Raw genomic sequence first — 124,524 nt, forward strand, 5'->3', positions numbered from 1 at the left:
CTTTTTGCCTACAAGCTGCGATTTGCACATAAACTTGCATATGTATTAACTCCATATAAAAAAAATGTGGGGAACGAATACTTATGCAAGAAGATGTGCATACTCCCCACATTAAAAAAAAATGGCGTCCACCTTCGAAAAATGGCGGATGCCATGCTGTTCAGAGTTGTTCAAAGAAAATTCAAAATTGTGGATGAACAATTTTTTGGTATTCTCATTGTGTTACTTTGGGAGTAATATCATTCGAATATGAAGTGAAATTAATTACTCTTGTTAGGTGCCAAAACAATGAAGATTTAGCAACAATTGTAAATTACGCATTTAGAGAAATATTTGTTAGTTATTTGAAGCCAGTTTTAATTATTAAGTAAGTAAAATAAATTAGGTGGTGCAACGGTGCAATGAGAATTAGGACCTAGAAACATAAAACTCTGAAAGCACTTCAACTATTATTTGTTTTATTATTAGCTGCGTTTATGCGTTTAATTTTCGCTCAGACCGTTGAAAATGCAAAAAAAAACTCAGATTTAGTTCAATTTTCAGAGTTCATCGACTTAATTTTGGCTGCGAGAGTTGCTGGAACATTGACAACGACAGTTAAAGAATGTAAACATGGATCATTAAAATAAAACAACGCAGAAACATTGGAAACATTTTTATAAACTCATCTCTTTTTTACATTCCTAATGTATTTGTGTGTACTCGTTGTTTATTTTCTTTATGTTACCGACATTTCCAAAATGCTGAAAATAAGTGATTTAAGTAGAGACTAAATAAAAACCGTAAACTTCTGTTGCCAATTTTCATCGCATAAGATTTGTGAATAGGCGATAAGCTATGCTTTCCACTAAGCTAGTGTGCTGGGCTAGGCTTAACTACATATGTAAGCCGAAAAGTACTTTTGTACAAAAGTAAAAGTATTTGTATTCTCGCTAGGTTAGTGGTTTTGTGAAGAGAATATACAAATTTGTTCTTCAACCAAAATTTAAGTCTTATGTATCATTTTTATAAGTTTTCCAGTTCTATTATTTATTTATATCTTATCTTTCAGTTATATAGCGACAAGGAAAAATCTGTGAGGGAAAGTTCTAACTACAGTTTTTCTGAAAGTGCATTGTGGGTTATTCATAGATGTTTGCTAAACTTTTTAGGCTATTCATAAATAAATGCAAATCTAAGTTAAGGGCTAAACCTGAATAACTATAAACATAGAAAATGCCGTGTTCAAGTAATTATTATCGCAGCCAAATTTCATAATTAATTTTGTTGGTGTATAAAACAGCTGAAAGACTCATTCATGACAAATAAATGTTACGTTAACACTAAGTTCCAGAAAATATCGATTGATACCGCAATTACTGAAGATATGGATATTTTATATTAATATTCCCGGTAAACTGTAGACCTTTATTATTTCCACCTATTATAATTAATTCGATGTTAAATAATTCAATGCAGTATATTGTAGATAAAACAACAGTTAAGTTATTAGTTAAGGTATTACTATTGAAATAAACATAACATACATTCATAAAAAACATGTACTTGTTCATAACAAATAAAGTCTAGTCTAAAAAACCTTAACCTTGTTATACACTCTTTCTGAACACATCTTTTCTGGTTTTGGTTGTTAATGCCATCTATCTGTAACTCAAAGAAAGAGAAAAGAAAAACAAATTCACCACAATCTTCCGTTTTAACGTTTACCGTAATTCATTGACAAACGAAAATTGTTTGCTAGAATTAATTTGTGAAAACCAGAGAGAGAAAGAAATATCAAATGTCTCGATTCTCTCTGCTCTTCGAGGTGAAAACATGTATACAACTATACACCGATACGAATTCAACACGCTATAAAAAATGAGAGTAATAGATTCCAAAGGGACGGAGACGAGGAAATTTGGCTCTCTCATTTAGTTTTTTCTCTCTGACCAGACGTTACACAAACGACTGGAAAATTTTCTTAACTAAGAAAATTTTCCAGTCGTTTGTGTAACGTCTGGTGGCTCTATTCGGAATAAACAAATTTGTTTGAAAACGACTATCACATTTTTTTGTGATAGCTTTTTAGGTATCAATTTCACTATCACCTTATGTACATACATATGTACATAGATCAAATTCGATCATTCTGATTGTAATTTATCAACGATCACCTTAGCCGATAACAAATAGATGGCATCGGATTTCGAATCTTCGACAACATTTTTGGCGACGCTGGAGTTCCGAGTATCTCGTCCAACTTCAACAACGCGCTAAGTGGACTCGGCCTCAACCTAATCTTGAAGTGGGATATTTGGTTGTTATTCGAGATGAAATGCTTCCTCCAACCAAGTGGAAACTCGGCGGAATAATTAACGTTCATCCAGGGGCTGACGGTCAAGTTCGCGTGGTTACAATCCGGACATCAAATGGTATATTTTCCCGACCGATCTCTCAAAGAAATTTAATATATAGAATTTCCAATTTTGACAAGTAACTTTAAAAATTTAAATTATTTATTGATATTCATTCCATCGCCTACTTTGATTTCAAAAAAAATATATTCGTTCAGTGAAATGTTTAAATCAGTTAAGTTATTGTACATTGTGTGTATCAATTTTCTCAATATTCATTCTCGATGTCCTATAAACTGGATATTATTTCTTATTCTTAATCTTTAAGCTTACTTTTTTGAACTTTTTTACTCAAGGCGGCCGGAATGTTACCACCTATATATACTTACATGTAAATATGTATTAAATTAGTATTATATAATCGAGATGTGAACCAGTACGGTCGCTTAATACGTGTTTTCAAAGGAGTTATTGTCACTAATTATTTAAGAGGCCTTTTTGTTAATACCTATCGTCCAAAAGTCTTAGACAAGGTACTGGAGAACCAGGCCAGTGATGAAAGTTATGCTCAAGCTCGGGACTAATGTGTATTTGCCGGACCATACATATACATACGTATACATTCAAAGATACTGAAAAGTGCAAGTAAGGAATAGAATTATAAAGGAATCCAATAAAAATTACAATTATGATCACAATAACTCATTTCTCTTGGGAGGTTGTACTTTTTATTGTTTTCCTAAATGGATATTTTCTAAGAGCTAGGAAAGCTCCTGCTCCTGATCTTTGCACAAGTTGTATGGATAAAGAGGAGATATAGACAGTTTATCAACGTTTTCATAAAGTTTAAATCCTGTATCAGAATGTCGAAGACTCCACTTACAAGACATTTTCTTTTTCAAGTTCAAAATGTTGTATCACAACGGTCTTACAACTAAGAAACTTACTTGATCTTTATCTTTTATTAATGATAATTTGATAAATGTTTCTTTTTTCCATTATTTTCCACAAACTTTTTAAGTTATACTTCTGTTAACTTGTTTTTGTAGACCTATAAGGTGTTCACTAAGTAGTTCAACCTTAGTGGAATTGTAGACGGCACCGTTGTTTCTATCTCGAGAATTCGTCCGATGCCGTGCCTTAGTGGAATAACTTCTCCCCCTCTCTCGTTTGCTGTCCCTAACAACTTTCAACTTGGGTTAGAAGCCAATCTCCAGTTGAGGTACTAGGCACCCGGTTATCACCACGGGGAGGCGAGAGTAGGAGTTAATAGACAGAGGTTGGTTTTGAGAAAATCCTGTGGACGCTTGTGTCCTCTTGAAGGCTTGTCTACCATTTGAACATGATTTTTTTGATTTGCCATTACATTTTCAGTTTGGAAAAAACCTATTCCACCTTTTTTTTAAAGTTGTTTCAATGTTCAGATACTGATACCGTATTTTGGAGTTACTCAAAATGTGACAAATTAAAAATATATCTGCTATAAGGACAAACATTTAGGTATATTGTAAGTAGAACAGAAATAAAATAATGAAAAATGCATAGTGAAGTTAGCGCATCTGTTCCATTGTTTTTGTAAGCATTAAAAGCACGTATTCGAATTCAACTTTCTCCAAGTACTAAAGATTGCGAAAAACTATTATAACAGTTAGAATAAGGAGCGCATGCGATTCAGAACTGGTCGAAAATTTTATTCTTATCATTGTTATCACCACATGCGATAATATAAAACATTAGCTGCTATAGGTTAAGTAAAGTAGGTACCCATAACCTACTCAGGGTTGGTGGAAAACTAATCGATCTAGAATCTAGGATATATCTAGATGTACACTAGATACACACAAATTTATATGTTTAATGCAAGTATAACTCACCATCTGTTTTCAGACATTGCAGATGTTAAACTTTTCTTTGTCATGGGTACACCTACCTACATAATTCTAAAACCGAAGGCATGCGGACGACATCGACACGACGACAACGGCCATGGCTGTGTTGTTGAATGGTTTAGTACTCCATCAGAATTAAATTTGTTATCAATTACTGCAATGATTGAGCTGTAATCAGTTTTCCTCTTTTATAAAAGATGGAGAAGAATGTATAGGTATGTGAGTGAATTTCAGTCGTTCATAATAGTGATTTTCAAAGGCCAGAACTTGTAGGGTAAGTATATTGAATATAGTCGGCTAGTTTTATACATGATGAAGGATTTTGACATAAACGGATAAGGATGATGCAAGAAAACAAATAAGAATAAATTAAATTTCTGGATTGATAAGGCTTAACTAGATCGGGTAAGATTTTTAAAAAAATTAAAAATTGTTGCAGCATCTTAACCACTTTCACTGCCGCCTTCCACATATATAGGGAGAGGGAGTAGATCTTTTTGATAGGAATATGAAGCCGATAACTTCCTCTGTGGCGATTGGTCAATGACTTCCGTCCCTCGATCTTACCGTGAAGTTGAACGTATTTTGACAGTGTTAATTTGTTAAGTTTTTGAATCTATTCTGAAAACAAATTATTTTATTTTGTTTTAACTTTTAATTTAAAATCTTGCATTCGAGTCATAAGATAAACCTTAGTATTTATGAAAACTGAACAATTTGCTTTGCCACAATCCTACAAGTAGCTCTTGAACTATAGTCTTATGTTAGAGACCATAGACGAAACAAGACCTCCAATTCGAATGTTTTTAAAATTAAACTGCAGAACACAGCAGTTCCTCAAGATCTGATTTCAACACACATTTTCATATTTGTGTACTACGATATATTATGTAGTGAAAACTTAAAATTTGCACTTTAAATGTCAGGACACTTTCTTTAGACGAAAAACACGAAGAATTAAGACTAGTATTGAAAAACTTAAATTGGAATATTTTATAGGACTAGCCGAATTTGACAACAAATTATTTATAACGACAACGATATCTTCTGCTACATAAGAGAAACTAAAGGATTTCTGATCAAAATATAAATAATTAACATCCGATTCCATAATAAGAGAATTTTCATTATACAGCTAAACATCAAAAAAACAGAAATTATCAAATTTTACGACCTTCTAGAAGAAAAATTCAATAACAACAAAATAGAGTTAATGTACGTAATAGGTGATTTTAATGCAAAAATTGGAAAAAGATTGACTGAAGAAGAAAACTCAATTATAAGACCTCATGGGTATGGATCAAGAAATGAAAGAGGGAAGAGACTCATCAGCTGGCTAGAAAAAATGAGTTTGAAATTCGGGAATTCATTCTTGAAAAAGAAAGATAGCAGGAAATGATCCCGGATCTCGCCGAACGGAAAGACTAAAAACGAAAAAGTCGTCATCCTAACAAACAAAATTGAAACCATCCAAAATATTACTGTCCTTAATAATGTAAATTTTGACAGCGATCACAGACTAGTAAGAATGAAGATAAAAGGTGACCATAACAAATTGTGAAGAAATCGACAAATCTACGTTATCCCTAACATAGTTCTGGATTAAAAACTAATTACTAATTATATGATAGTCTAGAAAATGTTATAAAGACCACACAAAGGCTTCCAAAGAGAGAATATCCGACGAAACCGAAGAGAAACCTTAAGAACAAAACCTGCAACTACTGAACCAATACAAAATAGAGTTAAGCGAACTCAGAAAAATGCAATTAATTTAGACTATCGGTTTATTTTCTATTTATTGGCTTAAGAAGAGCTTTTCACTCCGTTGAGCACGAAATTATATGGGCCTCCCTGAAAAACAGAAACCCATATATAGTAGAGACGATTAAAAATACATACAAAAATATCACAGCACGAATAGAAACAGAGAATATATGTATATGTATACATATGTAAGTATGTTGCCATCTTTTTCACAAACTTAGCCACCATAATAACTACTTTTGCAGGATCGCTTCTACCGTCTCGACGCTTTGCTAGAACACTGTACATATTCACATCTTGTATTAAGGATCTTACTTTTCAATATTAATATTTTATTATTTTATACTAATTTTCAATTGTTTGTAAATTGTTCAATAAGTTGTATCAAAGATTTCAAAGCCTACATAATTGATTAATAAGTTGTATCAAAGATGTCAAAGCCGACAAAATTGTTGATTTAGGTATGTTAATTAATATTATTGTTATGTTTTTGTTAAAAATGTTTTGATTTGTTAATTTAATTATAAAATAGTTCTTTACTGCATCAACTTGTGTCTTTATCAAATTATTGGAATAATTCTTATTCAAACATCGAAGTTTCAAGCTAAACATTTGAAAGTTACATATGTATATAACAAGAAGAGGTAGACAAGGAGCACCCCTATTTAGTTCAATTTTGGAACACTTTTTCCAAAAAACTTACCAGAAAACAAAATATGGAAGAAGGGTATGTGGATAAGTTCTTAACAATTAAAGAATTATAGACGATATAAATAGTTCTTAATTCTACAAAAGCTACACACATTCAAGACATGTTGACGGAACTAACTATCTTGTATACAAATTATGGACTTCAAACAAACAAATCGAAAACAAAAGTCAAGACAAATCACACAAAACACGAAATAGCGTTGGACGAAGAAAAAATTGAGTACGTAGAAATTACAAATATTTGGGATAGCTAAAATCATTTAAAGACCAAGAAAATAATACAAATTAAAAGACACATCACAGAAGGCTGAAATGGAGCTGGGCAGAATATGCATCTGGACTTCTGGACCAAAGATGGACAAAAATTACGACAAAATGGATAATACACAACAATAGACCAGCAGGACGATCCAATAAAAGATGGAGTGACGATCTTTCACAAATAACCTCAAATTGGTAAAACGAAGCTAAAAATACGTAGTACAAAACATTTATGACTTTTAATTGTTTTAAATTAATTTTAATTTTAAATGTATGTTCAATTTAAAACTAAATTATTAGTGAAATAATTTCGAACTTAAAAAATGTATACATATGTACATATGTATGTATTAAGCGTTAAATTGTTATATTTTTTTTTGCATCTAAAATGTTTGAAAAACACGGCTTTCAATTATTAAATTAACTTAAATTTCATTAAATACTTGAGGCAGTAAAAGCTTGTACTAAAAATAATAAAAATAATAATGTATATATTACAAATGAACTTTTCGCTTAAAAAAATTGGCATCTGTTGTCTCGAATATATTATTATTATTATTATTATTATTATTATTATTATTATTATTATTATTATTATTATTATTATTATTATTATTATTATTATTATTATTATTATTATTATTATTATTATTATTATTATTATTATTATTATTATTATTATTATTATTATTATTATTATTATTATTATTATTATTATTATTATTATTATTATTATTATTATTATTATTATTATTATTATTATTATTATTATTATTATTATTATTATTATTATTATTATTATTATTATTATTATTATTATTATTATTATTATTATTATTATTATTATTATTATTATTATTATTATTATTATTATTATTATTATTATTATTATTATTATTATTATTATTATTATTATTATTATTATTATTATTATTATTATTATTATTATTATTATTATTATTATTATTATTATTATTATTATTATTATTATTATTATTATTATTATTATTATTATTATTATTATTATTATTATTATTATTATTATTATTATTATTATTATTATTATTATTATTATTATTATTATTATTATTATTATTATTATTATTATTATTATTATTATTATTATTATTATTATTATTATTATTATTATTATTATTATTATTATTATTATTATTATTATTATTATTATTATTATTATTATTATTATTATTATTATTATTATTATTATTATTATTATTATTATTATTATTATTATTATTATTATTATTATTATTATTAATATTAATATTATTATTATTACTATTATTATTATTATTAGTATTATTATTATTATTATTATTATTATTATTATTATTATTATTATTATTATTATTATTATTATTATTATTATTATTATTATTATTATTATTATTATTATTATTATTATTATTATTATTATTATTATTATTATTATTATTATTATTATTATTATTATTATTATTATTATTATTATTATTATTATTATTATTATTATTATTATTATTATTATTATTATTATTATTATTATTATTATTATTATTATTATTATTATTATTATTATTATTATTATTATTATTATTATTATTATTATTATTATTATTATTATTATTATCATCTTTATTTTTTCATTTCAAAAATTTACAAACTTAAAACTAAAGATTACAAGCATGGCTCATGGGCAGTCTGCCGGTATATTTTTATAAACTAAACATTTTGTGAGAGAAAGTACAAAAATTTGGTTATAAGAAGAAAATAGCAATTGAAAAAAGAAAAAGAAAAATGCCAGAGGGAAGAAGAGGAAAAATATTCGTTTTAATGGTGTAGCTAATTTAATAGATAAATAAATTTATAAAAAAAAATATAAACAAAATCTCATTCGGGCTTTTACCTTAGCTAAAACAAAATTATTAAGTTTTTCATAAACAACAATCATTTAATTATGGCAATATGTGTTAAACAATACATAGATCATAAAGAATTTGGAATTTCAAATGCGGTTTGGGCTTTTAGTTTGGCGAAAACGAAAAAAAAAGAAAGATATCTCAAGGAATTTAATGATTAGCAATTTTTCAAATGTGATTTAGGCTTTTAGTTTAGCTAAAACAAAATTGTAATAGAATTATTATTCTAGTATATATTATTGTACATGTTTCTATATGTAACTGCATCTAATAAAAACTGAATGAATAGACGCCAACCGTTATCTCCATTCAGAACACCTAGACATTCTTCAAGTGACAGAAAACTCTTGTTAAAATAAAGCCGACGAATTTCCTGCAAGATTGGGCACAATGCAACATAATGTCTCGAATATGCATAAAACTGAAAATCACCAATGAATGTTTGGCAAACCATATTATTTAAAAATTAACCTCTGGTCAAATTATCGGTTTTTGTGCGTCAAAAGTTATGCACACACGATTGGAAATGGAAAAAAGTCCAATTATATAATAACTTAGTTTTAAGAAAAGTTAAGTGAATCCTAAAAATGAATGGTAAAATATTAATGGCCTCTTAACTTTAACGCAATATATCGCATTCAACAATTAAATCTTGGTAAATTGTAGGTACAACTTTTTAGTTAAGTATAGTCTTGGCTCCAGGCAGAAAGATCAGTTTCCTCAAATCTGGTAGATCCAATTTTTTCTAGTTTAAGATGAGGAAATCGTTTTTTGTTCAGGTATTGCAGACTTTAATCGTGATGAACTAATTAATTCTTCACCATAAATACACTCTACCCACACTTGTTTCGGTGCAGAAATGTGTGCTGAGTGTGGGCTTTGTATATGAAATGGAATAGTACTATCATGAAGAGGAACAAACGAAGCGATATCTGGGCAAACATCAATGAACTAAATCTGCAAAGTTTGTGGAGAATTTTAGATGGGGGAAATTTGGAGACAATTTGATAATTCAAAACAGGGAAGAATGTATACAAAAGTAGCTATGGTTGGAGGGAGGCAATAAAGAGACAATTTTTTGTTTATTTATTTATGTATTATGTATAGAGCAATAATAAAAACAAATACCAATAAGCCAAATAGGTTAGGTTAGGTTAACGTGACTGCGGATTAGAATCCACACACTTAGGCCAAAAGAAAGAACCATTGTGATACCACATGAATCTAGAGAATTACTTCTTACTAGTCGATCCATTTTGAGTTTTTTATAAAGTGAAGAAAATATTTGATATCCTATTTAGCTGGTTCACTGTGATTATCAAAAGTAGTTCCCCAGATGAAGTTTGAAGTTGATGAAAAAGCCAAATAGCAAATTCAAATTTAAATTTTGTAACTGTCAATGTATGAAACAAAAATACGTTGAAATACTTATTTTTAAAACAAAAAGGAAGTAGGCACATAAATGTTTTTGTTTTTTTTTATGTATATATGAAATGAAAAGAATAGGAAAAAGAATAGGAACTCTATCGATACAGGTAGGTATGTAAGTATATTTAAAAAGACAAATAAAAGTCAATGCTGGATCCAGGGGGGTTGTAGGGGTGATGATTCTTCGTCCTAGAAGATATATATTTTTTTTAATTTTCTTAGAATTTCCCTTGAGTTCAAAATTTATAGTATTGCCGTAATGGATTTCACACCCCTTATATTTGTAATAATTTACTTTGTACACATGAAATTAAAGTTTGTATCTTACTGCTAAACTGTTTTTGCTAAAAGCAGGTACCTAACCTACTACTATTAACTGAGGGCTGGACCAATAACATTTAAATTGAAAATCTAGCAACTTTTGAAGAATGGACGATGCAGAGAGAGGTCATTTGATTTGATTTCCTATTAAAAAAAAAACCTTTGAGATTTTAAAGATTAAATAAATCTGCTTTTTGAAATGAATTTGCTTTGGAAGCTCTAGAACTAAGATTTAAACAAGAATTTTAGGAATATAAATGTCCCAAAGACAGCAAATGTTACACTTTCGTTAAACTATTGGCAGATTGAAAAACATAATAAACGTTTCATATTTATTAATTTAATGTAAGAACTTTGAATCACTTGAGGACTGACGTGAAAAGTCATTCTGCAATTTTTCATTGCCACACTAAAGTTTCTTCCCAACTTATTTACTTACTTTAATTTGTTTCTACTTATTTTTTAGAAAAGTACTAAAGTACATACTTTAATGCACGTTCTTCTTTATATTCCAGAACCAAACATATTTTTCTACAAATTTTTAGGCTTTGTTGACTCCTTTAAGATTCAAATATTATCAAAAGATTCACGCAAAACAATAATTTTTAACTTCCCATACGAAGTTATCGTAATAGGTCCGGTTTGTTTTTGACGTTTCAAAATCTAAATAAAAGATTTGTAAAGAGATGTATGTACGTACGAGGGTAAGTAAATACGTTTTTTTTTTTTTAGCGCACACTCAAAGGGATAACTAGCCTTATTATGTAGACACAGTGTGAGCACTAGGAAAGGGAGAGAGGGGTCGAAAGGAGGTGTCGGTGCATATTGGATTTGAATTCCTGAATATTGCAATAGCTTGGAAAGACAGAGTGTGGCAAGGCATTCCACATTCGCATAGTGTGAATTTGAACACGAATGTGAAAAGCTAAGAGTACTATCGTTAGCGAAACAATGTATTGGATTAGATGTTGCAGACAGGAGATCATTAATAAAAATGAGAAAGAGCGTTGGAGATAAAACAGAGCCCTGGAGCACACCAGCATTTATTTTGTGGTTTTCAGACTTGAATTCATCCAATACAACTTGTATTGAACGATTCGAAAGGTAATTTCTAATCCAATGAAGCAGTTATTCATGAAAACCGAAAGCACGCATTTTCAATAAGAGATCCTGATGCCAAACCCTAACAAATACTTTTGAAACATCAAGTGCAAAAATCTTACTTTCTCCAAAACTATGTAAAGATTAATTTGTTCCACTGTTTGGTGAGATGAACTATGAGATCACCAGTGGACCTATTGCTACGAAAGCCGTATTATCGGTCATTAAGAAGCTTTCGATCTTCGAGGTATTTCTTGAGCTGATAATCAGCATTTCCATGACCTTGGAAAGGAGGCACGTAAGTGCATTCGGTCGGTTATTAGAGGGTGAGGAAGATTAGCCTTTCTTGGGAATAGGCTGGACAAATGCAGTTTTCCATCCGCTCGGAGCGAAACCTGAGGAGTAGGACAGATAAAAAAGCTTACGCAGTGGTTTTGCCAGGGTTGAAGAACACCTCTTCAGTACAATAGCGGGGATACTATCCGGACTAGCAGATTTATGTATGTTAAGATCTTTTAGGACTCTCGCTAAAGTACGAGTACGAAAAAATATTTGCCCAATAGAATCATTAACTCGCTCAAGTACAGGCGGAGTCATAACACTCACTGGCAGCGTTGAATTGGCGGTGAACTGCCTAGCAAAGAGATTTGCTTTCTCTAAAGAGCTAACAAATGGAGTGTCATTCACAACGAGCGTAGGAACCGAGGAAGATTAAAATTTCTCATATTTTTTACAAATGACCAAACATTTTTACTGCCTTTGGGACATTGCAGTATTTTTTGCCGTAATTTTTGGACATGCAAAAATTTGGTCCGTCGAATATGGGCGTTGCAGGCCTTCCTGGCTTGCTTGAACTTATTCCGGTTTTCCTCAGTTGGATTGGCCTTAAAACAACTGGAACTTAACTTCTTGACCCTAATAACCTCTTTACAGCTCGCATTGAACCATGAGTTTTCCTTAGGCCTGATGCTTTTAACCCTATTCGGGATAAAAGTTCTCATTCCCAGGAGAATCAAACTTGTGGTCATATCAGCGCTGGCGTCAACGTCACTAGTTGGCTTTCTGGTATTGCCAACGTTTTTCTTAGGAGCTCTTTCTTTAACTGGAGAGTTTTTACACGAGAAATTTGCTGATATGACACAATGGTCAGATGTGCCTAGAGGAGATAGAACCCTAATAGTGTACTTACCAGGGTCAGAAGTAAGAAACAAGTCAAGAGTGTTTTCTGCTCGACCTACCACGTCCAAAATTCGAGTGGGCTCGTTGACCAGCTGAGTTAGGTGGTTTAACTCAGCGAAGATCTCAGCACACACTCCTTCTGGTGTTGACTGGCCCGAATGTTGAAGCCATGAAGAATTGTGTACATTGAAATCGCCCGTAACAACGATTTCAGTGCGAGGATAGGACGAAACAATTCTTTGAATGGAATCAGACAAAGCATCAAATTCACGAGAAGTTGACACTCTATCTAGATTGGGGCTTCGATAAAGGAAGCAATAGTGAATTATTTGCTTATTTGCGGAACATTTAATCCACATAAAATTTAAAAAAGAATTGGTGCAGAGACCATATTGTGGCAATATCATTCCTAATGTAAATGGCGAGACCATGGTGGGAAAAGAATAATGGCATCAAGTTATACCCTTGAATAAAGAATTCAGTGGGATCGGAATCTTCACCCACTTGGGCTTCACTTACGTTCGGGAAGCTTTTTTCGTGTCGTCCATATCTCAAGAACCAGTAGAGATGTCGACTTCAAATTAAGTTTGTTATGCAGATGTATAATAACATAGGACTCCAAAAAAAAAAAATAAGTGCGTGTTTTTGCACTATATCGACTTTAATTAAATTTTATATTATATAACGTGTTGTGATACCAAACTGAAACAATGTTGATACAAATTTAACTAACCGTTTTTTTTATGAATAAACAAAAAAATGTAAAAAAAAATAATTGTAAAATCGAATATTTTATAAACATAAAATGATATACCATATCTCTAAAATTATTGTATGCAACGAATTACGTATGCGAGAATTACGTTTTTGGCATCTGGTATAATTTTGATCAAAATCTAATATTGTTGGTAACTTTAAGTTAATTTTTAGAAAAATCTTTAACTAATAAAAAAGAAACGTATAAACCTATAAAAACAAAAAAAATTATGAACGGTTTTTTACTTAATTATTAAAAGAACAGAGAACACGAAAAATGTTGACTTTAAATTATTTTTCTTACACAAAATATTGTTATGAATATTTTGTTAAAGGTTTAAGCATTGTGGCTCTTTTTATTATTATTAAGTACTTAAGTTATAATTATTAACTTCCGATATTAAACTATTCTAATCGGTGGATAAATAAGGCAAATCAAAATATCGTTAATGGATCAATTTTTGGAAAAATTAAACTGTCTTCGACTTGGTCATATTAAAAGGAAAAGATCTAATTGACACCTTTTTTCAACAAAACCAAAAAATCTAAAAAATCTCCCTAAATATGTTCATAACTGCCTCAAAATTGAATTTCTCTACCTATATAATATGTAGGTGTCCACCTCACGCACTGTTTCGCTTCAACAAATGAAAAAACAAAAATATATTGCCTATATTTAAATATGTACATCCACAGAACAATGTAGAATATTCAAAATTTGACAACATTGTAGGTACCTATTGAGAAAATAAATTTGAATTATTTGTTTAACACGAATCAAACTATCTCACTTGCACTTCATAAGAAACATCGAAACACCATTTGCATTCTATTATTATATTTTCTATTGTTTTCTCTTGCAAAACAAGCCCAGTTAGCGCGTTTTCACTAACAAAACTAAATAATAGCAACAATAACAGATTGATTTTTTTCCCCAATAAAAAACACATGATTTCAAATGCACAACTGCTCATCGAACACAGCCATCAAAATACAAATGCAATATCAATCGTACCAACATTTGAGAACGACATCACATAAGATCTATTCGAGACTCGTATAAATGTCGAAATCCATCCGGTGTAAGGTTCTTCATTATGTTTTATGGGTAGTATTCATACTGAGGATATTGTTTTTATTATTCATGTGAAATTCGACTATACTTTTGATAGATTTTCCAACAAAACACGGGTAATATGTCAAACTTTGAGGCTCTGTCCACCTAGAGGCATTTAAAACACATGTTGAACATGTTTTGGAGAATTCTTATATAATAAGCACGCACTTAAGAGTTTTTTTTACCCAAAAGTACCTAAACCATTGCTGAAAATTTTCGTTGAGGCAATTAAAATAATTTCGATTGACAAAGTTTAAAATATAATATCAACAAAATTTAAATTAATGTTTCGGAAAATGTGGTTGCATTCAGCGATAAACTTTGAGCAACTCTTAGTTGCGCGCAACTAATTGCAAAGTTACCGATTGGCATTAGACACTTTATCCAATTACAGAACGTTGTCAACTGTTGTATTTCAACTATGCAAGCACATACATATTTTTATATCTTTAAACAGCGTTGACATACTATACATGTATAGTATATGTTAAACAGATATTTAAGCTAAATGTCGAACAGTGCTCCAGGAAAATTCAGTTTCTGATTCAAGCCCGCTGAATAGATTTCAATTTCCTTCTTAGTGACATACCTAAATAACTTGCTCAGTTTATATATATACATATATATATATATATATATATATATATATATATATATATATATATATACAGAAAGTAACTAGTCTTATCGCTTGAAGTCAAAGTAGTCAAAATGGTTGTCAGTATTACTAGTTTGTCACTGAGTAAAATTGCGCCAGAGGGCAGCATGAAACCAAAAATACATAAGGTTCTGAATGCTGCCTGAATTGAATTATTGGTATCACTGGCATCGGTGAAAAATAACAACAACTCAGCAACTGACATTTCGATTACAGCTCTGCTCTGCTTTGTTAAAGGCTGATTTGACGTTTCATAATTTAAATTCTTACATTTTATTCCAAATTAAATTTGTTGGTGTTTGTTTTCTTCAAGTAGCATTTACAACCGGAAAAAATAAAAAATCTTTTCGTTTGGAAAAAAGTAATTTAAGTGACAATTTCTTTATTTAAATAATTTGATTAACATCGTTTTTAGCTAAACCCATTTATTTTTGTAGAGAGAATCATAGCGAAGGTATACGATGACTACAGATATTTTAATGGCCCAGGACAATGTCGAAGAGACTCACGCCGAAACCCGAAATCAGTTAGAACAATTTACGATCCTTGCAAAAACAGCCCATGGGGCTGCCTGCTTGGAACTAATCAAGCAAGTCCTAGAAGCACCAGGAATCTATGTTTTTGCTGAGCTTTTGGCAATGCCAAACATAGCTGAGGTGACAATATACAAATTATTTCACAGCTCCAAGATTAATTTTTTGTTTCTAGTTGCAAAATGGTCCAAATGCAAGATACTATAATACACTTAATCTCTTCGCCTACGGAACTTATAAGCAGTACTCACTTAACCCATCTGAATACTTGGAACTAACCACAGCAATGCGAAAGAAGCTCCAACATCTAACGATTGTTTCTTTGGCAATAAAGAACAAGTGCATTCCTTATAGTGTTCTGCTGGAAGAATTAGAAGTCGAAAACGTGCGTCATTTGGAAGATGTGATTATTGAAGCAATTTATGCAGGTAAGTTTTAGTTCTAACATTAAGAAGTATTGAAGAAAATCAGGGACAATAGATGTCCATAAATTTAAATAGAATTTATGTATCTAAGGTCAACAGCTTTGAATCCAAAAATTACTTCAAAATGTTTCCTTATCGCCTCCATTTTTACTGCCATTTACATCAAACAGCACTTACGGCACTACAGTGTATCGTTGATCTTCAAAGTCTGTCAATATTAAAGTCATCTCAGTCATTTTTGGAAAACATCGTACTTTCCAGGATTTCGCAAATAGGAGAGAGAGATTTTCATATTCTTAAATTACGAATGGGAAAATGGTCATTATTTCTTTGAGAATAAGGTTGGACTCAGACTTTTAATCAGGAAAAGGGGGACTGGTGTAAGTGTTACACAAAGGGTTTCTGAACACAACTTAAAAATGTTCTTTAATATTCTATAAAGGAAGTTGTCAGCTTAACTTTATATTTACTATTTTACGTGCTAAAAGGAGAAATTTTGTTATTAGATTGGTTTATAACACTGTTTCCCAGTAAAACATCTCGACTCCCTATATACGAAAAAGGTTAAAAGGGCATATTTAAAAACATTATTTTAAAAAAGGTGTGAAAGTAAAGAAATAAAATAACAAAAAGGTAATTTTTGCAGGCTAACGTTTTTATTAAATTTTAAAGGCATAATAAATGCAACAATTTTAATGCATAAAAAGTAAATATAGACATCGTGGGGTCGGGAAAATAAGAAAAACTAAGAGACAGGGGAGTTATTTTAAAACAAGTCCGATTGGCTTTAAGACCTTTCCGCTTTGATTATTATTTAAAATTTCAACTTGTTTAAAAGAAGAGTGAGTGAGAATAACAATCAACCAAGAATTTTGCCTTTTTATGACACTGAAGAGAAGGGACTTGATCTAAGCATCCATTGTGTTTATCAAGATGTTTTTGTTTTTGTGCTTGCACACATTTTCCCATGCGTTTGAAGTCAATAAAGTGTTTTGACTAAATATTCGGTAGTAAATGATTAGTTTTCAGTTTGTTGTTCTAAAGACCCGTGCATTTTATTCTCAACTTTTTGTTCAACAAAAATGATAACTAAGGAACATTTTGCCGCCTATATAAAATAATTTGGTGATTATTACAAAGGAAGGTGAATAATTGATGACACCAACTATACTTTCTCATGAGAGCAGTGACTTGATTTAATAATCTTCAAATCTCATATACTCGAGGTGAAGTTTGTTCTCTGACTCCGACCAACGACAAATGTTTGTTGTTTTTTAACAAGTTGTGTTTTGACTACTGTTGGATCATGTGCGAAGAAGATTATTGCAGCCCTTTGAAAATCTACAACACAGATTTATGTCTGTCAAAAGTTCTCCTAACATCGTTACATTCTTTAATGTTGAGTTTCTCTTAAGATCTGGAAGCTCATCAAACCCTTAGGTTAGGTTAGGTTAGGTTAAAGTGGCTGTCCAAGTTGGGAACGGGCACACTTAGGTCAGTTTAATGGAACATTGTGATAATACATGAATCTTGAGGCTTCCTCCTAAGCTCAATTAAGTTGAGCCCCTTACGAAAAGTGTGAGGCTGATTATGCTCGTATGATTTAGATCGTTTAGATCGTTAAAAAAGAATGCTCCTAGGTAATTCTTGCGTTTTCGAGCCAGAGCAGAGAAACTGAATTGTTTCCTCCTCTTTCTCGTCCATACAGATTCTGCAAAAGTCATTTGAGAATATGCTTAGTCTCGTGGCGTGCTTTCCTATTAGACAGTATCCGGTTATGACACCTATTATCGAGCTTATATGCGATCTGCTTAGAGTTAGCAAGCACCTTGAACGTTTTAAACCCAGTGTTGGCCAGAAAAGTAAAAAATGCTTAAACTAAGCATACAAATCCTGCAGTAATATGTAAGGATCTGCTGTATAGTTTCTGTTTCTCGAAAGCTCTTTAATCAAATTCAATTTCTCTTTCGAGATAATAATCCTTCTCCCAAGTACGACACTTTGTGTATAGAATAAAACCCGTGAACTTTTTATAAAACATGAATGTTTAATTTATAAATTCATATTAATTTAAAACTTACTTACTTATTTAAGGTGGCGCTACAGTCCTGTGTGAACTAGGGCCTCACCCAACAAACTTCTCCATCTAGCTCGGTCCCTAGCTAGATGTCTCCAGTTTCGCGCTCCAAGTTGGGTGAGGTCACCTTCCACTTGTGCGCGCCACCTGATCCGCGGTCTTCCTCTACTGCGCTGTCCTGCGGGTGCGGATTCGAAGACTTTCCGGGCCGGAGCATTGGTTTCCATGCGCTCTACGTGACCCAGCCATCTTAGTCGTTGGACTTTTACTCTTCTTGCTAAGTCTACGTCGCTGTACAGCCCGTACAGTTCGTCGTTCCATCTTCTCCTCCACTCCCCTTCGATGCATACGGGACATTAGTACTCAATTGCTTTCTTAGTCCAAAGAAACAGCGGTTAGCAAGAGTTATTCTGCGTTTGATCTCAGCGCTGGTGTTGTTTTCTGCGTTTACAGCGGAGCCTAGGTAGACGAAGTCCTTGACTACCTCCAAGGTACGTCTGTCGATTGTGACGTTTTGACCAAAACGTCGGTGTTGTATGTCCTTTCTAGACGACAGCATGTACTTTGTTTTGCCCTCATTAACCGTTAAACCCATTTTTGCCGCCTCTGCCTCAATACTCACAAAAGCCCCATTGACATCACGCTGAGTTCTTCCGATTATGTCAATGTCATCAGCATATGCCAGTAATTGGACAGACTTTTGAAAGATAGTGCCTCTAATGTTGACGTGTGAGCTCTGCACTATTCTTTCAAGCACGATGTTAAAAAAATCGCATGACAGCGCATCACCTTGTCTAAAACCTTTTTTGACATCAAAAGGTTCTGTTAAGTTGTTTCCAACCTTTATGGAGCAGCGTGAATTCTCCATGGTCATCCTGCACAAACGGACGAGTTTGGCAGGGATGCCAAAACTAGACATGGCTCTATACAGCTCGTCCCTGTAGATGCTGTCATATGCGGCCTTGAAATCGATGAAAAGATGGTGGGTGTCGATTTGGTGCTCTTGAGTTTTTTCCAGGATCTGCCGTAATGTGAATATTTGATCAACTGTAGACTTTCCTGGTCTAAAACCACACTGATAAGGACCTATCAGGTTGTTGACGATGGGCTTTAGACGTTCACATATTATGGCAGAGAAGATTTTATAGGCGATGTTAAGTAGACTTATTCCTCTATAGTTGGTGCAGTTTAGAGGGTCTCCTTTTTTCAGGATCGGGCAAACAATACTGAGGTTCCATTCATCGGGCATGTTTTCTTCCGACCATATCTTACAGATAAGTTGGTGCATGCTCCTAACCAACTTATCTCCAGCCGCTTTAAAGAGCTCGGCATTCAAGCCATCTGCTCCAGCGGCTTTATTAGACTTCAACTTAGATATGGCAATCTTTACTTCGTCTAAGTCGGGAGGACGGAATTGTTGGCTTTCGTCGTCTATATCGAATGGGTCATCCTGCCTGACAGCGGGATTCAGTTCTTCGTCGCCGTTATACAGTCTGCAGAAGTGGCCCTTCCATATCCTCACATTGACTGCGGTTCCACTATGATGTTTCCACTTTCGTCTTTGCAGCCTTCGGTTCTAGGTTTATGTACCTGTGAATTTCGTTTCACCTGTTCATAAAACTTTCGAACCTCATTCCTGCTTTTATACCTCTCAACATCTTCGACCGCACGCTTCTCATGCCCTCTCTTTTTCCTTCTGAAAAGTCGGCGTTCATCTCGCCTCTTCTGCTCATAGAGCTCACGAGCAGCTCTCGTCCTTTTATGCAGCGCCGCTTTGCGTGCCTGTTGTTTGGCTGCATTTGCATGCCGACATTCCTCATCAAACCAGGGTTTCCTTGTTGGTGGCTGTTTGAAACCCAGCACATCAGAGGCGGCTTCTCTGATTGCATCTTGGCAATGTTGCCACTGGTTTTCGATACATTGTGTTGGCGGCAGAGAACTTCGAGAGAGGTTACTTGTCACTCGGTCGGAAAAGGATTTGGCGATCTCTGGCGATTGTAGCCGTTCGACGTTGTATCTTCTCCCAGCACCTCCCTGTTTTGCCTTGGGTCTGGAAATCCGAAGTGCTACCCTGGCTACAACGAGGTAGTGGTCCGAGTCGATGTTAGCTCCTCGGAAAGTTCGTACATCCATAATGCTGGAAGCGTGTCTGGCGTCGATCGCAATATGGTCAATCTGGTTGACGGTAGATTGATCTGGAGAAGTCCAAGTTCCTTTGTGGATGTTGAGGTGTGGAAAACGCGTATTGGCTACCATGACGTTTCGCCCCGCAGCAAAATCTATGAGCCTTAATCCATTGTCGGAAGTGTTGTCGTGCAGGCTGTTTTTCCGATTATTCCACCAAAGATATCTTCCCTTCCTAGCTTGGCATTAAAATCGCCCAGGACTATTTTAATATCGTAGCTAGGGCACTGCTCATATGTTTTGTCTAAGAGCTCGAAGAACATATCTTTGGTGTTGTCGTCTTTCTCTTCTGTGGGGGCGTGCGCGCATATCAGGCTAATGTTGCCGAATTTAGCCTTGATGCGTATGGTCATGAGGCGCTCATTGATGCACCTATAGCTCAAGACTTCTTGCCTAAGTCTGGCTCCAATGACGAATCCGCATCCAAATAAGCGCTATTGGTTTTCGTGGTAGCAGTCACCATAGTAAATATCGCAGTTTTTCATCCTCTTTTTGCCCGGCCCATCCCATCGTATTTCCTGGATGGCGGTGATATCTGCTTTATATCGTTCTAGGGCCTCCGCTAATTCTTCGGCCGCACGTGGCCTGACCTAACATTCCACGTGCATATCCGAAGTTCGTTGTCCTTTATTCGTTTGCGTTGGTTGTCAACAGTAAATCCGTCCGTATCCGAGGCTTGTTGGTGCTTCGCAACTTTGAAAGCTTTTACGTGGCCAGGAAGTCACCCCGACGCACAACCCCCAACCTGGAGGGCCAGATCCTAAGTATAACTCCAAGGATGGGGAGCCGGATAAAACCGCTCCTTACAGGCCTGGGCTCCGAATAAGTCGAAGAAGCCCTATAAGGTGTTCACTAAGTAGTTCAACCTTACTGGAACTGTAGACGCCACCGTTGATTCCATCTCGGGAATTCCTCCGCTGCCGTCTGGATAAGGAGAGGTGCCTTAGTGGAAACACCTCTCCCCACCTCTCTCGTTTGCTGCTCTCCAGTTGAGGTACTAGGCACCCGATGTTCACCACGTGGAGGTGAGATTAGGAGTTGATAGACAGAGGTTGGTTTTAAGAAAAACCTGTGGACGCTTGTGTCCTCTTGAATGCACATGTCTACCATTTGAACATCAAATGGTATATTAATTTAAAAACGATATAAAATTTTAAATAATTTAAAATAAGTATTCATTTGATAAGAATATTACATTTGTTTTAGTCCAAATACATCAGGCGAACGTTGATTACACTGGTCGACAATTTAATGTAGACGATAATCAAATTTTAATTTTTCTAAAGTTTTTCTTGGAATTCGAATGCAAAATCAATCTTTCATGTCATGTTTTTCAGATACAACTTTTTATAATTCGAAAAAACTTGGTATTATGCTTTTTGAAGTCGTGTTTTTAAGTAGTCTATAGTCCCACTTTAAAACTCTCGGTTGCTAAAAACGGAATTAGGATTCGAAATCAGCATTCAAAATTAACTCTAAAACGAATTATTTAAAAATTAAATGGAATTACATTTAAGGTTTTTCAAAACTTCAGATGGAATCAAATGAAGATCCATAAATTATCTCATAACTAATGAAAAATTACGTAAACTAAGTACGATACTAAAATGATTCAAACTGTATCTAAAAGATAAGGATTTGTTGTTTGCAAAATCATTATACAATTTATTGTAAAGAGATATATGTTGTGTTTTACTAAGCTGTCTAGTATTTTTTTAAATATCGAAAATGGCGAGAAACGAAGTCAAGAAATGTTAAACCTTTAAAAAAATATTCTTTTGTTTTTACTGGGCTTATTATGAAAGACAACTAAGAACAAAGTTCAGTTGTAATCCGGCAATCGGTATTACCGATCACAACTAGTTGACTGTAACAAGTCAACAAATATTCAACTAAAAAATAGTTGACTTTTTAAGTGTGTTCGGGGTATTATGTAAGCCAGTTTCGTTGTCTTTCAGTTGTGATTGTTGTAAAGATTCAACAACTGATATTTACCGGTATCAGTTATGTAAATTAAAAATACGTTAACTAAATTGAATTCATTATGTTGTTTCTGATTTCTCTTGCTTCTGATGCGGTTACTCCATGGACAAAATCATTGACATCGTTATCATTTGAATAGATCACGTCATCATTTTGAATTTTACCGACATGTGATACTTTAAAATGTTGACTTATGTTATGCAAGGCAAAACTTGCATTGGCTAATTCCGCAGCTCTTTCAGGACTGTAATGCAGTCCTCGAGCAGCTAGAAGGCGCATGAATTTACTTTTTATTACTCCAAACGTTCTTTCAATAATGTTTCTTATTTGTCCCTGTATGGTATTTAAACATGATTCTGGACTCCCACTTTCAACCAATCGAAATGGAGTCATTAGATGTTTCTCTAAAGGATATCCAGCATCTCCCAAAATAAAAGTGTTTTCATCCAATTCATTTAGCATTTCCTTATATTCACTTAAATTATAAACGTATAAATCGTGATTAGCACCGGAATATCTGGAATATATGAAACGCACATTCATTTTGAAGTCACAAACCTGTCGATGATAAATGTTCTTTTAAGAAAAATACTAAAGATGGGATATACACTAACAATCATGACATTCAGACTGTAGTAACATTTTCTATTTAAATAGAGATGTTGAACATTTTTTTTGGTGCTATGATTCGGACATGAGTTCCATCGAAGCATCCTATTACTTCAAGAAATCTGTTTTTCTGGTGAAATTAATCTTCGATAAATTCATCTCGTCATTTGTCATATGAGCCTTTGTCCATTGTAGACTAGCACTTCTTTTAATACTACCGATACTGTTGGCTGAGCAAGGCCTAAATTAAAATCATTACCACTGCACTTTTGGTAATTTCCTTCTGCCATGAAAAGTAGGGCAGTGCATTGTTTGAGAATTGGTGGGATTGCGGACGAATGCTGTGATTGTTTCAAATAATCTTTGATTTCGTTTAGCACATAAACAAATGCGTCTTTGTTGAGTCTAACATAACTTATAAATCTGCAACAAAGCGAAGAAATAAATTCATCACTTCTCATCAAAAAATTTGTTTACAAATTATACTTTTTGTTTGGAAGTTCCAATGTATTTTAGTGATCTCGAATATTTTTTCTCATCAGCACAACATTGAGGGGATTTTATTCTTTTGCATTTACAAGAAACAAATCAATAGAACTCTTCATTTCGTATTATTTTGTCTTTTTTTTTATAAAATTTTGCACTGAATTCAGAACTTTGAAATACCTTAACCTTACGTATTTTATTTTACACAGCTGATTTTGACAAAAACAAGTGCATACAAGTATGCAATGTATTTGGACAACTAAACTGAAAAAAAGATTTTTTTGTTGGCGTTTTTCTTGGGATCGTAACGAAATCCCGCAAAACAAAATCCCGCGTAACAAAATCCCGCCGATTAAATTTGATATTTTTTTGTGTGACACACGCACAGAAAATGGTCGGAGTAACGAAATCCCGCCGATCGCCGCGGGATTTTTCTAATCCTTTTTGGCAGGATTTCTAGTACGGCATAAAAAAGTAATCTGAAAAAAATATTTTATGGAAAAGTAGTGAAAAATATTTGGCTGAAAAAATATTTTTTCCTTCTTCTCGCTTGTTATTTTCTTTGAAAATTTATTTTGATGGATTGTTAGACTATTCGTATGTAAAATTTGATTTTGAAACTTATTCTGGCTAAGTTAGCTTCTTGAGGGTATTTGTGAAAAAATTTATTTTTAGCACGCTTAAAGTCGTATTTAAGCTAAAATCGATTTTTTTCGAAAAAACGCTCCAAAAGTAGAAATCTTATTTTCATCTCTTTGAATATTTTTTGAAGCTCTCAAAAGAACTTTTAAAACGCTTAAACACCGTTTTAAGCTAGTAAATTTTCAAGCGCTTAAGAACATTCCTAGAATGAACGTTCTAAAACGCTTAAAAACGCCTATTAATGGGCAGCGAACTCAACACGCTTAAAATGCTTTTTAAGCGTAAAGGGAGATTCACATATCGAATCAACCAAAACGCGAAAAAGCACTTCGAGCGCTGTCGCCACTCTAAATAAAGCGCTGGTTGAACTTCAAGTTCATATCTCTACGGAGTTCTAAGAAGAACTGAAAATAATGCGAAATGAGCACTACTTTTATAGTCTTTTCAAAGGATGCATGGAAGTTTTTTCAATTGGGTTTGGATACGCCTCCTTTGTACTTGTTGATTCTCATAATTGAGAGTGAGATAGGAAATTTTGCGAAAGCAATCATACAAGATTACAGTCAATTACTTTTGTCTAAAAAAGTTGTTGACATAGGCGCCTGGCTGGCGACTTTACATACCCTAAGCGGAGCAACGGAGTTGCGTGAGCGGGTGCGAACCCCGAAAAGTGGAGTTTAAATCCTGAGATCCCGCGAAGCGGACCACTCACAGGTGCTCTCGTTAAAAAAAAGTTGTTGATATAGGCGCCTGCCTGGCGACTTTACATACCCTAAGCGGAGCAACGGAGTTGCGTAAGCGGGTGCGAACCCCGAAAAGTGGAGTTTAAATCCTGAGATCCCGCGAGAGGGCCACCCACAGGTGCTTTTATTAAAAAAAAGTTGTTGATATAGGCGCCTGCCTGGCGACTTTACATACCCTAAGCGGAGCAACGGAGTTGCGTGAGCGGGTGCGAACCCCGAAAAGTGGATTTTGAATCCTGAGATCCCGCGAAACGGTCCACCCACAGATACTTTTATTAAAAAAAAGTTGTTGATAGTTGTTGATCGCCACAAAACGCTTAAAATGATATCGAAGCGAAAACGAGAATTCCATCCCACGGAACTCTAAAACGCTTAATCACCATTTTAAGCGTTCTCAACCCCAAAAACAATCGCCACAAAACGCTTAAAATGATATTGAAGCGAAAAAGAGAATTCCATCCGACGGAACTCTAAAACGCTTAAACACCATTTTAAGCGTTCTCAACCCCAAACCCAATCGCCACAAAATGCTTAAAATGATATCCAAGCGAAATAGAGAATTCCATCCCACGGAACGGAACTCTAGAACGCTATTTTAACCCCAAACCCAATCGCCACAAAACGCTTAAAATGATATCCAAGCGAAATAGAGAATTCCATCCCACGGAACGGAACTCTAAAACGCTATTTTAAGCGTCCTTGACCCATCCTCTAAGCATGCTAAAAATGTCCTTTACGCATTCAAGGAATATTGCTATTTCTAAATGCTAAGAACATTCCAAGCAATGCTTTACTTACCATAAACCCCTCACTCCATACCTACCTGTTCAGGAGCATTCATTCCCAACCACCTTTGCATGAATCCCGCCGTCTACTGAAGAATTTCCAAGAATATTCTTCGTTAAGTACAATTTTGAAACGACACATTTTTTTCCTTCGTTCCACAGATTCTCACGATTTGATACACAAAAACCAATACAGTCCTGTCTTTCAAACAATCTAAAAAGTATCCATGATTTTCATCGAAGAGTATCTCGTGTCGAAATAATTTGAAAAGGGAGCGAAACGGCGGGATTTCGTTACGCGGGATTTTGTTATGCGGGATTCTGTTCTGTAGGATTTCGTTTTGCGGGATTTCGTTACGCGGGATTTCGTGATGCGGGATTTCGTAGCCAACCCGTTTTTCTTATGTGTTTTTTCTATTGTGTTTCTTTTTAAGCTCTGATCGTTCAAAGCTTGGAATTCGTGTTTCTTTTTTACTTCTGAACATGTTCAGAGCACGCTCCGTGAGCTCAGAATAAATTAACAGAGTAAACGGAGTAAAATGCTAAACACAAACAATTTGATATTTGAAAGCCGGGAAATTAAACAAAATTATCGTCAAAACAATAAAAATGGCGGAAGAGTGCAGAGGGAAAGATAATTTAGAAAAAACTAATTGCATATAGCATTTTAATGAATCAAATTTATTTCGGGCGTCAAATGGACCAACGCTATGAATGTTTTATTAATTAATTTGATTAAACAAAATTTTGAACGCATTCAAACAGACTACATTTAAAATCAGTTTAGTGCTCAAGTTGTTTCATAATTAAATCAGAAAGCTCTGAACCTACTCTGCTCAGAACTCTACTCTACTCTGCTCGCTCAAACTCTGCTCAGAGCTCAGCTCTGAACAATGCCATGTAGTTGTCTTCAAATTGAGTTGTCTTGATCCATAATAGTGCTTTACAACAGCAAAAAAGGTAATTTTGTCGACCAATGTTGGGTTGAAATCGTCATTTGTCCTGAAATCCTTCGTTCAGTTTAGTAAAGTAATAAGGTCAGCCGTGTCCATATCACCAACGCATGTATTGTTTTTTTTGTTGCGTCGAATTCGATGATTGGATTTAATTTGGGTTCTAGAATTCCAATTTCTATTTATTTATTTTATTTTTTATAAAATTGAATTTTTATTTCGTGTACTTTTAATATTTATTTATTTTATTATTGTATGTTTACTGTATTATTTACCAATCCGGTAAACAAGTATACATATATTGCCCATTTTGTATCGATTTATTTATTTCCGCAACATTATTTTCATTTAAGTACTTCATTTCAAATTATGTATCAACTTGTTCATCTTAAACATAATAATAAGAGACGGACGTTTGGAATAATTCCAAAACTTGGTTTCCTAAATTACTTCAAAATTCAACTTTATTAGATAATCATACATACAAGTTTATAAGTAAACAAGCCAACAAATATGTACAATTTCTTTTCAATACAAAAAACACAAGAAGGCTTTGGTCATTAAAATGAGTTTGGCTTTTTCATTTTGTATGGATGGGCGTTATATATTACATTGTCGGTCTTTCATGCATCCTTTATTCATGATAAGTATGAATGTTGATTCTTTTAAGCCCTATTGTTTATACCCTATTTTGATGAAAAAAGTTTAACTGTTTTGTATTTTTTTTGTAGCTAGTAACTAGTGATGACTTTGTCTTGAGCTCTAAACCAAAATTAATGAAACCAAAACCATTTTTAATGAAATACCTTATTTTTAAATGCAGTGAATTTGAATTAATATATGCACATATATTGCTTGCATTAAAGATGGTGATACTTTTAGTCACTTTGTATAAATAATAAAATCCGTTAACAACTGATTGGTAATAAACGAATATTAATATTTTTGTTTCTAAATGCAAAGCGAATAAAAAAAAACAAAAACGACTTTGTGCTAAAGTTTGTCTTTTTTATTTTCTGTATCTTTGTACATTGAAAACAACTGGAAAAGAATATATAGTGATAAACAAAAGTAGTCATATGATTTCAATATTTTGAAAATATATCTTAAATGAAAGATTGTAACTTAAAAGCAATTTATTTTTCACTCTATTTATTATTAACTGATTTACTTATTCGAAAACAACAACAAAAATTAAAATTCAGACTGCACCCGCCCAATTTTGAGCGATTACACATTTATATGAACTATTACTTTTGAAGTAAAGTATTAACTGTTTTAGTCCTCGAAAATCTCAACTTATAAAAAAACTTCTTTTTTTTTAATTTGTACCTTCATAATTACTTACAATTTTGTTTATTTATTTCTCGGTTTAAAAATATAATAGAGTTTAAAAAAGATAGTTTTTGTTCTTTTTGAATATATACACACAACATTCAAATTAAGAGTACATGCTTAAGATTATTTTTTTTAACTATAAAACTTTGAATATGTATTACATATGACTATTTATTATTTCAGGACTGTAATATATCCTTAAGCTGTATGGCGTAGCACGCTTTATATTGCTTTATTAGGCACAGCTTGCTTCAAACAGTAGCCAGACAGCCGCAGATAAATAATTAGATCTTACCACGAAGATTTTCAAGTTAGGAATTAATTTTATTTACAATTCTTACAGCTATTTATACCTAAATTATTTCACAAATTATTTGGGCTATCGCCACTTATGACAAATAATTATTCTTTGATTCTTCTATTATACAAAATTTTTTGTGACAATTTTATTACTCATAATTTTGCATTCTGGTGCAATTTAATAAAATACATTCTATGCCACTCATAATGCATCGTCACCAAGCGATGTCATTGCACTCGATTCTGTTGGTCAAAGGGAACAACAAAACTATGATTCCAAACAACTATGGTATAATGTATTAATGAAAGTTTTACGATTCATTCATTAAAAAATAAATGTTATTACATTACAGAACATAAAATGTGCAGAATAACATATAAGCTCAGCTCTAGCTGCTAGTGCTTACAGCTGGGTTAAATAGAAAAGTTTGTAGTGGGGAGGTCGAAGGTCTCAAACCTGGCACCGATCCGTTTTATGTGGTCAAAAGGAACCGGATTCCGAAAAAGGCTCCAATGATTGTTTACGTTTATAATAATTAAATATGTAAGTTCAACTTTCTCAACATTTTTAATACAATTTCTATGTTTTGTTCAAAAGGGACAGATGTAAGATATTTTATTTTCTGGTTGTGAAGTGTTGTATGTTCAGTTGTTGGTTTCATTGGCAGAGGTGACAATTGGGGGTGGTTTTTTGATTAACAGGCAGTTGTGTGTTAGTTTAGAGTGACCCACTCGTAGTCTCAGGAAGTATTTACTTTTTTTCGCCAATTAGAATCAGCAAATTTTAAGAGATATTTTTTTTTGTTGGTTGATGGTAATATGAGATTCCATGAACTGTGTTGTTAGAAACTAAATTGTTTTTCATATCAGCGTGTTCGTTACCTTTTTTTCCGTAATATACCAACAATTTTCAGCTTTGACCCTAGCTTTACGATTATGTCTCTAATTTTGCTTACGATTGTTGAGCCGTTATTTATGTTTTGTAAGGCTACTAATGTTGAAAGACTGTCTGTACAGTCTTTTTTGTTTTCATTGCTATCTCTGTTGATCTTAAAATCGCAAGAGCTTCGGCGAAGAATGCAGGTAATTAAGGTGGTGGTTTTCCTGCAGTTATAAGATTGTTGTTTGAATTTACAACGCCGAACTCTGAACCTTCCTCACTTTTGGATCCATCAGTGATGAGAGTTTTCCATTCTTTGTATTGGTTTAAAAAGTTGAATGTATTTTTTATTCGATGTAAGTATGTTTTTGGAATCCTGCGCCGGTTTAGAATTTTCACAAAGTCGGAATGAAACGGTGAGCAGAGTGGCATATTTTGCTTACTAGTCGAGATGTAAGTAAAGAAGTTCTTTTCTTTTTTCAATTGTAAGGAAACCACCTTTCGAGAGTATTTGTTTGTAAAAGTAATGTGATAAACGCCCTGAGACTGAATTTAACAGCAGCATGGTAGGGTGTATGGAGCACTTTAATGTTACTTTTAGCAAATTTGACGTATATACGTTAATTAATGTCAATGTATACAAACAAATATTCTTTTTTTAAATATAAACAAAACAGTCAAACTAAGAGTACATGCTTTTTTTCATTTCCAGCAAAAAAAAAAACAAATATTTAAATTCGACACATTGTCTCAAACTATTTTCAAAGTTTTAGACATCTTATTTAAGGAAGATGAATGACGCAATTTTCTTTGAATTCAGTTGTATTTTTGATTACAATGGAAATAGTTTGTATATTCTACGTAACCTACAGCTTTTATGTATTGTTTTTAAATGATGTAAAATTACATTTCTGGATGGGAGTGGTATGCTGCTTTTATGTATCGCACGAACTTGCTCCAGTATCCAAAGTGTCTGTTGAAAAATATTACCTATAATTTAAGATTTAAATACCTGCAAAATAAGTTTGTCTTAAAAAATTTTAAATGTCATTTGATTTTTCAAATAAAAACTTAATTTTTCAGAAATGTTTTTATCTGTTTAAAAATATGTTTGGGTCGCACTACCTCAATCAAAAACAAAAATGTTGACATTTTTAATCATCATATAATATAATGAAGACAAAATGGTTGCTTTGGGGAAAAATTATTTTTATATTATTGAAATTAAGGGTGGGGTCGGCAAGGTTGTAAGAGACTATAGTCTTAATAAATTAAATAAATTGGTTGACGCAACAGTCCGTTGGGAACCAGGGCCTAGTGACTTACAACTCTCAACCATTCCTGTGTGCGAGTACTGTTGTCAGGAATAGAGGGGGCCTACAGTTTTAGGCCGAATCCGAACGGCTAATTTGAGAAAGCACTCTTTCATGACAAGAGTTACTCTTGGAGAATTTGTCAATTCCTCGCAAGAGGCAGTACCCGTGAAAAAGACTTTAGATGGCACAGGCAGGGATCGAACCCAAGACCTCTGGCATGACAGTCCATCGCACTTTTTTTTTTTTTTTTTTAATTCATTTTTATTTATTCTATCTTAAACCTATCTTAAAGCTAGACAAAAATTCATAAAACTAGCCTAATTATCCATAGCTTACAACTAACTTAATGGTCCCATACGGACACTCTAAGTTAAACTATAACACTTAATACTAATGCCTTTCGGCCCTAAGATCTATTTTACTTCATTTAAATTTTATTTCATTTATTTTTGTATTTATTAGAAAATTTGAACAAAAAACTAATATCAATATCCTTTTTTTATTTATTTTTACTTACAAACTACTTAAAATAAGGTCCTTAAATAAAACTTAAAACTAACTAAAACTACCTATTCTACCTATAAACTACTTAAAACTAGAACAACCACAGCAAATCTAACGTTTTTTGTTTTTATATTTTACTGTCTTTCTTGTATGTTTTTTTTTTTTTTTTTGATTTATTTTGTTTTTAATTTTCTTTGTTTTTTGTTTTTTTTTTCTCTTTTTTTTAAATTTTTTTTTGTATTTTTTTTTTGTGCCACCATGCCTATTCTACTTAAAACTAAACCCTAAAACTATATGTAAGCCGGCCAAGGCTTAAAAACCCCATCCCGACTACCCACTATCAAGTGCCGATTGAAGCCACCAAAACTGGTTCTCCTGCTTCACCCTATCAGTTCGGTCCCGCTCGGACACAGCCCTACTGAACCGAAGGAGCTCCGCTCCGCCTTGTGTCAAGACGTCCCGATTGTACGGGAGTCGCCTATCCACGGTTCTTCGTCTGACGTGGTAGATTAACGGAACTGCCAATCTATCCTGTATCAGACCGCATTTGTCTAAAAAGAGGAATGCCTCTGGTGGAATGAACCCGCTCAAGCGTGCACTTTCAAAATACTCGTCGTTCGGATAGAACGCCCCGAAAATTAAATTGTTGGTCGAAGACATAGCTCTTGCAATGTGACCTCGAACGAGTTTTATCACGAAATTATCAATTCTGTTGATTCGGGCCCCGTTTTATAGGACCTCGTTTGAATAGTAATGCACATAAGAAGATTCGGCTGTTCGATATAGGCCGGTACAGCGTCGTAAACACTGCCGCTCGAACACCCGAAACTTCTCCATCTGGGAAGGGGCAACATTGAACCACACAGGACAACCATAAACAATCATTGGCCGTATGAGGGCCATGTAGCAAATTACCTTCACTCTGGGGTCCGACTGCTAAAAAACAGCCGTTTCGTCAGAGCGAAGGCTCCTCTGGCCCTGGTCAGAGCAGCATTTATATGTCTGTCGAAATATAAATACTGATCTAACCAGATACCGAGGTACTTCACAACACTTTTGCTCGCTAATGGCCGCCCATGAAGATCAACGATGACCATCTTGCGCCAATTCTTGCACGTATCCCTCGTGGCCCTAGCCAACGGCGTCCGGAACAGAATTGTCTCCGACTTCTGGACATTTATTTTCAGTTTCCAGTCGTCGCAATATCGCTGAATCTTGTCGAAATCACGCTGCAAAAGAATTCTAATAACCTCAACCTTTCGGGCCGTTCTGTACGCAATTAGATCGTCGGCGTACGCAATTGCCTTTGTAAGACTACCTATCAGATCGCTGGTGTAAATGCTGAAGAGAATCGGCGAGTTCACCGCTCCCTGTTGAAGACCATTTTTAATTGAGAATGTTGTGGTAGAAGTTACATTGCCACTTTTGACAACAAACTTTCTACCGTTAAGCATATCAAAAAGTATATACAACAATGGCTTGCTTATGCCAAGCCTGCTCAGTTTTAGGTAAAGGCCCTCTAACCATACGGTGTCAAAGGCCTTTTCCAAATCAACCAGAACAGCACCTGTGCATTGTTGTTTTGATTTATTCCATTGGATATCAGAAACGAGTTTAGACGCAGCATGAATTGTGTCATGACCCGCCTTGAACCCGAACTGTTTATCCGGAATTATTTTGTTGTCCGCAGCCCACTTGGTCAGAGCCCTATTAATGATCTTTTCGAAAACTTTGCTGATGCTCGGAAGAAGACTTATCGACCGAAGATTTGACGGGTTGGAGTTGTCCTTTCCCTTTTTAAAAGTGATTAAGTAGGGCTCTGTTTTCCAGGTCGTGGTTGGGGCGAATGCTAACATTCACCTTGTACACTTGCTGGAAAGCAGCTCCCACCGCCTCCACTTTTTCCTTCGGATCTTCAATTATATAAAAGTCATCGTCAAAGATGGCTTCTTCTGGATCTATTTGCGCTGTCATGAGTACGTCTCTGTTTTCTTCGGTTCTTTGGAGTTTCAGACTCGGAAGGTCATTGTCGTTCTTTTTTCTGAATATCTTGTTGATTTTAGGGAACATACTAGGGTCGCTCGAATTAACTGACCGGATCTTGCGGTCCCAGTACTTGTTAATTGATAGCCTGTAGTTCTCCTTAATCAACAGATTGACATTTTTTATTGACGACTTCATTGTCCTAACCTCCAAGTCGTGTGGGTCTGTAAGTCGTCTGTACAAGTTTTTGAGTCTTGTCAGTAAGCCACTCTTGTGCTTTCGCAGTGCGTCAATTGTCGCGTTTCTGTAAGCGTCCATTTGGTCCCGTTCTCTGTACTTTGGGATTGTCCGTTCCATCGTTCGTTTTATTGTTGCCATGGTGAAATTTTAAATTGATTCCTATCAAATAACTAAACAAAAAATATATATGTAGAAGAAATTTAATGAAAATATATCGTTTTTGAAAATTCAAGATTTTTAACCATGAAATTAAAAAAAAAAACGTAAACTAGCTTAAAACCTTAATTTCGAAGTTTGAATCGACGCAATGGTTTATGCTTTAAGGCTAGGATAGACAGGCAAACAAATGGATGGAATTTCATGTTTTATTAAAATATGGAGTTTAAATGCAAATGCATATATGTATGTAGGTCTTATATGTCGCAAGTAAAAATTAAAGCCATTTTGGTTGAAAACAAACTATTACCATAAGAGGAAAAGGTAAGGTAATTTTTCTTGTGGAAAAAATATTAATAGTACATGATAGCAAAACAAAATTGTAAATTGCTTAATGCATTCCATATATTTCGACCATACGCTTTTTTAATTAATCAACTTATTTGCAAAATTCTGTTATGAAAGTAAGTTTTAACTGTGTACGCAATTGAAAAAGAATTTAGGTACAGAAAATTAGGACTCTTGGAAACATAATTGTACAAGGGCTTATTAGGTGGAAGTCCTAAACTAAAAAAAATATAGAAAAGGGATACAATTCAATAAACTAACATATCGCCCCTTTTCCAACATTTTATTTTAAGCGATATTTTGAATAAAAAAGAACACAAACTATTAAAATTTGTTCGTAATACGTGGAGTCATACAGAGTCTTTGTAAATACATTTCGTTTTATTTAAAACCAACATTTCTTAAGCAAATAAATCAACCGTTCATTCGTTAAAAGTATATGTATTGGTTTGCGAATTTCTTGTAATCTTCTATCTTTTTAGATATTAGTAGTTTGGCTAATAATGTGTTCATAATTTTTCAAAAAATGTACTTAGTCTTTACAAAAAAATCTAATTAGCCAAAACTTCAACATCCCTTTAATTTCCATTTTGGACCATTAAACATGTTTTTCCCTTGGAAAATCTATCTTCCAATTCGTAAAAATAATTGTCGAAATTGAATTCAAAAAAGTTCCCGAGAACATACTCGTAACCATTATATCCTGAAACATATATTAAACTGGTACAAAGAACCTGAAATGTCTTCTTTTTTTATGCAAATAGCATTTTGAAGCAAACCACTATCCAGATTTCATAATTTTAGATTGAAATTTAGTATTGGATCATAATAAATATTTTATATATTAGATATAAAATTCTCCTGTAGCAGTGTTAGTTGCCATACTGCTCCAAAACGACTTAACCAATTATATATACATTTGGCAGGTCAGAGAATAGGTTTTTATTCATTTTTTATTTTTATATTTCTTACTGCTATTGTAAAATTGCATCAACATCGTACACCGTGCCACGATCTTAATATTCAGTGACACTATTTACAATGAAGCATTGATTGCTATTGAGGATCTTTGCTTTATCATTGCCAACTAACCACTCAGTCATTAGGGTATGCATTCACCAGATCGAAATGCATATGATTTAATAAGTCGCAATGAATGAGAAACAAAGAACCATTTATGACCAAATCATGCTCGCAGTTTCGGCAGGACAAGGTGGATTCTTTTTTTTTTGATGTACCAAGTGGAACTGGAAAAACATTCGTTATTTCGCAAATTCTTGATAAAATATGATCAAATAATGGTATCGCATTGGCTGTTGCATCTACTGGCATTACGGCAAGTTTATTTGATGGAAGCAAAACAGCTCATTCAGTATTTAAACTGCCACTAAATTTTCAAAATAACCCAGGTAGGTAGTAAAAATAACATGTCTCCAATGTAAAAATAACATGTCTTTTCATCTGGGTTGAATGCACTATGACACACAAACATTCGGTTGAGGCGTTGAACAGGACAATGAAAGATATACAAAACAACGACAGACTATTTGAAGGCACTTTTTTCACGTGATTTCAGACAAACACTCTAAGTTATTCTGCGTTCAACGTATGCTGATGACAATAACGCGTGCTTAAAATCATCGCCACTGTGGCGTAATATTGAAAAAGTAAAACTGAAAGTAAATATGCGTGATCAAATGCTTCACGATCCATCCGCTGAAACATTCTTAAAACAACTGTTAGATATAGACCACGGAAAAGATATGTTACCAGTCGATTTCTGCACGATAATAATTTACAAGATACTCTCATTGACCAGATATTTCCCGATGTATACAGACGACTTGGTGTCATGTTAATCTATTGATACAGTTTGTGATGCTACCGAAGCTGTCAACTACCCCAACGACAGATGTGCTAATTCAATTCAAATGCCTTCAATTTCCAATTGGATTGACTATCAATAAGTCTCAAGGCCAAACGATGTCTGTCTGCCGCTTATTTTAAGGACTTCATGTTTTTCATACGGACAATTATACGTGGCGTGATCTCGAGTGGGTAAACCATCCAGTTTGTTTGTATTGGCGAAAGATGGAATCACAAATAATATTGTACATTGTTGCATTAAGGGATTGATATTGATAAAGAAGAATACGAGGAGCCACCTTTAAATATCGATATAATAGGCTATAATTTAGACTGTCTTTTTTTCGCCACGCTCTAACCAAAAAGCTAGTTGCATTGAATATCGAAATCATCATTTAAGTATTTTGAATCAGTCTAATATACATACATACTCAGATGTTATACATACCTTTTTGTTTGTTGAGATTTACTGAAATTCGAATTCTTCTCTTCATTTCAGATATTATTCATGGAAAACTTTTTCAAAACAATAGGTTTCTTGAAATCGATTTCGCACAGGGAAGGGATATTCCACCTGGTTACACAAGTAAAATTGCTAATACCTTACAAGAGTGGTCGGATGCATGCGATGCCATATCGAAGTGCATTGAAGAGCAAATTAATCGTGCAAATTCAGAAAAAGCTAAACGCTTGAGAAAGAAGGAACGCATAGACAAAGAAGTAAGTATTTTTTAAGTTTTGTTTGAATGTTGTCTTAACGATATGTTATTTTATTTATGTATGTATATTAACTGGAGAAAAGATTTTAAAACTAAATATATTGGTTGCATTCACAAAGCTAGTGGCTACGTAGTCAAGGGATTCTGATTGGCTAAAACTAACTACAAAAGTAGTTGAAATTTCCCCTCCGACGTAGTGTAAAAAATTCGGCCTCAAAGCTAGTGGAGAATGATTTAGACGTTTCACAATCAGCTGCTCGGTAAAGTAACACGAATTCAAAATGAAATAAATTGTTCAATATTTTAATACAAAAATAAATCATTCAAATTGTGTCTTAAATTTGATTTTATTGAATTTAAAAACACAAAAGATAAGTTAAAGTTATCAGATCAAAAATGTTTCTTATTTTATATATTTTCATTTGTCAATAATATAACAGTTCCAGATTGACTAGCTTTGTAGTCTAGTTTTGCATTCACAAAGCTAGTTGAATTTTGACTACGTAGTCACAAGCTTTGTGAATGCGACCATTGTTTGACAAAACTAACTAACAACTAAACCCCCGTTTTTAAAAAAAGTCGTCTATAGAGCATTATAGCACTTTTTAGTCTCCTGTAGATAAAAACACATATGTAAGTCTTTCCTGCACACACAAAAAAGTCTCCCAATGTGATTAGGACATATGTAGGTACATATCCAAAGCAAGTCTTACTTCAACATATTTCCCGTTGCATTCCATTTGTTTTAATTAAATAAATAAATAAATTGGGTAGCCCAACAGTTTGTTGAGAACTAGGGCCTAGTGACTTACAACTCTCAACCATTCCTGTGTGTAATTTCTCTCGTCAAAACGATTATCATTAACGATATCGTCAATAAATTGCTTCACGTAACTTTATCACTATCGTCTCGTTCAATCGATTTTAGTATAAGTTCGTTGAGTATATTATACTATGACTAAAATGTCAAAATGAACTCAACGAAAGATAATGCTTGTTCAATAGCTTGAAAATTTTGATAAACTTGGGTTTTCTCTATGAAAAATTTTGAAAATTTGCAAAAAATGTATTGTTAATAAACATGCCACTTATTTTATGATGGTTATTTTTATTGTCACTTTTTGTGTTTTCATTTTTTGCCGCCGAAGATAAAACTATAATATCAAAATGTTTGTCCAATATCTGATATTTTTGTAAATCAGCTGCAGTAATAAACCCAATTTGGTACAAGGGAAGGAAGTAAAGACTTCATTTTATCCACAGTGAACATAACTTGGCTTCAAAAATATTTAATGTTTCCAAAACTAATTTGGATTAGTGCTTTTTGCAAGAGCGATACTTAAATCGTTGCCTGTCGGATATACCAATGTTCCTCCGCCCCAAAGTTTCAATAGTTACAGCAAATTTTAATATTGAAGGTATATACATTATGTATATAGAACGACAACCGTCTGGCAAATTTATTGTTTATAATATCATTATAAAGTCCTCTTCTGTAATTCAAAAACTACAATTGTTTTATTTATTTAACAACAATTAAGAGAGATTATTAATGTCTTGTATATAAAAAAATGCCTACATTGGGGTTAGAATAGATAGAAGGTTCCATTCATCTCTTAATTTTCTTCGTAACCGAATTCATTGTATTTTTTTGAGTTTTTATTTTCATTTTGTAACGAAACTAAACTACATCAACACTTTTTTACTTTAATTTGCTTAGTTGTCAATGGAAATTAATAGCATACAATACCTACTTAGCTACCGTGCAAACGCTATCGTTTTGACGATATCACTTTGACGATTATCGTCTTACATAAAGTGAGACTATCGTCGAAACGCTATCGTTTAACGATTATCGTTTTACGGAATGACCCCCCTGTTGTCAGCTATGTTTTTGTTTTAATTATTTAAGTTATTTTCTCTTTGTTTTGTTAAATTTACTTTTCTTTGTTGTTTATGTTTAAACTCAAATGAACGCGACAGAAACCATCAACCACCATAGCTATATTTGAGAGACTTAAATACTTTTTCTAACAGTATTATAATAATCTAACAATGAGATTAATATCTACTAAATAGTTGTAAGGTAAAGCTTAGCGTTGCAATCTATCCGTGCGTCATCGGTTTCATTTGTATTACATAACTAATTTCTCATATACATTTTAATGTTAGCTAATGTGTGCCTCTCTAGGGACTAGATTATTTATGTCAATCCTTCGATGAGCTACAACATTTCAGTAATAAATTGTTTCGGTGAACCACTGATTTATAGAAAAGAGTTAGAACGTTTCATTTTCAGCGGGAATAAAAGCTTAAATTAAATATTTATGATTCTCTGTGATGGGAATTGATGCACATTGAAATTGTCGAATTCAATTTGTGGTAGAGACAATCAGTGCCAATGCAAAAATAATTTATTAATCCTGCAACAATAGAATAATTGAAAAAAAAACTGGGCCTAATAATGTTTTCAAAAAAGTTATCCCGAATGGGTTTGAACTACAGTCATAGAATACCTATATAAGTTCAATATATTTAGATTCAATTACATACCATAAATAATTAAATGCTAACTGTATTATAAATTTCTTAAATTGAAATTGGTTCAAATATCTTTTAATTACTAAGTGTAACTATGAATTTTTATATACAAAGCTAAACAATTAAATAAATATGTCGTTTTTTGTTTGGGCAAAACTGAAGTAACTGTTAAGAAAAAAATCATATCGTGGTAACCAATGCAGCATCATAGACGTGGTTTTTTGCTTCAGTCAATTAAAATTGTTGTTGCTACCTAACAAATGTTTAACAATACGATTTTCTTTTAAAGTTGCCTTAGTTTTGTGCAAACAAAATAGTAAACATGTAAATATAGTAAGAACATTTAGTAATTAAAAAAAGATACCAAAGAACATTTTAACCGATGAAATAAATAAACTTGCAAACATTGTGTAAATTAGCTTATGAGGGGACGAAATGCTGTTTTCAATTCACTCGCAGCTAGACCTGAAACTATTGTTTTGACCATTACTTATCCTTATCCTTCCCAATTTATGTGATCGCACAATGTATAAAAACAGAACTATACAATTTCAATCATATTATTATATATTCTTATAAAATTTTACATTTTCAGTTGATAAATCTTAAAAAGACTCTAAAAACCCAGCTGAACGAATCCGATGATGTTATGCAAACAGAATCACGTGAATCGTCTACAAGTCATGAAGCTCGTAAGAAATCATGCAAATCTAAGTCTGCTCGTCCTTCTGGTAAGTCATCATCGTAAACACCTTGTATTTATTTTATTTATAAATATAAAACAAAATAAAACTCTTAATGTGAAGCAAATAAAATTGTTGTTCATTTCAAATAATTTGTATTGTATTTTGTCAAAATTCTCAAAAATAAAATGTATTACAAAAATGATTAAAATTATTCTTTATAGGATCTTTTAAATTTTCATCACTGGGAAAGTAATATAAATTAGTTCATATCAGCCCGTATCCTCATTGAATTTTAAAATATTGCTTAAAGCGGATCAGGATCTATTAAAGGATGTAATTTTTTACAATAACATTTTTCCCTTTAAAATGTTTCTTTCTTAAATTCTGAGCTTAATTTGTTTAATAAATTCTACCTCCGATATTTAACTTAAAAAAAGTGTTGTTTTTTATTTGTAGTTTTAAGTCATGTCTATTTTGAAATTCGAGGGCAAAACTAATTTGCTAGAATAGATCTATTTATGTATATCTTAATATATATATAGATTAATTGTCACGAGTTGTTTTTTACACTTTAGAATTTTCAGAAAGTACGATCAGAGACCCATCATAAGTGCATGTGATAGTTGTAAGTAAGAAAATAATACAATTATTGACTACACACGCACAAAATACAAAACATAACTAACAAATAACTATTAAAATAAATAAATTGGGTGGCGCAACAGTCCATGAAGAACTAGGGCCTAGTGACTTACAACTCCCAACCATTCCTGTGTGCGAGTAATGTTGTCAGGAATGGAGGGGACCTACAGTTTATATACCGAATCCGAACGGCTAATTTGAGAAAGCACTTTTTCATGACAAGAGTTACTCTTGGAGAATTTGTCAATTCCTCGCAAGAGGCAGTACCCGTGAAAAGACTTTAGATGGCATAGGCAGGGATGGAACCCAAGACCTCTGGCATGACAGTCCAACGCACTAACCATCATGCCACGGGTACTACAACAATTAACTATTACAGAACAAAAAAAATATGAGAATGTTTACGATAGTGGAGCACTAGTTCTAAACAATGATTTTAATCCCATCTTATCTATCGATGAACAGTTTAAGTTATATAATAAAATATTCATTCGAGCTTCATTCTTCCCATAGTTAGTTCTATGGAAGTCAATATGTATAAAATCAAATGTACGCTGGTGATGAGTTTCGTCTCGATAATTCAAATGTACACAAGATAGCAACTAAGGTGCATCAATTTCACTGTTAATGAGTTGATGAAGAAATATTAAGTCATTATTAACACGCCGTTGATGGAGAGATTGAATTTGAAAAAGCTGAATACGATGTTCATAGTGAGGAAGATAGGATCATCCAAAAAAGACCCTTTATTGATTCAATACGTTTTCTATGAATATCGTAATAATGAGTCCATACCTGCTAAGCATATTCAAGATGTGGGCGAACAAAAAAAAAATTAATATAGAGATAATTGAAGTCCTTTGCCAGCGTTTTATAAAACCAAGCATAGAACTTGCTTTATCAGCAATAAAATTAATGTGATGTGGAAATTCTAAGTTGGAACAGAAATGAACACCTAAATCTTTTAATGTGGAGACGCGACAGAGTTTTTGCTGTGTAAACAATAATAGTAAAAGTTATCGTCTGACATTTTAAAGGGTTGAGGGTAAGGCTATTTTTGGCACACCAAAATGTGAAACTGTCAATGTCAGCTTTTAAAAGGATACGATCTGGTGGACTTTTGTATCTTAAAAATGTTCATGTCTTCAGCAAAAATAAGAACAGCACTGATAGAAGGCAAAACATTTCTCTGGATTCAATTGCAACTACAAACTTTTCAAAGCTTTGCGGAAGGCTAGACAGCAAAATGATCGCGAGCAACTCATCCTGAAGCCTTATATCAATTTCTATTAATTTGTCGGCCGTAGTAAAAAACTGAATTAAATGATTTGAAACTGAACCACTGTCGTCTAATTTTAATGACAAAAGCTGTTTAAAAAGTGTTACTTTCCTAGCTGGACCACTAGGTTGATGTACCTCCGACAATTTAATCCACGCTTTTTTTGCGGTTTTGCAATTTTTGGTGTGGCTCAACTGCATTGGCTGTACATACAATAGAATTGTTGCTAATGCCTTCTCACCCTTCTGTACCCAGCTTTCAATCTCAGCAGCGCTCGCATTGTTAACTGAGGTTTAACCAAAGTTCCGTATATATAAGGACTGACCTTAACGTGTCTTGTTAATTAAAACTTGGATCATTGGCCCATACTTTTTGTTGGAAAAATTTGAATAAGACTCGGAACACATCCAGTTCAACAAGATTTTATTAAGCAACTAAGTTAACATAGTTCAAAATATAAAAGTACTTATTCAATTTCTATATGCTGGGAAATTCGGCTTAACTAAAGCATTTTTACACTTTTTTAATACTATCGTTACTGGCTGAGCGGTCATCATTTAACAAGGATAAAAGATCAAGGACCGCACTGTGTTGCACAGGGATGTGACTACAGCTAGTTTGCGAAAAGGAGTGAAGATTATGAAAATATACTTCATCAACTTCTTCAGGGCTATTAACAAATGACTCACGGAAATATCTTATGAAATGTTCTTGTAAGTGAAGTTAACTAGAAAGCCATTTGATTTTTTCTTTAAGTTTACAAGTTTCCAACATATGTAACTATAGCGTATAAAAAGATAAGTTGATTGGAGATAGAGTTTTGAGGTAAGTTTTTCATGCCTTACTTCTTTTTTTACACACTAAACACAATTCTTTTGTGTACTAAGGGTGGCTAAAGTTTGTATTTCTTAATTACTTAAAAGGTAATTTTTTATAAGACCTAAACAATAATTAAGGGTCTTATACAAATTTGAAACTGCTTCGTCAATATTAGAAAATTCAAATGTATCATAAATTCCAGAAATGGTTAAATCTCCAGACAACAACTGCAAATCAGCTCTTCTGAAATCAAAATTAAATAATCAATCAAGGAATTACTGGATTTAGTAAGGTATAACTTAAGTCAAGAAAAATGTCCAAAGGGGGGTGATATTTATCAATATTATCAACATTCTGGATTCTAGAACAAAAGTACAAATAGCGTCAGAAGAAAATACTAAATCGGAATTCGATTTTTTGATTTTTTAATACAGTTTTCTTGCTGTAAGTCAGTAAGAAGGATTTCATCGAAAAAAAGATAGTTCCAATTGTGAAGAAAAAAGAGAGGCTTCAAGGCAGGATTCGTCTTCGGAAGGAATCCAGTCAATTTGTTCTATTAAAACTACCTAGAAGTAAAATATTAATTTCAGAAAAATATTAATTGATTCAGAGTATTTTTTACAGAGTAATTACTTGAATGGATAAATGGCTCAATGATCGGGCGATTTTGGCAGCCAAACATGTTGATGTTGACGAAATTAACTTCCATACGCAACAGTTGTTACAAGGCGATCTGATGTCTTTTAAATTAATCGATACGATCGGATTCTACTATACCCTTCAGAAAGTTACATTTTCCAATCCGTTTAGCCTTTGCCATGTCTATAAATAAGACTTAAGGCCAAAACAATGTCCATTTGTGTTTTAGATTTGGAAAATCAATGTTTTTCCTCATGGGCAGATATGTTAATACATACGTGTTGCATGTTAACGTTTAAGAAAACCGTCGAACCTATTTGTGTTAACGGAAGACAGGTTGAAACAAATATTGTGCACCGATTAGTGATAAATTAAATAGAATTTATTTATAATTCAAAATAAAAAATATTATTGTTAGAAGATTCTAAACTATTCGCCCCAACTACCTCATTTATAAGTTTAACTGTCACATGTTATTTACTTTACAAAAATGTTGATCAATTATGTTCAAAGTCCTTTCCCTCCAAATCCCAACCAGTAAATTTGTATACCACGTTTGAAGTTTCCATCTTCGTTAATAATAGCGGTAGTAGAAAATCTGTAATGAAGGTCACATGTTTTTTTTAGAAATGTCATCTATGTAAAAAAGCATGGTGGTGCCCATGTCTGACGTTCTCCTGCCGTTCCCCTTAAATAGTTTACAACAATGTAATATGACAAAATACGCTAGCCACAGCAACACGCGGCCGGGTCAGTTAGTAATGTATTTATATTTTGACATTCAAATATTCTTTCATTTAACTTTAATTAAAACATTTTTAACAAACAAGGGTCATTACAGACTTTTTAGACTAAGTGTACAGTACCTACATACACTGTTTACACACTTGGTCAAACTTTTTACTCGTGCAAAACGGAAAGTTTACTTGTCGATATTAGCAGTGATCGTCGCGGAGGTGATGTGTGATGAAAGATATTTTATTATTTTTCAACAAAAAATCTGAACTCGAATATTTTGTGAACATATCACCTGAAAAAAATTGAATCAAAACGACATGAGGTTTGGACTTTTTTGTTGTTAAGGGCCGATGAAGCTAACAATCTTAAAACGGTTTAAGCATTGAAGGCAAATGTTATCCCAGTAACAAGTGGGGAAACAAAGTTTTTATTAGGTTTTAGTAAATAAGAATCTGAAAATAATTAAACGAAATATTGAAGATGTGGATCCTATTTTTAATGACAAAACTTATTTAAAAAAAAAAGTACTTTATCAGTTTCCATCGCGTCAAAAAGCCTTATACGGAAATGTAAGTTTTGTTCGAATCTAGGTTATCTCTAAAAACATTTTGGAATGAGATTAAAATTGAGGACATCGATAGTATTAGTATTATTAAATATACATTGACAGATTACCAATTAGATGTATGTATGTATATATGTAGATATATTCTTGTTAAATAGTGAACTATTTCTCTATTCTGATGTATTTTGATTTAAAATTTTGAAAGATCTCTATTTCTGACCTAAGATGGTTTTTTCATTTAGATGTGTCAAAGAGTTCAGACTTTCTCATACGACTCTCCCATGTAACTTTAGATGGTTGACATTAAGCTCAAAAGCATGATTTTATTGACTTTTGAGTCTAAGGTCCTATTATTTAGATGACAACTTTATACTAAAAGACACTTTATTACTTAAATTTTATTATTTATTTAATGCACTAGCGAGATGATTTATAGTTGTTAATTCACAATTTTCCATAGAAGCAGGTGGTTTAGTTAGAAAAGATTATTCTGTTTTTTAATTTAAAAATATTGTATTTTATTAAATCAAAAACTTAAACATTCTTACTAAGACTTAAATTTTGTTCATTAGAAATTTTAAAGTCATATTTTTTAAATATTATGTACAATTTGGTTGTGATCTATGCAGTATACTTTTTCCAACTTAACATTTAGTAAATTATTATAGTGTAATATGTATTGCATATATTTTAAATTTGAACAACGACAGTTCCAACTTGTCCCTTAGCAACAAACTTTGTGGCATCGATCACCTCTCTATGGAAAATAAATAAAATAGAAATCAGAAGTTTGTATTGTGCAACAAAACATGTCATCATACCCATCATTGTAGTTGGATTGAATTGATGTGGTTATAACTTCCACTCGCCTAACTGTTGGGAAATGAGCGCTTATATCGATAGATTGATCCGTCTTCCCGAAATTTAATATGATCACATATCTATCACTGTTTTGGGTATATCTATTAAAAATAAAAAAAAACATTATTAAATTTGTATGTTGTAAGTACTTATTTGGCTACTAAATATTCTACGGAATATTTTAACTAAATGTAAGAAGATGTGAGAAAATTTATTGTGAGTAGGATTATATAAAAAATAAAATAGTTAACAACCAATGGAAACCGGTATTTCTATATTTTTGTATACTTGATGTCAAGGCTAAAGCTTTCCACCGTTTCCCATATAGAGAAAAGTCAATCGGTCCTAAGATTTTGAGTCAAAAATTGTATGAAGTAATTTTCTTATTTTCGTTTGGTCTCATTGTTTAACTTCCAATAAGTTTGTATTTTACTTTCTCTTATGCAATAACTTTTACTTGTTTCATATATTTTTTTAGGTGGCGCAACAATCGTTTGAGAACTAGGGCCTAGTGACTTACAACTCGTAACCATTCCTGTGTGGGAGTAATGTTGTCAGGAATGGAGGTAGGTCTCCTATAAGCCGAATCCGAACGGCTAATTTTTGAAATCACTCTTAATGACAAGAATTTCTCTTGGAGAATTTGTAAATTCCTCGCAAGAGTCGGTACCCGGTAAAAAACTTTAGATGACACAGACAGGGATAGAACTCAAGACCAATGCACTAAATAAATATATTATGCAACGAAATATTAAAAAAATATTTCGAGTTTTGAATAAAGATCACGTGTCATATAGCTATCGTATCCAAAAGACACTTCATTGAAGTGATAAATAGTAGTGCTTGAATGAGGCCATATGAAATTTTCGCAATATGCCATTTGGCCACATTTCGAAACAATTTTTTCAGAAAAACATTTTATAAATTGTATCCGATTAAAAATTAAAAACTAGAATGGCATATACAAATATTTATAGAAATATTAGAATCTGCAAACTATTCTTAAAACAAAAATCAACAATCTATTTTAATTTTTGAAGGACAGTTATTAGTAGTTATAAGTCGGCTGAGGAACGATGTTTTCTTATTTGGCGGTGACTATGTTTATGACAAGAATGAAATTTATTCTACTTAAAAATAACAACTTATGATGTTTCTATTTGGTAATGGTTTTCAAGTTGCATGTCAGTTAGATAACAAACATTAGAACTATGGGTTCCCCATCAAACAAACACAATATCTTACCTGCTGTAGATAACAACATTATCCACCGCTTTAATGCTTAAGTTATTTATGTCTTGCATTGACGGTTCCTTTCGTAGTCGAATGAGTTTCTTGAAAATCTGTAAATGGCTGTGGGGAGCTCGTTCTTGCATCAATACATTTTTGGTCTTATAATCTTGTGCTACTGGCAGCCATGTTTCTGAACCTTCAGTAAAACCTAATAAAAAAATTAGAAAATTCATGTAATGTCTGAACCTATAAGGTAAATTATTAACAAAGTTTTCTTCGGAAAACGCACACTTGAAATTATTTTACGGCCTATATTTTTTGTTTGAATAATAATTATGCATAGGTAGTGACATTATACAATTTTACAAATAACAACATACAATTTTGAATTGCGAATCTTTACAACAGAATTGGATATAAACATAGTTGTGTATAAACTTAGCAGAACAATTTTGAAATCATCATCCCAAATCATTTGGAAAAAAAAAATTTTTTCCAACCATTTTGCTGCAATCAATTGATACCTCTTAAGTCGTAACATTCTTTTGCATTCTTTGTATTTATTTAAAGTATTTTCAAACATCGACAGTCACGTACATGTAATGATTGAAAATACTTCAATATCGTTATAACCTTAACTTTCAAATTTGAATTAAATGGTAGCAAAAAATGCATTGCAACCAAGTGATTGGAAATGATAGGTGATTCATTATTGCATTCCCTTACTTGATTAAATATCTCAATTTTTTTTTTTATCGAAGAATCACAGTAAACTTTACATTGTTGTAATTCAAAAAAAATATAGCCCGATTAAAACGTTACTATAGTCAAACCTGCATTAGGAGAGGCATCCCATTGGAAAGGTGTTCTGGCTGGATCACGTGAGTAATCATTAAAGTTATTCGGATTGGCGTTACAAGCCTGAGGATCAACTGTTTGATCCCAGCTTATAAATACATCGGTCATAGCCAGTTCTTCACCGTTGTATGTTACAGCATTTCCTGGTAAAGTTTGTAATAAGATGTTGAGCAAATCAGCACGTTCAACTCCAAATCTTGATGCTAATCGTTTATTATCGTGATTTCCCAATACCCAATTCGGATAGAAATCTTTTCCTTTTGGCATTGCATTCAACCACTTATTTACATTTTGAACAACATCGACTGCTTTGCTATCCTTGTTGACATTTCCCATGAAATCAAAGTTAAATGGGACGTAAGAGCCCTTGCGAGTACCATCGCCATAGAATTTCATCATATTTTCAAAAGATGTATACGCTTCAGTGAGCAATATTTTGGTATCACTTCCGTTTTCTTTTTTAAAACTTTCAGCCAATTCACGCCATTGATAAATCATGTCAAAGGTCTCTGGACGATCATTGGTATAGATATGCTGCAAGTGACAATAATCATCAGGATCTGGACAACCTGATGTTACTGGTGGTTCATCTGCATATAATCCATTGCGGTCTAATTCGACTTCGAACAAAAATGGACATGCATCAATACGGAAGCCACTTATGCCTTTTGCCAGCCAGAACCGCATGACATTTTTCATTTCTTCAACCACGGCCGGATTACGATAGTTCAAATCAGGTTGTTTTATAGCAAATTGATGAAGGTAATACTGTTGGCGAACATCATTCCATTCCCATGCACTATAACGGAAGGCACTCAACCAATTGCTTGGAGGCTTTCGTTGGCCAGTGGTTGGATCAATTACACCATTGTGCCAAATGTAGTAATCTTTGTATTTTGGATCTCCATCAACGGATTTTTTGAACCACTCGTTTTCGTCGCTAGTGTGGTTTGGGACAAAATCAAGAATGATCTTGATACCAACTTCTTTTGCTTTTTTAATCATATTTTCAAAATCTTCAAGGGTTCCATATTCCGGGTGTATTTTATAGAAATCAGAAATGTCGTAGCCAAAATCAGCCATTGGGGATTTAAAGATTGGAGAAAGCCACGCCGCTGTGAATCCAACATCCTTTAGATACTGAAGCTTTTCAGTTACACCTAAGAGAAAATGAATTAGTTATTTAACATGCACTATTTCAAATTTCCTGAAACTATAATATTCCTCATCTTCAAGACACATCACAGTTTTTACTTTATATTGTGATTGTGTCGAGAAAGACCAGCGGAAGACATTTATTTGTAACCCATTATGGATCGCACTAACATAATATCCTTGTTCATGTACTAAATTTCTTGAACAAATGTTTGCACTTAGTAAGTTTTAGACTCTGGACGTTGCGGAATCAGCAGTAGATAACGCTTTTTGTTTAGTTATTTCCTGCTAAAATATGATATTTAAATAAATATCGTTTGTCGAATATGACTTCGCCAACTTAGGCTGATGTTCGATATGCAAACAAGCAGATACAACTAAGACACTGTATTGGTCTACATTCTCTAGTACGTTAATTTTTAAGTTTTATTCCAATGACGAGTTCTTTTGTTTTTTAACTTATCTGATTAATCTTGAGATTAAACTCACCATTTAAATCACCAATTCCATCACCATCACTATCTCGAAAGGATCTTGGATAAATTTGATAAAAATTTCCACTTTGCCACCAATCAGCATTTACACGTAACGTGGCCGTTATCACCAGGACTAAACTTATTAGAAGCTTCATTTTAGGTGTATAATTGTAAATAATTATACTTTATTATTTTCGCTCCTGAAACGTTCTGTATTAATTGAATACAGAAAGTCTAACTACTGTTAAGGTCTAATGTAAAAAACAGCGTCTTATATAGAAAATGTAAGGTTGTTTTAATATTTACTTTGTGTTTTTTGGCATTTCCTTTCATATTCTATAGAGTACCTATCTGTGCAATATGATGTCGTCTAATTTTATCTTATTGATTTTCTCTGAGAACATTTTTATAAAGTGAATAGTAACCATACTGTTTGCAACATTAATTGTTTTTATCAATTTAGTTATCAAACTAATATTACTACTTGAGTACTCTAAGGTGCTCCAAAAGGGGACTCTTTAAGTGAATTATTGAAAGTTATGTACTCATCTAATTCTGAATCATTTAAAAGAGATAGTGAAAATGATAAGGATATCTTTTCTTGCTTTTCAATTTCAAAAAAGTATTTGAACAACTCATGTTTAGTATTTGTATTATTATATGTCTTAGAGCACTTATGAATGGTGATCTTTTTTGTCACAGTTTTGTTTTTGAGTATTTTACTATATATATATACATACATATGTATATAAAATTGCTTGTTAAAACTGTTTTTTCATTGAATCTTCTCAATTTTGAAATAAACCAATTAATTAAATTTTCTAATAAACCAAAAATTTCGTTTTTTGCATTTAATTTATTTTACTAAAATTATTTATTTCTTATGATTGTTACAATTTTTGTTCTTAAATAGATTTGTTATGTTATAATAAACATAACTTACTGAACGGCAACAACAACAGTTCCAACATTTCCCTTAGCTGAAAATCTTGCAGCGTCAACAACCTCTCTAAATTGTTTATATAAATTAGGTATGAGAATAATATTCTTAAAAGGAAAGCCTTACCCATCACTGTAATCTGATGAAATTGATGCGGTTATTATTTCGACTTTTTGTCCTACTGGGAAATGGTCATTAATATTGATCGTCTGTGTTGTTGAACCTAGATTTAAAATAATGACGTATCTGCTACTGCCCGGAGTGTACCTGAGAAGAAATAAATTTCAAAAACGTTATATGATTTTAATTTTTTTGTAATAGAGAAAAAGAAATGTTGTAATACATTTTAGGACTTCTCATAACAGATGTATCACTTGAGAATTGACCTGCTAACTTTATAAGTGAGAACTAATGGAACCTTAAACAAACCTATAATATTGTAAGTGACGGCTTTAAGGATCTTGTGATATTAAGTATAGTGTGTAACGGAGCATTTACATAAGAAAATTTAATGCAATGGGTAACAAGACCGAAAAGCTTAACACAGGGGCTTTTATGATACCCTGAGAGTTTGGGTTTCTAATTCACAAACTACATGCTTTGCCTGGAAGCTAAGCATCCCCAAAATGTATATTATAGATATCAAAATGTATATTTTGTTAAAATAAAGTTGTCATGTACTGAACATGAACCTTATTTTGAAGACTCTTTCGAAATCGAATTAAGTTTACCTGCAAATTTTAATTTAGTGTAGCTTTAATCTAGTCTATAGTTAGTTCCTATTTTAACTAATAATAATAAATATTTTCCTTTTATGGACGAAATACTTTACCTGCTGTATATAACGATATTGTCAGGAACAGCTTTGATTTGCAAATTAGAGATATCCTGCATGGATGGTTCTTTTCGCAGACGAACGAGTTTTTTAAATATTTGCAAATGACTGTGGGGAGCTCTTTCTTGCATCATGACATTCTTTACTTTATAGTCTTCCGATACCGGCAACCATGTTTCTGTCCCCTCAGTGAAGCCTTTTTAGGACCAAAGATAAGTTACATCTTAGAATAAAAAACAAACAAAAAAATAGTACCTGCATTAGGTGAAGCATCCCATTGGAATGGCGTCCTGGCTGGGTCTCGAGAGTAAGAATTGAAATTTGTTGGATTAGCGTTACAAGCTTGCGGATCAACAGTATCCTCCCATTTTATAAAAACATCTGTCATTGCCAGTTCTTCACCGTTGTAAGTTACAGCATTACCAGGAAGAGTTTGAAGCATGATATTTACCAAATCAGCTTTTTCTACACCAAAACGGGACGCAACTCGTTTGCTATCATGATTTCCCAATACCCAATTCGGATAAAAATCCTTTCCTTTTGGCATTGCATTCAACCACTTATTTACATTTTGAACAACATCGACTGCTTTGCTATCCTTGTTGACATTTCCCATGAAGTCAAAGTTAAATGGAACATAGGAGCCTTTCCGTTTTCCATCACCGTAATATTTTATCATAATGTCAAAATCGGTATACGCTTCAGTGAGAAGTATTTTGGTATCACTTCCGTTTTCTTTTTTGAAGCTTTCAGTAAGCTCGCGCCACTGATAGATCATATCCATTGTCTCTGGAAGATTATTGGTATAGATATGTTGCAAGTGACAATAATCATCAGGATCTGGACAACCTGAAGTTACTGGTGGTTCATCTGCATACAATCCATTGCGATCCAAATCAACTTCGAACAAAAATGGACACGCATCAATACGGAAGCCACTGATGCCTTTTGCCAGCCAGAAGCGCATGACATTTTTCATTTCTTCAACCACGGCCGGATTACGATAGTTCAAATCAGGTTGTTTTATAGCAAATTGATGAAGGTAATACTGTTGGCGAACATCATTCCATTCCCATGCACTATATCGGAAGGCACTCAACCAATTGCTTGGAGGCTTTCGTTCACCAGTGGTTGGATCTACTACACCATTGTGCCAAATGTAGTAATCTTTGTATTTTGGATCTCCGTCAACGGATTTTTTGAACCACTCATTTTCGTCACTGGTATGGTTAGGAACAAAATCAAGAATGATCTTCATGCCGATTTCTTTTGCTTTTTTAATCATATTTTCAAAATCTTGCATTGTTCCGTATTCGGGATGAACTTGATAGAAATCAGAAATGTCGTATCCGAAATCAGCCATTGGGGATTTAAAGATTGGAGACAGCCATGCAGCTGTGAATCCTACCTCCTTGAGATATGGAAGTTTTTCAGTGACACCTGCAATAGAAATGAAGTTATTTTTTAATTAAAGATTCAATGAATGAATTACACTGTTGATGTGAAACAAAACTTCAATTGTCTTCTTTAAAACGATAAAAAAACTTTATGGTTGGGATGCTACCCACACTGATAAGTTCCCAGGTTACAATATCGCCTGGCCAATTAAGACAATGTAGATCTCTTATAGGTTCATTATGTGTAGAGAGGGGCCCTTTAAATTTGAACCGAAATTATGTTGGGGGTTTGTTACACACTGTAATGTCACTGAAATAATGTATTGATTCAAATTGTCAATCTCAGTTGTCAATTCATTTTAACATAAGTTACACAACTTTTATTTATTATTTAAATCACTTCCGAATCGGGCATTGTTAGTTTTTCAGTCTACTTAATAACCAATTTTGGTGAGTTATGCAACTGTGATTGGGCAACTTGCTTTTTTCTTCGTTTTCTTCGACTTGTAGTTTTTAAGTTTAATTTAGAATTTCACTTAATAAATATTTCGGGGAGTTTGCGTACATACCATTTAGATCGCCAATTCCATCGCCATCACTATCTCGAAAAGATCGTGGATAAATTTGGTAAAAGTTTCCATTCATCCACCAATCATTTGCATTAACAACCGTTATCGCGATTACTAAAGTTAAAAATTCTATGTGTAACTTCATATTAGGTTATATTTCTATCTAGTTTTAATTTAAAACGCTCTGTCGCGATTGAACACAGAAGCGTCAATTACATTTGAATTCATAAATAAACGCGTTTGGCTTATATAGATGCGGTTTCCTTGTGTATTATGTGTTAATACAAATATGTTATATCTTTGTCAATATGTTATCCAGTAAAGTTTTGTCGATTGCATTGTCAATAGATGTAGAAGAATAGCTGTAAGAACTCTTGAAATTTAATCGTTTAAATTCTTACACTGGCTCTTAAGGCACCTATTTGATATTTTAAACAAATAAAAAGCTAATCAAATGAGTCTTATCGTTGAAATTTAAGGATATGATGTAGGTTAGTATAAAATGCAGGTACACAATTATGGTAAGTTTGCCGAAGTATATCTGCAAAACTGTTTAGTGAAAACAGTAGTAATAGTCTCATAAGTAGACGGGATATTAGCAAACTATCTCCTTCTTATCCTAATGTTTCAGTACAAGAAACATGAGCGTTGTGAAATCTGTCAAGAACAATGATTATTGTGAGTATTTAGCATCAAGATTTGGTTTATTGACAAATTAGTAGGGGTTGCGATGGTTTGATTTGTTTTGTGTATGGTATCATGTTTCAACATTAGTTTACATGTAGCTCTTTACCAGTGTTTTATATATTTATTTGACAGTAAAGGTAAATTTGTTTCACATTTTTAACGTTGGTTGAGTTTTTCTAGAATTTCTCTATGTTTCTGCACCCAATAAAGGTGAGTGAACTTAACTTTTTGTGAACTGATTGAGGAAGAGATCAGTGATCAAATACTTGTTTTGCAATGTCAAAAGAGATATCACATTATATTTGAACCATAATACAGTATTACTTCTCTGGTGAACAGAAATAAAACCTGAAACAATATAAATTTTTATGTAAAAACATGACTGTGCTTAATACGTTTCACAGACCTCAATGACAATGTTTTTTAAGAGAATAGGCCTATACTGTGGCCTTATTAACTTCTTATAAGATGTTATTGTAATCCGTCCGATTTGTCAAATTGAATTTAGTTTACATTTCTCAAAGTTTCAAGGTCCCTAGAATCTAAACAAAAGATTTTTAGAGGGATGTCTTTGTGTGGGTATTTTCAAGGTCCCTAGAATCTAAACAAAAGATTTTTAGAGGGATGTTTTTGTGTGCGTGTTTTCGTGCATTCGGAAAGTTTTTTTCGTCGTCCATATCTCAAGAAGCAAAGTGGAGCGGGTCAAAATGCTGTATTTTAAAATACTGTATGATCGAAATTCATATCTTACTGTATATTTAAAATTCTGTTTCTCAAAATGCTGAATTGTCAAAATACTGTATCTCATAATATTGGAAGTTTTAACAAATCAATTAGTTTGGTGCAATTGTTGGTTATGATAGGAAAAATTCATGTTCAAATGTGAGAGAGGTAAAAATAATTAAGAAGAACAAAATAAGAAAGAGAAAATAAGAAGTAGATACTATTTATGTACATATATTGTTTGTGTTTTTATTAGTTTTTATTATTTCAAACACTTATGAATTATTATAGGTACATACATATGTTATTGTTCAAGGGAAGTACATTAGAACATTATGCTAATGAACAATACTTATAATGATGTTTTATAAAAAAAAGTATTCTGTTTTCAAAATTCTGTACTTTAAAATGCTGTAAATAAGGCTTACAAATAAAAATTGTTTTTATATTTTAAAAAAGAGCGCACTTCAAAAAACAATTTTAAATTTTAGCCCTATTAACAGCATTTTGAAACATAGAATTTTGATATACATACATGATATAACATTATGTAATGAATTAATAAAATTCACTTGACAGTTTTTTTAAAAAAAAAAATTCTTCCAAAAATATTACTAATTTCGTAAAGAATATCTCAAAAAAAATTACTTCAAAACTCAATTGATATTTGTTACAAAACCTGCAAAAAAATACAACTAACAACTGTTAAAAAATGGTTTTCAAATTAAGTGTTTTCATAAAAACAAAATTATTGAATTCAAACTCTCTGCATTTTATAAACAAATGTGTTATAATTATTTTGTAAAGATATAAGAAATTGATAAAAAAATTAAAACAACAAAAATTATATTATGAGTAAAATATCTGGAGAAAAAAAGTGATACTGACTTCCAAGTGTTTTATGCCATTGAATTATTGCTCTTAATATTTTGCAATATTTAAAGACATAATATAAAAATATATTGATTTATTTCCTCGAATACATCTTTAAAAATTACTATTTGAACATTTTTAGCTGCTACCAAAGGTGAGTTAGCAGTGTGGGTCGCTTCCCAGTCCCTTTTACTTCTTTGTTTAATATTTAGTATTCAGTTTACTTTTCTATTCTTAAATCGACACAAGTATTTTAGTTTAGAATTTTAGCAGTATATGTATTGCTCCACATGTAGGTTATTATATTTCCTAGTTTATCAGTATTTTAATTATAAACGTATTGATTGACCTTCACAGATCGAAAATTTTAAACTACTAAAACTTTTTCCTTGTACAAATAAATAAAAAGGGCTTTAGTAACTGACGAAATTGTACAGATCAAACCTGGATCCTCAATTTAAATTTTTCAAATTCCTTATATTCAAGTTAAATTGTTTCCCGGTAATGAACCTTCCAAGACACCAGCTTGTTCATTAATAACTTTAATGATATGAATCAAGACTAATACAAATTGTTATGGTTATTTAAGAATTTAACTTTGTTTGGTGGAATTGGTAGGTAAAATTTAGGTATTAAAACCAACCAACATTTTAGTATTTGTCAAATTGAATGGATGAGACTTTATCCAAAAAAGGATTTTTATGATTTACATGGGCGTTTATTAACTGAGTTGTAAGCAACATTTCAATCATATAGGTTTTCGGATATGCCACCAGTTTAGGGTTATATAGCTTGAAACCATCTTCTCTTTGTCGTAGGTGAAAAAAAAAAGTTTTGCAGGTGGTCCAGATATTTTTGCAAAAATTATTTATGCGACTTTCGTTGTGCTGAATTGGAATCTCATTTCATAATTTTTCTATCGGATCACGTTTTAAAACAATATACATATCTAAATATGCAAACAAAATACAATACGCTGTTTTTAATCTAGGGTAAAAGCAAAGTAGTTCCTTAAAAAAATATTGAAGTTTTACCTTTTGACTTAGTTTCGGTAAATTATCATTAGTTATAAAATAAGGTTTCATCGATGTGGCAGACCAAGAAAAACAACAAAACGAGAGGATTCTGCAACAATAAGATCAATTAAAAAATACCCTTTTATATCATCGAGAGAAATACGAACCCAACTCGACTATAGAACGTAAGCGAGAGAACAATTCGGAGACGAGCTGTTGATGGTGGAAAATGGAGAACGTACTCTTTTGGACGAGTGTAAATTCAATTTTAAAGGTTCCGATGGTTTCCGTTTGTGTCGCAGGGGTTGGCTAAACAATACTAGCAATATTTTAGTAAGTCTAAAATAATAAATCAATTTTCTTAAAGTTTCTTTTGTTTTGACCACACCAAATGTGCTATATTTAATGAACTATTACAAAATAAGTTTTATTAACTTCCCATAGGAAGTTATTGTGATGGGTCCGATTTGTCGAATTGAAAATTTTGACATTTTTCGACTTTTCAAGGTCCCTAGAGTCCAAATAAGAGATTTTTAGAAAGATGTCTGTGCGTGCGTGTGTACGTACGTTTGTACGTCCGTACGTTCGAGACGTTTTTTTCGTCGTCCATAGCTCAAGAACCAGAAGAGATATCGATTTCAAATGAATTTTGTTATACAGATAAATAAGGCAGAAAGATACAAAAAGGGCTCTCAAGAAAATTGCGTGGGTGGTTTTTTTACCATAGCAGTTTGAAAAAAAGGTGAACATTTTGGTAAACTCTAAATATCTTACGAACCAGAAACGCTAGAGACTTGAATTAAAGTTTATATAATATATTGTAACGTGATATCAAAGAAGTGTATTTTTTGTAAAAAATCCATTTAACGGTTTTTTTATATATCAAAAAAACTGAAAAAAAAATTTGTCACCTCCAACATTTTACGACTAAAATATGATTTCATCTCCAAAACAATTTTGTACAACGAAGAATAATGTTTTTGACATCTGATAAAATTTTAAGAAATATCGAATTTACAGTTTTTTTTTGGTAAAAAATAAAAATCTAAAAAAAAAACATCACTCAAAGTTGGTAAAAATTGAATATCGATTCAAATAATTTGAAATTTAGGCTTCAAACTTATTTTATCTTATAAAAAATATTGTTTTCAACATTCTGAAAAATGTTGAGAAAAATCGAATTGACAGTTGTTTTACAAAAAATTAAACCAAAACAAAAAATTTTTAAAAGTTGGTAAAAATTGATTTTCGACTCAAATATCTTTTCAAAAATTCGAAATATTGGCTTCAAACTAACTTTATCTTATAAGAAATTTTGTTTTCAACATGCGATAAAATTTTGAAAAAAATCGAATTGACAGTTTTTTTTTTAATTTACTTTCGATTCAAATAGCTTTTCAAAAATTAAAAATATTGGCTTTATTTCACAGAAAATATTGTTTTCGATATTCAGTTATTTTTATATAAAAATCCAACAGGCCGTTTTTTTCATAAAAAATAAAATCTACAAAAAATAGTACGCAAATTTGGTAAAAATTGATACGAGTACATATAGACAAACTTTTAAGAAAGACAAATCGACAGACGGGATATGAAGTTATCAGTGTGGGTCGCATACCAGCCTCTTTTTTTATTTTTTAAATTTTAAAAACACAAATATACAATAATTTAATCCTATATTTCATTTTTTATTATTTAATAATCTAGGCAATAAAAGTTGCTTTTGCTTCGGCCTACACTGTATGTATGTAAAGGGTGATTTTTTTGAGGTTAGGATTTTCATGCATTAGTATTTGACAGATCACGCGGGATTTCAGACATGGTGTCAAAGAGAAAGATGCTCAGTATGCTTTGACATTTCATCATGAAAAGACTTACTAACGAGCAACGCTTGCAAATCATTGAATTTTATTACCAAAATCAGTGTTCGGTTCGAAATGTGTTTCGCGCTTTACGTCCGATTTATGGTCTACATAATCGACCAAGTGAGCAAACAATTAATGCGATTGTGACCAAGTTTCGCACTCAGTTTACTTTATTGGACATTAAACCAACCACACGAATGCGTACAGTGCGTACAGAAGAGAATATTGCGTCTGTTTCTGAGAGTGTTGCTGAAGACCGTGAAATGTCGATTCGTCGCCGTTCGCAGCAATTGGGTTTGTGTTATTCGACCACATGGAAGATTTTACGAAAAGATCTTGGTGTAAAACCGTATAAAATACAGCTCGTGCAAGAACTGAAGCCGAACGATCTGCCACAACGTCGAATTTTCAGTGAATGGGCCCTAGAAATGTTGACAGAAAATCCGCTTTTTTATCGACAAATTTTGTTCAGCGATGAGGCTCATTTCTGATTGAATGGCTACGTAAATAAACAAAATTGCCGCATTTGGAGTGAAGAGCAACCAGAAGCCATTCAAGAACTGCCCATGCATCCCGAAAAATGCACTGTTTGGTGTGGTTTGTACGCTGGTGGAATCATTGGACCGTATTTTTTCAAAGATGCTGTTGGACGCAACGTTACGGTGAATGGCGACGCTATCGTTCAATGCTAACAAACTTTTTGTTGCCAAAAATGGCAGAACTGAACTTGGTTGACATGTGGTTTCAACAAGATGGTGCTACATGCCACACAGCTCGCGATTCTATGGCCATTTTGAGGGAAAACTTCGGAGAACAATTCATCTCAAGGAATGGACCGGTAAGTTGGCCATCAAGATCATGCGATTTGACGCCTTTAGACTATTTTTTGTGGGGCTACGTCAAATCTAAAGTCTACACAAATAAGCCAGCAACTAGTCCAGCTTTGGAAGACAACATTTCCGAAGAAATTCGGGCTATTCCGGCCGAAATGCTCGAAAAAGTTACCCAAAATTGGACTTTCCGAATGGACCACCTAAGACGCAGCCGCGGTCAACATTTAAATGAAATTATCTTTAAAAAGTAAATGTCTTGGACCAATCTAACGTTTCGAATAAAGAATCGATGAGATTTTGCAAATTTTACGCGTTTTTTTTGTTTAAAGTTCTCAAGCTCTTAAAAAATCACCGTTTATATGTATCGCAGTGGGTTAAAAATGGCGATTGGATTAAGAAAATTACCTATAAATGTTAATACAAAAAATTGTGATGAATTGAATAATTTTGAAGTCAAAACCTTTATATGTTTTCCAAATATTTGAGTCAAAATAAATGATTACCAAATTTGATTTGATGTTTTAAATTTGTTTTTGTAAAGAAAACGTTCAATTGTTTTTTTTTCTTCAATTTTATATAAAATACCTGATACTACGTCTTTTTATTACAATTTTACACTTAAATCAGCGTTTAAAAGATGTACCTAAGTAGAAGGTATAACCTGAGTCATCGATTTCATACGCTTTAAAATAGTTGAAATAAAATGCAAAAACAATCATTCCGCTTATATGAATAAACAAATTCGAATTTTATGCTGTTGAAATTAAGAATCATTTTTGTAATATGTTGTCTTAGACCAATAGTTTACAATTCTCTGCCCACCATTTAAAATAGTAATCTTTTGTAAGGTTTCTCTTAATTGTAGGCACTTACTTACTTACTTAAGGTGGCGCTACAGTTTGGGGCGGACCTGGGCCTCAACCAACATGCGTCTCCAGCCAGCTCGGTCCCTAGCTAGTTGTCTCAAGTTTCGCACGCTTGGAGTCGCGGGCTTCCTCTATTGCGCCGTCCTTCGGGATTGGATTTGAAGATCTTCCGGGCTGGAGCGTTGATGTCCATTCGCTCTACATGACCCAGCCATCTAAGCCGTTTGACTTTAATTCTGCTAAGTAGGTCAGTTTCGCTGTACTGTAGGCACTAAATGCACAAATATTCTTTTAACCTATTTCACTAAATCGAATTAAAAAACAATTGAATTTTTATACTGTTATGCGAATTATTCGACAACCAAGGTGATATTTGCTTTTGATGTTGGATCATGCTGATCGTATTTCAAGCACAAACAAAATATTTATATTTGTTAAGCTGGAATATATCTTTGTTCCCTTTGTGTTTACGCGTTTTAATAACAATTGAGCATTTTAAGCATAGGTTTCTTGTAAGAGCGGGTATTTAGTTATAGACTATAGGGAATGACAAAGCATTATTATATCAATATATAGGTTATGAATTAAGCTAATCATCGTTACTAACAAAACTATAAATCATTACTGATTGCTTCGAGATATCAGCATTGGAAAAATATCTGGAATATTTCTTTCCTTCAAAGTATATTGACCATTTATCAAATATATTGATAGAAGATATTTCTGTGTTCTTTAATTTGGTACCACTATCTGTTTAATGTAGTCAATTTATCGAAAATTAAAAGCTGCTTTGACAAAAAATATAGATTTTCTTGATTTTTACTACTGCAACATCAAGTTCAAATATCTCGAAATCTGCCAAACTGATTTTAAAAATATTTATAATGTATATTACCAATGCTTCATTCAACACCAATCACATTGGTGTATATTTACTTATTTATTCAATCTACGATAATTACATCAACAGATTTATGCTTACGAACTAGTTATAAAATTAAGTATTAGTTTTTATGTATCAATAAAAATTACAATTATACATTGGGATGTTTCATGGAAAGTGACAAACACTGACATTTTAATGACACAAAATAATAATTCATACACTGCTTGAACCCCATTGATTACAGCTTTGTGTGAATACAAAATAAAACTTACGAATGGGTCGCACAAACTGGCTAATATATCCAAAGAGTCTGCAAGAGAAAGTGAATTTCTTGAAGTTTGCAACACTTTCCGCCTCCTTATAATACACGGTGCAACTGAAGGTGAAAAGTAGGAAGAAAGTTCGGTCATTGACTGAAGTTTGGAAAGTGGTGACTGGAGAAAAGATCGTGTGCAAGTGAGCGATGTGACACTATAATGGTGAAGGAATACAAATATCTAGGAGTCTGGATTGCTAAGAACTTGAGCATGGAAAAACTTTTCACTGACAAACTTGTTAATAATAATAAGGTAATTGCACATACCAGTAAATTCAGAGTCTTCGAAGCTGTTTATATTTTGTGCGGCGCAAGAGTGATATGAATAAATGGAAACATTGCTCATGATTAGGCCTCAAGAGAACAGTACACGGAGCAAGCCAAAAGTTCACTGCACCGTATGTTTTACAGTAGACTATACTATTATCTCGGGGAAACAAACTACTGCACTTTCTTTTTTTTAATCTGTAAAAAACTATAATTTTAGTTGTCAAGCAGTTGGCAATGATATTCATCACATTTATTGTATTAACCAAATTATTGTTAAAATGTATGTTTAAATAAAATCAACCAAAAAAAAGTTATTAAATGTATTTTAAGACTTGAAAATTAACCTGAAAAATTAGTTTGTCTTTAAATATGTATATGTCAATTAATTAATCAAAAGAACTTGATTTATAAGAGCCATTTTTTTAAATTATTAAAGTTTGAATAAGATAAGAATTTATTATTCGCCATTGGTCGCAAAGGATATGTCAATGAAACAGTACACTTACATTTTGCTTTTCTCTACCTTCTTCAGGTGAACGTCATTGAATATTAATATATATAGGAAATATTGTATATTATGTTTTACATATAGAGCTTCAATCCCAACTATTTTTTGAATACATTTTGAATTTCAAAATGAATGCTCTTGAGCTTATTGGAACTTAAAAATTAATAGACAAAATATTAATGTTTATTAAGAGATAAGTAAACAATATACTGTTGATATGTTATGTGTGTCGAGCTTTCGGTTCATGTTAAAGCGTTTTTTTTTTTAATTAAGTTTTGTTTACAAAATTTTCTATTTTCATCTTAAAAATATTGTTGATATGTACTTTTTATTGCTTGAAAATACATGTTTTATGTGCTATTGAATTTCGTCGATAAATTTTACTTTCTTTACTTCTTTGATTTAAATTGCTATGGTTTTCTAGAACTTAGGTTTCCAAAACACCATATGTACATCTTAATATCTTGCAATCAATAGTCAATCATCACCACTTGTATAAGTATATTTTATACTAATTCAAATATTGATAAATAAAATACTTTTTAAGCTGTTTTTTGTTTAATGTTAGGAAGAATTTGTTTGTGATCCAGATAAATATTTCCGGCATAATTCGGTTTAAAATATATTTTTTAAATTGTTTTCGGTTCCCTGACAAAACACAACAGATAATGGATAATAAATTAAGTTCTTAAACGAATCCTAGCAATTTTATTATTAGTAAACAATATGTCTATATGTTTGCATTTCAGATTCTGGAAATTATTACAAAAAAAAAAGAGGCTGGGATGCGACCTGATAACACCCATACCGCTGTATATTTGTTTTCCTTAAAAGATTGTAGGTTTACGTGTTGGGTTAAAAAAAGTTTTTAGTTGTATCATTCTTACAAATTTTAAAATTACCAACAATATTTTTCATATAAAGAAATAGTTTAGTTTGAAAATCTAATTTTGTTAAATAGATTTTTAGTCGAACAAATTTTTTTTTATTAATTTTAGTAGCATTTCTTAAGTTTTTACAAATTGGATGAATTAAATTAATTTTAGAGATATAAGAACCCAACAAAAATGTTTACCAAATTTGCGTACTATTTTTTGTAAATGTTATTTTTTTTATGAAAATACTGACTGTTGGATTTTAATAAAAAACTACTGAATATCGAAAACAATATTTTCTGTGAAATAAAATTAGTTTGAAGACAATATTTTTTATTTTTAAAAGCTTTTTGAGTAGTAAGTAATTTTTTACCAAGTTTCAGTATTATTTTTTGATAGTTTTTTTTTTTTATTTTTTTATAAAAAAAAACTGTCAATTCGATTTTGCTCAAAATTTTACCAGATGTTAAAAACTTTATTTTTCGTTGCACAAAATTGTTTTGGAGATAAAATCATCTTTCATTCGTAAAATTTTCGGGGTGACAATTTTTTTGTCAGTGTATTTGATTTATAAAAAAAACGGTTATTGGATTTTTTTCAGAAAATATACTTGTTTGGTATCACGTTACAGTATATTATATACAATTTAATTCAAGTCTGTAGTGTTTTTGGTTCGTAAGATATTTAGGGTTAACCAAAATGTACACCTCTTTTTTAAACTGCTATGGTAAAAAAAACACCCACGCAATTTTCTTGAGAGCCCTTTCTACCTTTTTATCTGTATACAAAATTTATTTGAAGTCGACATCTATTCTGGTTCCAGAGCTATGGACAACGAAAAAACGTAGCGGACCAACGGACGACAGACGTACGGACGTACGCACGCACAGACGTCTTTCTAAAAATCTTAATTTCGACTCTACGGACCTTGAAACGTCGAGAAATGTCAAAATTTTCAATCTGTCGAATCGGACCCATTACAATAACTTCCTATGGGAAGTTAAAAAAACACCAAAATTATGTTTACTTGCACTCCGATCACTGAGCAATTCGAGTTAAACTGAAAACAGGGAGGATGCAAACAACAATGTAAGACTATCTTTTTTTTTAATTATTTCCACTTGAACATACGCGGGAAATTCCTGTATTGAAAATACCAGGGATATAATAATTATAAATAGAGTTTAATTAATGTCAGGTGTATTCAATAACCTTACCTAATGATGTGCAAGCTATATAGTTTTAAGAAATAAAATAAATAGACTTACGATGTGTTTTGTATTTAAACTGTGTGTCGTTCTAATTAACTTAACAGGTGTTACACATGTGTTTTTTACAAGATTTCTTAAACTTGTTCCTATAAATACTGACCATAATTATTCCATCTCGAAATTAATTAGTCTTCTATACTTAGCAAGTACTTAAATATGAAATTTAAAATATTTCTATTAGCAATATTCCTGGCCATTGGCACAGTTTGTTGTGCTAAAGACTGGTGGGAAAATGGAAATTTTTATCAAATATACCCACGTTCTTTTAAGGATAGTGATGGAGATGGAATTGGTGATCTAAATGGTATACTTGATTTAAATAAATTTTGTAGTCAAAGTTTTAATTGTTATAATTGTCTTATTTTATGTGCAAGGTGTCACTGAAAATCTTCAATACCTAAAGGACATTGGAATTACAGCTGCTTGGCTTTCACCTATATTCCAATCTCCTATGGAAGATTTTGGATACGATATTTCAGACTATTACGAAATACAAAAAGAATATGGAACAGTTGAAGATTTTGAAAATCTTTTGAAAAAAGCTAAGCAAATTGGGATCCGAATTATTCTTGATTTCGTCCCGAATCATACAAGCGATAAGCATAAATGGTTTCAACTCTCTGCCGCTGGACATCCTTACTACAGAGATTTTTATGTTTGGCAAAATGGAACAATTAATAGCGAGACCGGTGAACGTCAGCCCCCAAATAATTGGCTTGGATCATTTCGTTACAGTGCTTGGGAGTGGAACGAACAACGACAGCAATATTATTTGCATCAATTCGGTGTAATGCAACCTGATTTAGACTATAGAAATCCAGCTGTTGTTGAAGAAATGAAAAAGGTAATGCGATATTGGTTGGGAAAAGGTGTTAGTGGTTTTCGAATTGATGCTGTTCCATTCCTCTTTGAATACATTGATGAAAATGGAAAATTTCCCGATGAACCAGTGAGGACGGATTCACAATGCCCTGATCCGGATGATTATTGCCATCTCCAACATATTTACACAAATAATCAACCTGAAACGTTCGATATGGTATATCAATGGCGTGAGTTGGTGGATAACTGGAAGAAGGAGAATGGTGGCGAAACTAAAGTTCTTCTGACAGAAGCGTACACAAGTTTCGATAACTTGATGAAATTGTACGGAGATGGAATTCGCAATGGATCACATGTTCCATTTAATTTTGAACTTTTGAACACAATGAATGCAAATAGTACCGCCAAAGACTTCCGCTACCAAATAACCAGATGGCTTAAGACAATGCCCAAAGGAGTATATGCCAATTGGGTCTTAGGTAACCATGACAACAAAAGACTAGCTTCTCGCTTCGGACCAGAACGAACAGATTTGTTGAATATATTGTTACAAACTCTACCAGGAATCGCTGTAACTTATAATGTAAGAAAACTATCTTTTAATGTTTCAATTGATTCTTGAATCTTTATTCGAGATATTATGCTATTAAAAGGTTCTTGAACTATTTTGTAACCAATTAGGGTGAAGAAATTGGAATGACAGATGGACCAATTTCCTGGGAAGATACAGTAGATCCTCAAGGATGCAGTGCAAATCCAGACAACTACAACAGCTATTCACGTGATCCAGCCCGTACACCTTTCCAATGGAATTCTTCAAAGAATGCTGGTTAGTAAATTTAATTTCGAATATGATTTATATCCACAAAAGTAACATTACGAAAAAGAACAGAACAATTGGAAGTATTTTTATCAAATGTTTAGTTTATTTCAAAATCGTATGCATAGATTATTATGTACTTTCATTAATGCGATATTTAATTATAGGTTTCAGTAATGCAATAAAAACCTGGTTACCGACTAATGCTGACTATACGACCAAGAATGTTGAAAACCAACTGTCTGCATCTCGTAGTCATTTAAAGATTTTTACAAAGGCATTGAGTCTAAGACATATTCCAGCCTTCGACGAAGGAACTTTTGATATCAAGGCTCCATCAGAAGGAATTTTGGTTTACAAGAGGTTTTTTTCAAAAGAATATAACATATTTAAAATTTTATAAATTTAATTGCAATTTATTTTTAGGGAAAAAATTGGAGATGACTGCTACATCATTGTTTTAAATCTTGGAAAACAAGACAAAAATATAAATTTGAACAATTTCTTCGATGTTAAGGGAGCAAGTGTTGAAGTCATAACTGCTTCAGTGCAATCAAAGTTGAAAGACGGGTAAGATTAAACTATAATGAAAAAAAAAACTACTAATATTGTTTAAAAATATATTTTTATTTTAGACAAATCGTGGACTCTCAAGCAATGAAGATCGAAGGATCTGTTGGTGTTATCTTGAAGGTTATTCAATAGCATGTGCTATTGCATGTATTACACAAAAACCATTAAGTCAATATTAACCTAAACTATACTATAAAAATAAAATATAGTAATCAATTTTGTGCATAATAATTCTTGTTTAGTTTGTACACTTAAAAAAAAGAGTCGGATGAGTCAACTCCATAGTTTAAATAGATAGATAGATAGTTGGATAGATAGATAGATTGATATATTGATATATTGATATATTGATAGATTGATAGATTGATAGATTGATAGATTGATCGATTGATAGATTGATAGATAGATAGATAGATAGATAGATAGATAGATAGATAGATAGATAGATAGATAAATAGATAGATAGATAGATAGATAGATAGATAGATAGATAGATAGATAGATAGATAGATAGATAGATAGATAGATAGATAGATAGATAGATAGATAGATAGATAGATAGATAGATAGATAGATAGATAGATAGATAGATAGATAGATAGATAGATAGATAGATAGATAGATTGATCGATTGATAGATTGATTGATAGATAGATAGATAGATAGATAGATAGATAGATAGATAGATAGATAGATAGATAGATAGATAGATAGATAGATAGATAGATAGATAGGTAAATAAATAGATAGATAGATGCATACATTGGTAGATGGATATAAAAATCGATTGATTGGTCAACAGATTGATATAGATTAATACATAGATTATATATTATGATGCAATAAGTTACCAAATTTAGGATCGGTGAATGTGGTTCTACTTAGTTCTGTATATGTGGTGTTTTAAAATGACACTCAATATACATTTGTTGAAGAAATGGACGAGAAAAAAGAAAACACACTTTTACACTTTGTTTTGTAAAAGCAATTTAACTAAATTTATCAACTCACGGCTAATGCTTGCCATTATTTTATTTTTGTTCTACCAAAATGTTAAAAATTATGTACTTTAACTAATAATATAATACCAAGCGAAGATTTAAAAAATGTATACGTTTCGGGAGAAAAATTATTTGAAATGCATCACATCTAGAAATGCTCATCAAAATGAGTACTCCTATGAGAAAAGTCGTGTTCTTCTGAAAAAAAAAATAAATTCTAATTTGCTGGGCAACATGTTTTTACACATAAAGTACTTTTTTTCCTTGAGTGCATATGATAAAAAACACTATGCAGGTGGTGATGATATAATATATAAAAAATATATATTTTATGGCAAATAATGTTCAATGAAATAAAAGTCTAATCGTGATATAATAATCTAATCAAATATAATAGCAGAGTCAATAAAACTTCAACAATTGAGTGGCGCTTGAGTTGCATAACACTACAAGCAAAAATATGTATTTCAATTAAATTGCACCTGAATAAGAATTTTAAAAGTTTAACTGATTGCTTTATATCCAATACGGTTAACATAAATATACAAACATAGGAATCACAACATCGTCTTTTCATGAATGACAATTCTAAATTTATATGCAAATACGCAAATATTTAAATTCTTTTTCGGTTGGTTGCAAAAAGTTAGGCGAATTTAATGAATTCAAAATTATTTTGTTTATCTTAGATTGCGAGTCTTAAACTAAATATAAAAGCATTTGAGATATTTCAATAACTTTATTAACCTTTACGTCGCTATATACAATCAAAAAATTTAGGGCATGTTTTCTTGTTAGCTTGTTGGTATAACGCAAAGATATTACGAACGACCAAATAAAATAGTCTAAAGTTTTTAAATCGCACGAAATATGTGGCCAATTGAATTGTCCAGTTCCTTATAGAACACACACATTAAACTTACTCCTCAATAAATAAACAAAATACTGTGTTGAACCGTCCAGTGAAAGCACATGTCGTCCAAGGCCATATCTTCCAATTCGGACCACAAATGATCCGTAATCATGGTGCGATACGCAGGCCTTTTACAGGAATGTGACGATTGTTATCGTTGACAAAAAAATAAGGCCAAATAACGCTCGCGCTGGCAAGCAAATCGCACCATACAGTTACTTTGTGTGGATTAAGTAGTGATTAAAGAAGCAAACATGATTTTTGAATTTTCGACCAATAACTCATGTTTTGCGTATTGACATGCTTTGTAGCGCTTACAAAAAGGTCTTAAAGTTGAGGTCACCAACGTTGCACTTCCTTGTACTTTATCATGATGATAATGATGAGTTCATTGAAAAAGTTTCATAACTTTTGAGTCTATTTTGCTTTTAAGAGCTTTTGGAAAGGAATTTATTGTAAACTTAAATAGAACAAAAAGAACGGTGCATTTTTAAACGTTTTTGATCTTATTTTCTTAACCGAGTTTAATAACTCTTCGATGCACTGTAAATAAATGTTATTCCTTTTCGATAATTTGGGTTAATGTTAGGTTAGGTTGTATGGGTTGATGCATCTGTATAGTACGAGAAAACCTCTCACATGGATCACTTTGGACCCATTATGCTCCCCAGGAAAGGGAAAGGATTGGGACGGTTGATGAGGATTAAGGTTGAGTCCGCAATCCTAAACCATTATGACTTCAGAATGTCTCTAGGTGACAAGGACGAGACGTCGCATAAGCCATCCAAAAAGTAATTTCGTAATACTTTCCTTCTTCTTTTGGCTATAGGCTTGGACATTCGCATAGAAAATGGAAGGTATCTTCCTCCGCCTTCTCGTCCTCTACATAAATCAGATAATCCGATACCCATTCTGTTCATGTGAGTTCCCCATGATTTGTGACCTGTTAGGATATATATATAATAGTATAGGAAACCTGTGGTCTACTAAGTTGCAAGAGGAGTTTTGTTTTACCTTTAGAAATCTAAGGTCATAGTTTCTAGAAACTCTGCAAGTTTCAAGAGTAGCCAAACTACTTTTTTCAATTTGAATGAAACTTGTGTGAATTTGTTTATTTACCTGTTCTATTGGCCTATATGTACATATATCATTGACACCATATGGCTTGGACAATTTGTCTGCCCTTTTATTAGGGTCAATGCCGCAGTGTCCTGGGCTCCAACAGAGGGTAACCATTTTGCGTTCACTGAGTAAACAAAGCTATCTGAAAACCTTGACTTTGTGACATTGGCAGATATAGCCTTGATCGCTGCCAGGCTGTCGACAAATTGAGGGAACAAAGATCCTTAGCGCCAGTACTTCTTCTTGAAAGACATTGCAGTAATTTGAAAGTTTTATTGCTTTAAATAGGTTGTCTGAGTGTCAATATTTATGTTAATAGTGTTTATGTGTCTGTGACTAAAGGCAGTCCTTTTCCAGTTATAACGCTGTATTAAACGTAATGCGCTTTTGGTCGCCAGTTTCTTCACGAATAAATTAACGGGAGAATGCCGATAGGGCTGCAGTTGGTGAAGTCTTCATTGCACTTGTAGTACCTATACATGAAATTTTTTTAATTTTTGTCATTCTTATGATTGGTAACCCTTTCAAGGGCTGGCTACAATACAAAATACCATTAAATCAAATCGATTATATCAACATACCTTACGAACTTTCAAACAAAGATCTATAAAATCATTGTTTGTGCAATGAAAAAAAAATGGCAGAAAACCTAATTTACATTTTGCCTATTCGCTTTTAACGATTTATTGAGTTTGTGTCAATATAAGTTTCTATAATGTGAAGTGTAGGAACTGCATCTGGTTACAAACGCCAAATGAACAAATAATATGTATCTTAATAAAATTTAGCAGCATGCTTTTATTTTATAATGAACTAAAAAGTAAACATTATTTTTCATTATTTCTATTTCCTATTCCATAGTGTGTTCAAGTAAAGGGGTTGTAGTGGGACAGAATGATTGTTAACATGTCGTAAAGTATATAGTTTATTGAAGTTTTAAATTAGATAAAAGTATTACAATATTTAATATTCTGGCCCAATTTCTATCTTGCTTACTTTTTGTTTGCATTCCTGTCTGGCACAAATAAGCGTGTTTTTTCTATTTAAAACTTCCTAATGATTTTTCTTTTTGTGTAGTATATATGAGCTGTTACTTATTCAAGAGAGAATTTGAAAAAAACTTAAAATAGCTTCCAATTACACTTAGCCAAGAGATGTAAATGCTCCATGCCATCATTACCACTGTTCATAATTTAAATATCATTCGAAGGTTCTATTTCGGAACTTAGTATCCCAAGCTAATTATTTATGAATTTCATATCACTAAAATATTTGTTTCAATAGGTGATACGTTTATTACTTAAATTTTATTACTTATTTTTATAACATTGTTGTAAATCTTTTAATCGCAATATTAAAGTGGCATATCACTTCTACACAAAAAATCGTTGTTTAAATATCTGTGTAAACATAATAAAGAGTTTTCTCAAGTTTAATCGATAACATTCTTCTTCCGCTTAGGACTTTTGTGTTTAGTTTGATATCTTGCTTTGTCAAGAAAGGCCACCATGAGAGAGAATATATCTTCTGTGTTAATTTGTGTGTTTTTATTTTTTAACATTTCAACATGTACAGCTACCACTGCCGCGGCCGATTGGTGGGAAGATTCATCCCTTTACCAAATTTACCCCAGATCATGGAAGGACAGTGATGGGGACGGAATTGGAGATCTTAACGGTAATATTAATAAATTTTTTAGAAATTTAAATAACTTTCTTATTCTCCTGTTATTGAAACAAAGGCATAACAGAAAAGCTGGAATATCTTAAGGAAATTGGAATAACTGCAACATGGCTGTCACCAATTTTTAAATCCCCTATGTCCGATTTTGGTTACGACATTTCTAATTTTTACGAAGTCGATCCTATATTCGGGTCTTTGGATGATTTTGATAAATTGATCAAAAAAGCTAAAAAGATAGGGATCAAGATTATTTTAGATTTCGTTCCAAATCATTCAAGTGATGAGTGTGAATGGTTTCAGAAGTCAGTAGAACGCAAGGACGGATATGATGACTTTTATGTATGGGAAAACGGACTAGACGATCCAAATAATCCTGGAAAGAAGCTTCCCCCATCAAATTGGGTACAGTATTAAATAGAAACATAATTATGGAACAAACCAAATATCTTTTTCCATAGGTAAGCATTTTTGGCGGAAAGATGTGGACGTGGAATGATAAGCGTCAACAGTTTTATTTGCATCAATTTCAAGTAAAACAGCCAGATTTAAACTATAAAAATACCAAAGTACGGGAGGAAATGATTAAAGTTCTGAAATTCTGGTTAGATCGTGGTGTCGATGGTTTTCGTATAGATGCTGTTCCTCATATTTTTGAGAAAGTAAATGCTGACGGAACATATCCAGATGAGCCACTTAGCGGCTCCACTTCTGATCCTGAAAAATATGAATATTTGGACCATATTTACACCAAAGATCAATATGAAACAGTAGAGCTCTTATATGAATGGAGATCTTACTTAAATAAATATCAAGAGGAAAACGGTGGAGAAACACGGTAAATTTAAAAACAAATTAAAATTTCAAACAATTTTTATTTATATTTCTAAAACTGAACATTAATTCTGTGGGATAGGCTAACATTTTTATCTTTTACTATAAACAATTCTTAAATATGAATTGTAAGTTCGAAAATGTAAGCGAAAAATAAAATTGCTTTAGATTGTTCTCATAATTTTTGATAAAAAAAACTTAATTTAATGCAAAACTCTAAACATAATATTAATAAATTCAAATTAAAATCATTAATACATTAGCCATATTAATTTACATTTAATTTGGTATTCATTATAAGAATTCTGCTAGCAGAAGCTTATTCTCCAATCAATGTTATTGACCAGTACTTTGGGAATGGAACACATTTTGGGGCGCATTTACCATTCAACTTTAATTTAATGGGACTGAGAGGTTCTTCTAATGCCCGTGACCTGGAAACATCGATCAAAAATTGGATGGATGTCATGTGGAATAAGCACAAAACAGCAAATTGGGTGGTAAGTAAATTTGTTTTTTGAATTAAACCCAAAAACATTAAGTGCATCGTGAATTATTAATTCTAGCTTGGCAATCATGACAATAATAGGATAGCTTATAATTTTGGTAAGGAAAAGGTGGACTTAGTCAATGTAATAATAACTGCTCTTCCCGGTGCAACTGTAACGTATTACGTAAGTCTATTCTCGAGGAGTGGTAACAGAAAAATATTTAGAAAAATATTTTTTTAAATATTTGTGATATGTATTTGTTTTTAACAGGGTGAAGAAATCGGGATGTCAAATGTGGAAACACAATGCACAGAAATATCTTGTGACAGTCGAGATCCTGAGCGGACTCCATTTCAGTGGACTGATGGAAAATCTGCTGGATTCTCTTCTTCCTCAAAAACTTGGTTACCAATATCTGATGACTATAAGAAAGTCAACGTTAAAGTGCAGCGAGGAGCAGATCGAAGCACGTTAAATATTTTCAAGGAATTGCAGAAACTAAAACGATCTCCAGCTTACAAAGCGTTTAAGGATAATGGAGGATGGAGTTATGGAGCAATTAATGATCAAGTATTTCAAGTTATAAGGTGAGATTTAGAGATATGAATCCTGTTTTGCTAAAAATGCTCATGATTTTTTTCTGAAGATCATCGCCACAGGATGAATATCGAATCTTAGTCAACTTTGGCGATAAACTGGAAGAAATTGGACCTTTAAGTAATTCTATTGAAGATAATGAAAATATTATGGAGTACTTTTTGCTTACTAGTCATTCTCCTCATCGTAGAGGGTAATTAATAAGTTCAATAATTTCAACTTAGTATTTATTTTTTTTTTACAGCGAAAAGGTTAATTTGAAAAGCATTTATATGATGCCATTCGAAGCTGTTGTCCTGAAAAGAATTATAAAAAAATAAATAAATAATAACAAAAATGTAACTGATATTATGACCTGTGACCAAAAATTTATAAACAGAAGTAAAATATAGTGATTTTTTTTCTTTAAAGCGTTTTATTATTCTTTTGAAAACGATAGATTTGAAGTTATTGTTGTGAAAAGAAAAAGTATTATGGTTTTGGCTCGTTTTCAATTAATATTTGTTTTTTTATGACAAATAAAAAAAAAATTGGGTGGCACAACAGTCCCATGAGAACAAGGGCCTTGTGACTTACATACAACTCTTAACCATTCCTGTGTGCCAGTACTGTTAGGGATGGAGGATAAATTGGTTACGTAAAATTATTATAATGCTGCAGTGCATGAATTTTTTTCGCTCATAAATGTCTTAAAATAATGAATTAATTCATTAAACTGGTAAAATAAATTCAAAACAGTTATTGCTATCGTAAATGAATGCAAAATTGATAAACAACTATATATTAACTTGAGTATTATTTTGGTATGCAAAATAAAAGTGTGAGAGCTAACACTCTCACAGAAAATGTTTCTATTGAAAATAAAAATAGACATAAAATTGTTTATTCCCAAAAAATATGATAAATACAAATTACATTTTTTTATAATTTCCGAGCTAAAAGTAAAGAGTACTTTAATGAAAGGGGACCTAGTACTTAAAACAAAATACTTAGAATTGTGGGTATAATTATGGCCTTAGACATTGGCCGTAGACAAAATTTCTATGCGAAAAATATTGCAAATATTTTGCTAGGTGTTTCCTGCTTGGAAAAAAGTCGAAGTCCCTTATAATCACGTAATGCTCTGCTTTTTTGAATTGCTGACTTGAGGTAACTTCATCATAGCTCCCTTCAAAAAACAACTCCGTCAAAGTCATAATTCCTTAAATTTACCTTTAGCAACCGAATTAAACATCGTCAATAAAAAGTAATTTTAAAAATGAATTGCATACAAATCGCCGTTTCTTTACATTTATATTTTATTCTATCAAGAGAATAAAAAAAAACGTACCTTTTACAATTATTTTTCTAAATTAAAAAGTATTTGAGACGTACAAGAATTTAGGGTTGATATGAAAATTGATGTGCATCTATTTTTTTGATATCCGTAATACCAAGTGTATCAAAAAAATTCATTATAATCATAAAATTCACAGTTTATCAACAAAGTTCATATTTGATAGCCATAATACCATTGCATCACAAATATTGTTATGTATCATGTATCCAGTTGATAGCTAGTTTATAGCTATAATAGGGCTATTAAGGACATTTTTGACAAAAAACTTTAATAACTTTTATGCTCACATGGAATTTTTGTGGACTTTTTACAAGTTGTTGATAACGATGCCTTTAGTGTATGTATGTATGTACCAATTTTCATCGGAATGTGAATTAATCTGAGGTTTAAAGTTTATTTTTACTGGGTATTACTTTAAAAATCTTAAACTGAAATAAAGGAGAAATGAAGATGTATGCTGTGTTACAGAATTTATAGTTGCATTGAAATTAAAAACAATGGGATGCGACCCTTACTGATAACTTTCCATCCCGTCGGTCAATTTGTTTTGCTCAGAATTTCAACAAAATGGTCATAACAATATTTATCAGTTTCTTGTAAATTTTTCCAATTTTTCAATTTTAACCAACTTCAAGTAATGTTTTTTTGTAGGTTTTTTATTATTTTTTAAATAACCTATTCGATTCTTTCTCAAAAACCTAATTCTTCATTGCATATATTTTTATTTTGGATTTAAAATAATTTCTTGTTCGTGAAAAATTCGACGTGACAATTTTTTTTTGCTAAATAGTCCTTACCGCATCTTTCTGCATTATGATCTGTATAACAACATTTATTTAAAGTCGATATTTCCACTGACTCTTGAGGTATGGACAACGAAAAAAGCTTCCAGAACTAAGTCATCAAGTTCAATTGCATACAAATCGGCAGGAAAGATAAAAATACCTGTGTCTAGACTCCAGTAGCGAAATTCAACACAAATTGATATATTGCTGATAATAAAATAAAAATAAATTTATTACAACTTAGCATTTAATTCAATTAAAATAAATTTTAAAAAACCCACGCGAAACCATTTTGAAACTATATTTCCATGAATTTCCTGGAAATGAAATTGAAAAAGATCAAAAATAATGTATCACCGTCACATTATTATAATGCCTTGAGTAATACAATTAATTTTGCAAACAAAAATGTCCGTGAAATTTAGACTGTTATTTGGCACTTAAACCCATTTTCACCCCATCAAATAATTCATTTGTGAAGCTCGTTCAGGGAATGCTTACCAGTTTACAATTATTCTCCATTTCGGACTGAGGGAATTCGCTCATCTAGCGGAATTAAATTAATGTCGCTTACAAGTTTATGATTTTTGATAAATTGTTTATGCAAGATTTATCGTTAATATGTAAAGGACTAAATTTAAGTACAATCATTAATATACTTCACGAAATGTTTGGGGTACAGAGCTCTTGCCCTATTGTATGCAGAAGAAAATAAAACTACAGTTTCTAACATATTAAGAACCCAACGTGATTTACAAAGTTGTGAAAGCGTACGTTTTCTGCACTTTGGCATATAACTCTGTAAAATATACATTTGGCTCAGTAAAAAACTTTTTGTTAATTTTTGTTTGTACAATTTGTAATGATACAATTTATAAACTTAAAAACATTTAATAAAAAAACAAAACATAAATTAAAATAACAATCATCGACAGTTTAGCAGAAAAATACATTACAAAAACGTTTTAGATGTGAAATTTAAAAGATCGAGGACCAATCGGCAGATTGCAAGAAACAACCACTTGTAGGCCATGATACAAAACTTTATATACTCTTACTGGCATGTAAAACCATCCATACTTTTCAAGATATGAAGGTCTAGTTCTGATTGCACATGTTTTAAAAGCATCTAAATTAATGGGAAAAGCAGACGCTAGAACTTTAATGTAATATGTAATATCCCAGCCGTTTTATTTTCGTCTCGAAAGAATCACCTTGCCTTATTGCCATCGCTAGAGTTGCCAGCTTGTTTAGTTATTATGTAAATGCGTAAGCTAGTTTTAATTTTAAATCTTGTTTATATGAGCTCTTCTCTGGCTTTGACTTTTTCTTGCTTTCTTGTTCTTTGACTTGCCAAACCTTAACAACAATCCGGTATGCTATGAATGTGAAGAATACACTCATGAAACGAATTGAAGAATGGAGCGGACTTAATGGAAAGACATTTGAAGGTGCATTCTCAGACTTTCGAAATAACAGTGGCATTATTCATTTGGGATGGCTTTGCACCGCATATGTAAAATTTTTGTGATAATGAAGGTGATAGGGCAGTGCACGCTGCCATCTAACATTGTTAGCAAAAAAAAAACGGTTTAACTGGAATGTGAAATTCTTCCTCGTGGATTTTGAACAGGTTATAATGCGGTAATATCAAGCAGCACCTTAAAGAACTTCATGAATACAGGCTTTCAAATGCATGTAGTCGCTAAACTGATCAACACTGAATGAATATAGTTTTTCTCTTATAAATGTACAAATTTAATAAAAATACTCCAGTTTTCCCAACCATCAAAAAAAAGTAAATACCCTATGACCCTCATGTCTGATTTAATAACTCCAATCAAAACTTTTTGTAAAAAACATACACGGCACCTCTAAGAAAAAAATATAAGTCTACTTTCACAAGCCAATAATTGACACTGAAACTATCACCGACTGCACCGACCAATTTTATTTATTTTACATGCCTCCTACACAAAAATTCTTTCTTAATCGCTTATGAGAAAGTTTAGGCTGCAAGTAAACCCTGTTTCGGAATTCATTTAAATAATAAATAAATTAGGTGACGCAACAGTCCGTTGAGAACTAGGCCTAGTGACTTACAACTCTCAACCACTCCTGTGTGTGAGTATGGTTGTCAGGGATAGAAGGGACCTACATTTTTAATCCGAATCGGAACAGCTTATATGAGAAAGCACTTTTCATGACAAGAATTACTCTTGGGATTACGCAGGGATTGAACCCAAGACCTTTTGGCATGACAGTCCAACACTAACCATAATGCCATGCATTAATGTGTGCTACTCACTTTTTCAATTAAATGCCTCTAAATGAACGAATTCTCACACTGTGGGACGTATTGTCAAGTATACAGCATTTTTTAAAACACTCCGGATTATAATATTCATCTGTTAAATTTTTACCTATTCTGCTCGCACTTCATTTTAAAATGATAAGGGAAGTAAAAAATCCTTAAGTTTTTATGTAGTAGGTAAATAAAATGTATAAAAAAAAGTGTTTTTGGTATTTTTCAATATAATATTCAACAGTTTTTCCTTTCTTCTCCCTTTATCAAAGTTGAACGTTTATAGAATAACGAAATTTTTTTAAGATTTTGAAAACTCTTCAAAGAAGATTTTAATCATTGTTAAAAGATTCTTAAATGCTTGTTTAGAATATTATAATGAATTTGATATAATCCCATTTAATTTCCAAAATAATTTCAATTTAAAAAACAGGGCTAACATGTTCCATAATATTGAAAACCACCATTTTTGTTTAACTACTATAAAAACATCGAGTGTAGCTTCGGCTGTGTTTCACCTAGCGCCACCGTCCTGTTGAAATCTCCAATTTTTGTGTACAAAAATTCTCAATAGGCCCGATAACGATCGTCATTGATTGTAACGGACACTTCTTGTTCATTTTCGAAGGAAAATGACCCAATTATGTCTCTGGATCCAAATCTGCACCAAACACTGACTCGTTCTGGGTGTATCGGCTTTTCAATGTATGCGTGCGGGTTTTCTGTGCCCCAAATGCGATAATTTTGCTTGTTTACATACCCGCCGAGATCAAAATGAGATTCATCTCAAAAGATATTTTTTTGACAAAATCGACATGGGCGTTGTTCCCACCGTTTTTCAAGCATATACAGAACCATATTCGTCCAGCGAAAGGATAAAACTAATTATCTGTCAAATCAGACATGAGCTAAGTGTTACCATTCACGAAATAAATACTAGTTGAAAAAAAACCTAAGATGGCGACCCTATATATACAAAACTACACAAGCTTCAATCTACATACGATCTCATTCTCATCCCAAGTTAGTTGTTAGTGTACACAATAATATACAATACATGATTATAGCCTAAGACCTGCACAAAATCTAAACAATAAAAGTTGATATAAAACTGTACATGTTTCAACTTTAATTAAGAAAACAAAACAAATATCATATATTACTTCAGACCAAACATAAAATACGTTAACGATGGTGGATTACTGGTTTAATTATTGGTTTTAATCCCCCTTTATTAAAATTTAGTCAATGGCCGAAGTGCTATGGGGCTGTTCTATGGAAGCCAACATGCAAAATTCAAATGGACGCATTAAAATAATAAAAAAATGAAGATAATTAATAATTAGTACCATTAGCTATTGAATTGATTAAGGAAATTTTAAGTCTTTTTTAACACACTTTTGGTTGAAAGACTGCATTTGATAAAACTGCATACAATGTTAGTAGGGAGGCAGAACATAAGAATTCTTCGAAAGACGACCTTAAAGGGTAAAGCGAATGAATTTTTGTTGAATTAATTTAATACTATTTTTATAAATTTCAAAATGAGGACTACTCGTAACATCGCAATTAATGTGATTTTTTGAGGTTAGGATTTTCATGCATTAGTATTTGACAGATCACGCGGGACTTCAGACATGGTGTCAAAGAGAAAGATGCTCAGTATGCTTTGACATTTTATCATAAATAGACTTACTAACGAGCAACGCTTGCAAATCATTGAATTTTATTACCAAAATCAGTGTTCGGTTCGAAATGTGTTTCGCGCTTTACGTCCGATTTATGGTCTACATAATCGACCAAGTGAGCAAACAATTAATGCGATTGTGACCAAGTTTCGCACTCAGTTTACTTTATTGGACATTAAACCAACCACACAAATGCGTACAGTGCGTACAGAAGAGAATATTGCGTCTGTTTCTGAGAGTGTTGCTGAATTGGGTTTGTGTTATTCGACCACATGGAAGATTTTACGCAAAGATCTTGGTGTAAAACCGTATAAAATACAGCTCGTGCAAGAACTGAAGCCGAACGATCTGCCACAACGTCGAATTTTCAGTGAATGGGCCCTAGAAAAGTTGGCGGAAAATCCGCTTTTTTATCGACAAATTTTGTTCAGCGATGAGGCTCATTTCTGGTTGAATGGCTACGTAAATAAGCAAAATTGCCGCCCGCATTTGGAGTGAAAAGCAACCAGAAGCCGTTCAAGAACTGCCCATGCATCCCGAAAAATGCAAAAGTCTACAGAAATAAGCCAGCAACTATTCCAGCTTTGGAAGACAACATTTCCGAAGAAATTCGGGCTATTCTGGCCGAAATGCTCGAAAAAGTTACCCAAAATTGGACTTTCCGAATGGACCACCTAAGACGCAGCCGCGGTCAACATTTAAATGAAATTATCTTAAAAAAGTAAATGTCATGGACCAATCTAACGTTTCAAATAAAGAATCGATGAGATTTTGCAAATTTTATGCGTTTTTTTTTTTTTTTTAAAGTTTTCAAGCTCTTAAAAAATCACCGTTTACATTCATCCAACATCTTATAAAACCATCATAAGAGTTGGAAAAGAAACGAATACCAAAATCCCTATAAGTGAAGACGTAACAGTTTCTGGGAATTAAAATGATCTGCACACTTACAATTTATTTTTTTAATGATAGTTTTGGGCTGCCATCTCGAAGGGTTAAGGAAAACATATTTTCCCATCACAAATATGTAGAACTATAAATATCAGACAGAATACGATAATGTTTAAATTGATTATATTACAGATCTTCATGTCATCAGCCAAAATAGTTTTAAAAAAGTGATAATTATATAGCTGATTTTTTAAAATAAAATTTACAGATAATTTTAAGTTCAAAATGTGCTTAAATGGTAGACAAAAATTAGATCTGATTTTAAATGATATGACAAATTAAAAGCATTTTAAGTACGTATATTTACTTATCTATAAAACTTTAATCAATTAAATGTAAAGCCTGATCGAAGTTTGGTATTTTCGTTTAGTTTGTTTATTAATAACAATCTTTTAGATATATTAAATAGTAAGCTTTCTTATAATCGTTGTTGTTTACAATTTAATTTAAGATTTAATCTTTTAATTTAATGCAACTATAGTATATTTCCAGTGTGAACATTTATAAATATTTTTTTTTAAGTTAGAAGGAGGTATAATTTTTTCCTTAGTTTTAGTAAAAAAAGGTCTATGAAGCTACTCGGTTCTAGAAAAAAATGGAAAAGAGATTTGTGCTATTTTTTGTTCTGATTTTCTTGGTAAACAGTCTCCCAGCTTCAACACAAACAATTGATTGGTGGGAGGATGGATCTCTCTACCAAATTTATCCGAGATCTTGGAAAGATAGTGATGGTGACGGGGTTGGTGACTTAAAAGGTATGATATTTGACCAATTGGATTATTTTAATTCAGCAATCAAGAATTCCCCATACCTAAGGCATAACTGAAAACTTGGAGTTTCTAAAAGAAATTGGAATGACTGGTGCATGGTTGTCACCTATATTCAAGTCTCCAATGTCTGATTTTGGATACGACATTTCGGATTTTTACAATATTGATCCACTTTTTGGCAGTTTGGAGGATTTTGATGAGCTTGTGGTGAAAGCGAAGAAAATCGGATTGAAGATTATTTTAGATTTTGTACCAAATCATTCGAGTGACGAATGTGAGTGGTTTGAAAAGTCAATAAATCGTGAAGATGGTTACGACGATTTCTACGTATGGGACAGCGGTAAAGATGATCCCAAAAATCCAGGAAAAAAACTTCCTCCATCGAATTGGGTGAATATCATTAAAACAATACTTACGTAATATTATTTTATTATTGTTATTTCAATGACTTTTCTTTTAAATTAGTTAAGTGAGTTTGGAGGTAAAGCTTGGTCTTGGAATGAAAAACGTCAACAATTTTATTTGCACCAATTTCAAAACAAGCAACCTGACCTTAATTTCAGAAACGAAAAAGTACACAAAACAATGTTAGATGTCTTGAAATATTGGTTAGACCGAGGTGTCGATGGATTCCGCATTGATGCGGTCCCGTTTTTCTTTGAAAAGATCAACGAAGATGGGTCTTACCCCGATGAACCTGTTAGCGGGCAAACAACCGATCCAGAAAGCAATAAATACTTAAGTCATATATATACGAGAGATCAACAAGAAAATGCTGAACTGTTAATGGAATGGCGAACTTTTTTGGAGGAATATGAAAGAGAAAACGGAGGTGAAAAGAGGTAAAAATCAAGATAATACATAGTTTAAGAAATTATTTGTGCTACCGAATAGTGATAAATAATAGAGTCTTACTTGCGGAAGCTTACTCTCCAATCAATGTTATTGACCAATATTTCGGCAATGAGACGCATCCTGCTGTACATTTACCTTTCAATTTTAACCTTATGTCCTTGAGTGAATCATCTAGTGCCAGAGATTTAGAAGTATCGATAAATGAATGGATGGAGGTAATGTGGATAAAACACAAGTCAGCTAATTGGGTAGTAAGTAAACATACATTGAAAATGTATTCCTTAATAATAGAAAATAGCTAGGTAATCACGATAACCCGAGAGTTGGTGACCGTTTGGGAAAAGAAAAGAAAGATCTGTTTAATATAATACTCGCTGGATTGCCTGGAACAACTGTCACATATTATGTAAGTTTATTAAAACATGCCTTACTATTTCTATTTAATTTTTATATTAAATTAAAGAAATTTTTTTAAGATTTTGTATTTTGCTAATAAAGCATTTGAATTTGTTTGAAATATTTACTAACATATTGATTTAAACACACTTTTTCTGAAGGGTGAAGAAATAGGCTTGGATAATGTTCCCACTGAATGTACAAACATAACATGTGACTTCCGTGATTCAGAACGAACTCCTTTCCAATGGAATGATAAAGTGTCTGCTGGATTTTCTGTTACTAACGAAACTTGGTTACCAGTTTCTGGAGATTATACAACACTTAATGTTAAGGTTCAAAGAGGAGTAGTAAGGAGTTCCTTAAATATATTTAAGGAAATGCAAAATCTTAAGCAAACAGCTGCATTTAGAGCATTCAAAAATGATGGAGCTTGGAATTATGGTGCTGTTAATGATCAAGTATTCCAGATAATAAGGTTAGATTTTTGAAAAATATTAAAGCATTAAGTCTTAAGATTTTCTTTTTTTTTTAATTAGATCTAATTCAAATGAGGAGTATCGCATTCTTGCTAATCTGGGCAATGAACTTGAGGTCATTGGACCTTTATGTAATTCTGTGGAAGAAAGTGAATGTTCAATGGAATACATATTGGTGACAAAATATTCACCTCATCGTGTTGGGTATGCTTTTTCTTGTATTATTGAAAGTTTGGTTAGTGATTAAAACTCTTTTTAAACCAGGGACATGGCCAACTTAAACAAAATTTATATGATGCCGTTTGAAGCAGTTGTCTTGAGGAGAACAATTTCAAAGCAAAAAAAATAGTTTACAATAAAATAGGAATAACAATATGATGTTGAAAAAATTTTTTAGATGAAAATTATAATTTATCTATTTATAGTTATTTATTATGCTTAGGTGTATTCAGAGCCTGATTAGTTCATAAAGTTTGAAAGTTAATTTCCCTTGGAGGCGTTTGAGTTTTAAATCAAGACTGAATGAAACGTCACGCAAAGTGCAACATTGATTTATTCCTTAAAATAATTGGTTGAAAGCGCTCCTATGCGGTTTCGATCTTTTAAAAAATGTGCCCCCTAGTAGTTGCACCCTACAGATTTATTGCTCAAATAACAATTTGTTTGTACACAAACATTTAATTAAAATTATTTTAAATAAAGCAAATGAAAATGAAGACCTTTCTGTATTAATTTTGACTTATATTTCTCTTGATTAATTCTTTCTTGTTTTGAGGTTGGATGTTGAATGAATGAAGAAAACATCTACATTGTAGTATGGAAGAAAGATCACCAAGAAAAAGCTCAAATAACTGGAGGAGGTAAAAGAGATCAAAACTTTGAAAATATCTCCTTACTTACACTTCAATATTTAAAGGCCAGAGGCAATGTTAAATATACGAACCAACTATACTAAGTTTACTTATATCTTTTAAACTTCCCATAGGAAGTTATTGTAATGGGTCCGATTTGTCAAATTGAAAATTTTGACATTTCTCGACGTTTCAAGGTACCTAGAGTCGAAATAAAAGATTTTTAGAAAACTGTCTGTGCGTGCGTGTGTACGTTCATTCATACGTCTGTACGTTCCTGACGTTTTTTAGTTGTCCATAGCTCAAGAACCAGAAGAGATATCGACTTAAAATGAATTTATATATACAGATAAAAAGGCAGAAAGATGCAGAAAGGGCTCTCAAGGAAATTGCCTGGGCGGTTTTTTTACCATAGCAGTTTAAAAAATAGATGAACATTTTGGTTAACCCTAAATATCTTACGAACCAAAAACGCTAGAGACTTGAATTAAATTTTATATAATATATTGTAACGTGATACCAAACAAGTATATTTTTTGAAAAAAAAAATCAATTAACGGTTTTTATAAACTGAAAAACTAAAAAAAATCTGTCACCTCGAAAATTTTGAGAATACAAAATGATTTTATCACCAAAACAATTTTGTGCAGCGAAAAATAAATTTTTAAACATCATCAAAATTTGAAAAAAATCGGATTGACATTTTTTTTTAATAAAAAATAATAACCTAAAAAAAAACATTACTCAAAGTTGGTAAACATTGAATTTCGACTCAAAAATCTTTTCAAAACATTAAGATCATGTTTTCAACATTCTGAAAAATTTTGCCAAAAATCGAATTGACAGCTTTTTTACAAAAAATACAAACCTAAACAAAACAAATTAATAAAAGTTGGTAAAAATAGATTTTCGACTCAAATATGTTTTCAAAACTTTTAGATATTGGCTATAAGCTTTTAAAAATTAAAATTATTATCTTCAAACTCATTTTATTTCACAGAAAATACTTTTTTTGATATACAGTAGTTTTTTATAAAAATCCAAAAGTCTTTATTTTCATAAAAAAATAATATCTACAAAAAATAGTACGCACATTTGGTAAAAATCGATGTTCGGTTCTTGATATCTCTCAAATTAATTTCTTTCATCTAATTTGTAAAAATTTCAGAAATGCTACTAAAATTGGTATACAAATTTTTTGGACTAAAAATTTATTTAACTACATTTTCAAACTAAACTACTTCTTTATATGAAAAATAATTTTAAATTATTAATTTTAAAATTTGTAAGAATAATTTAATTAACAACTTTTTTAACCCAACACGAAATCCTACAAACTTTTAAGCGAGACAAATAGACAGCCTCCTTTTTTTTAAGTTGTCAAGTCGTGTGTGTTTGGGGTTGTGGCTTTATCATCAGCTCAATTGGAATTCTAAGAAGAAATAGGTCATGTTTCTGGGCGCAATGTCAGATTTAACTGGACTAGTAATTTGATTAAGAAGTTGATCTTTATTTTACTGAACTAGAATTTAGAAACTATTAGATTTTTTACCAATGTCATTGCTTAACTTATCATCTTACTCGTACACACCTATTATAACTCACAAGTACCTACGTTATGTTTGACGCATACTACGGAAAGTTCCATTCAAAATAAATTTTAGTCAATTGAAGGTCTAACATAGGTACTTCAGATATAATAAAATACTGTTTTTCAATGTTGAGTACCTATTTTGATACATTTTCGTATCGCTCTGAGTACAGATAACACTTATTATATCAAAATCAAGTGACTTAAGTTGTTTATTTGCGATATTGTTTTATGATTAAATTCCGCTTAAGTTATCAAACAATGATCGGTAGGAGTTAAAACAAAATATCTAACACAAACGGAAATTGTATTTTGGTAACTATCCTTTTTGCTGCAAGGAAATTTAGGTTATTACAGTTTAATTTTGTTTTCTATGTCTTATACCTCAATTCTCAAAACAGCTACTTCAACTTTTTTCGTATAGTAAGATAATATTAGGGCCTTCCAAGTATTTTTGAAAAGGAATTACCTCAATCCAAAACAAACAACATGCTTCGAAGGGGCATTCAGGTTTTAAAATTATATATCTTCTTCTTCTAAATGTATAAAAGAAAGTCGTGTTAGTTACATTATTTTATAACTCAGCACCGGATGTTCCGATTAAGCTGAAAATTGGTGGGTAGGTAGTTTAGAGCCAGGAGACGGACATAGGATACTGTTCATCATGTTCGACAGCGTTCCCGTGTGACTTGACATAAAACTTCTGTCACAATAAAACATGGTATAACAAAAAGGAATCAGACTTGGAATAAAAAAAACGGATATGACAGCTATGCAATGGATATACATTTTAATTTATGAGCTCAATATTATTGTATTGAAAATTATTCGTCTATTATTGGACAGTCACAATTATCTGTTAGCTTTAAACGATTCAACAGTCACGGGTGGCAACAGTCAAAAGGTTACAGTTTAAAATCTTCCAGATTTCTATACCTTTCATATCTTTCAGGGAGGATTGGGAATTCCTGGAAGACGAGTCAATCCACTTTTATACAGATGGATCAAAAAGAGGAGAAGAGGCTCGTAGAGGGGTGTACTCTGAACGACTAAAATTAATTCTCTCATTCCGCATTCCCAATCATAGCGTCTTGTCCTGGCTTATAGAAAACGTGATATCAACATTTGATATCCGTATTTCCTCAGACATCCAGGCCGCTATCAGATCTCTGGACTCTATTTCTACTAACTCTATTACAGTCCATATAACAAGCGTCAAACTACGGTCAGAGCCTCATCTTAAGGGCATGTGTCGGTTGTTAGTAAAAAATAGTACAATTATAGCCTAACGCAAGCACAAAATACAAAACATAATTAACATTTAACTATTACCAACAAAGAAAATAAGGATGTTTACGAAAGTGGAGCACTGGTGCTAAACAATGACTTTAATCTTACCTTATTTAGATTTAAATCTATTGATGAACAGTTGAAGTTATATAAAATGCACTTAAGGCTTCATTCTTCCCATAGTTAGTTCTATGGAAGTCAGTATGCATAAAATCAAATGAACGCAGGTGATGAGTAATTCAAATGTACAAAAGTTGATGAAGAAATATTAAGCCATTATTAAAACGCCTTCGATGGAGAGATTGCATTTGAAAAGCTGACTACGATGATCAAAGGGAGGCAGATCATTAGGATCATCCAATGAAAGACCCTTTTGGGCAAAGCGAATGAAATTATGTTGAATCGATTTAATACGTTTTTTTATGAATTTCGAAATAGGGAGTCCATATTCAAGATAAGGACGAACAAGACAATTATACAAAGAAAGAGTGAAATAAGTATCATTTAACTAATTTACCTAGCGTTTTATACAACCAAGCATAGAACTTGCCTTCTTGACTATTGAAGTAATGTGATGAGTAAATTCTAAGTTAGAACAGATATGAACACATAAATCTTTAAATGTGAAGACGAGACAAAGTTTTTTCTGTGTAAACAATAGTCAAATACACTACTGATTCGTTTTTTAGTAAATTTTATTATATTAGCATAATCAGCTCCTCACGTTTCGTAAAGGACTCAAACTGGTTTAATTGACCTTATAAGAACAAAATATTTTGTAAAGTGCAATTGGGTTAAATTAAAAAAAACCTGTAAGTTCGAATTGATCGACAAATAGTTAATGTTTTATTGTTTGCTTCTTTACTGTATGGTTCAATGATTTGTGGCTAAGCAAAAGAAAGGTTCTGGAGACGATGTGTTTACATTTATTTTATGGCGTTAGTGTTTCTTTGAAGTATTTAAAAACTACACTTTAAACCTTTTTTAACTTTTTTTGCTCAAATTTTGAGTTTAAAATTATTTTTTTCAAAAACTACTCATAGTTTTGACTTGATTTTAAAAAATGTATCATTGTTAATTGTAAGTATTACCGTTATTTATAAACTATTTTTTCCATTTTAAATAATATTTTTTTTAAATTGCCCCTCCCACCTAAACGGGGGGAGATAGACCCTCCCCTCCCATATTAAAAAAAATTGTGTTTTAACTCTTCAATACAAATCCGTCATTAAACTCTTGCCGAAACAAATATAGCAAACAATAATAACATAAACATAATGGGCCTTACCAATAATGACTAAACAAGCGTTTAGATAAACGCCACATTAAATTTTAGAGATGAGTTTATTTATGTGTTAACCAATAAATAAATTAAACACGTCTTTAACTAAACTGTGCTCTATTACATTATCTACTACATTTGTTGCCAAACAGACAGCTGCTGTCGAAATGACATTCCCCACGTTCGGGATGCTAACAGATACGTATTTGTTTTATTTATGAAACGTCAGCATAAAAGTTATAAAGTTATTAAAAGTGCAAATTAATTATGAATTCCGACGATACATTTTATTTACTTCAGGGGACTGATAAAACATTTCACAACAATCAGTGAGCAATTGTTTTAAAAAGTTTGTGAGAGCCTTGGCATCCAAGGCGAGCCAGTTCATAATGTTTCCTTCTGATCCTGGGGAGCTATGTCAAGTGAAAAGGACATTTTTTAATATGGCGGGATTTCCACACTGTGTTGCCATTGACGTCACACACATCAAAATCAAAAATGCTGGTGATGAAGTCATAGCACGGATTAAAAAAAATCTATCTAAAAGTATTTCGTTTCGTTTAAATAATTTTCGAAAATACGAAAAAATTACTTTAGAACCACGAAGAGGACTTAAATTAAGACTATTTATTTATAGACCATTTAAAACCGTCTAATGAAGAAACTATTTTGGAAATCCAGACAAACCTCACTGTAACTTCCAAACTCCTCACTCTATTTCGATGATTGAAAGGTTTCCAAGTTTTAATTTAACTCTTCTACATGCTCTTAGACCATTTTTAAATTTAAGAAGTATTTAAAAAAAATCCACATAAAAGTAATTTTTTCGTGTTTTCGAAAATTATTTAAACGAAACGAAATACTTATAAAAAGAGTTTTTTTTTTTGTTTTAATCCCTGTCCGTTTTGAAAAAGAGTTTGAGAACCACTTAGATTACATAAATTATAAAATAATTTATTTTAAATGCTTTTTTTAATCTTAAGTATTTATTTATTTTAAATAGATTGTATGTGATGCGAATCAGCGCATAACTGATGTTGTGGCACGTTGTGGATCTGCACATGATTCTCCATGCTTACAAAGCATGGATTTGAAAGGAGTTATTCTTGCTGATGGTGGGTACCCTGCTTCAAAAATATTGCTGACACCTTTTAGAGTGTTTGCATCACTCTCCGAACCAGAGAGGCGATATAATATAGCCCATATACATTCTCTCTTTTAAATTTCCCTTTAGGAGTTATAAACGTTTAACAAAAAAACAAAAAGTAAACAATCACAAAAAAATAAAATTACACTTCAGTCATTGGTAATCATTGGCTTAAAAAAAAACTATCAACTCTAAATATTGTTTAGCTCCATGTTTTGGATTTTTAAATTAACCAATACGAGCTTTCTCTCCTGCACCTCCAATTTTTTTAATAATACTTGTTCCTTAAGTATCAGGATATTTTTGTTTTTGTCTGTCTTCATTTGAACTTGTTCAATTCTTGTTTTTATTAAATCTTCTTGTTAATATTGTTGGCTTTCTTGCTTTTTTTTTTTATTGCTGCTCTTTTTGGTGGTGATTTGCCCATATGTGGTGACCTTGTTTTGGGTTAATTGAATTTGGGTGGTGTTTTAACTTGTGGTGGTGTTTAAGGTGGTGGTATGTTTTCGCTGGAATATAAAAGATGATTTAGGTCAACATAAATTAATTTTGAATAGAAAAATAAATTTACATTTGAGTGAATTGCATCGCTATCAAATTCCGCATTATCTAACTGACAACATTGCATTACAATGTCGATCTCAAAAGGTTCTGTGGGGGCTGTTCCCCAATTTACTTATATTTAAATAAAAAGAAATTAATCTATTTATTTATTTAATTTAATATTTATTTTAATTACCTGTTTTTAGTTTTGTTAATTTTTATGAGCTCACGGTCACGGCCAAAAATAAATTTGCAACAAATAAAAGAAACATTCTTTTGCTAATAATTGTAAGAATTATAGCACAAACATGAAGTTTACACTTAATCACGAAGTTAAACACGCGTTTCTGCACCCTAAAATTTAGAGTGACGTTTAGCGTTAAGCTGACTATTAAATTTATTATTGGTGTGGTTCATTATTTAGAGTCCACTTAAATATTTAAGTCGTCACTAAATTTGATTATTGGTAAGGCCCTATATAAATAACCATACTATAATTCAATAATAATAAAAATGTAGTGCCCGTGGCATGATGGTTAGTGCGTTGGACTCAGTCGTTCTTTGACTTCCAGAGAGATACCAAGTGTTAAAAGTGATTGCTAGTTAATTTTAAATTAAAAAGTGCATTTGTAGGGTTTTCCTTTTAACAAGGCAGTAAGCCACAATTTAATCAACTAATCGGTAGCCTAGGGGAGCTGGCGTCCGAAAACAGCTCCAAGGGTCGTGGGTTCGAATCCCGTGCGGAGTGCACTAAAAATTTGGAAGCTTTTTTTCACAATCGGGAAATCGTAGATTTTATTGATTGGGAAAAAAAGCAAATGGAGAAGGAGCGGAAAGCAGGGGTATCGAAAGATACCTCTGCCAATTCATCAGGTGATGCCAATGTGGTGCCATCAGCGGTACACAAATTCACCGCAACATCATCAGGCCATCAGTCTGATAGTCCATTGACAACAACAAATGTTAAGAGGAAACTTAAGCCTAACCTGGTGGAAAGGAACAATGCTGCTAAGCGCGGAGCGATGCGACAAGGCGTGCAGCAAAAAAAACAAAAAGAGATGACGTCACAAAGCGAGTTGTCAGACGGTGACATCGACTACGTCTCCGAAGGTGGAGAGGGGCACTATAGGTCGCCTAAAAATAAAAATAGGTTCTCAAGCCTAGCGCCGCCAGAGCAGCCTAAAGAAAGGGAGATGGAGGTGCCTGAAGCCCCCAACGACAACGAAGCCGATGAAGCGGAGCTGGCACAAGTGCTGCAGGCAAAAAAGCAGCAAATAGATGCCTACGAGGACCAGCTAAAAAAGCTGAAGGAGGAGATGGAGCCCCTTCTCAGTGCACTAAGAAACAAAATTGAAGCGCGCCGACAAAAAGAGGCAGCTGAGAAGGAGGACAAACAAGCACAACGGCTCCTACAACAACAACAGCAGCAACAGGCGAAGCAAAAAAAGCCTGATGCAAGGCAACAAAAACAACAACCACAGCAGCAACAACCAAAGCCCGCTACCAAAATCACTGGAGCGGAGCAAAAAATGAAGGCTTTACCAGCAGTGACAGGCTCAATGAAGGAGGGCCCATCTACCTCGAGTAAGGCCAAGCAACAGCAACAACAAGAGCTACAAGCAAGGCAGCAGCAGCAGCAGAAACAGCAACAAAAGCCGCAGAAGCAGCAACAGCAGCAGCAACAGCAGCACCAACACCAGAAACAACCACAGCCTAACAAAGAAAAAATACCACCAATAAGGACCCATAAGGTTGACATACAGGACATTAAACAGGTATGTAAGTCGGCCACTAAGGGCAAATTTCTCATTAAAATTCTAAACGAAAAAGAAAAGAATTATTCGGTCCAGTGCTTCTCACTGGCCGAATACAAGTTAGTTAAAGAGTTGCTAAAAGAGGCCACAGCTGAGTTCTTCAGCTATACGCCTAAGAGCGAAAAATTCAAGACGGTCCTTCTGAAGGGCATAAGTTCCTGCACGGAACCGGAGGAGCTCTTAGCTGAGCTCCGCCAAAAAGCCAGTGACGATCTCGATTTTATCGGGGTCAAGCCTTTCACTACGGTGAAGTCAAGACGAGGGGGTTATAGGCTGCCAATGTTCCTCGTAACATTATCGCCCCAAAGCAGTTTGAATAGTGTCGAGAGAATCGTATCTCTCGACAATCAAGCTGTACGCTGGGAGACATTAAAAAGGCACGACGACATTCTACAATGTACGAAGTGCCAGAGGTTTGGCCATGCCAATGCCAACTGCAATATGCAGTTGCGTTGTGTGAGGTGCGGAGAAACCCACAAAGAAGGAGAGTGCAAGCTGGGGAATGAGCGGGTTGAGGATTTGACCCTGCTCAAGTGTGTCCTTTGTGGAAACCAAGGGCACCCCGCTAACTATAGGGGTTGCCCTAAGGTCCAACAAATGAAACACAAACAGGCCAGTCAAAAAGCCGAAAAAAGTCGACAGGCTCCAACACAAAAATTCGTGGATCCCAAATTCTCTTACGCCCAAATGGTGTCAGGGAATGGGAATACGAGACAAGCTCCACCAACGGTTGCCCCCAAGGCCCCTGTGCCTAAGGCACCAGAGGTGCAGCCTGACATTGTAGCCTTGTTGCTGAGCATTCAAGGTCAACTAACAGGACTGCAAAGTCAGATAAAGGAGCAAGGCAAAAGGGTAGATCATCTCTACTCTTTGTTGCCTGGCCTGGCGCAATTTAGACCATAATGGGCGCGCTGCCGGAGACGCGCCTAAAAGTCCTAGCTGTGAATGTAAATTCACTGATTAGGATTGAACGAAGAGCCAATATGTTCCAATTGTTGAAAGACTACAGTCCCGATGTGTTTATGGCTAGCGAAACTAAGCTAAACCACAAACACAAATTGACTCATAAAAATTACAATATCGTAAGAAGAGACCGGCCCGACTCCACTCAAGGGGGCGGTGTCGCTCTCTTTATACGAAAAGGCATTAATTATAAAGTCATATACAACAATGAATTGCGAAAGCTCAAGACGCTAGAAGTTTGCGTTGTATGCATCTCTCTCTCTCAAAGGAAGCGGATGTATATGATTGCGGCTTATGCGGCTGGAGCTCCGCAGGTCACTAACTTTGCATCAGAACTCGAAATTCTTTTTAGGGAACTTAAACTGAGCTTGGAAGAAAACTATTTCATCTTGGCCGGTGATTTGAACGCAAAACATGAAGATTGGGGAAATCAACATAGTAATCCCAGAGGCAATCATCTTTTTAATTTGATGAATCTTTACAGCGTTGAATATGGCGTCGACCTGCTGGCTACCGAAAAGCCATCGTATCCAAGAAGCGGCTCCTTTCTGGATCTTTTGCTGTACGACACTAGAATGACAGTAACAGACAAAGTGGGTAATCACCCTCGAAACTGCCTACAGACAGTCGAGTACGACAGTGATCACTGCGGATTGGCTGCTGTAATGCAGATTCCGAACGAACGCGTGGAGTTGGAGGAATACGTTGCAACGCACTCTTACAATTACAGTAAGATGCGTTGGCCTCGTTTCACCAACGCCTTAGCAAGAGAACTTCGTTCGAGTGACATAGCCCCACCAAACAACAGAAACCTGACAAATACAGAAATTGACCAACATTTACAACAGATGGACGAAACAATAAAACGAACGATGGAACGGACAATCCCAAAGTACAGAGAACGGGACCAAATGGACGCTTACAGAAACGCGACAATTGACGCACTGCGAAAGCACAAGAGTGGCTTACTGACAAGACTCAAAAACTTGTATAGACGACTTACAGACCCACACGACTTGGAGGTTAGGACACTGAAGTCGTCAATAAAAAATGTCAATCTGTTGATTAAGGAGAACTACAGGGTATCAATTAACAAGTACTGGGACCGCAAGATCCGGTCAGTTAATTCGAGTGACCCTAGTATGTTCCCCAAAATCAACAAGATATTCAGAAAAAAAAACGATAATGACCTTCCGTGTCTTAAACTCCAAAGAACTGAAGAGAACAGAGACGTACTCAGGACAGCGCAAATAGATCCAGAAGAAGCCATCTTTGACGATGACTTTTACGTAATTGAAGATCCGAAGGAAAAAGTGGAGGCGGTGGGAGCTGCTTTCCAGCAAGTGTACAAGGTGAATGTTAGCATTCGCCCCAACCACGACCTGGAAAACAGAGCCCTACTTAATCACTTTTACCTCCGTAGTGATATCACACATTGGCGATCTGAGAACCGCGGTTTCATGCGGTTCAATGACGATTCCTTGGCAAATGCCATAATCGCCGAGCAAACGGGACCAAGTCCCTTGTTAGTGACGAAGGTTGAGCTTCAGCTCATCTTCAACTCAATAAAAAACAAAAAGTCAGCAGGTGTCGATGGTATATCCAACGTTGTACTAAGACATTTACCGATGGAAGCAATTGACATTTACACCACGCTCTTCAATAATGCACTGAATAATGCATATTATCCAGTGCATTGGAAGACCGCTGTGGTTCATCCTCTCCCGAAAAAGGGAAAGGACAACTCCAACCCGTCAAATCTTCGGTCGATAAGTCTTCTTCCGAGCATCAGCAAAGTTTTCGAAAAGATCATTAATAGGGCTCTGACTAAGTGGGCTGCGGACAACAAAATTATTACGGATAAACAGTTCGGGTTCAAGGCGGGTCATGACACAATTCATGCTGCGTCTAAACTCGTTTCTGATATCCAATGGAATAAATCAAAACAACAATGCACAGGTGCTGTCCTGGTTGATTTGGAAAAGGCCTTTGACACCGTATGGTTAGAGGGTCTTTACCTAAAATTGAGCAGGCTTGGCATAAGCAAGCCATTGTTGTATATACTTTATGATATGCTTAACGGTAGAAAGTTTGTTGTCAAAAGTGGCAATGTAACTTCTACCACAACATTCTCAATTAAAAATGGTCTTCAACAGGGAGCGGTGAATTCGCCGATTCTCTTCAGCATTTACACCAGCGATCTGATAGGTAGTCTTACAAAGGCAATTGCGTACGCCGACGATCTAATTGCGTACAGAACGCCCCGAAAGGTTGAGGTTATTAGAATTCTCTTGCAGCGTGATTTCGACAAGATTCAGCGATATTGCGACGACTGGAAACTGAAAATAAATGTCCGGAAGTCAGAGACAATTCTGTTCCGGACTCCGTTGGCTGGGGCCACGAGGGATACGTGTAAGAATTGGCGCAAGATGGTCATCGTTGATCTTCACGGGCAGCCATTGGCGAGCAAAAGTGTAGTGAAGTACCTCGGTATCTGGTTAGATCAGTATTTATATTTCGACAGACATATAAATGCTGCTCTGACCAGGGCCAGAGGAGCCTTCGCTCTGACGAAACGGCTGTTTTTTAGCAGTCGGCTTGACCCCAGAGTGAAGGTAATTTGCTACATGGCCCTCATACGGTCAATGATCGTGTATGGTTGTCCTGTGTGGTTCAACGTTGCCCCTTCCCAGATGGAGAAGTTCCGGGTGTTCGAGCGGCAGTGTTTACGACGCTGTACCGGCTTATATCGAACAGCCGAATCTTCTTATGTGCATTACTATTCCAACGAGGTCCTATACAACGGGGCTCGAATCAACAGAATTGACAATTTCGTGATAAAACTCGTTCGAGGTCACATTGCAAGAGCTATGTCTTCAACCAACAATTTAATTTTCGGGGCGTTTTATCCGAACGACGAGTATTTTGAGAGTGCACGCTTGAGCGGGTTCATTCCACCAGAGGCATTCCTCTTTTTAGATAGATGCGGTCTGATACAGGATAGATTGGCAGTTCCGTTAATCTACCACGTCAGACGAAGAACCGTGGATAGGCGACTCCCGTACAGTCGGGACGTCATGGCACAAGGGGGAGCGGAGCTCCTTCGGTTCAGTAGGGCTGTGTCCGAACGGGACCGAACTGATAGGGTGAAGCAGGAGAACCAGTTTTGGTGGCTTCAATCGGCACTTGATAATGGGTAGGTCGGGATGGGGTTTAAGCCTTGGCCGGCTTACATACTTGTTTTATAGTTTTAGGGTTTAGTTTTAAGTAGAATAGGCATGGTGGCACAAAAAAAAAAAAAATACAAAAAAAATTAAAAAGTAAAAAGAAAAAAAAAAAACAAAGAAAAAATAAATTAAAAACAAAAAAAATCAAAGAAAAAAAAAATCAAAGAAAAAAAAAACCATACAAAAAAAGACAGTAAAATATAAAAACAAAACACGTTAGATTTGCTGCTGTGGTTGTTCTAGTTTTAAGTAGTTTATAGGTAGAATAGGTAGTTTAAGTTAGCTTTAAGTTTTATTTAAGGACCTAATTTTAAGTAGTTTTTTAAGTAAAAATAAAAAAGGACCTTGATATTAGTTTTTTCTCATAATTTTCTAATAAATACAAAATAAATAAAATTAAAATGAAGTAAAATAGATCTTAGGGCCGAAAGGCATTAGTTTTAAGTGTTATAGTTTAGCTTAGAGTGTCCGTATGGGACCATTAAGTTAGTTGTAAGTTATGGATAATTAGGCTAGTTTTATGAATTTTTGTCTAGCTTTAAGATAGGTTTAAGATTGAATAAATAAAAATGAATTTGAAAAAAAAAAAAAAAAAAAGTGCGTTGGACTATCATGCAAGGGGCTTGGGTTCAATCCCTGCCTGTGCCACCTTAATTTAAAAAAAATTAATTTTCGCGGGTACTGCCTCTTGCGAGGAATTGACAATTTCTTCAAGAGTAATTCTTGTCATGAAAAAGTGCTTTCTCAAATTAGCCGTTCGGATTCGGCCTTAAATTGTAGGTCCCTTCCATTCCTGACAACAGTACTCGCACACAGGAATGGTTGAGAGTTGTAAGTCACTAGGCCCTGGTTCACAACGGACTGTTGCACCACCCCATTTGATTTGATAATTCAATAATCAATTGTACATTTACATACATAATTTCGCTTTCATAATCCGTTGAAGAATCTTCACCTGAGAAATGTAGTCTTCTCTGTTATTTCGACTAAACACAGTTGTAGCTGTTGACGTGTAACTTTATTAGTAGGTATAGCTAGTAGCCAAAATATAGATTTACTCATGAGTTTGAGTACTTTGTTTGACATTACGCGTAGGTAATTTTTGTTCGTGAAAAATTCTATCGTTAAAATTGAAAGAGAATAAAATGCTTTTGAATTTTTCTTATTGAATAATTAACTTTTTAACTTTATTACAAAAGACTGTGATACTCATGAAAGTGAGAATATAAAAGCTTGAACAATTAAGGTTTTCCCTTTGTAGTAGAATCCTGATTGCAGTAGGGCAGTAGGAGCAAAGGTAATAGATAGTACTTCACATTTAATATGTATTATTGATTTATTATTTTTTTTTACGGTATCACTTTTGTCATTCATTTCACCAGATAATAGTTGATGCGAAACTAAAAAAACATTTGTCACCGAGTGCATGAATCGAAAAAGAATAATGGTAAACTTTTTAACGAATACAAAAGAAAAATGTATTAAATGTAAATGCTTTATTAAAAAAGATACATATAATAGATAAATGAACTTCGTCTGTTACGATTATAAAAATGAAAAGAAAATAGAATTTAAAAATGAGTATATCCTTTTTCAGTTTGCTGTCATGATTGTTATAGAAAGTGATAAGGAGCAGTTAAGAAATAACTCATATAAAACTCGTAGTATAACATTTTTTTACAGAAAATAAAAAAAACTATACTCACTCTATGAAAAGTTGGTAATATCTTGGCCAAAGTTATAGATATTGCCTTTAACTTATTTTATCCCATGAACAATTTGTTTTCAACATTGGTTAAAATTTTTACTAAAACTATTTTTTAATATATTTTTGTGGTTTTTGTAGGTTTTCATGATTAGCAACAACATTTTGCATATGATAAAATAGTTTAATTTCAGTATAATTTGCTGTCCCCGAGATTTTAAGTATTTATAGATTAAGTATTCCTGAACTTTTAAATAACGCAAATAAGTGAAGGAAGCGGGATGCTACTGTTTACATTTCTCCAAGACAAATAGAGGAATTATTATATTCAAGTAAAGTCAAGCCATGTAAGATTTTGTCTGTCCTTCTTTATTCTTAACATTATTAAAACTAGTCTGGGGGAAGTCTCCAAAGATAGAAAATTTGAATCTGTTAACGAAATTCTAAATGGTTGTTAAAGGCGTCTGCCATATTTACAAAAAAAGTGTGTTCTGCTTCTTTATATTTTCTCTTTTCACTAGTTTTGTATATATCTTTAGCTCAATTTCATTTTCCCTAGACAACACGGTTTTTAGAAATTTAAATCTACTACTACGGATACGACTCCTTTACGGTCTTGCCGCTTTATAGAGGAAACGAAGTTCTGTAAGTAAGTGTTTTGAAAAAATAATTAAAAACAAACTAATGGTACAAATTAACAATATTAATATTCTGCCTCCTGAACAATTTGGATTTCGACCGTACCATAGTAGATCGAATAACCAGAATGATTAAAACCAAATTTACCAATGGTAAAAGTACCGGTTTGGTTTTACTTGACCCTGAGAAAGCATTTGATTCTGTTTGGCATGACGGGCTCTTACACAAGCTTGTAATACTCAACCTTCTCATGTGTATAATACGAATTGTGAAGTCTTTTCTGTCATCAAGAAGTTTAGTTGTTTCTGTAAACAAAAATCTTTCAGGAATCTTTGAATGTACTGCAAGCGTGCTTCAAGGATCCATTCTTGGCCCAATACTCTATTCAGTTTTTACTGCTGTTTTCCCTGTTTAGCAAAATTAAAATAAAGCTATATTTGCAGATGACACCTGTGTATTTTCCTCTTATTCACTTGGTTCAGTTATTAAACCAATTTGAAATCTTCTTAGAATGCACTTCAACAATATTTTAATGATTGGAAGATTAAAATAAATGCTTTGAAAACTCAAGCTATCTTTTTTACTCAAAAAAGAGAAAAGCCTGTTTTTTGCCAAGTAACGCACGCTTAATCAACGGTGTTAAAGCAAACTGGAAATCAAATGTTTAATACCTTGGTGTCCATTTGGACACTAAACTAACTTTTGGAATTCATGTCCAAGAAATCATAAAAAAAGTAAACGTAACCATTAAAATTCTCTATCCTTTTATTAATCGTAAATCAAAGTTAAGTCATGAAAATAAACTAATTATATTTAAAGTTATTTTATACGGATCACCTGCTTGGGGTAGCTGAGCAAAAAGCCATATCCGAAGGTTGCAAAACAATTTGTTAAAAATGATGTTAAACCTTCCTTGGCATTTTTCAACCAACGAATTACACATTTTAGCTAATGTTGAATATATTTCCGATAGAATTTTAAAATTAAAAGAACGATTTCCTGCGAAATATCTGACAATGCTTTAATTTCAAATTTAGCTTCATAGTTATAATATTGAAAAGACTGATTTTTGTTAACTATTTATATTTTATTAATTTATTTATTTTTGTTAATTAATTACTTACTTGTTTTTTGATATACTTATTAGTTTTGTATTTTTTTATTCGATTCTTTTTATACATTTATTTATTGACGCACTTATTTATTATATTATTTATTATTTTTGTATTTATGTGTTATTTATTCCTTGATTTATTTATGTATTTAGTTAATTATCTAGGTGCTTAATTTATGTTTTTATGTAAGTATTTATTTGTTTATTCATTTATTTATTTATATATTTATTTATTATAATATATGTATACGTTTCTCAATGCTATTGATTTGTGCTCGTTGACAATATATTTGTTATTTATCTTTAATTTGTATACTGATACAGTTTTGTTAAAGTTATAATTGAAATTTCGCTATGTTAGTTTTGTTCTGCTTTTCCTTCAACCAATACTCTGTCTTTATATTTTTTTGTTAAAAACTCATTTAAAACTAGCAGTAGTAAGGTAGATAATATACCAATCTCTGTAAATTTTGAAATATATATTTAAGATAAAGAAATAATGTAATATTTTTAACTACATTAAAAATCAAAATCGAAGTTTATGTTATCTCCATTAACTTAAGGGAAGCATTTGGCTCTTGGTTTTCAACTGATTTTTTGTGATTGTTTTTTTTTTCTTAGTATAGAATTTTCATCTAAGATGTTCTCTCTCCTAATTTTTTAGTGCTACCTCTGGTATAAAAGCAACTTATGTGCCTTTCTTTTTACTTTCACCATTCAGGATATTGAGTTGAACTTTAAATATTCCCATATTTTATTTTACGCTAGTGAGAACAAAATTTTCAAGTCCATTACTTCGATGAATGATACTTACCTTATTCAACTTGACCTCAGCAGTTTCTCAATCTGGTGTAAAATTAGCTGCTTAGGTCTAAACTTAAACAAATGTAAATCAATTATACTTTTTCAAAAAAGCGAGTAAAACTTCACTCGGCTTTGCAAGACGTTTTAAATTTTCAAACTACCTTTGTCCGTGCCCTCATTGAATACTTTATTAACCCCTTTATTAAGGTCCACATATTTCAGGAGTTGAAAGCGTTTAAAGACGTTTCTTTCGATTTGCTCTTTGAGGCCTACCTTCACATGCTCCAATGATTCTTTGGTGTTGATCTCAATAAATCGAATTATTTTCTTTGATAAGAAATTGGTTATTATTAAAAAAGATATTTTAGGAGGCCAGGGGACTCTTTGTCATTCCTTCAAATGTATATTCTCATCGACTTTACCAATTCCCATAACATGCGAATTATTCCAAAGTTTACAAATTATATATATATTTATATATTTATATATATATATATATATATTTATCCTGAAGCTCTAATAAGGATTTAATCGAAAAACCACCTAGGAACACATATAATAAGTGGGTCCACTCCGACATTGGCTACTTTGGCTACTAAAAAATACAATCAAATACAAAAATCTGAGTTAATATTGTTAACAATAAAAATACAAAATTGAACGATCTCAGATGGAGATTATACTAAGCGTCTTCATACGTAAAAAAACAGGGGGTAATTAAAATGTCACTTTCTCAAATTTAAAAACAATTTTATGTGATGATACGGATAAGAGTAATAAATAGCTATTATATAAACATCTTAGACTATGATAAACATACAACTTGTAGTTATCAATCAATAATTACGTTTATAATATTTATTTTCATTTGGTATCTGCTATACATAATACAGTTGTGTACTTATAGTGAACCTAGGCACTCAGTTTTATAGATTTGAAGATAAAAAACCTATATGTACTTTGTTATTTAAATTTAAAATTTCTTTAATAAATAGGTGAATAACGTGCAATAAATCTAGATTTGATTGTATATTCATTCAAGTGCGTAAGCAAAGTCGTTGATAAAAATCAAACAAATTACTTGAATTGCCGATTGTGAAAAAATTGGATTTAAAGTGGTCCCAATATCGCCTCTATTTTGTATTCTCTCACTTATCAATTGAATTTTAAACAAATATTTCCTATACCATCTACAAACACTTTTAAGTTTGATCATGTGCTAATTAACAGAGATAGAGAAGAGAGGACAAATAAACAACGCAAAACCCATCTAATACTTTATAGTGAGCTTTTCCTCAATGATTCGAGTAGTTGAATTTCTTGGCGATTTCACACAAAATTTTCATTGGTGGGCAAATTTCCTACTGGAGGCAAAAACAATTGGTGGCTTGTGATAGAAATAAAAAAAAAACTTTTTCAACCTTAAAAAATTAATATTTGGTATGCAAACATTTTTTAATTCTTTTGATACAAAAATCGTAAGGAGGTATTTTTAAATTACCATAAAACGTTTTTAATCGGACCCATTTGTTGAAAATTTTGACATTTTTTCGAAATTTCAAGTTCCCTAGAATCAAAATCTATAAGAGAGAATTAAGAGATAATTCTGTATGTTCGTGCTTACATACGTTCAAGCCACTTGTATGTTTAGAATACCTTTTTTGCATCCTCCATATCTCAAGAGTCAGCAGAGTTATTGACTCCAAATAAATTTTGTCTTACAGAAGAAATGTGCAGAAAGGTTTAAAAACAAAGTTTATCTGTTTTCACACAAACAATTTTTAAACAAGTGAAGAATTTGAAAATATTTCAGCTCGAATGGTTTAATAAGAAAAAACAAAAAAACTTTGAGAATAATTTTCACTAGGAAGAATGACGTTTTTAATTTGTGATTAAATTATAACTTAAAATTGGTAAAAATCTACTTTTGACTCAAATATTTTCAAAACCAATTCAGATCTAACTTAAACTTTATTTGGAAAAGAATAAGAAAGAATTTATAACGAATTCTTTCGATAAAATGACGTTCATTAAAAAAAATACTAAAAATTTAAAATAATTTACAGCAAGTAAAAGAAAATCATAACCAAAAAGTTTCCGTACACTCCATTTTTCCTTCGATCTCTTTGAAAAGCAATGCAACGATATTTAAAAATATCAAGGCCTGGTAACTCCTAGGACCTCCTTTATTCTTTATGACTTCCGGCAATCGGTTTTTCATTGAATGCTCTAGAATGGAAGTCGTTTGCGGAGAAATCTTGTTTCATTCCTCAAGTAGTACAGATTTAACGCCAGCTTTGTTTGATATTGTATGGTGATGAATTTTTTTTCCAGATAATTCCACAGGTGCTCAATTGGGTTTGATCTGAAGACGGGGCAGGGGGTTTAGTTTGTTTTTCTTTTGACATAGTATAGCTAACCATTCTTTAATTTAGAGGGATGTGTGCTTTAGGTTACTAGCTTGTTAAAAAAAAAATAATAATAAAAAACTTTAGATAGCATAGACAGGGACCGAATCCAAGACCTCTGGCATAAGAGTTCAACGCATCATGACACGGGTACTCCAATTATCGTATTGGAATATAAAATTATTCTTGAGACCCAGTTTTATAGCACTTAATAGAATATTCTCCTTAAGTATATTTTAGTAACTCTTCATGACAAGAATTACTCTTGCAGAATTTGTCAATTCCTCGCAAGAGACAGTACCCGTGAAAAAAACTTTAGATAGCATAGACAGGGACCGAACCCAAGACCTCTGGCATAACAGTTCAACGCATACTAAACATCATGTCACGGGTACTCCAATTATCGTATTGGAATATACAATTATTATTCTTTTAGACCCAGTTTAATAGCACTTAACAGAATATTCTCCTAAGTATAAGTTCCAACGCCGGAAGATGGCATACTTCCCTACATCATAATATTTCCGTCACCATGCTTCATAGTAGGTTTTAAATATTTCGTTTTTAGAGCATTATTTGATTTTCTCCTAACCATTTGATGACCATTTGAGCAATAGGATTCTGCTTTATTACGTGTTTTATTTCGTAGTCCAATCTAGGTGGTCTTATTTGCTTTTCGTTTAAATGGCTGCTTCCGGATTACACGACCCCGAAATCCAGTCAAAAAATGTCTTGCTGTCTATGGACAATCATGAATTTCATCTATTGATTTCAATTTACCGACAGTAACAGGAGCACTTTGCGTAAAGTCTGCGATACTCCTTACTAATCGTTTCTCAGTACTATGATCAATCTTATCAGAATTTGGTTATTTGGGTACTGGTTTTGTTTTTTTGAATTGCTCCAAGACATACTGAATAGATTAAAGGATAGATTTTTTTTTTTAATTTTCTCTGTAATTGCATTTTTTAACTTGGCTTTTTTTTATAAGGAACCCATAGTTTTGTATTGCTCAGGAAAGATACCGCTCATAGAACCGTTTGTTTTTTTTAATTTTCTTAGCAACTTTTGAACTGATTGCCTTCACAATATTTAAAAATTTTCAAAATTCGGTATCTCAAAAACTGGTCAACATTTTTTTACAAAATTGAAATGTGTAGCGTATATTTACAATCTCTAAACAACTGCATACCAAAAATATTTTAATATTAAAATTAAAAAATTTTATACCTGCATACAAAATTAATTTGAAAAAAAAAGTGCTCTAACGATTTTCAAAAATAAAATTTGAAAAATCAACGGTTTTTTGATTTATAAAATGGCATTTAAATTTTTGAAGACAAATTTATTTTTTCAGGTAAAATTTTGAATATTAAAATATTTTTTTTTTTAAATTATTTTAACTATATTGCCTTGGGTTATATAAAAGAATAAATAAACTAGTACGTAGTTAAAAAAACGTACAACCTCTACAACTACTGCTTACGTGTCACTTCATAACTAAAATCCAAAACGCACAAGAGCCTGACTGTAACCAACACATGAATAACAATTTCTTGTACTTTAACGAAAAAAATAAACTGAACGTAATAACTCCGTGTTTGCGCTGAAAACTTGTAGGAAAGAAGGAATGCGATTGGATTGTAGTAGATACCTTCTACCTACCAATAACATTCTTTCACTATCATCATAAACATGTCATTATCTATCTATCTCCATAAAGCTGAGCACGCCAAGTGAACTATTCTATGTTCGTTTTAGGCACCTACCTAACTACACAACCAATAGGCGATCGCTTTACAATTTAAACATACCTACATATTCTTCCTCTTTCTTATCATCAGAAAATTTACTTTTCATCCTGGTTCTTCTAATATGAAATTAAAAAAAGACGCTGGGATGCGACCCACTCTGATAACTTCCCATCCCGTATGTCGATTTGTATTGCTTAAAAGTTTGTCTATATGTACTTTTTATAAAAAAATGGACTGTTGGATTTTTATATAAAAATTACTGAATATCGAAAACAATATTTTCTGTGAAATAATATAAGTTTGAAGCCAATATTTTTAATTTTTGAAAAGCTATTTGAATCGAAAGTGAATGTTTAACAATTTTTAGCATGGTTCTTTTTTTAGAGTTTTATTTTTTGTAAAAAAAACTGTCAATTCGATTTTTTTTTTAAATGTTACTGAGCGTTGACAACAATATTTTTTGAAAGATAAAAGTACATTAATGCCAATATCTTAAAGTTTTGAAAAGATATTTGAGTCGAAAATCAACTACCACCTTTTATTATTTTTTTTTAGGTTTTTATTTTTTGTAAAAAAAACTGTCAATTCGATTTTGCTCAATATTTTTCAGAATGTTGGAAACAATATTTCTTATAAGATAAAATAAGTTTGAAGCCTAAATTTCAAGTTTTTGAAAAGATATTTGAATCGATAATTAATTTTTACCAACTTTGAGTAATATTTTTTTTGATTTTTATTTTTTTTTTAAACTGTCAATTGGATTTTTCTCAAAATTTAACAGATGTCAAAAACATTATTTTCATCATCATCATCATCATCATTTCAACATTATCTTCGTTGCACAACATTGTTTTGAAGATGAAATCATATTGTAGTCGTAAAATTTTGGAGGTGACAAATTTTTTTAAATGGAATTTTTCCAAAAAATATAGTTGTTTGGTATCACGTTACAGTTTATTATATAAAATTTAATTCAAGGCTCTAGCGTTTTTGGTTCGCAAGATATTTAGGGTTAACCAAAATGTTCACCTTTTTTTCAAACTGCTATGGTAAAAAAACCTCCCACGCAATTTTCTTGAGAGCCCTTTCTACATCTTTCTGCCTTATTATCTGTACAACAAAATTTATTTGAAATCGATATCTCTTCTGGTTCTTGAGCTATGGACAACGAAAAAACGTCGGGAACGTGCGGACGTACGAACGTACGTACACACTTACGCACAGACATCTTTCTAAAAATCTTTTATTTCGACTCTAGGGACCTTGAAACGTCGAGATATTTCAAAATTTTCAATTTTACAAATCGGACCCATTACAATAACTTCCTATGGGAAGTTAATTAAATTGAATTCAAGTTAAATAGATTTTAGGGCCGAAAGGCATTAGAATTAAGTATTATTGTTTAACTTAGAGTGTCCGTATGTGACCAGTATGTTAGTTGTAAGTCATGGTTAATTAGGCTAGTTTTATGAATTTTTGTCTAGATTTAAGATAGTTTTAAGAAATAATGAATTAAAATAGAATTTCAGAAAAAAAATACACAAAATCATTTCTCTAAAACTCATGGACTCATGTTCGATGATCTTGATGAATATCGACATACATTTTAAAATCCACAAATTGAGTTAATTACATTAACTCAATATGGGAGTCAAAATACCTGAATAAACTATTTTCCATATCAGTGAATCAGTGTTCATTAACTTTGTTTAAACCATTTGATTGACAAGTGTATCGTGAAGTTTTTTCTCTCATGTATGTTTATGGGGCAAGGACGATATGATATTATGTAGCAAATGTTCATATATACAATTTACTACAATACGTGCCTACCTACTATTGTGACGCAAACAAAATTCAAGGTATCTTATAAATTTATCAGAAGAGATCAACAATTTCTTTGTTTTTAAATTAGCTGATTGTACCACTCTATCTTTTCTGTCATGACACTTAAATTAAAAGTCTGATAATCTAAAACAGAATAGATCAAGATTTAAGTAAAATTAAACCTATCGGATATTTATGTATGAACAGTACAAATTTTTAGTCAGACTGAAAGCAGTCCATTTTAAATAAAAGACTTGTGTCAATAATATTGTATTTTAGATTGAAATTCTTAGTGAAAGTTTTCAGAATGATAATTAAAAGTGTGTATTTACTAATTCTGTTTGCGGTAGCAGAAAGCTTGAACATACTCCCTTCTTTTCCGCAAAATAAGGTAAGCACTAGTCACGGAAAGTGGTGGCAGACTGCTTCTTTCTATCAAATCTACCCCAGATCGTTTAAGGACAGTGATGGAGATGGCGTGGGAGATTTAAAAGGTAAACGAAGTAAAAACTTATGTTACTTTTATTTTATATTGTTCTAGTCACTTGGTTTCTATGACTGACTAGCTGTCAACTATAGTTTTGGCTACGGATAATTATTCTCCAATTTCATATTTATCTTCACGCCGAAAGAAATCAATACAAATTGGTTCTGCGGCTTAGCCGTAAAGACTTTAAAGACAGAAGAATGGAACGATTTTATTAATACAGTTTTATTGTACGGTCTTAGAGCTTTAACTTTTGTTTAATTTACATTGATTGTTATTACAGATATTACCGACACTATACAAAATTTAGGTATAAAAAGAGATAACTTGCCATGATGCACATTTATATTGGGCTCAGCTTCAGATATGTACGCTCTTATCATATCTTGCCGAAGACTTTATCAAATTCAAGTAGACGAGCATTTATAACAGCTTTTTAGATTTAAGCAATTGGATTTCAGAAACGAACATTGAATACTTGAACCAAACTTATAATTATCGATGCTGTTTATTTGTCGTTAAAAAGTGTGGTGTATTTATTGATAACTTTCTGACGTAAATGTTGCAGAACAATGTTGGATATACCATCGATATCTGCTGACTTCTTTTCTTTATTTACTCGTAGATGAGTTGAAACTTAACCTTCTTAACTAATATTGAACTTTGCCAATAGTGTGGTGTATTTATTTATAACTTTCTGACGTAAATGTTGCAGAACAATGTTGGATATACCATCGATATCTGCTGACTTCTTTTCTTTATTTACTCGTAGATGAGTTGAAACTTAACCTTCTTAACTAATATTGAACTTTGCCAATTTGGCTTTTTCATTGATCGTCTATACCCGAAATCAATCGCTATTCCGGAGAAATGGCAGCGGTCATTGGCGGAGTTCTATGCATATATGCTTGCTATCAGAAATACTTCTCGCTTCTCTGTCGTTCTCTCGAGATAAAAAAATTTAAGCATTTTGTGCTAACATGCTTGGATCCATAGAGTTAAGAGTGCGAGTTTGCATATTAAGTATGCTTAGCTATAAATCTTGACGATGAAATTCATTAAGCACTTACTTATAATAATTAAAATCTACTTATTTGGAGGAATTTGAAAAGAAAAGCGAATGTATTATGCCAAATCATTTATGAGCAACTTGTAGTTTCTTTTCAACATGGCATCGTTTCTTATTCTTAAAACGCTTTTTAATATTTAATATGCTGGTTTTAACTTTTTTCATTTAAGGTATTACCGAAAAGTTACCATATTTAAAAGAAATTGGAATTACCTCATTATGGCTCTCACCGATTTTCCCTTCACCGATGGCCGACTTCGGCTATGACATTTCCAACTTTACTGAAATAGAACCAATTTTCGGCAACATGGAAGACTTCGATGCTCTGATGGCAAAAGCCAACGAAATTAAAATTAAAATAATATTGGATTTCGTTCCAAACCACTCAAGTGATGAATCTATATGGTTTAAGAAATCAGTCGAACGTGATCCTGAATTTGAAGATTTTTACGTTTGGCATCCAGGGAAAATAGTCAATGGCACAAGACAACCACCTTCAAATTGGATGAGTCAATTTCGTGGTAGTGCATGGGAATGGAATGAGCAACGTCAAGAATACTACTACCATCAATTTGTTAAAAAGCAACCGGACTTAAATTACCGTAATCCTAAAGTCAAGGAATATATGAATGTAATTAATTCTTAAATTAACAAAATGTTAAAAAATATATTCAAATATATAAAACTATATAATGTGAATAACTTTTTTAACAGGAAGTCTTAAAATTCTGGCTGAAAAAGGGTGTTGCGGGATTCCGTTGCGATGCTGTGCCAGGAATTTTTGAAATAGCGCCTGATACCAATGGCAACTATCCAGATGAGCCACGAAATAATTCAGTAAACGACAAAGATGCTTATAACTATGTTCAACATATTTATACTTCTGATCTACCGGAAACTGTTCAGCTGGTTTATGAATGGAGAAAACTTTTAGATGATTTCAAGGCTGAAAATGGTGGTGATGACAGGTATTTATTGAGTAGTAATTTACTTTTTAAGAAATGTATGCTCTAGTTTGAATAAGACTCCTTTTTTTTAATAGAACAAATTGCAAAGTGACAATATTCTTTTATTATATTTGTTTTAAGAATTCTCATGATTGAAACATATTCTGAAATTGACAAAGTTATGGAATACTATGGAAATGAAACTCACATAGGGGCTCAGATACCTTTCAACTTCCTTATGATAACTTATTTAACGAATAACTCTGATGCCTATTATTATGCTGAAATTATAAATTTGTGGTTGGATAAAATGCCTAAAGGAAAGACAGCTAACTGGGTGGTAAATGATTTTGATACAAAAGTTTGTTGCTAAGCTGAAACTTTATATCTCTTTGCTAGCTTGGAAATCATGACAGGTCACGGGTTGGATCGCGAATGGGAACTGATCGCATTGATTTGATGCACATGTTAATGTTAACTCTTCCAGGATGCAGTGTCACATATCAGGGTGAAGAAATAGGTATGACAGATGTTTGGATGTCATGGAATGATACCGTCGATCCACAAGCTTGTAACTCTAACCCAGAGATATATTTGCCCCTATCTCGCGATGCATGTCGATCACCCTTCCCATGGACCGATGAAAAAAATGCCGGATTTTCTAATGGATTAAAGACTTGGCTGCCAGTCTCGGATTTGTATCCTCTAGTTAACGTTAAAAGAGAACGTGGTATTCCGTTCAGCCATTTAAATGTTTATAAGCAATTACAAAGCTTAAGATCTGAAAGCACTCTCATCGAAGGGGACACGCAAGTTAAAGCTGTAAGCGAAACGGTTTTAGCTATCAAGAGGTAAATTTTGTTTGTTTCCAAAATCATTTACTTTATATCGATTTTATTTAAAAGATCATTGTCAAATAAACATACTTACATCACTTTGGTGAACATAATGGACAACGTGGAAACCGTTAATTTGTATTCGGTATTCGCCAACATTTCACCTAATCTGGAATATGTAATCGTAACTCCTAAGTCTGAACGTAGAAAAGGTGACCAGACGTATGCTGATCAAATTATTATGCTGCCTAAAGAAGCAGTTGTTTTACGAACAACAAAATATTAGCGATGGCTTAAAATAAATATTGACATGTATTTGGTTCTGCTTATTAAAAAATATTGATGAAAAAAATTTTATATATAAAAACCTATCTAAAATGTTTTGAAGCAGTAAAAATATATCTCAAAGTAGATACTATAGATTATAGACAGTCAAAAAAGCTCATGTTGAAAGAAAGTGGAGAGTGGATGGTTAGATGAACATGTTGTCAAAAGATAGACAAACTTTCTTTAGAAAATGTCTGCTAATATTTCGAACGACTGACAATATATTCAGTAATTGTCAGCCAACCATCTGAAGATGATTGCATACATTTACCATTTACATGAAAAAATTCACATAGTAAAGAAAAAAAAAGGTGGAAAGACGAACGCATAGATGAATCGTTCTTGTGTAGTGCAGGGCGGTTTTAAACATAGACTCTCTTTGAATTGTGATATAATTTGTTTTATATTATATTGTTGGACTATTCGTGTACCTTAAAAATCGAGTTTAATCATTTGCTTAAGTTTTGCAGCTCCAACATTTTATAAAGTACCATCAACCCAGAGGCCTGCTTCAACAATGTGTAAAAACAAGCAAAAAGGGTCTTGTAATTTGTAATTATTATTATTGAACAAATCTGGCCAATATTATATTTAAGAAGCACTAGTGGCGGGAGAGTTAGTGCGTATAACTGTCATGTCAGGGGTCCTGGGCTTAATACCTGTCTGCGCCACATTAAGTTTTGTTCATAGATATTGTTTCTTGCGAAGAATTGACAAATCTCCAAAAGATAGGTTGTTGTAACGAAAAGTGCATTCTTTAATAATAAAAAAATAAATATAAATTAGGTGGCGCAACAGTCCATGAAGAATAAGGGCCTAGTGACTTACAACTCTCAACCATTCCTATGTGCGAGTAAGGGATGGAGGGGACCTACAGTTTATATGCCAAATCCAAACATCTAATTTTGAGGAAGCACTTTTCATCACATTAATTACTCTTGGAGGATATGTCAATTCCTCGCAAGAGGCAGTACCCGTGATTTTTGTTTGGTGTTAATTAAGGTCGTATACAATCCTATTCTTTAATAAGCTTTTCGTATTTGGCATATTAACTGAAGGTCTCCTTCTTTCCTGACAATACTCACACACAATAATGATTAAAAGTTGTATATATTAGATCAACAAGAGGTGGTTACTGATGCACTAGCCGAAAAAATCGGGGTTAACTAACAGATACAACCTTATCTAGTTTTTCTGAGTTTGTTCGGCTCTTAAACTCCAAAACACCATTTAGTAGGATTTCATACCAAAAAGAATAAACCTTGGAAGTAAAGTGACCTGTTAAATATTTTGAAATATTATTGAGATATTACAATTTGGCTTTCTCATTCCGCAAAACGGTTTTCTTAGAACGTCTTTCTCCAACTAGATTTTTCGACACAATAATTATGCAATTGTCAGTGTAAGAGGTGAGAAACAAGTCAAGAATATTTTCAGCGGTTATTTACCTTCATTATTCGACTGGGCTCGTTGAAAAGCTGTGTGAAATAGTTAAACTCAGTTGAACTCAGCACACATTATTAGCGTGCATTGGAGGAGCCAAGTAGAAGTTTTGGATGGAGTCAGACGGCATCGAATTCGTGTGAAGTCGAAACTCTGGCCAGATTTGGGCTTAAATAAATGAAACAGTATTGATCGATGTGATTATTCACGTAGTAAAAGTTGATATGCGACATAAGTTTTAATGTATGTGGTGTAAGCATGGTGGGAAAAAAGATAATGGCACCAAGCTTTACTTAACATGAAAAGAAAATTCAACAGATTTGGAATCCTTACCTAATTGAGTTTCAATTATTGCGTACACAACTGTAATGTTAGAAACAGGCAGTCAAAAATTTGATCCCATCTCTCTTACTATTATTTACTCAAAAACAATTTATCATTGCAATACGTGAAAATTAAAAAATCCAGACAGTTGTTGCAATAGAACATCATTACTAGTTTTATGTCTCAAATCCATCCATCCAATTGGATTACACTTGGAATTTGAAGTTTGAGCTAAAAGTAGAAATTAAAAGAGACCGCTATGGTTCAATCCGAAACCTGGTTTTCGATTTATAACGTTTTAATTACTGAACATTAACTTTATATTTATTTCTAATATCAGTGTGAGAAAATCGATATGTCAGAACAAAAAATACCTACATTATTGATTTCATTAATAACTTTTTGTTGATTCAAGCTAATTTTTTTTTGAGGAAGATTTTATTATCTTAGGCATTAATATGTTTATATTTATAGAATGTTAAATTATTAATCTTATATTTGTATTGCTAGTCAATTTATTTAAGACCATGAAATGATATGTAGAGTTGATTTTTCTTAAGAAAATCTCTACACTTAAGGTCAAGAAGATCTTATCTATACTTTTTCTACTTGTTTATTTTTCAACTTGATATTTGCCTACGACAATTTCACACAGATATGTACGTATGGTTAGGTATTTTGTAACAAATAGTCTAAGGATTATAGATCCAACGATAGATTATTGACGCTCAATTGGTATTTATATTTCTTCGCGATTAGTACTATAAATCAAGATAACATTAAAATTGATTTATTACTTAAGAAATAATAAAAATAGGTAATAAATAAACTTTATACTAATTGTTTGCCCTCATTTTGAGAATAAAGTCTCTTTTAAGTTATTAAAATATAGCTATTTAGTTTAGTTTTGTGTTAAGTTAAGAGCGGTCCTAATTGGGCATAACAATGATGCAGTTTAGTAAAATACTGTTAGTTGGGAATTTATTTGCAATATTAACATACGCTGCGGTCGTTCCTAATTCAGAGTTTAGTGTTTTAAGTAATGAGAATAATTTAATTGATGATTCTACAAGCAAATGGTGGCAAACTGCTTCGTTTTATCAAATTTATCCAAGGTCCTTCAAGGATAGTAACGGTGATGGTGTCGGTGATTTGAAAGGTGAGCTCTTAAAACAAAATTTAATGAAAAACTTAGCATTTAGCTACGACACGTCTATATAGTTTAGCTAACACGTTTAGACAAAGTACGAGTAAATGACAGTAAACCAGGCTGTAGAAACGTTGTCGACGTCAACCGAAAGCTTAGTATTGATGTGGTTAGAGTTTAGGAGCAGAAATATATTTACATACATACACGTAGGCACTTGCTTTAAAACCATGAATTTATTTATTTTTTCTAATTTACACAAATATGATAAGCATTCCAGAAATAAGTTGAAGTATTATGCCAAGAAAATATAATCTATCAGATTTCAGTAATCTCAGGAAGTTTGTATTTAAAATGTACTGCTGAGAAATATCTTTTTGGGATTTCTTAGTTTTCTTGATCGATATTTAATAAATGATCACTATTTCACACGATTTACAGCCTTCTATATTTCTTCTTTTCTTGGTGGATGGTGCTTCCGCTTCTTCTTTAAATATCGAAGCCTTAACTATTTCATTAAGCTTTAACAATTTCTTTGAAATAGCAACACATCATAATGCTTCAAGTCGTCTACAAGATTAGTCATAACATTTCCTTTCGTTAAGTATAGACATGTGTATATACAATGTGCTTTGTAGACTGCATTGTCTAGTATTTCGGAGATTGATAAAAAAAATCCTACTGCTCGCCCATTTCTCACCTTGTTTCGTTTCTACTGTTTAATGTTTAACCTTTTATTTGATGACTCTACAAGAATAAAAAGGGTTTATTAGGTTAAAAACAATTGTAAAATTAGCACTAAGGTTTTTCGATATTTGAAAAACTGATTAAATAGTAAATTGTAGCTTTAATTAATTGTATCTTTTGCGATTGAAACGAATATTTGTGCAGGAACAAGCAATTGTTTCCGCTAAAGTTATTCAAATCTAATCATGCGCCTAAACTGACATATCCTTTACCACAACTGATCACCGTAAATATGATTATTATTTTATAAGCAGGACAATATGCAATTTTTTTTCTTCAAAATTGCATTTCCTATAACGTTAGATTTAGTGTTTCTATAGCTTTATTTCGGATTCTGACACATTACTTTTAAAGTAATAATAATTTACATTGTCGTGGCATTGTACAGATGGGTGATACTTCCTGGGCGAAATAGTAATGATAGCTTTAAAATGAAATGCGTGGTGAGGCATTTTTGCATCTTAAACGTTTTTCCAGTTCTTCCAGGCGAATCAAGAAAGAAAAGTGCACCATTCCCAGATTGTATATTGCAATAGCTTGTCAAGGCAAGTTTATGTTCTGGTAGCAGTTTGGGTACAAATTTAGTTTGCATTAATTTTTAAATCTCAGTTTGATCAAGAAATTAATTTTAAAAAAGGCTGGGATGCGACCCACACTCAACACTGATAACTTCCCATCTCATCGCATTTCAACTTTTTTTTTTTAATTAAGTTAGGATTGTCAACAATATTTTGTATAAATAAAATATTTTGATTTCAAAAACTAGTTTTGTAACGAGATTTTTAGTCGAAAACCAATTTTAGTAGCATTTCTTGAAGGTTTTTATTTCATATATAAGCAAATATACAGATTGAATTTTTCTAAGAAAATCTAGCACAGAATGAAATCATTTTGATGTCAATACCTTCATTTATTCACAATATATCGAGAATCGAATATGAATTTTTACCAATTTTCCGTACCTACTGTTTTTTGTAGATGTTAATTTGTTTAAATTTTACTGAATGTTGAAAACTATATTTTATATCATTTGAAAATAGTTTAAAGCCAATATCTTTAATTTTTAAAAAGATATTCAATTTGGTTAATGTTTTAAGGTTTTTAATTTTGCAAAAGAAAATTCTCAAAATGTAACCAAATATAAAAAACATTATTTTCTTTCCAAACAATTATTTTGGAGATGCAATTATTTTTTGTTCGTAAAATATTTGAGGTGATAATTATTTTTAACTTCCAATAGGAATGAAATGGGTCCGATTTATCAAATTGAAAATTTTGACATATCTCTACGTTTCAAGGTCGCTTGAGTCGAAAAAAAGATTCCATAGCTCAAGAACCAGAAAAGGTATCGATTTCAAATAAATTTTGTTATACAAATATTAAGGCAGAAAAATGCAGAAGGTCTCTTATAAAAATTTCGTGCGTGGTTTTTTACCATATCCGTTTAAAAAAAAGGTGAAGGTGAAGATTTTGATTAAACCTAAATATCTTACGAACCAAAAACGCTAGAGACTTTAATTAAATTTTAGATAATATATTGTAACGTGATACCAGACAAATGTATTTTTGATAAAAAATCGAATTAACGTTTTTTATAAATCAAAAAAACTTTAAACAAAATTTTTCACCTCGTAAATTTAACAAATACAAAATGATTTTACCTCCAAAACAATTTTGTGCAATGAAAAATAACGTTTTTAATATCTGATATAATTTTGAGGAAAATCGAATTGACAGTTTTTTTTTATAAAAAATAATAACCTAAAAAAAAACATTATTAAACGTTGGTAGATATCAAATACCTTCTCAAAAATTTGAGATTATGGCTTCCAACTAATTTTAACTTATAAGAAATATATTATTTTTAACATTCTGAAAAATGTTGAGAAAACCCGACTTGGCAGTTTTTTTTTACAGTAAATAGAACTTTAAAAGAAAATTTAACAAAAGTTGGTAAAAATGGATTTTCGACCCACATATGTTTTCAAAAATTTGAGATTATGGCTTCAAACTTATTTTAACTTGTAAGAAATATTGTTTTCAACATTGAGTAAAATTTTGCGAAAAATCTAATTGACAGTTTTTTTTACAAAAAAAAATAAAAACCTAAACAAAAGAAATAATTAAAAGCAGGTAAAAATTGATTTTAGGCTCAAATATCTTTTCAAAACTTTGAGATATTGGCTTCCAACTTCTTTTATCTTTTAAAAAATATTGTTGTCAACATTCAGTACAATTTTAAGAAAATTCTTACAGATGAAATCATTCATAAGAATTTTGTAGTTACAGTATTTTAAGTTTACGGATGATTTTTTAAATTATATATTTTGAAAACGTAATGCTCATATAATTGGTCCCGAGTCTTGCGAAAGGCATGTCATAGGGGGATTTAAAAGTGTGAGCAAATCAAAGAACTTTTTTTTTGATCAGTTCTCCCATAGACCTCCACTGCACAATGCGCATACATACTTATTTAACTGAGTATATTTATAGGTTTCATAATGTGCTTATTTGTTTTTATTGTAGGTATCACTGAGAAGTTACCTTACCTAAAAGAGATTGGTATCACAGCAACATGGTTATCTCCCATTTTCACTTCTCCTATGGCTGATTTTGGCTACGATATCTCAAATTTTACAGAAATTGAACCTATGTTCGGAACTATGGCGGACTTCGAAGACTTAATCAAGAAAGCTAATGAAGTTGGAGTGAAAATAATCTTAGACTTTGTTCCAAATCATTCTAGTGATGAATGTGAATGGTTCGTAAAGTCAGTAAACCGTGATCCTGAATTCGAGGATTTCTATGTTTGGCATCCTGGACACATTGTAAATGGTATTCGAAAACCTCCAAGCAACTGGGTTAGTGTTTTCCGTGGTAGTGCATGGGAGTGGAACGAAAAACGTCAAGAATATTATTTGCATCAATTTGTGGACAAACAACCTGATTTAAACTACCGAAATCCAAAAGTCAGACAATATATGAATGTAAGTTTCTATCTGTAGTTAGCACCTTTAATTTATAGTTATGTTCTTCCTTGGTACAGGAAATTCTTCGATTTTGGTTAAAAAAAGGCGTTGCAGGGTTCCGTTGCGATGCTGTCCCAAACGTTTTTGAAGTCGCCCCAGATGCCGAAGGTAATTATCCCGACGAACCTGTTAACGAATGGGTAACTGACCCAGAGGACTATGGATACACAAAACATATTTATACTAATGATCAACCAGAGACAATAAATTTGGTCTATGAGTGGAGGCAGGTTTTGGATGATTTCAAAGCTGAGCATGGAGGGGATGATAGGTATATTTTCTTTCAAAAACGATCATTAGAGAAAAATTAAATTAGTATTTTTTTAGGATTCTTATGATTGAAACATGGTCTGAAATCGACATTGTTATGCAGTACTATGGCAACAAAACTGCTGAGGGTGCTCAAATTCCATTCAACTTTCAAATGATATCTCGGTTGACCAGTGAATCTGATGCTTATTACTATGCTGAAACTATTAATCTTTGGATGGATAAAATGCCCAAAGGTCGAACAGCGAACTGGGTTGTGAGTAAAGACTATATAAACGTCTACAAAATTGCCTAAAGATTAATTTCTCGTTGAAAGTTGGGAAATCATGACAAGAAACGAGTTGGAACTCGCCTGGGAGCTAAGCGCATTGATCTTCTTAATATTTTACTTTTGTCTTTGCCTGGATGCAGTGTCACATATCAAGGTGAGGAAATCGGCATGACAGATGTTTGGATATCCTGGGAAGAAACCGTAGATCCACAAGCCTGTAACGATGATGAATCTGTGTATTTGGAAAAGTCACGTGACCCTTGTCGGTCACCATTCCAATGGAGCGATGAGAAAAATGCAGGATTTTCAACTGGTCCAAAAACTTGGTTACCAATCTCAGACATGTATCGTGATGTGAATGTAAAGAAGGAACGAGGAGTTGCCCATAGTAATCTTAATGTATATAAAAAATTGCAAGCATTACGTCGTGATCAAACCTTCAAACGCGGTGACTCTGAAGTCAAGGCTGTGAATAAAAATGTGTTAGCTATCAAAAGGTAAAAAACACAATTTTGAACTTATTGAAATCCGTACAAAATTAAATTTATTTTTAGGTCACTATCAAATAACTTTACTTACGTAATATTACTAAATATCAACGAAACTGTTGAGTCACTTGACTTGAATTTAGTTTACCCTGGTTTGTCTGGTGAAATGGAATACGTTGTAGTCACTGCAAAGTCTGTACGACGAATTGGAGAAAGATCCCCCACCGATCAAATTATAATGCTGCCAAATGAATCAGTAGTTTTAAGAACAGTCAAGTGAAAGCCATTAACACCGTGTTTAACAATATCAATTAATTTCGTTATGAATAAAATGTGTTGAAAAATGTGAAATTTAAGAAACATAAGTTTTTGTATTTTGTTTTAATAGTATTCCTAAAAAAACTAGGATCATTTGAATGTATGTATATAGTATGCATATCAAAAATGAATGAAAAATTGTATTTTTTGAGAAGTTTTAACTCTTAATACGTTTATAAACGAATATTGGAACAAGTGGAATAGTATCCCACAAAGAGTTAATAACTAAAATGGTTTGTATTATTTTAAGCGTAACGTGTACTTAACTACTAACTTTCACTGGAGAACAACATCCCGAATACAGAATCCGAAGAATAAGTTTCGGCAACACAAAAATAATAAATAAATAATGTTTGCAAAAATGGAAGATTTATTAAGAACCAAAACTTTAGAACTTTTTAATGATTGATAAAAGTTTAAAAATAAATATTAAATTTGTTTCCATTTCAGACATTTACCAAATCTGCAAGAATATTTGCAGTAATCTCAGAGATAAATTTTCAAATGTGGAAGGATAATTGAATTTGAATGTAAGCCATCAGTACAAAGATCCACGTTTACAAAAATACTAAACACCTATTACAAATTAGACAAAATTAAAAATTACTTAGAAATATCTTATAATAGTCCTCTGAAAAGCGTCAAGACTTTTCGCAACATCAACAATATTATCTTATTGTATTAATCTTATACCCGTCGCTGAGTGCACACTAAGAAGTATTATTTTTGAGTCTGGAATCTGGAAAAGCAGGAATATTTTCAAACTAAATGATTAAAACAAACAATATCAGTAACTGCCCCCCATTCTAATTTGTCTTTAACTGAATATTTTAATTAAACCCCTTCATGTACCACAAAAATCAAAAACAAACTTAACGAATTTTTGGGAACATTGTTATGACACGTGTTAGGTAGAGCCTTTTTAAAGAAACATAACATCTAGACCAAAACCTGTTTATTGCCTACAGCAAGAAAATCTTTTATTTAAGACCACCAAGCTAGACGGTAAAGTAATAACAAAGAGCATTTGGTATAATAATTATTGAGTGGCATCATCGGAATAGGCAAAGAAACGTGTTGTTAAGAAGAAAGCGTGTTGGTTCGTTACCTTGGTGTTTTTGTTGGTTTTCTTTTGATATTTAACTAACATCAGGAAGAATTTATTCCTAGAATGAACAAAAAAATAATCCGTCAGCAACCCTCACAAGTCACAATTCCCGACTCCAGAGAATCTACAGATGAAAATGGCACTCCCTTTCCCACAGTGCCAGAGAAACTTTAAGCTGTGTACAAGGAAGAGATCTCCTATAGAATACAAAAAAAAGATAACAACACTAGATTGAACAATATTACATCGGAAGCAAGAGACGTGACTGAGGAGCTTGATGAAATAATTGAAATTCCGGTAGCTGACAACAAAAAGTTGAAGCAAAAGGTGTTTTGTTTTATAAAAGTAGGTATATTGGCACTATGAAGCCTTAGAGGCAGGTAGGAACGAGTATATATGTACATCGGAATGAGATTTCAAGATGTCTGGATAGCTCTTGAAATTCCATTTGAGTAGAAACCCAAAATATCGAGGTTAATTCATAACGAAAAACAGAAAATTCTTTGAAACAAGTTGGAAAAATACTTTGATTTGAAAAGTTTTTGCAATGGACTTCTGTTGATGCAATGGAGCGATGAAAATATGCGAACGGAGTAATTTCAACTTAATACCAGTAACGAATGTCAAAAGTAAAACGTTGAGAATAAACAAATAAACGACCTAGGTCTGCAAGTATGAATGTAAGTTAACCAATAATTGGTAAAAATGTTTTACCTGCCCATTCAAACAAATGCCCAAATACATGAAGTAGATGGGAAGTTCAGTTGAAAGTTACTTCTAAAAGTTTGACCAAATATCACAAATTGATGTGGCTGTCTGCTATTAATTAGTGTTCAATATTTTATGTCAACTGAGAATCTTTCAAAGCAATTTTTTGCGAATTTTCCTCAGTCATTCCTCATAATAAATATCATTTCAGTACATATGCAAATATATTAATTTTTTACACAATTGTGGCAGAAACTACTTTATATAAATACATAAATTTGCTAATCACTTGTGGATGTTACGCTTGATGAAAAAAATGAGATAAACTATCTAACAACGGGGCTTGGCCGAATCTATCGTGGATTTCGTTTAAGACGTTTTAATGCAGTTCCATATCCCAAATAAAGTTAATGTCACATCAAGGAATTTTTAAAGTTTTTTTTTAAACAAGCTAAACTTTAAACTCGTGAGCAAACAAATTTGACTCAAGCAGCACGTTTTCGCTAAAAAGTCTGTAGCTTAAAATCTGAAGTGTTCCCGCAAAAGTTTAAACAACCTATTGTGAACGGTTTAACAATTTACTAGGTAGCAATATGCCAAATATTTCGCAATTTACTAAGTGAGTCCAACATTTTAAACCTTTCTTTTCGTTTGCTAAACGGACCTGTCAATTGGTATTTCGAACTGTTGACTGGACCAGTCCATTTACTGGTCTTATTAGAATATTTGTACAGATGCCATATAAATTGAGCAAATTTAAAAGTTAAAGTAGGCATTCCGTGGTTTTAACTTTTGCAAATTGCTCAGAGATAGTAAGATGTAAAAATCGTTTAAAATTAGGTAAATCATCAAATACTAAATCGTTTAGATCTTTGCGTCGATGCGCGGCTTTAAGATGCTAAAATTAAAACAAATTGAAAAAAAACGCTAGAGGGAAGCGGTGATATTTTTTCATGACCAAACGTATACCGTTGCATAATTACAATTACGCAGAAGGAAAATACGTGAACCAATCCTTAATTGAAGATTTTGTGGTGGCATTCCAGGTATCTAGTGAATTTGAAAATTCTATTGAAAAATTTATAATATCATTTTCTTTAACAACAGTATTGATTGATTTGAAAAACATCAGATAGCCTGGTAACATTTATGCCTGTCAAAATATCCCGATGACTGAGCCAGTAGTTATGATTCAAGTATGTAATTACTCTGTATATACTCTTAATTAATTAATTTTATTTCTAAGAACAATGCAAAAATTGTGTGGTGTTATGCATAGCGTATTTCGTTGTATTATATTCCCTATAATTTGAATTTGATTTATACTTCGATTTATACACTAACACTGAACATTAAAAAAGCAAAATTAGCTGTATGTTTACTACAGCATGAACCATGTTGCTCAGTAACACGTGGTTATACAAGGTCCGGCAAAAAGATCTCCCATATCCATCTTGTTAGACACAGAGTTGTTTGTGTTTTCTAGTAACCTGATTTAAGTTTGGTTGGAGGAAGGTCTCAATCATGTGACAGTAGCGATTCGCACTAACTGTTACTTTTTGCCCATTTTTTTCGAAAAAATACGGACCTAACACACCAAATTCATAAACAGCAAACAAAACTGTCACATAAGGGCTGTGAAGTGGTCTTTGATGAATTTCTTAAGGGTTTTCTGTTGCCCAATATCGGAAATTTTGTTTATTTACTGTACCCGATAGATGGGAATGGGCCTCGTCAGACGAAAATAAAACAGCACTGCAGAACCACCATTACGGATATATTCCTCTACGACAAATGCGCGATGCTCACCGTGCTACGCCATTATGATTACTAAAAATGGCACGTAGACCCCTATCTTATTTATAAATAGCTTTTAATATAAACGCCCAAACATACGGGAGGTTTTTTTGCCGGACCCTGTACTATTAAATTTTAGCTTATATGAAACGTTTGAATATGACCTGCTGATCAAACTGGGTACTTTACCTAATTTGCCATGCTGTTATATTAATATTACCTATTTCATTCTCCAGTGGCGTAAGGCGAGTGATGTTTTTCAAAACTAAAGAACAAATTAAGATACAAAATTACTTACTTAGCAAAAATTAAACATGGTAAACTTTCAGGCTACAGGTGTTTATATCTTCGAATTCAAAACTTCAAGAATTATTTAAAAGGCTCCCCATATGTCTCTATTTTTGGCTTCGATGTACTAATTTGTACTTATTTGTGATTGATCGTCTATATATATCTTTAATTTTGTCGTCCTGCTGGCCACTTGTTGACTAGTCTAAATTTCTTTGTCTTTTTTGTCCATCTTTGGTTCTTAGGTCTTGATACATGACCAGCCATTCTGGTTCTATTTATGACGTCTATAATTTGGTTCTTTTGCAAATATCTTCATTTAGTACCCTTTGACTCGAAAACAAAATTGGTTATGATTGGCTTATGTTTCTATCCCTTTTTAACTTTTTAAATAAATGTGGACAGATGATACCATCGCCCGAAATATTCCCCAAACAGTATCGAAATAACTTGGACACTTTTGAGTTTTGTTTCGGTTCTCCTGTTCGTCCCTGATTTTGTTCTTTAAAATGGACATCATGGCTGAGTAGATTTTTATCGACGGAAATAGTCAATTTTCAAAAACTCTAAAGTCCATCGTCAGGAAAATATTCTTGCGAAATTACGATTTTTTCGTTACTTGAGGATCACCAAAAGCCGCCTTGTTAAAATAAAGCGTAGTTCACATAAATATTTTTCAATTCCTGCATAAAAATCAAATCTCAGTTGAAAAAACGGTTGCAAGTTTGTCAATTTGGTCAAGTTATTCAATTTTTAGTAGTACCCGTGGTATGATGGTTAGTGCGTTGGACTTTTACCTTCGAAATGATATGACACAATGACGATCTGGTTTCATGCGGTTCAATGACGATTCCTTGGCAAATGCCATAATCGCCGAGCAAACGGGACCAAGTCCCTTGCTAGTGACGAAGGTTGAGCTTCAGCTCATCTTTAATTCAATAAAAAACAAAAAGTCAGCAGGTGTCGATGGTATATCCAACGTTGTACTAAGACATTTACCGATGGAAGCAATTGACATATACACCACGCTCTTCAATAATGCACTGAATAATGCATATTATCCAGTGCATTGGAAGACCGCTGTGGTTTATCCTCTCCCGAAAAATGGAAAGGACAACTCCAACCCGTTAAATCTTCGGTCGATAAGTCTTCTTCCGAGCATCAGATCATTAATAGGGCTCTGACTAAGTTTTCAGTTCGGGTTCAAGGCGGGTCATGACACAATTCATGCTGCGTCTAAACTCGTTTCTGATATCCAATGGAATAAATCAAAACAACAATGCACAGGTGCTGTTCTGGTTGATTTGGAAAAGGCCTTTGACACCGTATGGTTAGAGGGTCTTTACCTAAAACTGAGCAGGCTTGGCATAAGCAAGCCATTGTTGTATATACTTTATGATATGCTTAACGGTTGAAAGTTTGTTGTCAAAACTGGAAATGTAACTTCTACCACAACATTATCAATTAAAAATGGTCTTCAACAGGGAGCGGTGAATTCGCCGATTCTCTTCAGCATTTACACCAGCGATCTGATAGGTACTCTTACAAAGGCAATTGCGTACGCCGATACGATCTAATTGCGTACAGAACGTCCCGAAAGGTTGAGGTTATTAGAATTATCTTGCAGCGTGATTTCGACAAGATTTAGCGATATTGCGACGACTGCAAACTGAAAATAAATGTCCAGAAGTCAGAGACAATTCTGTTCCGGACTCCGTTGGCTGGGGCCACGAGTGATACGTGCAAGAATTGGCGCAAGATGGTCATCGTTGATCTTCACGGGCAGCCATTAGCGAGCAAAAGTGTAGTGAAGTACCTTGGTATCTGGTTAGATTAGTATTTATATTTCGACAGACATATAAATGCTGCTCTGACCAGGGCCAGAGGAGCCTTCGCTCTGACAAAACGGCTGTTTTTTAGCAGTCGGCTTGACCCCAGAGTGAAGGTAATTTGCTACATGGCCCTCATACGGCCAATGATCGTTTATGGTTGTCCTGTGTGGTTCAACGTTGCCCCTTCCCAGATGGAGAAGTTTCGGGTGTTTGAGCGGCAGTGTTTACGACGCTGTACCGGCTTTTACCGAACAGCCGAACCTTCTTATGTGCGTATAACGAGGTCCTATACAACGAGGCTCGAATCAACAGAATTGACAATTTCGTGATAAAACTAGTTCGAGGTCACATTGCAAGAGCTATGTCTTCGACCAACAATTTAATTTTCGGGGCGTTCTATCCGAACGACGAGTATTTTGAGAGTGCACGCTTGAGCAGCTTCATTCCCTCAGAGGCATTCCTCTTTTTAGATAGATGCGGTCTGATACAGGATAGATTGGCAGTTCCGTTAATCTACCACGTCAGACGAAGAACCGTAGATAGGCGACTCCTGTACAATCGGGACGTCATGGTACAAGGCGGAGCAGACCTCCTTCGGTTCAGTAGGGCTGTGTCCGAACGGGACCGAACTGATAGGGTGAAGCAGGAGAACCAGTTTTGGTGGCTTCAATCGGCACTTGATAGTGGGTAGTCGGGATAGGGTTTTAAGCCTTGGCCGGCTTACATACTTGTTTAATAGTATTAGGGTTTAGTTTTTAAGTAGAATAGGCATGGTGGCACAACAAAAAAAAAATAAAAAATAAAAAAAAAAACATTAACAAAAAGCATTAATAAAAAAAAAATAATTAATAAAAAATAAAAAAAAGAAGAAAAAGAAAGACAACAAAATATAAAAACAAAAATGTTAGATAGTTTGATTTGCTGCTGTGGTTGTTCTAGTTTTAAGTAGTTTATAGGTAGAATAGGTAGTTTAAGTTAGCTTTAAGTTTTATTTAAGGACCTAATTTTAAGTAGTTTGTAAGTAAAAATAAAAAAGGATATTGATATTAGTTTTTTTTCGAATTTTCTAATAAATACAAAAATAAATAAAATTAAAATGAAGTAAAATAGATCTTAGGGCCGAAAGGCATTAGTTTTAAGTGTTATAGTTTAACTTAGAGTGTCTCCATTAAGTTAGTTGTAAGTTATGGATAATTAGGCTAGTTTTATGAATTTTTGTCTAGCTTTAAGATAGGTTTAAGAATGAATTAATAAAAATGAATTTAAAAAAAAAAGAAAAAAAAGTGCGTTGGACTGTCATGCAAGAGGTCTTGGGTTCAATCCCTGCCTGTGCCACGTTAATTTAAAAAATGAATTTTCGCGGGTTCTGCCCCTTGCGAGGAATTGACAATTTCTTCAAGAGTAATTCCTGTCATGAAAAAGTGCTTTCTCAAAATAGCCGTTCGGATTCGGCCTAAAATTGTAGGTCCCTTCCATTCCTGACAACAGTACTCGCAAACAGGAATGGTTGCGAGCTGTAAGTCACTAGGCCCTGGTTCACAACGGACTGTTGCGCCACCCAATTTATTTATTTATTTTTTTATTCAATTTTTATACTTTCAGCAATTCGAATTTTCAAGCTTTCAACCCAAAAGTTTAGAAAGTTAAATAGTTCAAAGTTCAAAAAGTCGAAAGTTTGAAAAGTTGAAAGTTTGAATGAGAGGTTGATAAGCTAAACATTTAAAAGTTTGAAAAGTCGTAAAGGTACAAAATAAATGGTTGAAAGTTTGAATGAGAACCTGAAAAGTTGAATAGTGGAAATTTTGAAAAGTCGAAAAGGTGAAAAATTCAACCAACTTATCAAACGTTCAACTATTTGACTATTTATCTTTCCCAACTTTTAAGCATTCAACGTTTTAAACTTTCTACTTTCTAAACTATTTTTTTGTAAGTTTGATAATTCGAATAATTTGAGTTAGTTAAAAGTTTGTTTT

General features: G+C 32.6%; 11 protein-coding genes across 12 annotated transcripts in view; 8 read left to right on the forward strand and 3 right to left on the reverse strand.

Moving 5' to 3' along the window:
- The window catches only part of LOC129952764 (uncharacterized), a 6,458-nt gene extending 4,556 nt beyond the window's left edge, over positions 1-1,902 (forward strand). The window contains exons 1-2 of the mRNA XM_056065579.1: positions 1-936; positions 1,052-1,902. The exon at positions 1-936 is cut by the window's left edge and continues 4,556 nt beyond it. The gene's annotated coding sequence lies outside the window, so the exon portion shown is untranslated. The remainder of the gene's footprint in view (positions 937-1,051) is intronic.
- A 5,625-nt stretch (positions 1,903-7,527) lies between these two features.
- Positions 7,528-8,589, reverse strand: LOC129949525 (probable serine/threonine-protein kinase clkA; the record flags this gene model as incomplete). The annotated part of the gene is made up of 1 exon (XM_056061044.1): positions 7,528-8,589. A coding segment is annotated over one exon (1,062 nt), but the record flags the coding sequence as incomplete, so codon positions are not given.
- Positions 8,590-15,649: 7,060 nt separating this feature from the next.
- LOC129951988 (COP9 signalosome complex subunit 7) lies at positions 15,650-40,176 on the forward strand. 2 transcript variants are annotated; one of them, XM_056064391.1, is made up of 6 exons: positions 15,650-15,804; positions 15,881-16,099; positions 16,152-16,404; positions 36,294-36,514; positions 39,650-39,785; positions 39,962-40,176. In XM_056064391.1, the coding sequence occupies exons 2-6, from the start codon at positions 15,905-15,907 to the stop codon at positions 39,991-39,993; spliced, it is 837 nt and encodes a 278-aa protein (XP_055920366.1). In that variant the 5' UTR covers positions 15,650-15,804; positions 15,881-15,904; the 3' UTR covers positions 39,994-40,176. The 2 variants fall into 2 exon arrangements, with proteins under 2 accessions (XP_055920366.1, XP_055920367.1); XM_056064392.1 differs by having other exon boundaries at positions 15,654-15,804; positions 15,859-16,099.
- Positions 40,177-44,856: 4,680 nt separating this feature from the next.
- Positions 44,857-49,256, reverse strand: LOC129952757 (maltase A1-like). The gene is made up of 5 exons (XM_056065569.1): positions 49,019-49,256; positions 47,350-48,534; positions 46,529-46,724; positions 45,244-45,384; positions 44,857-45,179 (listed from the first exon to the last, which is right to left on the reverse strand). Exons 1-5 carry the CDS (start codon positions 49,158-49,160, stop codon positions 45,113-45,115), a joined length of 1,731 nt encoding a protein of 576 aa, XP_055921544.1. The 5' UTR covers positions 49,161-49,256; the 3' UTR covers positions 44,857-45,112.
- A 585-nt stretch (positions 49,257-49,841) lies between these two features.
- Positions 49,842-52,978, reverse strand: LOC129952640 (maltase A1-like). The gene is made up of 5 exons (XM_056065378.1): positions 52,747-52,978; positions 51,036-52,220; positions 50,778-50,976; positions 50,072-50,212; positions 49,842-50,014 (listed from the first exon to the last, which is right to left on the reverse strand). The coding sequence occupies exons 1-5, from the start codon at positions 52,889-52,891 to the stop codon at positions 49,945-49,947; spliced, it is 1,740 nt and encodes a 579-aa protein (XP_055921353.1). The 5' UTR covers positions 52,892-52,978; the 3' UTR covers positions 49,842-49,944.
- A 10,873-nt stretch (positions 52,979-63,851) lies between these two features.
- LOC129952752 (maltase A1-like) lies at positions 63,852-66,181 on the forward strand. Its single transcript, XM_056065564.1, has 6 exons — positions 63,852-64,039; positions 64,110-65,140; positions 65,239-65,386; positions 65,545-65,740; positions 65,804-65,947; positions 66,013-66,181. The coding sequence occupies exons 1-6, from the start codon at positions 63,892-63,894 to the stop codon at positions 66,080-66,082; spliced, it is 1,737 nt and encodes a 578-aa protein (XP_055921539.1). The 5' UTR covers positions 63,852-63,891; the 3' UTR covers positions 66,083-66,181.
- A 4,268-nt stretch (positions 66,182-70,449) lies between these two features.
- On the forward strand, positions 70,450-72,998 carry LOC129950318 (maltase A2-like). The gene is made up of 8 exons (XM_056062213.1): positions 70,450-70,663; positions 70,728-71,071; positions 71,128-71,504; positions 71,802-72,000; positions 72,067-72,174; positions 72,262-72,578; positions 72,638-72,781; positions 72,833-72,998. The coding sequence occupies exons 1-8, from the start codon at positions 70,495-70,497 to the stop codon at positions 72,906-72,908; spliced, it is 1,734 nt and encodes a 577-aa protein (XP_055918188.1). The 5' UTR covers positions 70,450-70,494; the 3' UTR covers positions 72,909-72,998.
- A 7,201-nt stretch (positions 72,999-80,199) lies between these two features.
- On the forward strand, positions 80,200-82,531 carry LOC129951170 (maltase A2-like). Its single transcript, XM_056063197.1, has 8 exons — positions 80,200-80,411; positions 80,473-80,816; positions 80,892-81,268; positions 81,334-81,532; positions 81,580-81,687; positions 81,839-82,155; positions 82,217-82,360; positions 82,421-82,531. Exons 1-8 carry the CDS (start codon positions 80,252-80,254, stop codon positions 82,503-82,505), a joined length of 1,734 nt encoding a protein of 577 aa, XP_055919172.1. The 5' UTR covers positions 80,200-80,251; the 3' UTR covers positions 82,506-82,531.
- A 7,387-nt stretch (positions 82,532-89,918) lies between these two features.
- Positions 89,919-100,125, forward strand: LOC129950623 (putative uncharacterized protein DDB_G0287113). Its single transcript, XM_056062552.1, has 3 exons — positions 89,919-90,257; positions 90,342-90,505; positions 100,122-100,125. Exons 1-3 carry the CDS (start codon positions 89,919-89,921, stop codon positions 100,123-100,125), a joined length of 507 nt encoding a protein of 168 aa, XP_055918527.1.
- A 5,222-nt stretch (positions 100,126-105,347) lies between these two features.
- On the forward strand, positions 105,348-108,811 carry LOC129951049 (maltase A3-like). The gene is made up of 6 exons (XM_056063045.1): positions 105,348-105,609; positions 106,842-107,302; positions 107,386-107,639; positions 107,760-107,958; positions 108,018-108,469; positions 108,524-108,811. Exons 1-6 carry the CDS (start codon positions 105,423-105,425, stop codon positions 108,738-108,740), a joined length of 1,770 nt encoding a protein of 589 aa, XP_055919020.1. The 5' UTR covers positions 105,348-105,422; the 3' UTR covers positions 108,741-108,811.
- Positions 108,812-111,438: 2,627 nt separating this feature from the next.
- Positions 111,439-116,865, forward strand: LOC129952576 (maltase A3-like). The gene is made up of 6 exons (XM_056065229.1): positions 111,439-111,707; positions 114,969-115,429; positions 115,489-115,742; positions 115,799-115,997; positions 116,058-116,509; positions 116,567-116,865. The coding sequence occupies exons 1-6, from the start codon at positions 111,494-111,496 to the stop codon at positions 116,778-116,780; spliced, it is 1,794 nt and encodes a 597-aa protein (XP_055921204.1). The 5' UTR covers positions 111,439-111,493; the 3' UTR covers positions 116,781-116,865.
- The last annotated feature ends 7,659 nt before the right edge of the window (positions 116,866-124,524 follow it).

The sequence above is a fragment of the Eupeodes corollae genome, chromosome 3 (genome assembly GCF_945859685.1).
Source record: "Eupeodes corollae chromosome 3, idEupCoro1.1, whole genome shotgun sequence".
NCBI lineage: Eukaryota > Metazoa > Arthropoda > Insecta > Diptera > Syrphidae > Eupeodes > Eupeodes corollae.

What these genes read in the sequence shown, in the direction of transcription:
- LOC129951988 (XM_056064391.1), top strand. Translation starts at nt 15,905, where the DNA reads ATGACTACAGATATTTTAATGGCCCAGGACAATGTCGAAGAGACTCAC. An exon ending in AGGAACGCATAGACAAAGAA is followed by an intron (nt 36,515 to 39,649) that starts GTAAGTATTTTT and finishes TTACATTTTCAG; the next exon opens with TTGATAAATCTTAAAAAGAC. An exon ending in TAAGTCTGCTCGTCCTTCTG is followed by an intron (nt 39,786 to 39,961) that starts GTAAGTCATCAT and finishes TATTCTTTATAG; the next exon opens with GATCTTTTAAATTTTCATCA.
- LOC129952757 (XM_056065569.1), bottom strand. Translation starts at nt 49,160, where the DNA reads ATGAAGCTTCTAATAAGTTTAGTCCTGGTGATAACGGCCACGTTACGT. An exon ending in GGATGCCTCTCCTAATGCAG is followed by an intron (nt 46,725 to 47,349) that starts GTTTGACTATAG and finishes TTTTTTTATTAG; the next exon opens with GTTTTACTGAAGGTTCAGAA. An exon ending in AATGTTGTTATCTACAGCAG is followed by an intron (nt 45,385 to 46,528) that starts GTAAGATATTGT and finishes TATTTTTAATAG; the next exon opens with ATATACCCAAAACAGTGATA.
- LOC129952640 (XM_056065378.1), bottom strand. Translation starts at nt 52,891, where the DNA reads ATGAAGTTACACATAGAATTTTTAACTTTAGTAATCGCGATAACGGTT. An exon ending in TGGAATTGGCGATCTAAATG is followed by an intron (nt 52,221 to 52,746) that starts GTATGTACGCAA and finishes TTTCTATTGCAG; the next exon opens with GTGTCACTGAAAAACTTCCA. An exon ending in AATATCGTTATATACAGCAG is followed by an intron (nt 50,213 to 50,777) that starts GTAAAGTATTTC and finishes ATTTCTTCTCAG; the next exon opens with GTACACTCCGGGCAGTAGCA.
- LOC129952752 (XM_056065564.1), top strand. Translation starts at nt 63,892, where the DNA reads ATGAAATTTAAAATATTTCTATTAGCAATATTCCTGGCCATTGGCACA. An exon ending in TGGAATTGGTGATCTAAATG is followed by an intron (nt 64,040 to 64,109) that starts GTATACTTGATT and finishes TTTATGTGCAAG; the next exon opens with GTGTCACTGAAAATCTTCAA. An exon ending in GAATCGCTGTAACTTATAAT is followed by an intron (nt 65,141 to 65,238) that starts GTAAGAAAACTA and finishes GTAACCAATTAG; the next exon opens with GGTGAAGAAATTGGAATGAC.
- LOC129950318 (XM_056062213.1), top strand. Translation starts at nt 70,495, where the DNA reads ATGAGAGAGAATATATCTTCTGTGTTAATTTGTGTGTTTTTATTTTTT. An exon ending in CGGAATTGGAGATCTTAACG is followed by an intron (nt 70,664 to 70,727) that starts GTAATATTAATA and finishes ATTGAAACAAAG; the next exon opens with GCATAACAGAAAAGCTGGAA. An exon ending in AGCTTCCCCCATCAAATTGG is followed by an intron (nt 71,072 to 71,127) that starts GTACAGTATTAA and finishes CTTTTTCCATAG; the next exon opens with GTAAGCATTTTTGGCGGAAA.
- LOC129951170 (XM_056063197.1), top strand. Translation starts at nt 80,252, where the DNA reads ATGGAAAAGAGATTTGTGCTATTTTTTGTTCTGATTTTCTTGGTAAAC. An exon ending in GAAAACGGAGGTGAAAAGAG is followed by an intron (nt 81,269 to 81,333) that starts GTAAAAATCAAG and finishes GATAAATAATAG; the next exon opens with AGTCTTACTTGCGGAAGCTT. An exon ending in GAACAACTGTCACATATTAT is followed by an intron (nt 81,688 to 81,838) that starts GTAAGTTTATTA and finishes CTTTTTCTGAAG; the next exon opens with GGTGAAGAAATAGGCTTGGA.
- LOC129950623 (XM_056062552.1), top strand. Translation starts at nt 89,919, where the DNA reads ATGACGTCACAAAGCGAGTTGTCAGACGGTGACATCGACTACGTCTCC. An exon ending in CTGAGAAGGAGGACAAACAA is followed by an intron (nt 90,258 to 90,341) that starts GCACAACGGCTC and finishes CAACAACCACAG; the next exon opens with CAGCAACAACCAAAGCCCGC.
- LOC129951049 (XM_056063045.1), top strand. Translation starts at nt 105,423, where the DNA reads ATGATAATTAAAAGTGTGTATTTACTAATTCTGTTTGCGGTAGCAGAA. An exon ending in GAAAGACAGCTAACTGGGTG is followed by an intron (nt 107,959 to 108,017) that starts GTAAATGATTTT and finishes TCTCTTTGCTAG; the next exon opens with CTTGGAAATCATGACAGGTC. An exon ending in ACGGTTTTAGCTATCAAGAG is followed by an intron (nt 108,470 to 108,523) that starts GTAAATTTTGTT and finishes TTTATTTAAAAG; the next exon opens with ATCATTGTCAAATAAACATA.
- LOC129952576 (XM_056065229.1), top strand. Translation starts at nt 111,494, where the DNA reads ATGATGCAGTTTAGTAAAATACTGTTAGTTGGGAATTTATTTGCAATA. An exon ending in GAGCATGGAGGGGATGATAG is followed by an intron (nt 115,743 to 115,798) that starts GTATATTTTCTT and finishes GTATTTTTTTAG; the next exon opens with GATTCTTATGATTGAAACAT. An exon ending in GTCGAACAGCGAACTGGGTT is followed by an intron (nt 115,998 to 116,057) that starts GTGAGTAAAGAC and finishes TCTCGTTGAAAG; the next exon opens with TTGGGAAATCATGACAAGAA.